We start from the raw sequence: 140393 nt of genomic DNA, 5'->3' as shown, positions 1-140393 counted from the left end.
AATAAGGAAAGGGAGGTAAAACGGAGAACCGAAAATCTTCGCTTTCAAGAGGATTTTGTTAAAGGAGCTTAACACGATTTATGTAAAAAAAAAACTTAACTGTTGGGTTGTGCGTGACGTCTTGAAGGGTGGTGAGGGTAATTTCAACTCCATCCCCCTGTAAAATGTTAGATTTTTTGAACCCCTAAGCGTTTTTGAAGCTTATCTTTTTATAAAGGACCCTTGCGAAAAGATACAAGTATTCTAGCATTAGAGCTACCTATCTTAGGACTTTATATAAAACTTTGCAAGCAAAAGAAATGAGTTCTTTATTCTTTAAATAAAAAAGGAAGTTTCCAAAATCAGAAAATCAGAATAATGAATTCGTATGAAATGTAGACTTTATAAAATTATTTTTCGTATCAAATGAATTCGTATGAAATAAATTAATTCGTAAGAAATGTAAGTATAAAATGAATTTCTTAGCTTTTTCTAGTTGTAAAAAACTGAGAAATATTTTTGAATTTTCATTAAATGAAAAACAATTATTTGAGCAGAGTCAGAAACCATGTCTAATTAATATTCAGGCTTATGTGCATTATATATATAAATCTATATATATAAAAATAAGTTGTCTGTCTGTCTGTATGTCTGTCTGTCTGTCGAGTGACGTCGTTTTTGTCCGCATATGACGTCTGAATTATTTCATCATATACCAATTCAAAAACGAATGTCTGTCTGTATGTCTGTCTGTCTGTCGAGTGACGTCGTTTTTGTCCGCATATGACGTCTGAATTATTTCATCATATACCAATTCAAAAACGAATGTATTCAAGCCGATGTAGCTGAGTTGGTGAGGCGTTATGTTCCAGGTTATAGGTTCAAGAGGTTCCAGGTTCGAACCTTGGCTTTAAAAAAGGTAAAAACTACAAAAAAACTAAAAACTAATAAAAAAAACTAAAAAAGCTAAAAAAATAAAAAAAAATAAAAACAAAGGTAAAAAAACTAAAAAAAAACTAAAGAAAGGAAAAAAATGAAAAATAAAGGAGAAAAAGAAAACTAAAAAAATATAAATAAAAATAAAAAAGCTTTCTTAACTTTTGATGGGTAAAACTAAACTTGATGAAACTTATATATTTAAAATCAGCATTAAAATGCAATTCTTTTGATGTAGCTATTGGTACCAAAATTCTATTTTTAGAGTTTTGGTTACTATTGAGCCGGGTCGCTCCTTACTACAGTTCGTTACCATGAACTGTTTGATATATATATATATACTAGCTGTTGGGGTGGCGCTTCGCGCCACCCCAACACCTAGTTGGTGGGGGCGCTTCGCGCCCCCCCCAAGCCCCCCCGCGCGCGTAAGTCGTTACGCGCCATAATAGTTACGCGCCATTGTAGTTGTGTCCCTATGTCCCACCTGTGAATATAGATAGATATATATATATGGTTTTAACTACGTAAAACTTGCGAATATACAACATTCTTTGCTGTCCCATTGTCTTTGCATATAAATAGATTGTCAGGTTTACCGACTCTTGAACATGCAACATATAATGGTCCATGGGAAAACAATCTGTATTCAGATCTATACCTCATGATTCTAATGATTGCCCTTGAGCTTTGTTGATGGTGATTGCTAATCGACCATTCCCTGTCCCGGTGTCCCGGTCGTCATTTACATCCCCCTGTTTCCCCCGGTGTCCCCGTTGTAGTTGTGTCCCTGTGTCCCGGTCGTCATTTATATTCCCTGTGTCCCGGGTCCCGGTCGTCATTTGTATCTCGGTGTCCCGGTCTGTATATACATTCGTTTTTTAGTTTATTTTTTCTCCTTTATTTTTTTCCTTTTTTTTCTTTTTTAGCTTATTTAGATTTTTAGATTTTTTAGTTTTTTTATTAGTTTTTAGTTTTTTTTTCTTTTTAGTTTTTTTGTCCCGGTGTTTAGTTTTTTTTTCTTTTTAGTTTTTTTGTCCCGGTCGTCATTTATATCCCCCTGTTTCCCCCGGTGTCCCCGTTGTAGTTGTGTCCCTGTGTCCCGGTCGTCATTTATATTCCCTGTGTCCCGGTCGTCATTTGTATCCCGGTGTACCGGTCTGTATATACATTCGTTTTTTAGTTTTGTTTTTCTCCTTTATTTTTTTCCTTTTTTTTTCCGAACATTCCTTTTGTCCTGGTCGCTTTCTCTTTGAGTGTCGTCATTTATTTTTCTCTTTTTTAGTTCTTTTAGTTTTTACCTTTTTTTAGTTTTTTTTAGTTTTTAGTTTTTTTAGTTTTTTACCTTTTTTTAGTTTTTTTAGTTTTTTTAGTTTTTTAGCTTTTTTATTTTTTTTATTAGTTTTTAGTTTTTTTGTAGTTTTTGCCTTTTTTTTAGTTTTTTTAGTTTTTTAGCTTTTTTATTAGTTTTTAGTTTTTTTTGTAGTTTTTGCCTTTTTTTAGTTTTTTTAGTTTTTTAGCTTTTTTATTTTTTTTATTAGTTTTTAGTTTTTTTTGTAGTTTTTGCCTTTTTTTAGTTTTTTCAGTTTTGACGTCACCTGATCCAGTTTTTTCAGGTGACGTCACCTGATCCACGATCCACAGATCCACAGACAACTTATTTTTATATATATAGATAGTTTTTTTTTTTTACTTATGTCCTGGTCGTCATTTATACTCCCTGTGTCCCGGTGCTTTGTTGATTGCTAATCGAACATTCCTTTTTTCCTGGTCGCTTTCTCTTTGAGTGTCGTCATTTATTAGTTTTTTTCCTTTTTTTTTTTTAGTTTTTTATTGGTTTTTACCTTTATTTTAGCTTATTTTTCAGTTTTTTCCTTTTTTTTATTTTTTTTTATTTTTTATTTTTTTTAGTTTTTTACCTTTTTTTAGTTTTTTTAGTTTTTTTAGTTTTTTAGCTTTTTTACTTTTTTTATTAGTTTTTAGTTTTTTTTTGTAGTTTTTGCCTTTTTTAGTTTTTTCAGTTTTTTTTTAGTTTTTTATTGGTTTTTACCTTTATAGTTTTTTTATTTTTTAGCTTTTTTATTTTTTTTATTAGTTTTTAGTTTTTTTTGTAGTTTTTGCCTTTTTTTAGTTTTTTCAGTTTTGACGTCACCTGATCCAGTTTTTTCAGGTGACGTCACCTGACACATCCATCCACACATCCACAGACAGACAGACAACTTATTTTTATATATATAGATATATATATATATATATATATATATATATATATATATATATATATATATATATATATATATATATATATATATATATATACTAGCTGTTGGGGTGGCACTTTGCGCCACCCCAACACCTAGTTGGAGGGGGCGCTTCGCGCCCCAACAAGCCCCCCCTCCGCGCGCGTAAGTCGTTACGCGCCATATTAGTTACGCGCACCTGTGTCCCACCTGTGAATATATATATATATATATATATTTAACTACGTAAAACTTGCGAATATACAATATTCTTGGCTGTTCCATTGTCTGTGCATATAAATAGATTGTCAGGTTTACCGACTCTTGAACATGCAACATATAATTGTCCATGGGAAAAACAATCTGTATTCAGATCTATACCTCATTATTCTAATGATTGCCCTTGAGCTTTGTTGATCGTGATTGCTAATCGAACATTCCCTGTGTCCCCGTCGTCATTATATATCCCCCTGTGCCCCCCGGCGTCCCCGTTGTTGTTGTTTCCCTGTGTCCCGGTCGTCATTTGTGTCCCGGTGTCCCAGTCTGTAATTTCTCTTTGAGTATCGCGGTCGTCATTTATATTCCCTGTGTCCTGGTGTCCCGGTCGTCATTTTTGTCCCGGTCGTCATTTATGTTCTGGTGTCCCGGTCTGCAATTTCTCTTTGAGTGTCCTGGTCGTCATTTATATTCCCTGTGTCCCGGTCGTCATTTGTGTCCCGGTGCTTTGTTGATGATGATTGCTAATCGAACATTCCTTGTGTCCCGGTCGCTTTCTCTTTGAGTGTCCCGGTCGTCATTTATATTCCCTATGTCCCGGTCGTCATTTGTGTCCCGATGTCCCGGTCTGTAATTTCGTCAGTCGACAAACATGACGTCAGTCGACACACAAACATGACGTCAGTAGACAGACACACAGACAAACAACTTATTTTTATATATATAGATAGATGTCCCGGTGTCCCGGTCGTCATTTTGTGTCCCGATGTCCCGGTCTGTAATTTTGCCAGTCGACAAACATGACGTCAGTAGACAGACACACAGACAAACAACTTATATATATATATATATATATATATATATATATATATATATATATATATATATATATATATATATATATATATACATACTAGCTGTTGGGGTGGCGCTTCGCGCCACCCCAACAGATAGATAGATAGATACAATACAAATTAACTGCGTAAAACTTGCGAATATACAACATTCTTCGCTGTCCAGTTGTCGCTGCATATAAATAGATTGTCAGGTTTACCGACCCTCGAACATGCAACGTACAATTGTCCATGGGAAAAACAATCAGTATTAAGATCTATACCACATTTTTCTAATGATTGACCTTGAGCTTTGTTAATGGTGATTGCAAATGCTAATCGAATTGGGAATTGCAATCTTTTAAATTGAAAAGGCAGACCCGTTAGAATCATGGGAATGCGAGGAATAAGAACAGCCTCACCCTCAAAAGGCCCTGTCAAGATTGTGACCTCTATTAGGTTTTCCATTGTTTTTTTTACGGCAAGTCGCGTGCCATTGCAAAGCTTTGGTGGGTTGATATTTCTTAAAAGTATTATTGGTACGCCTATTTTTAGTTGTAGCACGTGTGGTGGGAACCCTGAAAGATCTATGGAATTTAAAAATTCAGATGGATAATTAACCGCTTCATTTGGTTCCAAAACTGTGTTGACTGACTTGTAAAGGACTGCCTGGTTTCGAATCTTGGTCAAAACAATATTGTTGATTTCGTGGACGTCTATATTTTTGGGTGCGAGAATCGCTCTTTCACTTAGCCATTTATTATTTTTATAATTTTTTAGAATATTTGGAAATACTTTTTCAATCAATTCATTTTTGGACGTCACTAAATTACAGAAATCAGCAGGTAGTTGTATACGTCCTGAAATTGAGTCTACTGGGAGCTTTCCGTTTCCAATTGCCAGCAATTGATCTGGAAATGTTTGACCGAGTCATCGTTTTGCAATCGGAAACGCATATTTGTAGTTAATTTTAATATTTTTACGTGTGCCCATAAATTAGAATTTTTCAGGCAAGCATTCATTTCGTCTGCAGGAGTTGATCTAGGTATTATAGGTAATGTTTGCCTGAAATCTCCCGCAAGCAATATTAATGTGCTGCCAAAGGGTTTCGACTTCCCTCTCAAATCTTTCAAGCATTGATCCCGAGCCTCGAGCGATTTTTTGTGTGCCATTGTGCACTCATCCCAAATAATAAGTTTGCATTGCTGCAATACTTTACCCATCCCAGATGATTTGGAAATATTGCACGTGGGAGTTTCTGTAGAATACAAATTCAGAGGCAATTTCAAAGCGGAATGAGCAGTTCTTCCACCAGGCAGCAATGTTGCGGCTATTCCGGACCACGCAATTGCCAACGCTATATCATTTTTTGATCGAATTGATGCCAGAATCAGTTTTATCACAAACGTTTTACCAGTACCTCCTGGCGCATCCAAAAAGAAAATTTCTCCAACATTGTTATCGACACAATGCATTATCGTATCATAAATGTCTTTTTGTTCCGACGTTAACTTCGAAATGATATTTTGTACATACGACAATAGATCACTCGTACTGTAACTTTGTTCACGATCCAATTCTACACATGTCGAAACAGCAGCGATACGGTTAGGAGAAGGCATTCCCAAATCCTGAAGAGGTTTGTTTGCCATACGTTCGCACAAATCTTCTATAATAACTAAAGTGTAGTTATAAATTTCTGATGTAAAATCAAAAGTCATATCTGACGTCTCTAACTGTTTTCGATGGAGTATATCTTCGGACATTTTTGACTTATATTTTTCCCATAACTCTGTAGGAGCTGATGGAGAGCAAGTTGTTAAAATGATGCCAAACAATGCACGAATTTGACTTGGGGTTGACGTTTCGCACGCGTCATTGATGCAGTTATCCCAGTGTTGGTCATTCTCCAATAAATTCAGAGCTTGGCATGCACTACGGTAAGTGTCATGTATAGTACCGTTTACAGTTCTCAAATACTCAAAGGATGTCGGACCGGGTACATTCACCAAAAGCAGGCGTAGAAAGAAGCATTCATGTTGATTGGGGTGAACGGTGTAGAGTCTTCCTATCGTGGTATCTTTGAAGATGGTAGGTTGGCCGTCGACTGACTTACCATGTTTTCGACGTTCAAATACTTTATTTTTAGTATTCCACGTGTAATACGAAGGCACTTCAGTATACAGCAGTTTTTTTTGCAAAAGAATCATTTTTGCAAAGCGAAAAAAAAGCTGTTAATTTTGTATCCGGTGGATTCAGGGCTCTTTGTTGCACGTTGGTTTCCGAGAAATAAACACGTTGACCATTCTGTAAATGTACCGCTAAGTGAACAACAGCTGGACTACGTTCATGTATCGGAAATGAAAGAATTCGCCAAACAGCTTCATTACTGCTTATGTATCTTCCAGCCTTATGTTGTACGATTTCGTCGAAATCTTTGATTTCGGGCTGCAAGCCAAAAACTGCCATGTCACTGCCTTTGTTGACGTATTTACATATGTATTTGATTGCCTTTACGGAGTTACAGTATTCAACGTTTATGTGTGCATTAAATGTTTTTGATAATAATGGGGAATATGGAACAACCCACTGGTTATCTACTTCGATGGTGGTAACGTTACGCTTCTGTATTATTGCTGTTTTACCGCCATCTTCAGTAGATCTTCTTCTATATTGTGGGTAACCATCATTGCCAGTAATTGTGTTGGATACTAAAAATCGAGGATATTGCTTTGTGCACCTTCCTTTGGCCATGCATGGTGAATTTTCGTTCAGTGCACCGCAAGGTCCATGTATCATATTTTTTACAATAATATCATGTAACCCCTTATCGACATTTTTATCAGGTATTTCAGCGGAAATCACATCATCAATTTCGTTCGAAGTAATTTTTTTATGTAGCCAGATTAGTATATGTGCGTGTGGCAAACCTCGTTTTTGCCATTCCACTGAGTACATCCAGCATCGCACTGACCCAAACACTTCAAGTTTTACTATGTAGTTTATCAGTGATTTCAACTTTTGCCGGAAGACACGGGCCGTAATGGCATGCCTATGAACCGCCGATTGTCTTTGAAGTAAAAGCTGCAGTATCTCGTCCCAAGATTGATTACATCTAAATGTAATAAATAAATCTGGACGACCATAGAGACGAACATATGCAATAGCATCTTGAGCATATTCATGCATATGACGGGGACTGCCAGCATATGACGAAGGTAAAATTGTTAATCTTCCGACGTTTGTGGTATTACCGTCATTTATAACTGCATCTCGCAAATGAATGTATTGTTCAGAGCGGAGCTTGGTCTGATTCAGGCGGATATATAGCAAACGATCTGATTCAATTTTAGCATACATATCAACGACAAATTGGTGAAACAATTCACGGCATTTTAAAATATAATTTTCTTCATCCTGCCGAATCATTAGTCTATAGGAATAATAATACATTGCACTGCATTTCTTATTCATTTCTTTGTTAGTCGCTGGATTCATCAATTTAATATTAAAGTGATAGCCGTCGGCTCCATCCCAAAAAATGATAGGATATTGTAGGGCATCGTAGCATCGATGAGTTTCAGCAATTCTTAACAACTGAGCGTTTCCCTTATGAAGAATAATATCTCGAGGTAAAAACTGATCACCGACCACGACGATTGCCACTTCGTCGATAGTTGGAGCATTTTATCTACGCACATGTTGGCCAGGAGGCGTTTGTCAGCGGAAATAACAATTTTATGCGTATCAGTAGGTATCAAATCGATGGCTGTTTTGAACAGACGCACTAAATTATTATTTTCGTGGAAAAGATGTTGCAATTGGGAAAACGATTGTGCTTCTCAACGTTGGGAGAAATTTCGCAACGTGCATTCAATTCAGAATTTCTATCACTGATGAAGTACAATTGTAAAAATTTATGATTCTCGCCTGAGAATGGTAGAAGGGACCCTGCTCTATGATAAATTTGCCCTTTTACTTTGAAAGTAGACATAAATTGATCTGGATTTTCGATTTGGGCTCCAAACGACGTCATTTGGAAACATGAGTTGTATTTTCTGATTTGTGACAAAAAACGCTTAGATTCTGACGTAGTTCCAGTAAGGAAAGTCTTCAATGGCTCTGGTGGTGCAGCCAATAGAGGAAGTTTAACTTTTCCTGAGGCGCAACACATTCCCATTGTTTCACCATTGAATTTCAAGGCCTTGCAATAGGGACAAATTTTAGACATTATCCCGATTTGAACACATCTACTCAAGCTATAATCATCGACTGGGCTGTACCTGAATGCCAGGCGATAACTTTCAGGTTGCTCTGATTCCTCGGCACGCTTTCTTTTCTTACTTTCTCTATCAGCAGCAAGCCTGATTTTCTTGCTGTTCTTGTGATTCCTCGGCACGCTTTCTTTTCTTACTTTCTCTATCAGCAGCAAGCCTGATTTTTTGCTGTTTTTGTGATTCCTCGGCACGCCTTCTTGTTTCACTTTCTCTTTTAGCAGCAAGTCTGCTTTCGCGTTGCTCTGGTAGTTCCTCGGCCACGCTTTCTGTTCTTTCTTTTTCTATCAGCCTCAAGCCTGTTTCCTTGCTGTTCTTTTGACTCCTCGGCACGCTTTCTTTTCTGACTTTCTCTATCAGCAGCAAGTTTTTTGGCATAGACTCTTTGAGCATCTTCATCGGCTTTTGCCATTACTAAGTTCATCAGTCATTTAAACTTAAACATTAATAGATTCTACGTGAACATATATGTCTTAAATATCTTGAATGACGTCACCGTCAAGAGCAAAAATGACGACAACTAATTTCATGACGTCAGTCAACACAGAAACATGACGTCACCTGATCCACAGACAGACAGACAACTTATTTTTATATAGATACTAGCTGTTGGGGTGCGCTTCGCGCCACCCCAACACCTAGTTGGTGGGGGCGCTTCGCGCCCCCCCCAAGCCCCCCCCGCGCGCGTAAGTCGTTACGCGCCATAATAGTTACGCGCCATTGTAGTTGTGTCCTATGTCCCACCTGTGAATATAGATAGATATATATATATGGTTTTAACTACGTAAAACTTGCGAATATACAACATTCTTTGCTGTCCCATTGTCTTTGCATATAAATAGATTGTCAGGTTTACCGACTCTTGAAACATGCAACATATAATGGTCCATGGGAAAACAATCTGTATTCAGATCTATACCTCATGATTTCTAATGATTGCCCTTGAGCTTTGTTGATGGTGACTGCTAATCGACCATTCCTGTCCCGGTGTCCCGGTCCGTCATTTACATCCCCTGTTTCCCCCGGTGTCCCGTTGTAGTTGTGTCCCTGTGTCCCGGTCGTCATTTATATTCCCTGTGTCCCGGGTCCCGGTCGTCATTTGTATCCCGGTGTCCCGGTCTGTATATACATTCGTTTTTAGTTTTGTTTTTCTCCTTTATTTTTTTTCCTTTTTTTTTCTTTTTAGCTTATTTAGATTTTTAGATTTTTTAGTTTTTTTATTAGTTTTTAGTTTTTTTTTCTTTTATTTTTTTTGTCCCGGTCGTCATTTATATCCCCCTGTTTCCCCCGGTGTCCCCGTTGTAGTTGTGTCCCTGTGTCCGGTCGTCATTTATATTCCCTGTGTCCCGGTCGTCATTTGTATCCCGGTGTACCGGTCTGTATATACATTCGTTTTTTTAGTTTTGTTTTTCTCCTTTATTTTTTTTCCTTTTTTTTTTCTTTTTTAGTTTATTTAGATTTTAGATTTTTTTAGTTTTTTTATTAGTTTTTAGTTTTTTTTTTTCTTTTTAGTTTTTTTTGTAGTTTTTACCTTCTTTTTAGTTTTGTTAATTTTTTTTTTACTTGTGTCCTGGTCGTCATTTATACTCCCTGTGTCCCGGTGCTTTGTTGATTGCTAATCGAACATTCCTTTTGTCCTGGTCGCTTTCTCTTTGAGTGTCGTCATTTATTTTTTTCTTTTTTAGTTCTTTTAATTTTTACCTTTTTTAGTTTTTTTTTAGTTTTTAGTTTTTTTAGTTTTTTACCTTTTTTTAGTTTTTTTAGTTTTTTAGTTTTTTTAGCTTTTTTATTTTTTTTATTAGTTTTTAGTTTTTTTTGTAGTTTTTGCCTTTTTTTTAGTTTTTTTTAGTTTTTTTAGCTTTTTTTATTAGTTTTAGTTTTTTTTTGTAGTTTTTGCCTTTTTTTAGTTTATTTAGTTTTTTAGCTTTTTTATTTTTTTTATTAGTTTTTAGTTTTTTTTGTAGTTTTTTGCCTTTTTTTAGTTTTTCAGTTTTGACGTCACCTGATCCAGTTTTTTCAGGTGACGTCACCTGATCCACGATCCACAGATCCACAGACAACTTATTTATATATATATAGATAGTTTTTTTTTTTTACTATGTCCTGGTCGTCATTTATACTCCTGTGTCCCGGTGCTTTGTTGATTGCTAATCGAACATTCCTTTTGTCCTGTCGCTTTTCTCTTGAGTGTCGTCATTTATTAGTTTTTTCCTTTTTTTTTAGTTTTTTATTGGTTTTTACCTTTATTTTTAGCTATTTTTCAGTTTTTCCTTTTTTTTATTTTTTTTTATTTTTTATTTTTTTTAGTTTTTTACTCTTTTTTTAGTTTTTTTAGTTTTTTTAGTTTTTTAGCTTTTTTACTTTTTTTATTAGTTTTAGTTTTTTTTTGTAGAGTTTTTGCCTTTTTTTTAGTTTTTTCAGTTTTTTTTTTAGTTTTTTATTGGTTTTTACCTTTATAGTTTTTTTAGTTTTTAGCTTTTTTATTTTTTTTTATTAGTTTTTAGTTTTTTTTGTAGTTTTTGCCTTTTTTTAGTTTTTTCAGTTTTGACGTCACCTAATCCAGTTTTTTCAGGTGACGTCACCTGACACATCCATCCACACAATCCATCCACACATCCACACACAGACAACTTATTTTTATATATATAGATATATATATATATATATATATATATATATATACTAGCTGTTGGGGTGGCGCTTTCGCGCCACCCCAACACCTAGTTGGTGGGGGCGCTTCGCGCCCCCCCCAAGCCCCCCCGCGCGCGTAAGTCGTTACGCGCCATAATAGTTACGCGCCATTGTAGTTGTGTCCCTATGTCCCACCTGTGAATATAGATATATATAATATATATATGGTTTTAACTACGTAAAACTTGCGAATATACAACATTCTTGCTGTCCATTGTCTTTGCATATAAATAGATTGTCAGGTTTTCCCCCTGTTTCCCCCGGTGTCCCCGTTGTAGTTGTGTCCCTGTGTCCCGGTCGTCATTTATATTCCCTGTGTCCCGGGTCCCGGTCATCATTTGTATCCCGGTGTCCCGGTCTGTATATACATTCGTTTTTTAGTTTTTGTTTTTCTCCTTTATTTTTTTCCTTTTTTTTTCTTTTTTAGCTTATTTAGATTTTTAGATTTTTTAGTTTTTTTTATTAGTTTTTAGTTTTATTTCTTTTTAGTTTTTTTTGTCCCGGTCGTCATTTATATCCCCCTGTTTTCCCCCGGTGTCCCCGTTGTAGTTGTGTCCCTGTGTCCCGGTCGTTATTTATATTCCCTGTGTCCCGGTCGTCATTTTGTATCCCGGTGTACCGGTCTGTATATACATTCGTTTTTTAGTTTGTTTTTCTCCTTTATTTTTTTCCTTTTTTTTTCTTTTTTAGTTTATTTAGATTTTAGATTTTTAAGTTTTTTTATTAGTTTTTAGTTTTTTTTCTTTTTAGTTTTTTTGTAGTTTTTACCTTCTTTTTAGTTTTGTTAATTTTTTTTTTTACTTGTGTCCTGGTCGTCATTTATACTCCCTGTGTCCCGGTGCTTTGTTGATTGCTAATCGAACAGTCCCTTTTGTCCTGGTCGCTTTCTCTTTGAGTGTCGTCATTTATTTTTTTCTTTTTTAGTTCTTTTAGTTTTTACCTTTTTTAGTTTTTTTTTAGTTTTTAGTTTTTTTAGTTTTTTACCTTTTTTTAGTTTTTTTAGTTTTTTAGCTTTTTTATTTTTTTTATTAGTTTTTAGTTTTTTTGTAGTTTTTGCCTTTTTTTTTAGTTTTTTGTCCTGGTCGCTTTCTCTTTGAGTGTCGTCATTTATTAGTTTTTTCCTTTTTTTTTAGTTTTTTATTGGTTTTTACCTTTATTTTAGCTTATTTTTCAGTTTTTTCCTTTTTTTTAGTTTTTTTTTATTTTTTATTTTTTTTAGTTTTTTACCTTTTTTTAGTTTTTTTAGTTTTTTTAGTTTTTTAGCTTTTTTACTTTTTTTATTAGTTTTTAGTTTTTTTTTTGTAGTTTTTGCCTTTTTTTAGTTTTTTCAGTTTTTTTTTAGTTTTTTATTGGTTTTTACCTTTTTAGTTTTTTTAGTTTTTTAGCTTTTTTATTTTTTTTATTAGTTTTTAGTTTTTTTTGTAGTTTTTGCCTTTTTTTAGTTTTTTCAGTTTTGACGTCACCTAATCCAGTTTTTTCAGGTGACGTCACCTGACACATCCATCCACACATCCATCCACACATCCACAGACAGACAACTTATTTTTATATATATAGATATAGATATATATATATATATATATATATATATATATATATAGGCTATATACATATATATATATACATATATATGTATATATATATATATATATATATATATATATATATATATATATATATATATATATATATATATATATATATATATATATAAAAGCTGTTGGGGTGGCGCTTTGCGCCACCCCAACACATAGTCGGTGGGGGTGCTTCGCGCCCCCCCCAAGCCCCCCCCGCCCGCGTAAGTCGTTACGTGCCATATTAGTTACGCGCCATATTAGTTACGCGCCATTGTAGTTGTATATATATATATATTGTAGTTACATATATATATATATATTGTAGTTACATATATATATATATATATATATATATATATATATATATATATATATATATATATATTGTAGTTGTATATATATATATATATATATATATATATATATATATATATATATATATATATATATATATATATATATATATATATATATATGTTTTAACTACGTAAAACTTGCGAATCTACAACATTCTTCGATGTCCCATTGTCTGTACATATAAATAGATTTTCAGGTTTACCGACTCTTGAACATGCAACATACAACTGTCCATGGGAAAAAGAATCCGTATTCAGATCTATACCTCATTATTCTAGTGATTGCCCTTGAGCTTTGTTGATGGTGATTGCTAATCAAACATTTCCTGTGTCCCCATTGTCATTTATATATCCCCCTGTGCCCCCCTGCGTCCCAGTTGTAGTTGTGACCCTGTGTCCCAGTCGTCATTTATAGTCGACAAACATGAAGTCAGTCGACAGACAAACATGACGTCCGTCGACACACACGTCCCAGTCGTCATTTGTGTCCCGGTGTCCCAGTCTGTAATTTCTCTTTGAGTGTCCCGGTCGTCTTTTATATTCCCTGTGTCCCGGTCTGTGTATATATTCGTTTTTGAATTGGTATATGATGAAATAAATTTTTTGTTTTATTCCTTTTTTTCTTTTTAGTTTTTTTTTTGGTTTTTACCTTTTTTTTAGCTTTTGAGTTTTTTTCTTTTTTCTTTTTAGTTTGTTTTGTAGTTTTTACCTTTTTTAGTTTTTTTTATTTTTATTTTTTTTAGTTTTCTTTTTCTCCTTTATTTTTCAGTTTTTTCCTTTTTTTAGTTTTTTTTCTTTTTCAGTCTTTAGTTTTTTTTATTAGTTTTTAGTTTTTTTCTTTTATTTTTTGCTGTTTTTACCCTTTTTTTAGTTTTTCTATTTTTTTTTTCTTTTTTAGTGTTTAGTTTTTTACCTTTTTTTATTTTTTTAGTTTTTTTCTTTTTTAGTTTTTTTCTTCTTTTGTATTAATGCTAAAGCCAAGGTTGGAACCTGGAACCTCTCGGACCTAGAACCTGGAACATAACGCTTTACCAACTCAGCTACTTCGGCTTGAATACATTTACCTTTTTTAGTTTTTTTATTTTTATTTTTATTTTTTTTTAGTTTTCTTTTTCTCCTTTATTTTTCAGTTTTTTTCCTTTTTTAGTTTTTTTCTTTTTCAGTTTTTAGTTTTTTTAGTTTTGTATTAGTTTTTAGTTTTTTTTTCTTTTTAGTTTTTTGTAGTTTATACCTTTTTTTAGTTTTTTTTTACTTTTTTTTACTTTTTTACTTTTTAGTTTTTTACCCTTTTTTTAGCTTTTTAGTTTTTTAGCTTTTTTAGTTTTTTTAGTATTTTCTTTTTAGTTTTTTTTGTAGTCTATCTTTTTTAGTTTTTTTCTTCTTTTGTATTAATGCTAAAGCCAAGATTCGAACCTGGAACCTCTTGGACCTAGAACCTGGAACATAACTCTTTACCAACTGAGCTACTGTATTTGTATTTGTATCGGATTAACGACGCTTCTTAAAAAAAAAACATCTAAATAGTTGAATTTGACAACTTTTTTCGTCTGTAAAAATTCACACATTAACAATATGTAGCTTTTTCTTTTGCTAGATTCAAAATTGTGTGCTGCTACTTTTATTGTAGTAACTGTAAAAAAAAACATAAGTAAATCTAAATAGTTGAATTTGACAACTTTTTTCGTCTGCAAAAATTCACACATTACCAATATGTAGCCTTTATTTATTGCTTGTATATATATATATATATATATATATATATATATATATATATATATATACATATATATATATATATATATATATATATATATATATATATATATATATATATATATATATATATATATATATATATATATATATATATATATATTCCTTGTCTAAGATTCGATTTTTGTTTCAAGTTTACAGTTGAAAATTGTGCTGAACGTCAATATTCTTAATCATTTAGCTCTTTAGTTTTAGACTACTGATAAAGGATTATAATTTCTCGTAGAGAATGATCTCACTTGTTTTAAAATTGGAAAATGTTCATTTTTTGCGTAATTCTGGCAGATTTTCTAGGTATTTTTCCTTCTCAAAAATATAGCTAAAGCTTAATCTCAGCTATTGACTAATAGCAAAATTGTTATCTTAAGTTAAATAAATTTCACTGTGATTGACATGCAGAGAAAATTTCACAGGTCTAATACTGAGGTGTTTGAACCTCCACCTCCTCACCCCCCCCCCCCCCCCCCGAAAAAATTTTCACAGCTGAGAAACCGTAACAAAAATGCATAGAAACAAATTTTGATGCGTTTTTAAGTGTTTTGTATTCCGGGGACCTGTATCTTAAAATAAATTAAGTTTGCAATCCAGAGATGAATCACATTATAACAAGCTAAAAAACGTTAGTTTTTTTTGGGGGGGGGTGTTTCCCCTTTTCCAAAATTCAAGCTATATTTTTCAGGCTCTTAGTTTTTGATGGGTAACCCAAATAAATATTATATATGTGGAAACAGTATAAAAAAAAATCAATTCTTTTTATTTGTTCCGCCTAGTCGCTCCTTACTTGCAGTTCCTTACCACGAATTCTCTGAAATAAAGGTTCAGCTGTGCAGTAAATTCAAAAATAATGTTTTATGCGAGGATTGGCCTTTAATTAAAATGTATTTTATGTGTCTCAATATTCCCATAATTGTTTACTTAGTAACCTTAGCCGTTTCCAAGCTACTGCATAAAAGTCAGTTTTGACAACCTAGATGCATTGTCTCATTTTGAAAAGCAGAATGTACTTTTAAACTCTTTTGATATAGTTCAGTTATTCTAGTTGTAGTAGTAGAAGTAGTAGTAGTAATTGAAGTCACAATCGCAGAAGCACTAGTAGTAGTTGCAAGATGTCATACTCGCTGTCGCAAGTAGTTGTGTTCACAAGTTATCCCAGTCGCAAGTAGTAGTACTTGGAGTCGCAAACAGTCACACTGGCTGTAGTCGTTACAGCCGCAATAGTAGTAGTACTAGGGTCTAGAATGTTTCAAGCTAATAATTATAGCTGTTCCTTAGACATGAATGTTACGTCCTTTTGAACCTGGATACACGTAGCGTCTTTTGATTTACTTCATCATCTTCCTTGGAGTTCCCTGAACTTTCACTTTAATACCTTTAGCCTTTTCGGACACACCCAGGACAAAGCTTTCAGTCCTTTCCTAAGGATAAATCTCGTACCTAAACAATGGAGAAAATATATAGTTTATAACCCTTGTTCTGGGAGCTGTGGGGGCACGGCATCCCTGAAGGGATAATTATTAGAAAATTTCAAACATCCTGAATAAGATGGCTTTCATAATTTCGAACGAGTATTTAAAAGGGCGATGTGAGGATGGCTGTTTTACCCCCATCGCTGTTCAACATCCCCTTTAACATATCCCGCAAGTCTCAACTTATTACCCTCAAACGTTCCTTAAACATTGCTGATTAGATGTTCGAAGAACCGGCATGCACATAGTATGTTTTAATTTTGCTAAACATCCCCCGCAATATTTCCTGAAAGTTTACTCAATTACTTTAAGTCTTTTTGGAGACCAGGGATTCAAAATTCTCTGCTTTTTCAATAACAAACCCTATATGTAGGCCTAAACAAGGGGCGACTTTTATAACTTACAGTTCTTGCCCCAGGGGCTTGGGGGGGGGGGGGGTATCATACTATCCTCTGAGGCATAGGTGTTTGAGATCGTCTTAAAATATAGGTTGAATGTGTTTGGGGTGAGGCAGCTTCAAATTGGGTAGGAGGGGGGCATCTTGCTCTCCGAAAACTTTCGACTTTTAAAAAGAGAACTAGAACTTTCAATTTAGAATCAAATGAGTCCCCTTTGAAGTGTATATGACTACTTCTTTAATATGAAGTGTTTCTGGGGAAAATGAATAAATGATACATTGAAATTTTATGGCTCTTTACTATAGGCAACGCTATAGCATTGCCACTGACAAGTAAGACTTCGATAAATATATCAAACAGTTCGTGGTAACGAAGTGTAGTAAGGAGCGACCCCGCTCAATAGTAACCAAAACTCTAAAAAATGGAATTTTGATACCAATATCTACATCAAAAGAATTGCATTTTAATACTGATTTTAAATATATAAGTTTCATCAAGTTTAGTCTTACCCTTCAAAAGTTACGAGCCTGAGAAAATTTGCGTTATTTTAAAAAATAGGGGGAAACGCCCCCTAGAAGTCATAGAATCTTAACGAAAATCACACCATCAGATTCAGCGTATCAGAAAACCCTACTGTTGAAGTTTCAAGCTCCTATCTACAAAAATGTGGAATTTTGTATTTTTTGACAGAAGGCGTGTTTTTTACTGTTTTAAAAAGAAGAATTGAGAGAAAGAGTCAAACTTTAGCGTAAAGAGCGGGGCGTTGATGAGGAAGCAGCCTCTTTCATATACGAAGTAATTTCTGTTCATTTTAAGTTTTAATGTCGCTCCTTACTTTCAGTTAAAAAAACTTGTTTTTTTTTTATTTAATCCATAGCAGATATGCATCCAACGAAAATTGTTTTGTCCGTCACACCTTCGCTAAATCATGATTAATATGGTTTTGACGAATTTGAAAATACATTATTTAAATATAAAAAGGTGCTTTTAGATATAACTTTTTTATTGTAAACCTAGGGGTCAAGGAAAAGTCGACTACAACCAGAATTGAAATATTTTCTTTCTTGTGAAAATTAAGACCGGCACAGTGTTGTCTTATAGAATCCTCTACACCTTTAAAATAAGGAATAGGTAGAGATATGAGCTTGAAAACACCCCTGGGGTATAATTTATGCTATGAATTCATTCCCGTGAGTCCCGTTACCCTGATTAAACTTCTAAGGTTATAAAAAAGACCTCATCTAAAATTTTATCTAGTGACCTCTTCTGGTAACCTTGATTCGGTGGCTCTACTTTTCCATTTTCAGTAATGACCTCGTTATTAGGATTGCTCTGCAGAACGTTGGACTTCTGATTTGCCCACTGAATACTAAAGTAGAGAAATAGCTGGCTTATTTTCCTTAATTCCTTCAATTTCCAAAAGACATATTTTCCCTCGAGGGACACTTGGGCTGAAATTGTGACAGGAATTACCAAATCCTTATTTTAAGCTATTTTTACTTCGTATCTATACCTTCTAAGTGAACACTTAGAGATGAAGCCGATAAGGGGGGGGGGGCTTCTCCCGCAGTTTTTGTGGTGTTTGGCAAATTTCAACAATCTGTACTTGTAAAATTCTTATAAGACGATCGCATTTTTTTACCAGAAGCCTGTAGCATTAGCGGAAAAGCTAGGTAATTTTCCTTTATTCCTTCAACTTCCAAAGGACATATTTTTCCTTCAGGGACACTTGGGCTGAAATTATGACAGGAATAACCAACCCTTTTTAAGCTATTTTTTACTCTGAATGTCTATTAAGGAGGTCCGATACGGTCAATCCTTTTGATCAAAAGCTTCCGTCAATCAATTGACATGTGCTTCAATCAACCTTCAATTGACTCTTCGATCTCGACCAAAACTAATTTCAAATTTAATTTTAACTCACGGCCAATTTTTAGTTTCAGTCCAGAATGGGGTAGTGACGTATCTACCGTATGTGAAATGTAGTCTAACACGGATTTGGCTCTTTTTTTTGCATGTACTTTGTTTGCGCTCAAGCGAAAAGAAAAAGAATGTAAGGTCATTGTAAAACCACATGGAAGGTTGTGGGATGTCATCTGCTGACGTCCCAGACTTCTTTTTTAGTTCAGAAACTGTATAATCTGGTTTGAATGTCTTTACTACTCTCAATATCAGGTCAAATGCCGCACTTTTTTTATTTTTGTTATAATAGTCCCTACTAACTTCCCATGACTCAGGGTGATCCCAGCATAACTCTATTAATAAACAGATATACTCGCGTTCCGCATTTTGCTTATTTCCGAAGTGGCAGAAAATAACCTGAATTCGTGTATTCCATTTTTGTTGGTGCGGGACTGACGCAATACTTGAACAAAACTAGTCTAGACGGTCAATCACCCCCCGTCTACCGTTTGAATCATTCAAACTTTCTATCAGTCACCGTTAACGCTTGACTCAAGCGTCAACCAGGTTCCTAGACGATCAATCATGCTTGAATCAATCGATTGACAGAAGCTTTTGATCAAAATGATTCGCCGTATTGGGCGGGCCCTCCTTATGTTTTATCTATAGCTTTTGGATCCTACAAAATCATTGAAGGTGAATAAGTTGTTGAAAATTGGCGATGTTCCAATTGCAGCAAAATCTTCTTCTTTACTTTCCTAAATTGTTCATAAACTGAGGGCTTTTTAAACCAAAGTTTATTGTTGTTTGTATAATAGCCTAAATTGATTTTGGTGTATAGTTTTCTATCATAATTTTATATTTTTGTAATTTTTGAATTGTTTATTTGTTCACTTTGTGTCATTAGAATGTCTTCTCCAGTTGTTTCTTTTCAGTTTAGTCTAGCTTAGAATTAGAGATATACTTAGAGCTAAAATATAAAATACTTTGAACCTCTTCTCTTTTATGATTAAAATATTCTCTTCTTCTTCTATGATTCTTTTTCCTTTTCTAAAATATTCTTCTTCGTCTTCTCTTTTATGATTAAAACATTCTCTTTTTCTTCTATGATTTTTTCCTCACACTATGATTCTTTTTCCTCATCTAAAATTCTTCTTCCTCTTCTCTTTTATAATTAAAATATTATCTTCTTCTTCTATGAATCTTTTTTCGTCTTCTAAAATATTCTTCTTTCTCTTCTCTTTTATGCTTAAAATATTCTTTTTCCTCATCCTATGATTCTTTTTCCTCTTCTTAAATATTTTTCTTAAAATATTACAATATTTCAAAAATTGAGCTGTGACACAGGCATGTTTGAAGATTTCATGGGGGGTGGGGGGGTTGTTAAGAGGCACACAAGGCTCAAATTGCATATTTTAAGCGCAAATTTTCCAACTATTTACGATATAGGCTCTTCGAATCTTTGTAGGGATGGGGTGGGTAATTTATCCACTAAGCTCCCTCGAAAGGATTCTTATTTTTAGAATAAGTTTGCAATTTGGATGCTGAGGGTAAAAATTGTCCCTCTCAACTCCAAGGATATGTTTATTAATAACCAAAGGTACCTGCACAGAGGTGGGACGGCAGTAGAGTTTCCTAATATCGATATTCTTCCAAAGACCGCTCCTCCTCCGCTCTCCCCTTGTTTAGACTATTTTATAAGATCATAGTAATGTTAAATCCTTTTCATTTTCAGATTGTGGACCGATTGCAGCAAAACCTAGCTGATTATGGAGACGTCTAAATGTGAATTATTGGAATTTAACGAATTGTGATAGTGATTGTTTTACCCTTACATTTGTTAATGCTTTATTACTTTGCTATTTTTTATTTCGTTTTCTCCTTTCTCCTATTTTTGGAATTGCCCGAATCATTATTGAATCTTCTTTTTCTTCCTTTTCTTTGCTTCAGGAGGCTTAATTTCTATGTTTTTAAGGTTAAAAAATTAGATAACTAAATGTTAAAGGGGAAGACGGAAAATTAAAAAAAAAATGAAGAAAAGACGCTATTTTCCTTGAGCAGTATTTGCTTGAAATTCGCCTGAAGTTTTGTATTAGGCCGAGTCATATTTTAAGTAACTATAAAAGTAAAAGAAGAGAAGAAACGAAGTATTATTCTAAATGTTATCGCAGTTTTAGCTGTTTTAGTCAAAAGATTTTGTAGAGGATATAGTCTTTATCCTCAGCTACCATTAAAAAAAAAAAACAATAAAACTGTAGATCAAATGGTTAGCCTACCCAAAGGAATGAAATTTTGTTAAAGGGAAGAAATAATTTACTCCTTTAAATAGAAGCTTGAAATTTAATAAATACTTTTTACTGATTGGAGCACAATCAAATCCTGCTGCTGGCTTTAATTTTACTTTACCATTTTTTTAAACTTAAATTAATACGGGTTATGTGGCCCGTGTCGTTTTCATATCTAATTATATCAAGCGAGCATTTAAGTTTTAAAACCTTAAGCAATAAAACAAATAAAATTTGTAGAAAAAAAACTTTAAACCGGGAGTGAACCAAATAACTAAGAATAATTAAGTTTTAAGTAAATCAATATCGATCAGCTCTTGTATTAACTTACTCATTTGTTTTTTACGAATTACATCCTTCCTTTCCCTTTTACTAAATCAACCTCGAAACAATCATTCCTAAGTGAAACAAGATTTGTTTAGTGTGACCTCTTCGTACTGTTGCTCAAATAGAATTAACAGCGACGATAGATGACACGACTGTGTCTCGTCCAGTTAGAGCTTGCGAGTCCCTGACAGAGATGATTAATGAAAGAATCAATATTTTAAGAGAGTATGGATCATGAATATAATAACCAGGCCAGGATTTACAAATAGACGCACTAGGGCCTAGTGGGCCTAGGCACAATACCAGGGGGCGCAATAATTTATAACTGAGTAATTTATTTCTTAACTAAAACTAGACTGATAAGATTTATCGTCAGAGTACCAGATACACTCCACAGGTCGTGCTGCTAGAGAAAAGTGATTTTAAAACAACACAGTAATTCCATGGCCACTTAAATTCGGTCTTGATAATACCGCTGAGTATTGATAATTCTGGCATCATATACTGTATTGACTAAATTTATATGCAGTTCGGAATATTCCATAAATTACTTGTATAATATTGCATATTTAAAATGTGGTTTTAGGGGCTTTGTAGGATGAAAACCGTGACAAAAGACGACTATAACTGTTTAGGCCAAATTTTATTTGTTAAAATGCTTTTATGTTGATGTTTTTCTACTCCTCTGCGTCCTAAACAAGTGATTAGCTCGCTAGACTAGAAATCCTTGGTCTGTGAGTACAGTGGTTTGAGTCCTGGTGTCCCTGGTTTTATGGTTTGGAATGGGGGTCACTTGCGTAGACTCTGTAAGCTCAAACCGATTCGACCCAGCTTGAAATGGGTACTTGGAGAAATATGGGGGAGGTAAAACAGGAAGAGTGCCCAAAACACAGGACCCCCCCCCCCCGTTGCACGTCCTGGCTGAAGAGTCATGAACGAAGATCGTCACCGCCTGTTTGCGACTGTTAAGTCTAATGCCGTTTTCTTTGCCTTTACTTTTTTCTGTGTCTATAGGGAAAATAATGGCGACAATTATTAAATACCATCACGCTTAATTATCGTCTAATGTATTTATAATTTTGTTAGAAATGTGCCAAATTGTTCACCATAATGGCATGTGTCGTTTGGTGGCACTTGGCATTTTATCAAGCCTTGTAATCGTTTTTCTGTCTGGAACTGAGATCAGAAACTTTTACCAATGTTACTAATTATCAGTGATTCCATAATTCTTACATCCTTGAAGGAAATCTTTTTAGTATATTTCAGAGATTACTAGCTGCTCCAAACGCCAAAAACCAGACGCAAACTAGAGACGAAATCAACCGGTTAGACCCTAATTTTACCAATTAAGCTAATAAAATGTATTATTAACGCATTGAGAAAAAGGCTGAAGTGTCGTCAAACGCTAGATGGCGTAGTTTTTCTTGTCTTCGCTGTTGTTACTATCTTTTTTAAAGCAATTTGAATAATAGTACTAAGGGGTTGCACTTATTCTTGGAATACAATTGCATCCGAGATGCGATTATTTACCCTTGTGCTTGCGACACTTGAATCCAAACACGACCATGCTAGATCACTTAAGAGTTCATTTAGCTCTTTGCCAGGAGCAGTATTTGAGGAGAGAAGGCCGTCCTCCTCTTATATTTTCTAAGGTCTGGGCGGAAAAGCTTTGGCGAATGTTTTACATAAAAAACAAACATTTCAATTCTTGCAATTTTTGTTAGAAGTACTTAGTTAGCCTTAGCTTATATGGTATTTTTTGCATGTGGGGCTGCTTATAGCTCAGTTTTTCTGGCATTCCTTTTGTTTTTCTTTCTTCTTTTTACCTTTGGAGATTTATGACCCCAGTGAAATATCGATTGAATGTCACTCATCTATTATATGTCTCTTCTCTCCTTTTGGTTATATATGACCAAAAGGGGATATATGTTACTACTAAAGGGTATGTTACTACCAAAAGGGGATATATGGTTATATATGTTACTATTGCCATATTTATAGTTATATTTATATAAGAATATAGTCAGGATAAATTTATTCTATTATTTATGGAAAGCAGGAGGGGTAGGCATTACAACCTAGTTTCCTAAATGTCTAAACTAAGCTTTATTCGCTTATGAAAATGTGTATTCCTTTCTAAACGTTGGCTTGTGCATATATTACACCAAATTACGTTGTAGGTCTGATAGAATTCATAAAGAATGGTGCCGTTCAAAAAGAGAATTTTACTATCCATTTAGTATATCAGCTGTTTACTGGTTTAATGTTCGTGTTTACATCAAAGGTAATCATGGTTGTCAATTGCTCTGACGCTGACAGGATAGATCAAAATCTGCGTTGTCAAAGTTTGATGTTTTCTGGCTATATTAAAAAATTACTGTCAGTGGGACATGAAACCTTTCAATTTCCTAATAATGTCTTGGAAGTTAGCCATCTAATCAAAAGTCGAATGCGAAGCTAAAAATAATTTATTTTTGTATCTAAAAGTTTCCGTTTGGTTAATAAAAGCATTATTCATCATAAACTTTTGGATAAAGTGAAAGGTCACTTTTATGAAATATGTTTAACAAGAAACCTATAAAAAGCAAATCAAAAGAAAGAAACTTCGCTGGTTTTTGAATTTAAAACAGAAAAGCTATAATTGGCTTTTAAAGAAGTTTTAAAAAGCTCGTATATCGTAAATTTGATAATTTCTGTCTTGAGAACTCAAAAAACTTGACCTTCTAAATGTCATTTTGATGAGTCTTAACTGTTGTATTGTAATTAAATGATAGTAAGTATTTGTTATGATTTTTTTTTTTTTCTAGAATATGTGGAAACAGCCTAATTTTCTGTTTAGTAATTATATTTTAATTCTTTTCGACCAGATAAACCATATCATCCTTCAAATGAAAACCGCTCAAATAATTTGTTTTAAGTAATAAAAATGACCATTGACTGACATGCCAAGGAAGTTGAACCTATTAATAAATATAATAAAAAAAAAGAACCTTTGTCTTTATTGGGATAGAGGTTACTTTTGGCATTTTGATTTTGTGTTAGGAAACAATCCAATTAAATGAACCTTCCATCAAGTGAATTTATTTTATTCTGTTGATATCTGGCATAAAATGTATTCAAAGTTGATTCGAAAGAGCATATACTGTTTGGTTTGTCCGTGTCTAGCCAGTATGGCCTAAAAACTTAAGAAGATAAAAAAAAAAAAAAAAACATGTAAATGTAAGCAATAGCTTTCATTTGATTTCTTGACAAGGTTTCTACGATTTACTCAGGGCCAGATTCAAAGCTTCTAGCCCCAAACGTTTTTGCCGCTCCATTTTTGCGAGATTTTCGGAGAAATCTTCAAAAATCCTGTAAATGATATTGGATTTTTCTCCTCTTAAGAGGTGACTCTTTTTCTCCCCTTAATTCTCATGACTAACGACTCATAGTCATGAACGGTTTCGTAGGAAGTCATTCCCGACCAACTATAAATTATCTGATCTTTATAGAAAAGTTTTTGCCTGATAATTGCCCCTTTTAAGTTTTTTGCCCCTTTTCCCTTCCATGATGAGACCTGTTGTATCTATTGAAACGCCGTATACTCGTTTTCGCCATTTGAATCACTTACAAGCCCTTTGTACCCTAAAAATTCATCAACAACAGACCTCAGCCTCCAAAAATAATTTTTATTTTTTTGTGATTTAGTTCCCTTACTATTCCTATACTGTATATTTGTCGTCCTTTCGAACTTTTGTTTTCTGTTTTTTTGTTTTTTTTTTTTTTTTTTTTTTTTTTTTTTTTGCATTCCTTCCCTTTTGAAATTTCAGTCAGAAAGTTTACATAGGCTACCTTTTATGCTTTTTAATTAAGTAAATGCAGGTTTTGCGCTTATTATTGTTTTCTTTCCTTATTGAATTTTAGTTTTGATTTCCTTTTCTGGGCTGACTTGTTTATGAAATGTTTGAATGTACAGCTTTGAGAGTCTATTAAAATCCTTTGTTTGTTTTTGATATATTTAAAAGCATATGAAGATGCTGAAATCAATTGTGTGAAAGTATTCTATGAAAATTATAATTAATAAAGTTTTACAAATTTAATTCAGCTTTTAAATGATAGTACTTCAATAATCTACGTACAACAAAGCCGCGTACTATTTACACCCCCCTACTTCATGGAAGAAAAATCTTAGTGGCTAGATTAAGTTGTGGCGTAATGTTGTTGAAAGAGAAGTAGAATTTCGGATTCGGGGGTCCCAGAAGTAGTCTCAAGTAGGGGTGGCTGGAGTTTATTCTATCACTTGCTGAAAACAAAACCCTGTGGTAGCACTGATTCCGACAGCTTCTATGTGCAGGATAGGGTTGTTTTCTTGTCTTAAATAAGCAAGAAGTATTTAGCATAAGGGGATACTGCTAACAGAAACGATAATGATACCACAACATGATTTAAATCAGTCATTTTAAATCTGAGCTACGAGCGAGGCTGTTTGGTAAGTATATCTTCGAAACTGATTAAGATTGATGGAATTAAAATTAATAACAAATGTATAAATATTTTTGCTTCGGCAATATTTATATTATGCAGTTTTATTATGTATGAAATATTTATGTAAGTTTTTTTTGTACATGGTTGGCAGGCGTATCAGGGACCGGACTAGATTAAATTAGAAATAGTCGTGTTCCCGATTTGACTATCGGGGAGGAGTGGGGGGCCCGTTAATTCGGAAAAAATGAAGTATTTTTAACTTACGAACGGTTGATCAGATCTTAATGAAACTTGATATTTGGAAGGATATCGTGTCTCAAAGATGTTATTTTCCGACCGGATCTGGCGACATGGGGGGGGAGTTGGGAGGGAAAACCTAAAATCTTGGAAAATACTTGGAGTGGAGGGATCGGGATGAAACTGGTGGGAAAAATAAGCACAAGTCCTAGATACATGATTGACATAACCGGAACGGATTCGCTCTCTTTGGGTAGTTGGGGGGGGGGGGGTTAATTCTGAAGATTAGAAAAAATGAGGTATTTTTAACTTACGAACGGGTGATCGGATCTCAATGAAATTTGATAGTTAGAAGGATATCGTGTCTCAGAGCTCTTATTCTAAATCTCAACCGGATCTGGTGACATTGGGGGGGGGGGGGGTTGGGAGGGGGAAACCTAAAATCATGGAAAACGCTTAGATTGGAGGGATCGGGATGAAACTTGGTGGGGAAAATAATCAGAAGTCTAAGATACGTGATTTACATAATTGGAACGGATCCGCTCTATTGGGGGGGGGGGGGGTAATTCTGAAAAACTAGAAAAAATGACGTATTTTTAACTTACGAAGGAGTGATCGGATCTTCATGAAACTTCATATTTAGAAGGACCTCGTAACCCAGATCTCTTTTTTTAAATCTCAACCGGATCCAGCGTAATTGGGGGGGGGGGGACTGGAAATCTTAAAAAAATACTTAAAGCGGTGAGATCAGAATGAAACTGGATGGGAAGAATAAAAACCTGTCTAAGATACGTGACTGACATAACCGGATCGGATCTGCTCGCTTTGGTGGAGTTGGGAGGGGGGGTAATTTTGAAAATTGAGGAATTTGTAACTTTCGAAAGGGTGACCAGATCTTAATGAAATTTGATAGTTAGAAGGATCTTGTACTTTAAAGCTCTAATTTTAAATTCCGACCAGATCCCGTGACATTGGGGAGAGTTGGAGGGGGAAACCGGAATTCTTGGAAAACGTGAAAATCGGAGTATTTTTATCTTACGAATAGGTGATCGGATCTTAATGAAATTTGATATTTAGAAGGAATTCATGTCTCAGAGCTCTTATTTCAAATCCCGACCAGATCTTTTGACATTGGGGGGAGTTGGAGCGGGAAATCTGGGAAAACACTTGGAGTGGAGGAATCGGGATGAAGCTTGGTGGATAGAATAAGCAAATGTCCTTGATACGTGATTGACGGAACCGTACTGGATTCGCTCTCTTTGGACAAGTTGGGGGGAGGGGTTCAGTGATTTAGCGAGTTTGGGGCTTCTGGACGTGCTAGGACGATGAAAATTGGTAGGCGTGTCAGGGAGCTGCACAAATTGAGTTGATAAAGTAATTTTCCCAGATTCGACCATCTGGGGGGCTAAAGGGAGAGGAAAAATTAGGTATTTATAACTTACGAGTGGGTGATCGGATCTTAATGAATTTTGATATTTAGACATCGTGACTCAGAGCTCTTATTTTAAATCTTGACCGGCATTAAGCCTCTGATTTTCCTTTTAATTCAATCTATTGATTCATAGAATTTTGTTAGAGCTCATACCATATGATCTCTTGGCTCTTATCTCTTCTTGCCTCGTCACAAGTGCCCGATGGTTGAATCGGGAAGCGACTATTTCTAATTTAATCTGGTCCGGTCCCTTATACGCCTGCCAATTTCCGTTGTCCTAGCTTATCTGTAAGTGCCCGAACTAGCAAAAGCGGGACCGACGGACAGAAGTTGCGATCGCTATATGGCACTGCCAAAGCAAACAGCCTCTGGTGAATATACAAACTACCGCATTTATACATTGACGATCAACACAAAAAATGCTAGTCTCATTTGGTGTTTGAATAAGTTTGTCTTAACACCAATTTTGAAAATACTATTTATTTGTGCTCATTAGTATGTAGGTGAAAATACGTACTATTTGTGAAAGTAGTATGTTTCAATAAAATGATTTCAACATCTTTAATTTCCCAAACTCATTAAATTTTCATTTACACTAAATTTTCTGTAAATTTTAAGGTAAATTCAATATAAACAAATTTTAAGTACTCTGAATTTCATTGCATAAATTTTCTTAAATTTTTGGTTGAATAAATTGGATATTCTAGGAACCATAACTGTTGATGGATAACTTCGAACATTAATGATATGTAGAGTTCATTAATGAACTCTACATATCATCATGAAAATCAAATTCTTTTGTTGCGTACATTAGCATGGGCGTCGCTAGGAATTTATCTATGGGGGAAAAGGAGGCGTACAAATATAAATAATAAACAATAGTAACAGGTTCTTCACCTTGCCCTTGGAGTCAGGGTGAAAGTTGATGTATTAAGAAACACGATGATGAAAAAAAGGCAAGTCTGGTGTCGATCTAGGTCTAAACAGAGTAGCCTATCATGTTTTTTGACGCTGATATGAGAAGTTTGATTAGAGATATATATTGAAAATTACTTTGTGTAAGCCATAATAAATTGAGAGGACTGGAACAGGTTGACAAAAACACCGAATTCATATAAACAGGAAGTAATGTGGAAGAAGAGGATGTTGTCACAGCATCCCCGTGAAACAATCTTCTTGGATTTTTAACAAATCCAGATACCACTTTCTCCCATAATCTGTGAGGGTCAGAGAACACCCTGTTTCTGTGAACGCTAATCAAGATAAATCCATTGAGACCAGAGGCGCCATTTGGGACAAATCTTGGGGTTGGCATGGGGCATTTGACAGAAATTGAGACTTTTATTATGAATCTAACCTACTTTCAAAGTTTACAATGATTAATAGCAAATAGTGTAATTACCCCAAGGGTCGTGAGGTAATTACGCTCTTTGGCTAATAGGCGTGCAGTTAGTTCAAATCATTTGAACAGAATAGATTATGTTGGACATTATGGATAATTATGGCCGGAAAAGGCCCTTTGTGGTGGAAGCTTGGGCCCCTGGAAAATCTGGGGTGGGCATTTGCCCGCCCCTGACTCCCCCTCCAAATGTCGCCTCTGATTGAGACAGTTTTTAATCATTGTGCTGCGCAACCGTATTTTGCTGCGATCCAAACTGCTGAAAGAGCGCTCAGCTGTATATGTAGTGCAAGGCAAAGTCATCTTAAGCAAATGGAGGCCATACCTTGTTTCCTCTGGAGCCATTAGATGTCGTCATTTCACTCGTCCCAAAGCGGTACTGCAGCGAATATGTCTTCTCATCTACTGATGAAGTCTTTGTCTTCCGATCTCGCTCAAAAGTTCGCCACAGGGTTTTCTCTGGGCGACCTTGTCTTTTTTGCCGTCTGGTTTCCAATTTTAGATTGTCCGAGGAAGGCAGCCTTCTTCCTTATGGTGTTCATATCCTAAGTATGTGTACTTCTTCTTTCTTAGAACCTCAGTAATGAGAGCCTAGCCCGTTCAAATGCAGATTCCAGATTTAATTACTCTCTGTTGCCAGCTTATGTTTAAAATTCTCCTCATGCCCATGTTTTTGGATGCAAGGATTCTCTTTTCAAGCTGTTGGCTCATTTTCCAACACTCACTAGCGTAATGGAGAATGAACTGCCATATTACTACTTCTAATCATTACTACTGAAGAGACAGTGCTTTGGTCGCTAAGATTATCTTATGCTTCTCCGAGTGGGCTTTTGTCTATTGAAAGATTGGGTTGACTGACCAATTCTGCGTTTAATCTCGGTCGATATTTCACCATCACAATTGATCCAGGTACCCAGGTATTTTATTTACATGCCTCTTTCTAGGTTGTCATTCGTGCCATGTAGGACAAGTGGTGAGCTTGTGATAAGCATACTCTTTGATTTGTCAACATTGATGATTAGCCGGATATTTTCAAGCTCTGTTTTGGCTAGGCGGATTTGCTAGATGTTTTGTAGAGAAATTATCTATGGATTGTTTAGGGTACCTGACTGACTGACCATGTCTCCAACAGTTTGCTGTACCAAAAGTGTGGTTCAATTCGGCTTTATAGTGTTGCAATCAAGGTTGCAGCGGTAGCTGCAAGCTAGTAAAGAGCGAACAGCAGCTCATAGTAACCAAAAATTAAAACAATTCACTTAGAAAAAGCTGCCTAGGGAAAAAAATTTCACCTGACACTGATTCAGGAATGCCAAGTATAATTTCAGTTCGTCTTAAAAGTAAAAGTTTTTTGCAAAAAGGGATTTATGGTGATTTCGAAAAAAGCCTGAAACTCCTTGAAAATGGCATCGGATTAAAATGAAAAGTGTACCATTGAAATTAGCATGGTCGAAAACCTGATACAGAGAAATTACAGTCCCTTACCTGGAACAACAAGGGAAGTTGTTTTTCTTGATATGTCTCTCGATTACTTTTTTTTTCCAGGCTAGCGATTTACCATAATATCATAGAGAGATGCTTAATGACTCATTACAAAGCAATTTCTGATATCTAAATGCTTTTTATAAAGTCAACAATCTGCAAGTACCATACGGCGCAAAAAATGACACTTTTTGTGTCATTCTTAAGGGGTGTGGCTAGCGGGCTACCAAAACATTGTAGGCAGATGTTTCATGGTTCTTATAAAAGCTATTTCTCATATCTGCGTTTTTTTCTTTAAGTTCAACCATCTACATGTGCCAAATGGCACATTTGGTCCCTTGTCTCAAGTGGAAAAGCTGGGGGTAGTGGGCTACCAGAATTTCTTAGAGAGATTTTAATTGCTCATTTGAAAGCTATTGCTCATGTCAATGTGCTTTTTATCAATTCTACCATCCCTTAGTGCCACATAGCACAAAAAACGACCCTTTTGGTGCCACTTTTAGTGGAAAACCTTAGCCCGCTAGGCTTCCTAAAAAAAAAAAAAAAAAAAAAAAAAAAAAAAAAAAACGGGAGACAGATCAGTCCAGCCGATGCAAGAAAGTGATTTCCCTTGTTGTTCAAGGAGGGGGACTGTAATTCACGCGTAATAGGTTTTCGACCATACTGATTCCAATGGTTTTCATTTTGATCTGATGATATTTTAGAAGGATTTCAGACCTTTTTTGAAATCACCATAAATTTCTTTTCGAAATAAACTTTTACTTTTAAGACAAACTGAAATAATAGTTACCATTCCTGAGTCATTGTAAGATGACAAGTTTGTTTTCACTGATCAGTTTTTTCTTTTTAAACGCGTTTTTAACTTTAGGTTGCTACGGTCTGTGGTTCGCTCTTTACTAGGTTGCAGCTACCGCTGCAACAATTAAAATAGATCGAATTCGATTATCAGCTGCCATAGCTCACTTGCTAGTGCGTTAGACTTCGAATCAGAATGGAAAGGGTTCAATTTCTTATTCGGGCATTTTTTTTTTTTTTTTTTTTTTTTAATCATGGTGATTCGAAGTTAATCATGCCTTATATATGATTATTTTGCTGCTAACTCACTATTTTTATATTTTTTGTGAATTGTAAAATGTTTCATACACTATTTTAGGAGCAAATTACGCCCCGGGACCCCAACCCCTTGCCACTTAGGGGTTGGAAAAATGTAGGCAAATGATTGTGGAAATGCTCAAAGCTGCATATTCAAAGAAGAATTACTTATTGTTATATTTAAAAATTCATATTATTCACTTTTTTTACTATTTAATAGACAGAGTAAAACTGCTTTGTAATGCATATAGAGAAATCACTGCACTAAAAAGCAATTTGTATATTATTTTTTTTCCTCTGATATTTTTCTAGTTGTCAGGTTACTTTCCAACTTTTTCTTGTTTATTGTTATTCCAAACCTGCATGTCTCAAAAATTTTAGTGTTTATTAGGGGGGGGGAGATATTCAATTCGACATTAAAACTTGAAACAAACAGATTTCTTTCCATGAATTAGGCCCTCCCTCTGTTGGATGAATAAATGTTTCACCTCTGTTGGAATTCTAATGCTCAAGAGATATTGCTTTTTGAGAATGAAATTTAAATATCCCTCAACATTGCTGAAATAATTTTTTTCATCATTGGAATTTTAACAAGAGGAAAATAATCAGACAAAATTGTCGTTGCCGTTTCAATCATTTTGCCTTCATTGGCAGTTAGGTTAAATCTGAGTCAACTTGTATTGTGTAGCTGCTCTAAGAATCGGAGGGTAGGTTAATTTTTCATTCTTTCATAAATTAAAATAGTTCATTCATACCAGTAACTCTCAATGTCAATACCTGACAAAAAAACTTTTGTATAAAACACCTTTAAATTCACACTCAATCAAATTTCTAGGGGGAAGAGTAGTTGCACCCTCCCCCTGCCTCTCCTCCAACGTGGTGAGGCCCATGCTCAAGTTCATTTATCTATTAATCACACATGCATGTATATATATGATATAGGCCCATGGGAGACAAGCTCGAAAAACTAGACCTAGACAAAGATACAATAACAACTTACGCTACAAACTGGAATTTCGGTCACTATTAACGCAATTCAGTTACTTAAAGTTTCTTACCACCAATTGCTTGATCAAGTCTTAAATTAAGCGAAGCAGCCTTTGTCGTCAGTTCAAAATGTTTCTTTCGGTTTTTCATGTAATCATGTATCAGTTATTTATAAAAGGCAAACTTTCTGCATAAAAATGAAATGTTTTACTTTTTCAAGAGATTTTCATCTACATTGTATTTTCAACTCTTCTTCAAAGTATTGATCAATCCACAAAGTTCTACTTTTTATTTCATGGTGGCAGAGTGACAACAGCAACCTAGTAAAGGGCAAATCGTACCCCGTAGTCACCTAAATCTTAAAACTTGCTTTGGAAAAACTGTCGGTACCTGTGTATTATTCAGAACACAGTGAATAAGTGAAGTTATGTTCTTTCGTGAAACAAACTACGATGCAGGTAGATTTTAATTAAATATTATATATATTGAGTTGGTTAGGTTAGGTTAAGTATTTGATATAATGCACCTAATTGTAAAATTAAAACTTAGAATTATGTACCCAGAACGCAGAAATTTCTTTAAGAGACACTATCTTCTATCACTATGCGTAACATACTAAATTGAGTTCTGTCTTTGTGGCTATGAAACCGGATTTTCGCATTGTATTTTTTTTTTATTTCACGAAAGAGCCGAACTTCACTTATTGAGTGTGTTCTAAATAATACACAAGTACCAAATTGTCTAGTGACGAAAATGCCATTTGAAGCTGATTCAGGAATACTAACTATTATTTCGATTCGATTAGAATGCTATTGAGAAAATAAATTTATAGGAATGTCGAAAAAGGGCCTGATATCCATCAAAAAGGGTGCCGAATCGAAATTAAAAGTTCAAGCCGTTGGAATCAGCATGGCAGAAAAAGCCACACAGGAAAATACAGACCCTCGCCTTGAACAAAAAGAAAAATTATGTTTATGTAAGAAAAGTACTGATGTGTCTTATTTTCCTTTTTCGATTTGTGCTTTTTGCCCGGAGATAATCGAAGTAGTCTTTGATCATACCTGTCGAGCCACTCGTCGTAGAATGTTGGGAGAGGAGTCATTTGAATTGAAATCTCCATATCAAGTTCCCTTTAAAAGTAACAAAAGAGATCGTGTTGCTGAAGATTAGCGTTTTCGGCCTATTTGTGCTAACAACTTTAATTCATAGAGAATGGAATTTCTAACAAAAATTTTTCTTCTGTAGTTTGTGCGACATATATCTGAGAATCAAACACTTTACTGAAAACCAAGCTTTGCTTTAATTTTGTATAAGTAATTACATTTGTATGTTTTTTTTGTTTTTTTTTTAGGGAAGGTAGTAGACTATTAAGCGTTTTACTAACTAGTTCCATATACCCGGCAGACTATTAAAAGGTTTTCCTGTCCCTTTTCCTGTTTTGTTGCCTCACTTTTGTGTCTTTAGTAACGAGCTAGTTTCTCGGAATTCTGTAAATGTAAGGGGGAAAATGTAGGGGAACCAGCCAGTTTATTTGAAACTACGAGGGGGTAGTTTTTTCTGTTTTTAAGTTTCAAACTTCACTATTTGTTATTATTAGAAAAAATCGTTTTATTTAACTAATTAGAGGCAACGCTATATCGTTGCCTCTAATTAAGACTGAAAACGAATTATGTTACAAATATTTGCTATTGTATTTATAATATTGAAAAAAAACTCTGTAATTAAATGTTAAATTGCTAAGCTTTTAGCAACTAATATAATTGTATAATAATATTTAGTATTGAATATTTGAATAAATATTTATTTATTGAATAAATATTTGAATAAATAGTTAAATATTTATATAAATTTATAATTAAATATTTAGTTTGTTTTTATTAGTTCTCTCCAAAGAGGGCAGCAACCAAACTCCTATTTCTAGTAATTTTTGTTTGTTTTAATTTTGTCTAGAATATTCAGTTTAATATGTACTCACTTTAAGGTCAATTTATTTATTTCTATTAGTGTTTGATTTGCTATTTTTGGCATGATTATTTGTTTAATTTCTGTTCGTTTTGAGTTTCATGTACTCTTTAATTGTAATTTATGGTCATTTTTAGTTTGAATTATTGCAGGAATCCATTTCTACTTGTCTTGTGATTAATGTTGCTCTTTACTTTTCTTTGAAAAATTTCTTTTTTGGATTTTTTTTCTAATTAATAGCTAGGACAGAAATACATTATCCATTGTTGGTCGACTTATTTGTTCTTTTTAAGCGTTTCATAAGCGTTTAAATCTTGAATATTGCAATAGACTAGTGTGCGTGTAACCGAATCCTCGTTTAAATGAACCCTTTGCCACTGAACCCTTGTTCAATTGATAACTCCTTTTTAAGTCAATCCTCTTACAACTCAACCCTAATTAACTGAATCCTGTTCAATTCAACCTAATTAACTGAATCCTGTTCAATTCAACCTCCGTTAAACTCAATCTCCTCTCTCCCAGTACTGGTGGGTTACCGGAATATCTTAGAGATATGTCTAATGGATCATTTATAAGCTTTGTCCTACGTCCTTTCTATAAATTCCAATACATTCCAGAGCTATATGGCACTATAAATAGCACCATTGGTGCTATTTCTCAATTGGTGGGACTAGCGGGCCAACGGGACATCGCTTAGAACAAGTATCAGAATTTCTCATGGAGAGAGAGCTGGGTTTCCCAGTATTATTTAAAAACGATCAGAAATTAAATTTAAAAAACAGGTTTTTTAACTGAAAATAAGGAGCAACATCAAAACTTAAAATGAACAAAGATTATTTTGTGTATGGAAGGTGTTGTCCCCTCCACAAGACCTTGCTACCGTAATTTCTGTTCGTTTATGTTTGGAAAATTATTTGAATTTATTTCTGCTCATTTTTGGCTTAATAAAGCTCTTACTGTTTTTTAACAAAACTGTTACGGGGAATCTTTTTAAAACTTATTTCTTAGTCTTTTTCGCATAAAAAAAATATATTTCATGTCTTTTAAAATTTTTTTCTATTAGACTCCGTGGCTTTTAGTCTGAAGATTATTTGGCTTTATTTCTGCTCATTTTTTTTTAATGAGGCTCTTTACTTTTCTTTAAAAAACTTGTTCTGTGTGTTTCCCATTAACAAATGCTACCTGTAAGAGTTTTCCGGGGGAGGGGGTATTTTCTGGGGGATTTTTATGGGGGGTGTATTTTCTGTGGGATATATTTTCTGCGGGGGGGGTACCAGTGTGTTTTCCAGGGGGTTATTGTCGGTGGGGGAGTATTTTCCGCAGGGATATTTTCTGAGAGATAGACGCTGGGGGGTGGGGGTGCAAACGCTGGCCACCATGTTTGATGGCTCATTTAAAAGCTATGGCTTATTTCTATGTACTTCTCATCAGTTCTTGCATCTGTAAGTGCCAAATGGCACTATAAATGACACTTTTGGTGCCATTTTCACATGATGGGGCTAGTGTGCTACCGGAATATCTTAGTGAGATTTTTAATAGCTTGTATAAAAAATATTGGTAATGTCTAAGTGCTTTCTATAAATTCAACCATCTGCAAGTGCCATATAACACTGGAAAATAACACTTTTGTTGCCATGTCTCAATTGAAAAATCTGAGGCTAGTGGGGTAGATAGATGTTTATTGACTCATTTAAAAGTTTTTGACCATATCTACGTGCTTTCTATCAATTCTACCATCTGTGAATGCCATATGTAAACTAAAGCCGCCACTTTTGGTGTAATTTCTCTAGTGGAAAAACCTGGAAACATATAACGGGTACCACTATAATATTTATGGTCCAAACTAATTGATAAAATAAGGGCCCATTTACAAATAAAATAATAAAAATTGAAACTTCCGCTTTTCTTTGGGAAAAATAATAGGCAAGAATACGGACTGAACAATCCGGTAAAGTTTGCTTTGTCTAATGGAGTGAGACGTAAATCATTATTTATAAAGAATGCCACATAGCACATTTAATCACAGGAACTAATATCGCTGCAAGCTTTGTATCTATGTATTAAATCAAATAATCACCCAGTTTACGTTTGCTGTCTAATTTGCACTATTTTTTTCTTTTTATTTCTTAACGTTCTTCTTTTTGATTTGAGTTCCAATTAAGTAGAAAAGGCAAAGTGAAACAGTTTCTGCAGTAAAAGAAGCAAATGATAGTGCTCTCTTGCTTGTATTTTGAAGTCTTATTAAGTATTAAATAAAAAAAAAGGTTTTCAACTGAAAGTAAGGAGCAACATCAAAACAAAAAAGGACCAGAAATTATTGCGTATATTAGGGGGTTCGCCCCCTAGTCAATTTTTCGCTCTTCATGATAAAGTTTGAGTTTTATTCCTATTCTTTAATAAAAACACCTTAATCACAAAGCCCGTTTAATTGGAATAAATAATTCTATTGAAAGCACTAAGAAAAAGCTTTATTGTTAAGAGCGAGGTATTGTCTAGGGAGCGAACTCCCCAATATGCGTAATAATTTCCGTTCGTTTCAAATTTTGAGTTTACTCTTTACTTTCATTTGAAAAGAACTATTTTTTTATTTAACTTCTTATCTTTTTTTAAAATAATTCGGGGATATCTTGGCGCCCCCTTCATAGCAATGTCCCTTATCCCATGAAAATTTCCTCAATAGAAATATATTTCCATGTAACTCCACCCCCACTAACGGAAACCCCCCTGAAAAATTATGTATACTTCTGCAAAAGGCTATCTAAAAAAATGTGAGTGACTTTGTTGAAAAATAAGTGTGGGAGGGGGTCTAGTTACCCTTCATTTTTGGGTAACTTAAAACAGGCATCAAAACTTTTAAAATTCGTTTGAATGAGCTCTCTTGCGTTATTTTAGGACCACTGGGTCGATAAGATCACCCCTGAAAAAAAATAAACACGTATCCGTGATCTTTCTTCTGGCAAAAAACATACAATTCCACATTTTTGCAACTAGGAGCTTGAAACCTCTACAGTAGGGTTCTCTGATACGTTGAATGTGATGGTGTGATTTTCATTAAGATCCTATGACTTTTATGATGTGTTTCCCCCTTTTTTCGAAATTAAGGCAAATTTTATAAGGCTCGTAAATTTTGACGGGTAAGACTAAACTTGATGAAACTTATATATTTAAAATCCGCATAAAATCCAATTCTTATGATGTATCTAATGGGATCAAAATTCCAGCTTTTAGAGTTTCGGTGACTATTGACCCGGGTCGCTACTTACTTTCAATACGTTACTACGAACCGTTTGATAAAAGGGAACTCAGCTGTTTTAGTCATGCGGATATATGCTGATGGGTGGCCGGCGGAGATTAAAGACATCTTAGATAAGTGTGGATTAGGGAAATGGTGGAATGAAGGAAAGGGGATTATGGATATGGAGGAAATAGTAACAAGGGAGGTACAAGAGAGGTTGAAGAACCAAGAAATCCAGATGGTGGGTAAGTCTGGATCATTCAGGGTCGTTAAAATTGTATAAACAGATAAAGGGTAGTTTGGGGGAGGAGGCATTTGGGAGGGTTGGGTTCAGTAGAGAGGATTTGAAGGCTTATTTGAATTGGAGGGGAAATGGATTTTTGATCGGTGAGAAAAGAAAGTATCAAGGGAGAAAATGGGAGAAGGTAGAATCTAATGCTTGTTCTATGTGTTGGTCTCAGGATGAAAGTTTGATACATTTTTTGTGTGAATGTGTCGAATTGAATGAATGGAGGTGAGAGATGTATGGCAAAGAAAAATTGAATAAGATAAGGATGGTAGATACAACGAAAGAGACAAATTTCCTGAGTATTAAAATAATAGCAAGGTTTTTCAGGATTGCAGCGGCTCATCGAGAGCGTTTTCTTTAAATAGTATTAGTTTATTTTAGTTAATTTGTTGTTTATTTTTGTTATGTAAATTTCCTGCCCACGGGCTTTTTCTGGAATAAATTATTAATTATTATTATTATAGTTTTAATATATGTAATATATATAAACTATATGCCTTTTTAACAGTGTGGTTTAATTTTCCAAAATATTGACAAGAAAAAAAGAAACAACAAAATTACTACAATAATCAAGATATATATATATATATATATATATATATATATATATATATATATATATATATATATATATATATATATATATATATATATATATATATATATATATATATATATATATATATATATATATATATATATATATATATATAGGTATTATAGATGACAAGATACTAATCCCTGGCAATCTTAGCATAGTAATAGTCGTAGTTGCAAGTATCCACAATATGAAGTAGTCACGGTCACAGGAGGGAAACTTCCGGGGTGAACTTTCCATGGAAAATTTTAGACTGAGTGGATTTGACAGAATTCTTATACGAAATTATTTTCACTTGTCCTGCTTTCTCTTTGCCTACTCAATTTTGCATGTGAAGACGTTCCGGGGAATTGTCCGGGGTAAATTATCAGTGTATTTGGATTTGCGGGGAATAATTTCCACAGAAGGGGGGGGGTTTCTGAAGTGATCAGAAAAATGATTCGTATCTAAAGTCTTTTTCTAATGAAAGTATGCTAGGGATAATTTTTCAGGCTGAATCTTCTGCAAGAGATTTAATGAGGGAGGGGTGGATTTTCAGAGAGGATGGAATTTTCTGGAAGGAATTATGCAGGGGAGATGTATTTCCATGGAAGGAACTTTCCACTGAGGATTTTCCCGTTAGCGGAGGAAAGTTTTCCTTTAGGACGAGCCAGATTTACCGGCATTATTTGAAATCCATCAGAATTAAGTAAACGAAAATAAGTTTTTTTTTTATACTAAAAGTAAGGAGCAGCATTGGAACTCAAAATTAACAGAAATCATTCTGTATATGAAAGGGTTGTCCCTACTCCTCAATAATTTATTCTCTAAGCTAGGGTTTGGTTGTTTGTCCAATTTTTTAAGAAATACTCCTGAAACACAAGGGTCGTTTATTTAGAATAGGGAGCTTTTTTGAAAGTACTAAGAACTTTAGCGTAAGGAGCAGGCTATTGAGGAGGAGGGATGACCCCTTCGTATACAAAATAATTTCAGTTAGTTTTGACTTTTAATTTTGTTCCTTACTTTTAGTCGAAAAACTTCTTTTTTCAATCTAATTTTGGGAAAGACAGAGAACCCTACCTTTTAAAAACCATATTAGTTTTTAGCCCTCAGTATGAAATTTACCCCAGTTGAAAAAGATTAAACAGTCAGATTCTTCCATGATATTACAAAATTTTAAGCCAGTAAATAGAATGAAACTTTTTTTTTAAGTCTTTTGCAAGCGATTCTCTGTGGTAAGATTTATTTAGACATAACGAAGGTTTGGATGAAGAATGAGTGTTAAGATGAGTTTCCCTCGAGCTAAAAAGGTTGTATTATGCTGTCATTCCAAGATTTTCAAATAAGACTTTTCAAAGGGACCTTTCAAAGTAATAAGAACGAAATCTTGGGAATAATCTTATACTGTGCATTATTAAAGTTCTTGTTATTAACACTCAAATGTCAGGAACATCGGTAAAACTTGAGAACAATAAAATGAAAGTGACAGAACTTAATAAGTCTTCTTCTAATTAACTGGACATTTCTTTATCTAATGACTCTTTTTAGTTTAAGATATATAGATATGCTTAAAGATAAAAATGATTATTGTGATGCAGGATAAGTAGTTTGACCCTTCTAAGCAGTAGTCTACCTAAATCTCTGAGAATAAAGGTTGGAAAGCAATATACAAGTCGAAGGATATGATTTATGTCGATTATTAACAGATAAAATGCATCCGTCTTAGTTAAAAAGTATTAATAGCTTACGATAGACTAAGATTATATATGTACTGAACAGTTAACTCGTTGTTAATACTCGTTAATAACTCGTTTGAATTCTTCAGTAATGGCACTGTACTTTCTTTTCCGAAAATCATCATACTAATATTTTCAGTGTGAAAAAACGATCTTGATATATTTTGATTGTAGAATTGGTCTTCCCCTCCAATACCCTTAATATGTCTTATAAATCGTCTGCTGTCTGAAATTAGTGACCTCTGACAGTTGAAACTCTTGAGCACAAGTAGGAAAAGCATCAAAACCTGATCTATTTTCCAAAAATCCTTTTACTACAAGCTTTTAGATAAATAAGTTCGCGTTTGATAGACATTTGATTTTCATAGATGTTTGATACCCAGACTTCGAGTGCCCTAATAGCATTTTATTCTCGACAGCGGATAGAATAAAATGAAACTAAAGTTGTTTTGCGAAAGAAATGACAAAAACTATCTTTATTTTCTTAAAATTTAAACTTGTTTCCTTGGTGCTTCACTTTGGAGTACTTTGCCAAAATGCACTAAGTAAGAACATTTACAAAATATTGAAAAGGGATTCCTGGTGTTTCCCGGTAATAGCCGTAACAGAGGTCGTATTGAGATTCTCTATCCCTATACCTTCTACCTTTCTTTATTTTCTCATATCCTTCCAAATGATTGCAATCATTGTTTAATGCATGACTTTAATTTCAACGAATCTGAAAACCCCTGAGACTATGTTCTACCACCTATCTATATTCCCCAGTTCTAGATAATAGTATATATTATTCTATGTATATACTATATGCCCCTACTATATATTCTAGATAACAATGTACATAACTACATATTATTCTAAAACAGCAAAATAATTCAGGAATTCAATTGAACCTTTTTATATTGGCTTTCAGTCTCATAGGTTAATCTACCATGTGGTGAGAATTTTGTCCCTAGACATATTAATTTACGGATCATCAACAGCTTTAATTTATTTATGAATATGTCACATACAGAAAGAAGCCTTTGGCTTTTTCTTTGCAGACACCTAGAAAAGGAAAAGTATAATTTTAATTTATAATTTTTTTCTATCAACTCAGACCCTGTTGATTCAGTTGTGATTTTCCTATTTCGATCCAGGTACGATAAATGTATTATAAACTATGGTTGTTTTCATTTCAAAATTCTGTGAAGAATTACCTGAATTTTCCTACAGAAAATATTTTCATTTGTCTTTCTTCCTCTTTGGATGCCTAATCTTACGCATAGAGAGAATATTATAGAGAATATTATATATATATATATATATATATATATATATATATATATATATATATATATATATATATATATATATATATATATATATATATATATATATATATATATGTATATATATATATATATACATATATATATATATATATATATATATATATATATATATATATATATATATATATATATATATATATATATATATATATATATATATATATATATATATATATATATATATATATATATATATATATATATATATATATATATATATATATATATATATATATATATATATATATATATATATATATATATATATATATATATATATATATATATATATATATATGTATATATATATATATATATATATATATATATATATATATATATATATATATATATATATATATATATATATATATATATATATATATATATATCAACAAAACTAGTACAAATAAAACAATTAATCATGTTTCTCTATGTTTCCATATTGCTTCGTTTGAAAGCCTCATTTGCATGGCTCAGTTTAATGGCTTATTTGAAAACAATAGCTTTCAAATGAGCCACTAAGCATAGCTCTTATAAATTATGCTAGTCCAATATACTGACTATCTATTTATATACACAGACAATGGTACAGCGAAGAATGTTGTATATTCGCATGTTTTACGTAGTTAAAAACATATATATATATATATATATATATATATATATATATATATATATATATATATATATATATATATATATATATATATATATATATATATATATATATATATATATATATATATATATATATATGTACTAGCATAATTTATAAGAGCTATGCTTAATGGCTCATTTGAAAGCTATTGTTTTCAAGTAAGCCATTAAACTGAGCCATGCAAATGAGGCTTTCAAACGAAGCAATATGGAAACATAGAGAAACATGATTAATTGTTTTATTTGTACTAGTTTTGTTGATAGATATATATATATATATATATATATATATATATATATATATATATATATATATATATATATATATATATATATATATATATATATATATATATATATATATATATATATATATATGTATCTATTTACAGGTGGGACACAGGGATACAACTACAATGGGGCGTAACTAATATGGCGCGTAACGACTTACGCTTGCGGGGGGCTTGGGGGGCGCAAAGCGCCCCACCTATACATATCCTGGTATGATCGGAAGAACCCAAAACGAGATTTTAGTTTATATCTAAGAGACTGGTATCTTCGTGGTTTTAAATTGTTTTAGAGGCAAGAGATGTTTACGCTACAACTGTTGGATTAAGAAGAGAATTCGGGTTCTATGTCATCGTTGTGAAGACAATGGCTACTATAAATATAAACCTACTGATTTTAATTTGATTGTTACAGAAAGTGATTCTCCATTAAAAAAGACTGTATATGATATTGCTTCAAATAGGCAAATTAAAACAAGTGAATTTTACAATGCGAATGAAAATCGTATCATTGACTTCACAAACATATATAAAAAGAGTAAAGTTACATCGTACTGTAGAAAATGTGACTGACTTTGCACATCAGGATTAATATACAATGAATTCAGATGGTCTGTCGCCATTACTTGTTCTCGATAACTACCAATGCGTAGAAGAAGAAACCTAAAGAGGAGAAAAAGCCATTTTCATGTATATATGAATTTTTATTAATAAATAAATTTAGAAATATTTCTTAAACATTTTATTTGTAGGGTACTGAAGTCAATATTATACAGGTATGAAAGTATATTTTCCACTAGGAAGTCACTCAGGCGAGGATTGTCTACGAAAATGTTGAAAAATTCATTGTAGGTATAGCCACGACATTAAAAAACGAAATATGGTAGTGGATGAAAACCATAGCTGCAAAAACATGAATCAATGGATTTAATGTGTGATTTTCAACATAAAGATACTGGGAAAATGTCTTAGGAATAATGAGGAGGTGCCGGAGGTCTAGTAATCGTCTGAAACGGTGCTGTGAATGTGCATCAGGTTGGGGGTGGCTTGTGAAAACATGAACCATTGGGTTTAATGCATGATTTTAACAAGAAAATATCTGAAAAATATCTTAAGAATGATGAGTGGATAATAGAGGGTGCCAAGGGGACATTCATATTGTGGCTTGGTAGCGTTAATTGATATGGTGTATCAAGGAGTGTTGGGTTCTGAGAACATGAACTATTAGATTTTTATCATAAAAATATCTATAAAATATCTTAGGAATGATAAGCGGGTACTATAGAATGCTAAATGGCCAGTCATAGTGTGAAACAATGGCGTCGTGAGTTGAGATAGTATATCATGGGGGTTGGCTTGCGAAAACATGAAACAACGGATTTAATGCATGATTTTTAATAATTCCTAATTCATGATAATTCCTAAGATATACACACATATATATATATATATATATATATATATATATATATATATATATATATATATATATACATATATATATATATATATATATATATATATATATATATATATATATATATATATATATATATATATATATATATATATATATATATATATATATACATATATATAAACTTACATTAAAATGTGAGAATTAAAACTAGTCCCGGTTGAACTTCTTTGAAAAAAGGATGCTAGGACTGTTTTTAAAAAGTTTTTTTTTCAAAACAGTACTAGTTTTAATGCTCACATTTTAATGTAAGTATATATATATATATATATATATATATATATATATATATATATATATATATATATATATATATATATATATATATATATATATATATATATATATATATATATATATATATATATACCCCAACACCTAGTTGGTGGGGGCGCTTCGTGCCCCCCAAGCCCCCCGCGTGCGTAAGTCGTTACGTGCCATAATAGTTACGCGCCATTGTAGTTGTGTCCCTGTGTCCCACCTGTGAATATATATATATATATATATATATATATATATATATATATATATATATATATATATATATACATATATATATATATATATATATATATATATATATATATATATATATATATATATATATATATATATATATGTATATATATATATATATATATATATATATATATATATATATATATATATGTATATATATATATATATATATATATATATATATATATATATATATATATATATATATATATATATATATGTTTTTAACTACGTAAAACTTGCGAATATACAACATTCTTCGCTGTCCCATTGTCTGTACATATAAATAGATTGTCAGGTTTACCGACTCTTGAACATGCAACATATAATTGCCCATGGGAAAAACAATCCGTATTCAGATCTATACCTCATTATTCTAATGATTGCCCTTGAGCTTTGTTGATGGTGATAACACCTCATTGATTCGTTAGCTAATTTAACATGTATACGTCACGTTAGAAGCTTAATAACGCTGTAACAGCCAGACCCATGTAATATAACAAAAATCCATAGCATTGGGAGGCTTGATTGATCGCATGTGGAAAGGTTTGGAAACATGCAAACAATTTAATCGTTCTAGTAATCGGAACAGGGGATTCTCCTTTCGTGCAGTAGGTTACCATGTATAAAGTATCCCCCAAGTCATAATATTAGAAAGGCTTTCATAGTTCAACCGTGTAGCGCTACATTCCATTGAGGTAAAGTCGCTTTCAAATCCTAATGAAGACAAAAAATCTTTAGATTATAAAAGATCCCCGGAAGAACGCCTTCAAAGAAAACGTAATCTTATAAAGTATTAGGTAACAACCCACATGTTCATTGTCATTCCGTGACATCCCATATGTGCGGCGCCGTTACATAACACCCACGTGTGCACCATCATTACGTAACAACCACGTTTGTATCCACCTCATTTATAATTGGGGATTCCCTGCTTGATTAGCGGACTCTAACTAGTCCTATTGCGTAACAAACAAACCGTATTACATAGCAGCTAAAGAAATCCTCAAGTAAAGAAGTCCTGGCTCTTGTAGGTTTTTAAGTAATTAATACATGCATCTTCTAAAAATCATTCCCTATTACGTAGGTTTACTATAACGTTAAATGTGTGCTTTAGTATTACGTGTGACCCAGCTGGGTGTAATAGCGTCTCGTTGGACTTGTAGCTCCGTTTATACAACCCCTATGCTTCTGACAGAAAGCCTTATGGCGTCACTACTAATGAACCCTTTCCCGATCTTCTAGTATCACTGGTTCGATCACCCCTGTAAAAAATAAAATCAAAAGACAAACAAATACGCATTCGTGATCTTTGTTCTATAAAAAAAATTAATTAAAATTCGAAATTTTTGCATGTAGGAGCTTGAAACCTCTTCAGTGTAGTTCTTTATTATACTGAATCTGATGGTGTGATTTCCATTAAGATCATTTTGTGTTTTGATGGTGTTTCTGTTTTTTTTTTTTCAAATATTGGAAAAATTTCCACTGCTTGTGACTTTTGATGGGTGGGGCTGTATCTATTGTTATTAAGATTATGTTACTTATAGCTTTGAATACTATTGAGACACAGCTCTCCTTACTTACGGTTCTTTCCCACGACCTATTTATGAAATTGGACGTCCCGTATTTTTATTTTATCAAAGATGCATAGCTATTCCTATTATTTTTTGTTGTTTTTGTTGTTTTTTCAATATTCCCAGAAGTAATCATATTTAGGCAATTGTCCTAGAAGATCAGGAGAGTGCTCATTCGAAGGATGCTATTATGAAGAAGGGTGGTAGGTCGTTTGGAAGCCGGAGGAAGGGCTAAGTATCAAAGAGGGCATTTCAATGGACAGTTTTGTGACATTTCAATGGACAAATTGTTTAACTCTCTACGAATCTCAGATAAAAATAGAAGGGGGTTGAGTAGGGAGGGAGGAATTGATTTCTCACCTACCTTCATTTAGATTAACCCTTAGTAAGACTGCTGTGTGTTGATAGTTCCCCTCGTGTTGCAGAAAAATGTTTGACATTTATTTTAACAATTAATTTAATTTAATTGATTAACTTGACGATTCATAAAACCAAATTCAGTCCCGCGTAAGTGAACATCGGCTATTATGAATGAAGGTTGATGGGTCGTTGTGAAGACAGATATCGCAAAGAGTGCATTTGAATGACCAAATATCTTATGTCTTATTGAACCTTACGATGAATATAAAATGAGTTTTGAGAAAGAAGGCAAGGGAGAATGAAATTGGTATGTAATCGCTCTTAATTCTTGGGAATGTTTTCAGTCTGTGCCTTCATTATTGGTGCTTGGGGATGATAGCGCCCTCCCATCGTCACAGTCTTTATCTATGTAGCATAAAGAATTATATTAAAGAAGTGGTAAAACGGTGACTAGGGAAAAGGGGTTCGCACGTACTACAAGTAGCTTTGTTTTTACCGGGTTTAAATGGTAATATTTCTCTTATCCTCTTTATTTGTAATGCTCAATTATATAAAATTAAGAAAATCGATTCGCCTTTATGTGTCTGTGGTAAAAATGAAACAATGGATCTTGTCAGGTCATTTTTGATTGTCCCTTGTACATACCAGCTAGATTTTCATCACAAGTAAATTTAGTGTTTTATAGCCTAAGCTTCCCATTTGATCTAAACTTAGTGTGACACATGAAAGACGTACGTCATTTATTCATGAATTTCATCAACAGCATTGGTCGCCTGGATTTTTAGAATCATGGAATTTAGAACTCATTAGTATGTTTCATGTATTTTATATCTATGTATGGTAAAATAATTATTTTATTTTATTTGTTTTTTTTATATTTTTTTATTGCTTGAATTTTCCGTAGTGTCTAGCTTTAGAATAGAAAGTGAAATACTCTTTGTGGGTCGTATCATTCATTCATGCTATTCATTCATTCATTCATGCTATACTCAATGTCTTATCATCTGCCTTGTGGGTGTCAGCCCTTACTAGTTTTCACGGAGAGCATCCTTGTAAAGTAATTTGGCCGAAGAATTCACCTTTAAAACAATAAAAGGGATAACCCTAAGGATAACATAAAGGATATGACATTTAACATTTCAACCCCCACTTAATAATAAGTATTGCCCACTTAATAATTGTCACCCCCTCTTAATAAGTATTTGAGGGGCGCTTTTTTCACGGATAAGTATCATGTTCAAAGCATTGTTTTACGAATACACAATTTAAATGTAAAAAGTGGGGTTAGAGGAGGGCGTAGTAACCCCCTTCACATTTAACAGAGCCCTGAGTCAAGAAGCAAGTAAAGAGCAGCCCTTGTCAAATAAAATGATAACTGTAAACAATTTCGATTTCAACATTTATTAAAGAAAATATATCATTTATGCTAATTCTAATGGGCGACATGAATTAATTTTAAAGTTACTGATTATAAGATATTAGCACATGAAAATTCGTATAATATTTGAAGCATGAATTAAACTACCCAAAACAATAAGTTTGTACTCTTTCCCTTGAAATATGCTTGTCAAAAGCAATCATTTGATTTGAAAAGTCTGGTTTCAGAGGAGGTGGCCCACCTAACATCAAAGGTAATCGTGGGTATACTTGAAAAATAATAAAAATTAAATGAAAAAAATCTCAAATGAAAGCAAATAGTGACTTTGAAACAAAAAAACGAACAGAATTTGTCCTTTGTAAGACACTAGCTACCCCTCCTCAACCCCTCAGTCTTTACGCTAAGTATTATAGTGGTATAAAAATCTTCTTATTCTAATTGAACGGCCTTTGTGTTTGAGCAGTTGCTCTTAAGGTAATGAGTGGGGGGGGGCGTTTGATGCTCGGCTTCCTCGGATAAAATTCCAATTACAAAAAAAAATCTAGTGTTACCATGATTTATTCGTTTACCTTCAATATACAGAATTTTAGTCAACAATAATAAACTGGAGTATAACCAATTATTCTGGTAGGTTACCCAATAAAGATTTGAAGAAACTAATGACTGAAACCAGCGCCGAACTAGACTCATCAATCGAAGACTCAGAGAAAAATTTCGGCTTAGTCGTTGTAGGTCGTGGTTTTCGACCTACAAAACGGTATATTTCACTGGCTCTACCTGTATCGGAAATCTCAGCATCTGGAACATGTAAAACAAGGTTTTTTTGAGTTGTCCCTATATTTTCACTACTATCACTCTGAAAGCGAAGTTTTGAATATAAAGATTTCGGTCCTTGATACGCTCGATAATCAATCCCATAAGGCAAGGGGGAATAGTCTGATGAAGGCAACATTGCTCTGCCTTTTGCTCTTCTGGCTTTTATACTTGACAAAATATGATCACTTACAAAATAAGGGAGACGAGTAGCCCTTCGAGGTTTCAAAGTAGTTTGGGGGAGAGGGGGCAGTGTAGGAAAAAGTTCAGCAAGGCTAAGATCTTCCGGTAAATGTGTCAAGTTTTTAACAACTTGAATAATTTCTGTTGAACTTTCAATTACATGCTTTCTATAGTATTTGCTTCCCATGATGGGAACATTCTTATAAACAGCGGCGTTGAGAACTGGGATAGGGAGCTCTGTAGCAGAAAAATTATCCTGTAATTTGATTGAGTTTGGGGCTGTTTCTCCCTTATTAGTAAATTGCACTTCCTTTTCTTTAAAACCACTGTCAAAATCTTTCATTTTTATTAAATCAATTGGAGCAAGAAAATTCTGTCGTGAACGAGGTCTACTTTGGAAAAGCTTTCTCTTTACACTTTCCGCAGCCTTCAGTTCAACTTCAAAAGGATAGTTGTGTGCGTTCTTTTTTTCGAGAAAATCATAATTAGCGACACCTCGGCTATTAGGATTTAATGTTCCTAAATTGTTTGCTTTCAATTTGTCATTCTTGTACAAACTTTTTAAGACAGATGTGGTTGAGACAGTCGTAGCGTGTAAGCTTTGTTTGGTATTCAACCCATAACCTCTTTTTTCTTCTAATTCTTCCAGCTCTTCTTCTAGAACTCTTTCATTCCAGGTATCATTTACTGAGTTTATTTGGCTAGAATGTCTTGAGACTGGGACTGGTGGGCCAGGAAAAGTCACCTCCTTGCTTTCTGATTTTGGAAAAAGCTTGAGCCAATTAGCAGGAGTGGCTTCATTGACTATTGAATTTTCGAGATTCCAATTAGTAGATTTGACAAGTGATTTTGTAAATAGCTCAGGTGGCATTATCGTTGAAGATGGAACAGTTTTCTTAATTCCACCAACGTTGTATTCCATGCTTTCTATTTCTATTAAGTGATCAGCATCATCTCTCCATACTAATGGGTCGTCTCCCTAGAAAAAAAATGATTAAAAGCAAAAAGCGGGGGAACCAGTCACGTAAATGCAAGCCAGAGGGAGCTTTATTTTTGGTAGACAAATCTGAAAATAGTATAAATAGCAAGCAAATTTTATGAAAAATAAATTTGCATGACTGGAGGACGCTGTTACCTAAAATCCAGCAAAATATCCAACATTCAAGTCGTCCGAAAGATAATACACAGAGTGCGTTTTTTCTTCTGCAAAAATTGCAAACATTACGATTAGCAAAATTGGAATTAACGCTAAAACATGTATTAAGTAGTTTTTTTATGTTTAACCTAGTGAAGTAAAAAACGAACTGTAAATTTAACCACTTGACTGTGTTACTGCTCCTCCTTAATTCCTAAACATATAAACAAGTTTGATAATCTTTCTTTCAAGTTTGTATTATTGGCAATTATCAGCCAACTGTTATTGAGAAGCAATTACAAACTACCCGAAACCAACAAGATTACTGAACGTTTGCCTAAATGCTAGGGCTAAATATAGATATAAGGGGCGGTATGTAGACGAATAAGCTGAATAGCAATAATAATGCTAATGAATATATCCTTTTTTCTTCTTATTCATCTTAGTGTTCAAGTAATAGCCAGTTATATGCTTTGAATGGCTATTGGGATGAAAGGAGAGGAAGATGTGGTCTCTTATGCATTAGCAACTTAAAAAAGGTTTTTCAAAATTAAAACCCCCCTAAGAAATTACTTTCATAATTTGGAGATGAGGGGGAGCAAAATAATCTGGGGGTGGGAAAAATATTTTTTAGGTATAAGAGAAGGAGTGAGAAAAAAGTGCAGAATCTTCATAACACTGGGAATAGACTGAGTGCTACTCTTAAATATAAAATGAACACAATTTTTCTATATTTAATGAAGTAAAAAAAAAATATGGGTTTTGTTTACCTAGCACGAATAAAAACCCAACAAAAGTTCCACAGCTTCCCAGGATAAAATACGAAAGCCAAGTTTTTGGACACGGTCATGTAGAAGAAGCCTGAAGCCTTCCTCAGAAATAAGCAGAATTTAAAAGAACCATTTAGGAATGTTTCTGCTGCCCAATTGGGACCCCCAATTGGTCAGCCCAAGCAGGTCCCCCAATTGGGACCCCAAAAGTATCATAAAGCTCTCAAAGTAACCTCTTTACTCGTCCAAAACTCTGATTTTATAGATTTTGCAAATTTGTTGAACTGGTATCGACCTGAGCTTTCAAAAATGGATATACAGCTTTGATAAGTGTATGGGATGTCACGTTAATAGCTCACATATCAGACACTTACTTGAAGTAACCTAAAGGTACGATTTAATTTCATTGATTAATGCAATAGAATATTTTTATTAATTATAAGTTGGCTATCGACCAAGCAGAAATTATACTATTTATAGTAAATTAGTTTAAATTTTTTTATAGTACTTATAATACAATTTCAGCTATGTTTTTAAGACTCATTAGCCTGGATCAAATTAGTGATGTGAGACCGGGTTGTACAATTTTTCCTTTTTGTATGAGAATTAAGCCTCGTACGGTAAAAGTCACAACGAATCTGAATTATTCTACAAAGATGATCTTATGCTAAATCTTACGATAAAAAATGTGTGATATCGTGTAATAGACTGAACAAAAACACCAGCTAAAAGCTAGGTCTTCAGATGAATGTAAACAAGATAAAATGTCTTAGAAAAAGGGTAGTTACCCAAGTGTGTAGGGATGTAGGTGGTAGGACTGGTGACACATTGAAGAAAAAAATGAGTTTCTGTACATAAGTAGTGTTTTAACCAGCGACGGAAGTTGCTCCGAAGAAGCAAAGAAGTAGCTATTAAAATAGTATAAGCTAACAGTGTTTTCGCTCCTCTTAGAATCATATGGGTGAGTACAGGTGTTTAATTTGGGAAGACAAAGGAAGTGGGATGGTTGGCCATATTTTTTGTTGATCCCTTCTCTGTATATTTTCAAAATACTGTTTGGGTAGGCTACTTATGTCTTATAGCCATCACACCAAAGTTCTTGGCCTGAGTAGCCTGAGCCGGTTTCTTTATGTATTTCAGTATGTACGTGGTGATAATCAGCTTAGTGTGAGAGAGATAAACTACAACGTAGGTGTATTTTAATTAAATGTTTTTCATATACAGCGCAATAGAGCTGCCTAAGTAAAGAGCGATGTGGGTACAATGTATTATTATTTTTTTTTTTTTTGGTTTTAGACTAGGACACTTCTTATTGAAAGGGTTGTCGTAGAACCTTCAAAAAAGGTTCATTCGATTAGAATTTGAAAGGAATAGTGCCCTTATTAATAGTTTAAAGTGATTGGAGGACAATTAATCCCCCCTTCACCACTCACCGTTTCCACAAACACTTCCAATCAAAGTTTTGAGATAGTAATTTTGTTCAACATAGTTGAAAGGTTCGGAAATTATGTCTTTGAGGACAACAACCCCCCCCCCCTCACATATTTCAGTGCAAAGGTTGTAAGTTGTACCCTGGGGGCATTTAAGATTAATGTAGAAAAGGGGGATCATATAAGCTTTGGGATAGGCTCGTATAAACTTTTGAGGGGGCTGATGGGATTGGTAATCAGAAGTTCTAGTGCCTTTCTTAAGATTCAAATTGGAGGGCAGATATCCCCCCTCAACTTTCATTTCCCTGAAATACATGCTTATAAAATTTTTGAGACGGTCATTTGCTGTCGTAGAAACTTCTAAAAAGGCTCATTTGATCAAAAATTGAAGGGGCTAGTGCCTCTTTAAATAGTCAAGAGTGATTAGAGGGCAAATAACACCCTCCCACGCCCACCATTTCTCCAAACACGTCCAATCAAAATTTTGAGATAGCCATTTTGTTCAACGTAGTTAATAAGTCCGGAAATTATTCCTTTAAGGATGACAAGGCCCCTTTCCCCCTTCTTACAGCCTTCAGGGCAAGGGTTGTGGGTTGTAATATATGCCCTGGGGGCATATAAAATTTTTATAGAAAGGGTGGTTGTGTAAATTTTGGAGAGGGCTCATTGGATTGGTAATTGGAGGTTCTAGTACCTTTTTCAAGATTAAAAATTATTGGAGGATGGATAACCCCCCCCCCTAAAAATCGTATTTTCTAGAAATCCATCTGATAAAAATTTTGAGATGGCCATTTGTTGTTGTTGAAACTTTAAAAAAAGGCTCATTCGATTGTTAATTTAAGGGGCCTTTTTTAATAGTCAAAACTGATTAGAGAGCAACAAGCTTGCCTCCCCTTCCCATGCCCATCAATTCCTATAACACATCCAAAAAAAATTGAGATTCCCATTTTATTTAGCGTAGTTAAAAGGTATGAAAATTACGTTTTTGAGGATGACAACCCCACCACAGCCCTCTGCGCAAGGGTTGTAAGTTATGCCCCGAAGACATATAAGGATTTTAGAGAAAGGGTGGTCGATCAAACTATAAAAGGGGCTCATTGTATTGGAAATCAGGTGTTCTAGTTCCCTTTTTAAAAGTGAAACTGATTGAGGGCACCCATTCCCTCCCTCTGTGTTGTTTGTTCCACAAATGCATCCGATGAAAGTTTTGTGATAACCATTTGTTCAAATAAAAGTCCAGAGAACATATATTAAGGCCTTTGAGGTGGACAAAATTCAAACAAAACCCAAAAGAAAATATTTGCATCCTAATGCTACTGCTTCTGCTCATACTACTGCTACATTTACTATTATTACTACTTCTATTACTACTATTGTCACTAAAGCCTAGGCTCCTACAATGGGAGTTATCAGCACTACTCATGTTAATTTTTACCTATTTTGAGTTTCACTTGGCAATTTATTGTAATTTCTGTTCGTTTTGAGCCTCATGTATTTATTGAAAATGATTAGTGGTAATTTTACGCTTGGAAGATTATTTAACTATATTTCTGATCATTCTTGGCTTCATGGAGCTCTTTACTTTTTCTTTTAAAATCTTGCTTTGTGACAAACTTTTTTTAAATTAATTCATGCTAGAGTTGGTATTTTGGTCAGGTAATGTTAGAAACCATTTAAATACCATTTAATATAATGCGTTTTTGGTGGCCTGATCATCATAATTCTCTGTTGTAGTTTCGATTATTTTGTTACTAAAGTATTATATTTTCATTATATTTAGGTATATTTCAATAGGATTAACCTAACTTAACTTCTTGAGTATAGTGGCTGTAAGACATAAGTAACTTTTTTTGTTATTTTCACTGAAAAATAACATTTTTTTATACTATCACTGAACGAAAAATAAAACAAAGCCCTCCCCTCTAGATTTGGGAAAATACCTCGCCTCTACATGTTTATGAATTGAAGCCCATACCGTAAGAACATCATGAAATATTGGCTTAGGGAACCCTGACATTATCTATAAACCTTATTCCTAGTATAGGTATGCTAAGGTATACTAGGCACACTCACCAGGCGGATAAATAAAACATTCGAAAGTCACAATTACTTTTTAGAAGTCTGGCATATCTCAGATTAATTATATTTTGCATTTGAATTTTGGACAAATTCTGCCGTTAGAATTTCACTGAAAAGCTAAATGCCAAAAAATATGTGCAGCAACAAAATAAGGCTGATTCCCCCTCTCTCTCTCCCTCTTTCTTTCATTTAATCTTTCTCTTTCGATTCTTTCTTTATACAACAACATGTTATGTGCCCAGTTTGAGACTCCAGAGATGTTCTTGTGTCTTTGTAAATCTTTAAGTGATGGTTATCATAGACCTACTTGTTAGCCATTTGTCTTATTAATGGATTCATTGCTTACCTGAATCTCGTCTGAAATATCATAGTTTTTGTAAATTTTTCGTCCTTGTAGAAATGAATTTTTTCCCCATAGATGAGGTTCAGTGTAATCCAAATTGTGTCGTCTCCTTCCACCCTGAAACCACAAAATCAGTTTTTTTTCTGCTTAAACCACTCCTTTTGTGGATTGAAATTATCCAGATGTATATATATATATATATATATATATATATATATATATATATATATATATATATATACCCGAAATCTACCCAAATATAATACCCAAAAGCAGTAGAAGCGGCAACTTCGTTTTGCTCATCAGTTTTTTTTTAGCGGTAACGCACCGCAATATTAATTTATGAACTTAGGCCGTAACCGATGCCTTATGGTAACCTACATGGTCATGGTAATTCCTGGTTCATTCTAAATGAGTTTCGACATTTTTGCTCGCAGTTGACTTCCTACTAAACAAGGCGCAAAACTTTGATTTCTTTAAAGTCTTTTATTATTCAAAGAAGGTGAAAGACCAAGAGTTTCAACTCCCTTTGCAACTATAGGCTGCAAAAATCACCTTCAAAAATTATCCAAATAGAAAAAAAGTGGACTTCAAAATAAGACAAGCTGACTACCAGGAATTGATCGGGGATCACTCAGGATGCCGGGGATTGCTCGGGAATAGTTAAAACAGTTTATTTTAACGCCCGTTGTACAATGATATTTGATTCAGCCAGTCAATGGCTGGCCAGCCAGCCAGTCAGCCAGCTAAATTTTATTATTAGCAAAATCTCACTTTGAGTGGATTCATATGATCTTAGTATCACGTCCCAATGTGTTACATACAGGGGGGGGGGGATATTTGGGTCGGCGAAACTCCACTACACTATTTCAACAAATCCGAAGAATAAAGCTAGTACATAAACAAGATGAAAACACTGACACGACAGTTACTGAAATTTTCAGCCTACCAAAATCTCGTTCTCAATCAGTAAATATTGTAACAATGTCAATTTTATTTCTGAAGTTGGAGAAAGATGATTAAAATAAATTACTCAACATGATCAATTAAAATAGGTCAAAATACTAATAGAATATCTGAAACGAACTGTGTCTCGTTCTATAATTATAAATGAAGACAAAAGGTGGTTTTAATAGACGTTCCGCATTTGGTAATAACTTACCGAGTTACAGTAACCAGTTGCTACTGAGCAACGAGTTCGGAAGTCGAGTAAACGGGATGTAGCAACCAGTTGTCATACTTGCTAGTTGTGTTCGGTAGTAGCTGGTAAATAAACTAATAATTTTTGCGACTGGCTAAGCATGGTAAAATAGGAAAAAGTAATGAAAATACGATATGAAATTCAATGGAAAGAAAAAACGAGATAATGCCCTCCCTGAAAAGCTATTAGCGTCCAAAGACTCTTACCTAAAAAAAAATTTCCCAGTTAAAAGTATAAAATGCCATGCAATGGCGAGTTTTTGATTCCTTTAATTTTTCACCGTTGCTTGAGAAACTGTTTCTTTTATTTTAATGCTGGATTTTCAAGTTTGTCTTTTTATATTTTCTTGTTGCAATTTTATCTGTATTTTAGTTTTTGTCTTAATTTTGCACGGATAATTCTTGAGAGAGAAGCTGTCGACGGAAATATTGGCATTGTTTTTTTCTTTTTTCACTGGCTCTTGATTTTGTTTGTCATCATTTCTGAACCTCCTTGTTGTTAAGTTTTCTTAATTTGTGAAGTTTTCATACTTTGTTCGGAAACTACTGGCCGCTATAATATTAGGGTCGGCGTAATGACTGTTTTCAGGAATTAACTAAAAAAACGTTTTCCGCATAAATAATTAAGAAGGTAATAAGCTACATTAATCTACGACGCGTGAAAACAAAGTCAAATAGTAATTAAAGTATAAAAGAAACACCCAGCAACAATTAATAAATAAGTCTAATCCATAACAGACAGACACTACAATTAATAACCTGGATATAAAATTAAAATTAAACTGAACATAAGAATTAAATTTAAACTGAACCTAAGCAACCACAAAAAGAATAAATTGGAAAATCTAATGAAATAGAGATTGGCAGTTTAATATGCTGTGATATTCATTCCAAAAAGTCTCATTAGTTGTGTATTTATTAACTTCATAAAAGGGAAACTGCTAAAATGTACTATGTTTTCAGTAAAGTTTCAAGGCATAGTTCTTGCTCCTTTTTGTGATAGTTTCTGCTCGTTTTAAGTTTAAATTAAGTATTTATTATGATTTCTGTTTGTTTAGGGTTTCACTCATTTACTGATAGGCATTTAAGGTAGGAAATGAGACTAGTAGCTGGTTTCGTATTGAATCAGGAGTTCAGCAGGGATGCGTTCTATCCCCACTGATATGGGGCATTTTGATGTACTTTGTTCTATGGAAAACGGCATAGTCCTTGGAAGAGTAGGGAATAAAATGGGAGAGTATACCTACCCTAATTTCTAGATTATGCTCACAGACGACTTCTATGACGGCTGGTTGGAGGTTGCAACCACCAACTTGTGGTTGATCAACCACAAGCAGCTGTGATCAGAGTCCCAAGTAGCCGCAGTTACAGCAATTAGCTGCAGTCCAAGTCACGACCAATCTAATCAGGTACGCAAGTAGTTACAGTCTCAAGTAATCGCCGTCACAACCACAAGCAGTCGCAATCATAAGTTGTCACAAACGCAAGTAGTCGAAGTCACTAATAGCTGCTGTCGTAATTGCAATTAGGCGTAGTGACAAGGAGTTATGGTTATAATTTGTCGCAATTGACAGTATTCACATTCACAAGTATTTGCAGTAAGAAGTAGTCACTGTCAAAAGTAGTTGTGACCACAGTCGCACTAGCTGTAGCAGCAGTATGTAGATAGGTTCTTCCTACTAGTGGACGGATTGCACAAAAAAGATAATTTTACACCAAAAAATGCTACAAAATTCATAAGTTTCAACTCTGAAAAATTCAAGGCTGGTCAGTAGTTTCTTTTCCATTTTTGCGCATATGTAAAAAAAGATAATTTTACACCAAGAAATGCTACAAAATTCATAAGTTTCAAGCACATTACAGTAGACTGGAATAAAATACTGCAACATTCCATCGACAGCAATAGGACAACCGTACTTCATACCAAAGATATAGGGAAAGGTTGCTTTTTACGGCTTTTCCTGCTTCCAAGCAGATAATAAGACTTGCGTGCCAAAGTGGCACCTGGTGTCTAGATAAAAATTTTGTTTATCATATCCGGACAGGATTTTTTTCTAAATTAGCTTATAAAAAACAAAAATAATCGCTTTTTTTACCAGGCCATTAACGTTTAACATATTCTTTGCCTTACGTCTTTCCCAAGAGTATGGAAAAATCTTCCTTTCAAGAATTTTTATCCTTAAAAATCTTCTTTTAATGTGGTCATTTTATTTTAGTATTAATTTTTATATGGTCATTTTAACTCTACTTTTTTTTTACTTTACTTCTGGCTTTGAATTTCTCAGAATATTTTTATTTTCTGGGATTTCATTTTCTAATTTTTTTCTAATATTTTGGGATTTCATTTAATAACTATTGTCTAAATATTCCGAGATTTTCTTTCCCCAAAAATTCCCTTTGCCCTATTTTTCATGACATAAAATGAAGATATTCTTAGTCTTTTAGATAATTTATTTCTAAAATAAACAAAACAACAAAAATATTTAGAAAAGGCCAGCAGGATAACAATATCCCCTATTAGAGGTCTAGATCTTAATTTAGTGCTATACGGTTACACATGACGTCTGCTTGGAGGAGAAGAACACATAATTTCCCCTGTATTACCGAAAAATAGCTATTACAGACCTAATATTTGCCTATAATAATTACATCTCCCCCTATTGAAAAGACCGTTAACAGCGAGCATACTATTCAAAAACTTTTATGTACTAGCAGACATTAATTTTCATAATTTTATGGTTGTCAAATATTATGTCAAACATTCCTTGAATCTACCTCCACCCCTCCAGCAGGACCCTTTAGGTACCTTTATACGTATCTTTAGCTATTTAATCCGATATATGATTAAGTATCCTTGTTTCAACAAGGATTTTTAATAATTGGACCTAGTCATAGTAAGAATAGTGAGGTAGTTTCACAATTAATAAGGTGAGTAATAATTACAAGACATGCTAGTGACAAGCCTGAAACCCCAAAGCAGCTTTGAATACATGGTTTTAATTTTTTTCTTACTTTCAGCCCTATTCCTTTCAAATTAAAATAACTGAAGCATAAAAATACTAAAATACTACATTTTTTCAAAATTTTAGAGTTTTTACACCACATGTTAACGACAAAACACTTTTTAATTATGATTTTCCGGGGAGAAAATTTTACGAAGACACGGATTTGCCAAAATATCGAAACCAAACTTTAAACACAATTCATCAGGGCGTGCCAAAAGAGTTGTGTTGGGAAAATTGTTTTGAAAGGGAGCAAAAAGTGACTTTGGAAGATTTTGAAACTATCATCATTTTCGAACTTAATATAGGCCTATCACTGTTGCATGTAATATTAGTAAGATTTTGAATCTGTTCTGCTCCATATCACTTAATAGACTGCAAAAAATTCAAGCCAATTTGGCTTTCTACCTCGCATTGGATACCAACATGCGTACAAAGGTTTAGCTTCACTTCTTTATGATGCCCAGTCTAAAGGTTATGACTTTCATACTTGGACTTCGGATTTGCCTAAAGCTTCCGACAGCATTTGCATGCCCTAGCGTGGCACACTTATCATTAAGATTGAACCCTTCTGTTACAGATGTACTTAAATTTTGGCATAATAGTAACTTGTCTTCTTCGTTTAAAAGGGTATTTGGGACTCTACGGTAATATGTCTGATCAATTTGGAGAACGACAGGGTCGAGTGCTCTCACTTTTATCCATTTGGTGGTTGCATTCAAAATGTGATATCAAGAGTCAGACCTCTGTATTTCCATAGTTCATCTGATATGTCAAAAATTGTGTACGCGAAGGACCTTTTAGTTTTCAGCTGGACCAAGTCTAATTTGGCGATATCTCTGCAATGTACATCTATTATGTTTCAGAATGTTGATTTATGAATATCTAGTTTTTAATCCCAAATTATCATCCCTATAAGTTGTCTTGTGAATCCTTAGCAATTCGTAATGTTGCGAGTTTGCGGTGGTTAAAGATTCGCATCTGTTCCACACTCCCTACTCCAGGTTTTGAAAAATGTCGAAGAAAAGTTGAAGACTGAATACACTCAAAATTGCACCAAACCGTGGTAAACACTTATGCCGAGCTTTGGCCAAAATATTTTCCAAGTATTATGGCCGTTCTGTCTTAGTTCCACACTCCCTATTTTTGTCACTCCAGGTTTTGAAAAATGTCGAAGAAAAGTTGAAGACTGAATACACTCAAAATTGCACCAAACCGTGGTAAACACTTATGCCGAGCTTTGGCCAAAATATTTTCCAAGTATTATGGCCGTTCTGTCTTACTTTTTCACTGGTATGTATTTTCTACTGAAGAAGAAAGATTTGCACCAGGTTTATATTGCTTATTTTAGACAATGTAAATTTTGTTGTACCTACCCACTTCATATCGCAATATGCTTATTATTGAGAAGTTTGCTGATACTAAAATTATTTAGTCGTTCGAATTGCTTAGTGCTAGAATTGAAAAGACGTTTTAAAGACGTTTAGATTAAAAAGAATCAAAAAGTGCTAGAATTTAAGTCCCTTGGTCCAAACTAGTAATATCCTTGTGTTCTTAGCTGACATAAAGGTTTAATTTGTCTTCGTATTTGTTTTTTTTCTCTTTTGTACTATTTGTTCCACTTGTTTTTTCTAAAAGTGATTTTGTTTTTCGAAATTTTACGAGTTCAAATGTTAAGTTTTTATAAGAAAAATCCTCCCAATTCATGATTCTAACAAATCCCGCTTTTATTCCGTCTATCCTTCTGAATTTCATATTTAAATAACTAAACCGTTCAAATGCCAAGAATATCAAGTCTTTTCCAGGCTTCAGAGTTTTTACCTCATTTTTTCGCCGAATAAAAATACATATTTCGAAATTTCTCTGAGTTTTTTTGCTATTTTCAATTTTTCTTGTAACCTTTTAAATTAAATTGTTTTTAAATGGGAAATTTTTGCTATTTTATTTTAATTTTTGTTGAGCCACAGAGTATGATGGAAGAGTTTTTTTTAGTTCATGTCAAGGCAGTCCATTTATCTCTAGAGGTCTATTGTAATTCCAGATATTTAATTAATACCTTTGGAAAATCCAAGATTAACAATGAGGTTCCAGCTATTTTTGCTCCAAATTGGGCTGGTGTAAGTTACTGTAAGACTTTTGGGAGCAGATTGAATAGGCGTTGAGACAGAACACGTCCTTGTAAAAAGTCAGAGGACGTTGTAAAATCATTTAAGAGGCTGTGTATTGTGAACTGATCGTATATATTTTCGGTTAGCACTGGAATTATTCATTTTAATGTAGATGGGACAAACTCGGTATCAAACAGTTTGTAGCAACGAACTGTAAGGAAGGAGCGACCCGGCTCAATAGTAAACGAAACCCTAAAACAGAATTTGTATACCAATAGATACATCAAAACAATCGGATTTTTATCCTGACTTCAAGTAAATAAGTTTTATTAAGGTTAGTCCTACCCATTGAGGGTTGCTAGCCTGACAAAATTCCCTTATTTTCGAAAAAGCAGGAAACACCCCCTAAAAGTCATAGAATCTTAATGAAAATCCCATCATCAGATTCAGAGCATCAGAGAATTTCTTATTGGGGTGCCAAACTTCTACCCGCAAAAATGTGGAATTCTGTATTTTTTGCCAGACAAAAGATGACGGATGCGTGTTTATTTGTTTTTTTTCCTCAGGGGCGATCCTATCGACCCAGTGGTCCTAAAATATCGTGAGAGGGCTTATTCAAACGGAAATCAGAAGTTATGATGCCATTTTCAAGTGACCAAAAAGATTGGAGGACAACTAAGCCCTCCCCACACCTTTTCTTCCTCCAAATTATCCGATTAAAACTTTGAAGAAGCCATTCTGTTCATCATAGTTTAAATGGCCCAATAACTATGCCTCTGGGTATAACATGACCCCCCCCCAAAGCTCCAGGGGTATGGTCTTTAAGTTATAAAAATTCTCTCTAGTTTACGCATATTTGTTAGAAGCATGCATACATTTTAGGGTGGAAAGACGAATTTTGTGCTTTCTTTTTTTTACGAAGGAACTTTTCATGGGAAGGAAGGTTTCCAGGGTGTAAGCTAGTCAAAGGAAATACACAAGGGGAATTTACCAAAATTCCTATACAAAATATTTTATATTTCTCGCTTTCTCTTTTCTGTCTCAATTTTATGCGTGGGGTTGTAAAGGATAATTGTCAGGGCAAGTTTTCACCGGGATTCAATTGTCTAGAGGATATATCCGTGGGAAGGGTATTCCTCCGTGGAGGTGGGGTCAGATTTAAGGGATTATTTAAAAATTGACCAGACATTAAATAAAAAAGACAAGTTTTATGCGACTGAAGTCTACTTCATCTTTGAAATAAACAATTTTTGTCTAGAGGATATATCCGTGGGAAGGGTATTTCTCCGTGGAGGTGGGATCAGATTTAAGGGATTATTTAAAAATTGACCAGACATTAAATAAAAAAGACAAGTTTTATGCGACTGAAGTCTACTTCATCTTTGAAATAAACAATTTTTGAGGGGTTAAAAATATTTATGGTTAACCTTGACATTCGTCGAATTTTGTTTTTTGAAATCATACAGTTCGTGGTAACGAACTGTAGTAAGGAGCGACCCGGCTCAATAGTAAACGAAACTCCAAAACACGGAATTTTGATATTAATAGACATACCAAAAGAATCGGATTTTTATGCTGATTTTAAGTATACAGGTTTCATCGAAATTAGTCTACTCATCAAAACTCATCAAAAGTTACGAGCCTGAGAAAATTTGCCTTGTTTTGGAAAATAGGTGGAAACATCCCCTAAAAGTCATACGATATATAGCAAAATCCGATATACGATATATATCACACCATAGCATTCAGCGTATCAGAGAAACCTACTGCAGAAATTTTTAGCTCTTATCTACAAAAATGTGGAACTTAGTATTTTTTGCCAGAAGACCGATCACGGGTGCGTGTTTATTTGTTTGTTCGTTTGTTTTTTTTTTTTCCCAGGGATGATTGTATCGACCAAGTGGTCCTTGAATGTCGCAAGGGCCTCATTCTAACGGAAAATAAAACCTCTAGTGCCCTTTTTAAGTGACCAAAAAAATTTGAGGGCACCTAGGCCCCCTCCCACGCTCATTTTTTCCCAAAGTCAACGGATCAGAATTTTGAGACAGCCATTTTGTTCAGCATAGTCAAAAAACATAATAACTATGTCTTTGGGGCTATCTTACTCTCCCACAGTCCCCAAGGAAGGGGCTGCAAGTTACAAACTTTGACCAGCGTTTACATACAGTAATGATTATTTGGAAGTGTACAGACCTTTTCAGGATGATTTTTTGGTTGGAGGGGGGTGGGGGGGCTGCGTGGGACGATATTCCCTTGGAGGAATTTGTCATGGGAGAAAAGAAATTCAATGAAGGAGGCGCAGGATTTTCTAGCATTATTTAAAAAAAAAACAATGAAAAAATAAATATGACAAAGATTTTTTCAACTGAGAGTAAGGACCAACATTAAAACTTAAAACGAACAGAGGTTATTACGCATATGGGGGGGTCCATCTCTTCCTAAATAGCTCGCTCTTTACGCTAAAGTATTTTTAGTGATCTCAACTATTTATTCTACAGCCTTTGTGATTCAGGGGCCAATCTTAAAGAATTGGGACAAAATTAAAGCTTTATTGTAAAGAAAGAGGTATTAACGAGGGGGCAAACTCCCCCCATATACATAATAAAAATATATGAATATAGAAGCTCGTTACGTAAGTTAGTTTGTAAGTTAGTTACATTTTTTTACTAATAAAAACGTTCTTTAAAAATTAAAAATTCTAGTTCCCTTTTTAAGTAACCGAAGAATTGGAGGGCAACTAGGCCTCCTCTCCCACCCTTTTCCTCAAAATCGTCTGATCAAAACCAAGAGAAAGCCATTTAGCAAAAAGAAATTAATACGCAAATTCCGTTTTAATTATTCATTTGCACAGACCCAAAATAAAAACAAGCATTAATTCAAAAACGTTCAGAAATCAAATAAAAAAACAAGTTTTTTTAACTGAAAGTAATGAGCGACATTAAAACTTAAAACGAACAGAAATTATTCCGTGTATGAAATAGGCTGTTCTTCTCTCAATGTTCCTCCCTCAATCCCGGTCTTTACGCCAAAGTTTTTTACTGTTTAATAAAGTAGAATTGATAGAAAGAGTAAGACTTTAGCGTAAAGAGCGAGACGTTGAGGGAGGAACAGCCCCTTTCATAGACGGAGTAATTTCTTTTCGTTTTAAGTTTTAATGTCGCTCAATACTTTCAGTTAAAAAAACTTGTTGTTTTTATTTATTTTTTTATTTAAGAAAAGGATATTTTGGCATAAATAATTGCTTTTAGAACAAGCAATTATTCTTTCTCATGTCTATTTTCCTATCATTCGTAAGTATTTTAAAACGAAAAATATTTTGAAGGACAGATTCAAATTCTTTGTAACTCTGGTTTTCAGGTCAGTCGTAAAATAAATTTAGTAACTCTTGAAAACGTGACACCTCTGGCAAAAAAAAATGCTTTCAAAAGCTTAAAACTAGAGATGAGAATGTTTGTAATCAATTCTGCCACAACTTACGAATATCATTTGGGTATGGAAGCTATCCACGGCTACTACCCTGCTTGAAATGAAATTATCTTTAAAATAACTTAGAAAAGATATTTTCATCAAAAATCTTATAATATAGACTTTAAAAATTTCTATATTTTTGTGGAATGGTGAAAGTATCTTCAGTTTAGATATTACCTTCGAGGGAAATATTGATATCCATTCACTTTGAACTAAAAAGCATGTATGAAGAAAAAATAATATCCATATTTGCTTCTTCATGTCCAAGGCAAATTCGCTTGAAATTCCTGTCGTTGTAGACTTCTTGAAGTTCTCTAGACAAACTAACAAGCTAACTGATACATTTTAAGCTTTCTGTAATTTTGCTTTCAATTTTTGTATAAGGTTTCATTTTCCTTCTAAATACACTTTCCAAAAGAGGATTCCAATACCATTATCATAGAACATATCGAATTTTTGCATATATGGAAAATAAGAAAGTAGGAAAGTAGCATGCTGTAACTTTCCTATTTTTTTCCAAATAAGGTTTACACATAATTTTTGAAAAGAGTATTGGTGATATTCTTGGAAGAGCTCAGTGAAAAATATGGAAAGATATCTCAGTTTTTTATTTATTATTGTTTTTGTTTTTTTGCAGAAGAAAACTCTAGATCCCGCAAGGCAAGCTTTTAGAAAGGAGTTTCAGAAACCGTGAAGCAATTGCTCTTAAAAGTTTAAAACTAAAATTGCAATAAACTGTAATAATTGCACAATATTTTTTGGCAATTCACTATCTAAGTAAACCAATTTTGAAAGCACAAATTCACTCCTATCTGACCATTTAATAAAACTAACGAAAACAGTAATTAGATTTTTTTAAGCACCAGAATTCATCTAGATCGGTATTATATCTTGAAGAAGAATCAGCTGATAATCTCTAATGATTCAACGTTAAACTTTGACATATACAATGATTTATTATATTAATTTCGACTATTTAATATGTATTTCTTTAATAAAATAATAATCGACAATTTAATTTTCGGAAGCCTCCAAATTAAGCTGGAGTAGCATAGCTGCATACGAAGCATTGGAGGTTGCAGTTATATATTGAGGTTTCATTGTAAACTGTCACGGCAGGCACATACAAAGCTAGATGACCTGAAAATGAAGAGAAAATGAAAAATTAACAATGTAATTTTCTAAAGCCTCAAAACTAAGCTGGAGCAGCATAAATGTATTCGAAGCATAAGAAGCAGCAATTATATTTTGCAGGTTTCATTGTAAATTGTTACGGTAGGCACACACAAAGCTAGAGTAAGATCTAAAGGTGCCAAGGTTCAAACCCTGACACCGTTTTATTTTTCTTAGAACTACTTTAGTTTTCTTAGAACAAACAAAACTGTTCATGTTTTTCTTCGAAACATTTCCTTTTCAGTAAATAATGTATTCCGGCAATAATTAAATAATTATTCAGCCGTCAAATTCATTGGCGTCCATGAATTAAATTCTCAAACAGTTCGTGGTAACGAACTGTAGTAAGGATCGACCCGGCTCAATAGTAAACGAAACTCTAAAAAACGGAATTTTGATGCGAAAATCGCAACATCGCATTTGGCGTATCAGAGAACCCTGTAGCAAAAATTTCAAGCTCCTATCTACAAAAATGTGGAATTTTGTATTTTTGCCAGAAGACAAATCACGGGTGCGTGTTTATTTGTTTTTTTTGTTGTTTTCTTTCTTTCTTTTCCCCAGGGGACATCGTATCGACCAATTGGTCCTAGAATGTTGCAAAAGGGCTCATTCTAACGGAAATGAAAGGTTCTAGTGCCCTTTCAAAGTGACCAAAAAATTGGAGGGCACCTAGGCCCCCTCCCAAGCTCATTTTTTCCCAAAGTCAACGGATCAAAATTTTGAGATAGCCATTTTGTTCCGCATAGTCGAAAATCATAATAACTATGTCTTTGGGAATGACTTACTCCCCCGCAATCCCTGGGGGAGGGGCTGCAAGTTACAAACTTTGACCAGTGTTTACATATAGTAATGGTTATTGGGAAGTGTACAGACGTTTTAGGGGGATTCTTTTGGTTTGAGGGGTGGGGTTGAGGGAGGGGGATATGTTGGAGGATCTTTCCTTGGAGGAATATTTCATGGGGAAGAAAAATTCAATGAAAAGGGCGTAAGATTTTCTAGCATTACTATAAAAAAAAAACAATGAAAAAATAAACATGAAAACGTTTTTTCAATTGAAAGTAAGGAGTAGCATTGAAACTTAAAACGAACAGAGATTATTACGCATATAAGGGGTTCTAAAAATACTTTAGCATAAAGAGCGAGGTATTTAGGAGGAGATAAATACCTCGCTCTTCATGCTTAATTATTTTTAGTAATTTCGACTATTTATTCTACGGCCTTTCTGATTCAAGGGTCATTCTTAAAGAATTGGGATAAAACTTACGATTTAGTATAAAGAGCGAGAATTTAGCGAGGGTACAAACCCCCTCGTATACATAGTTGAGAACATATAAAGTATATTTTCAGACGCGGAGTGATCTTGAAGTTTCCCTTAAAAACTCGGTTAGAATTGGCTACGAACGATTACAAGCCTAAAAATTTGTCTTCCTTCCACGCCGTTGTTTCAATTGCCACAGGATAGGCCATCTAGCTTCCAACTGTGAAAATCCATCAACATGTTCAAAATGTGGCTCGCATGAGCACAATTCCACGCGCAAGCTCCCTGCTAAAAACTCCCTTTTTGTGTAGAGTTTAAAGTGCCGGGTCATACCTGCTACAGTATTAGTTGTCCCAAAAACAGGCAACTACAGAAATCATGAGCAACTGCTATAGGTTCATTTCATGGAACATCAATGGCTCGTTCATTGAGAAGCTCCCAATCCTTAGTGATTTAAGTGTCGAACATGATGTAGTGTGCATTCAAGAGCACTTTATTACCCAGCAAAGTGAAAACCTGTTAGAACTGAATCATACCACGAAGGCCTACAAAGTTCCAGCTAAACCGAGCTGCAGCCGAGGAAGACCTTCAGGAGGCCTAGCTACGTTTGTTCGGTCATGTGTTCTGTCCAGTCTATTCTAAAAGTCTGACAATTTTCTCGCAGTACGAATTGAAAGTTGTGGATTTATTAACGTGTATTTGCCAACATATTATAAAGATGAGCGTTCAGAACGTCTTTTTGCCCTTTCTTGTGAGAAACTAAATTCATGTATATGTAAAATTAAGCGCAAGGGTTTTTCTTGTGTAGTAATTGGAGATTTCAACTGCAACCTTTCTGAGATTTCTTCTCTACAATCGTCTCGTACCTCTTTGATTAAGAATGTTTTTGGTGATTACCTTGCTGTGGTAGGAAAAGATAGGGATTTTACATATATTCACAGCTCCTCCAGTGTGTCAAATCTAGACCATGTTGCCATTTCTCATAATTTAACTGTTCAAAATCTTGGGGTAGTAACGGACTATCAAATTTCTGACCACCTTCCTGTCTCGTCTTCTGTACATATTGTCTCTTAGAATTGTTACCAAACCCGCCAGGAAACCCAACAGCCTAAATTTCGTCTTGATTGGCTTAAAGCTGAGAAGCAACTATTTGCTCTGGTGACAGAAGAAATTCTTAATAAAATCCGTATTCCCTTTAATCTCCTCCAAAAACTGAAAGATCTCTCTAAAGAATAAGTCCGAATTTGTCTCAATATTTATTGTAATGAAATTTGTCACGCTCTCCTTCATGCTGAGAGGTTAGCGGCACCTAAAGTAAAAGTTTGTAAAGGGATGGTGCAAAAATGGCCCGAAAATCATTCGCTGGTAGCCACTTGTCATCGAGCAAAATTCTGGTTTTCGGTATGGAAAGACTGTGGGCGCCCAAGATCTGGTATCATTAATAGCATCAGACTGACTACGAAGGGTAGATTCTCGAAGGAGCTCTCCCTCCACCGCAAATCTCTCGTTGATAGCTATTCCGCCCATGCAAAACAGGATCAAAATTTTCTTTTCAAGTCTGTATCTTTGGCAAAGCCTACCCCTCTATTGTCGCCGTCTAAAATCCCTGTCAAGGACTGGTATTCTTATTATGCGAGTGAATTTGCTGCTCCTAACCCCCAGCTTGAAGACATGTACGAGAGAGAATTGGATGAGTTCCTTGATAAGCTTCCGCACGGTGATTTTGTTGTCAGTTAGAGTCGGTTATTCAAGCAATTCGTTGGTTGAAAAATAAGTCTTCTTATGGAATTGACCGTGTTAGCGCTATCCATATTAAACATGGTGGTTCGGTTCTCGCTATGCATATTTCGCTTTTAATGCAGATGATCTTCACACAAGGTGTTGTTCCCGCCTCCTTCTGCGTAGGGGATCTTACCCCCATTCCAAAGAAAGGGAAAAATGACATCAAATGCTCGTCTTTCCGCCCCATTACAGTCGCCATATCTTTATGTAAAGTATTCGAGCTTCTATTCATTAATGAACTGGAAACTAAATGCTACACCCCGCCACGTCAATTCGGATTTAAGCGCCGCACTGGTTGTGCCGATGCCTTGACGGCTGTAGTGAATGTGCTACTCGATGCGGATTTTTCTGGAGAGAGCATAGCCTCAGCTAGTCATGACATCAGCCGTGCATTCGATTCACTCATACACGATGCAATGTTATCAAAAGCTTCACAACGACTCCTGAATCCCTGCATAGTTCAATCCCTACGCGATAAGTACTCGAGGCTGTCCATTCGCCTAAAGCTGCCTCCCGACAAAAATTTGCCTCCTCGGCCTCATGAAAAATTGATCCCTGTTTTGACAGGTGCCCACCAGGGAGCTGTCTCCTCCCCTCATTTGTTCAATAATTATGTTCTTGAAGCACAAGATAAATGCCCAACCTCATGCATTCTTTCCTCTATAGACACCTCCTTAGCATGCTACGCCGAAGACGTCTTGAACTTGAGTAGAACATTGCAAAAGGCTTCTGACATTTTTGAAACGCTTGAAACCGAATATCTAAAACTTGGCCTCAGTTTTAACACTGAGAAAACCGAGATAGTTCTCTTCAATTGGCAAAAAACTCCACACGTGCATTCACTGCTTTTTGGTGAAAATCTCGTGAATACTGCTGACGACATAAATTACCTTGGAGTCCCTATCGGCTCGTCTCTAAGGCATACACGTCTTCTACTGATCAAACACCTCAATCGACGAATCTCCAGCTCGTATGCTTCCATAGTCTCTGCTAAATTCTGTTTTAGCCGCCGCTCCTTGCCAGCCTATACAACGCTACTGTTTTACCTCACATTCTGTACCTGGCACCATTTTGGAAACTATTCTCGAAGGCTGAACTGTCTAAAATCCGTGCGCTTTTCTTCCGTTTTGCTAAATACCTCATACGTTTTCCTCCCTAGTACAGAAACTCAGTCCTCATTAAAAAGTATCACATAACCGACCCTCATGTTGCAGTGGAAAATTTAATCAAAAGACATAATATTAAAATAGTAGATCACGATTGGTATAATCTCCTTTTACAATAGATCTGTTTTCGTTCTATTCATTTTAGTGCTATTTTGTTTGCCCTTCTATTAGTTGAGCCTCTTTCTAGTTATGTCTCTTCTGATATGTTCTGATATATTTTCTTATATTTATATGTTCGTGCTCCGTCTTTTTCATTTCGTATGATTGACGGGTTTTCAAATAAATAAATAAATAATAAAAATAAAAGAATATAAAAGTTTGTTATGTAAGTTAATTCTTAAGTTACGTATATTTTTTACTAATAAAAACGTTCGTTAAAAATTAAAAGTTCTAGTTGCCTTTTTAAGTAACCGAAAAATTGGAGGGCAACTAGGCCTCCTTCCCCATCCCTTATTTCTCAAAATCGTCTGATCAAAACTAAGAGAAAGCCATTTAGCCAAAAAAAGAATTAATATACAAATTTCATTTTAATAATTTATGTGCGGAGAGCCAAAATCAAACATGCGTTAATTCAAAAACGTTCAGAAATTAAATAAGAAAAACCTAGTTTTTTTAACTGAAAGTAAGGAGCGACATTAAAACTTAAAACGAACAGAAATTACTCCGTATATGAAATGGGCTGTACCCTCCGCAATCCCTCGCTATTTACGCTAAAGTTTGACTCTTTGCCACAATTCCACTTTTTAAAACAATTAAAAGCTTAAGCGTAAAGAGCGAGGGATTGCGGAGGGGACAACCCATTTCATATATGGAGTAATTTCTGTTCGTTTAAAGTTTTAATGTCGCTCCTTACTTTCAGTTAAAAAAAAACTAGTTTTTTTATTTATTCTCTCTATCAATAACCAAGTCCATCAGTTACATACTCAGAAATTTATTTTGAAAGGAGGGAAGGGAAATATATCGCAAAAGAGAGTAATTAACGTGAGAAATACTTATTAAAAGAAAGGTTTAGAATTATTAGAAAAAAAGAGGGGCTAGTCTCCTCTAAATGTCCCACTCTTTAAGCTATAGTTTAAATAAAGTATTGTTCGATGAAGCACTGAGTGCGAAAAATTGACAGTTCCTGATTGAACTCTTATGTAAATTAAATAAAAAAAACAAGTTTTTTTAACTGAAAGTAAGGAGCGACATTAAAACTTAAAACGAACAGAAATTACCCCGCATATGAAAGGGGCTGCTCCTTCTTCAACGCCTTGCTCTTTACACTAAAGTTTGACTCTTTCTCTCAAATCTACTTTTTAAAACAGTAAAAACTTTAGCGTAAAGAGCAGGGCGTTGAAGAAGGGGCAGCCCCTTTCATATACGGGGTAATTTCTGTTCGTTTTAAGTTTTAATGTCGCTCCTTACTTTCAGTTAAAAAACTTGTTTTTTTTATTTAATTTCTGAACGTTTTTTAGTTAATCCATGTTTTGATTTTGGCTCTCCGCAGATGAATAATTAAAGCGAAATTTGCATATTTATTTATTAGTTTTGATCGAATGATTTTGCGAAAAAAGGAGGGGAAGGAGGCCCAGTTGCTCTCCAATTTTTTGGGTACTTAAAAAGGCAACTAGAACTTTTACTTTTTACGAACGTTTTCATTAGTAAAAGATATACGTAACTTACGAATTAGCTTACGTAACAAACTTCTATGTTCGTATGTTTTTATTACGTATCTGAGAAGGTTCGCCCACTCGTCAATACCTCGTCAATAACTCTTTGCATTAAAGCTTAAATTTTGTCCCCTGAATCACAAAGGCCGTAGAATAAATAGTTGAAATTACTAAAAATCCTTTAGAGTAAAGAGTCAGGTATTAGGAGGAGGTGAACTTCTTATATGCATAATATTTTCTGTTCGTTTTAGGTTTTAATGCTACTCCATACTTCCAGTTGAAAAAAACTTTTTCTTATTTATTTTCTCATTGTTTTTTTTTTTTAAGTAATGCTAGAGAATGCTGCGCCCCCTTTATGGAAATCTTCTTCCCCCATGACAAATTCCTTCATGGAAAATTTCCCCCACATAGCCCCCTCTTCTCAACCCCCCTCCCAACCAAAAAATTCCCCTGAAAACGTCTCTACATTTCCCAATAACCATTAATATATGCAAACACTGGTCAAAATTTGCAACTTGCAGCCCCTCCCACGGAGACTGTGGGGGAGTAAGTCATCCCCAAAGACATAGTTATAAGGTTTTTCGACTATGCTGAATAAAATGGCTATCTCAGAATTTTGATCCGACTACTTTGGGGAAAAATGAGCGTGGGAGGGGGCCTAGGTGCCCTCCGATTTTCTTGGTCACTTAAAAAGGGCACTAGAACTTTTCATTTCCGTTCGAATTAGACCTCTAGCAAAATTCTAGGACCACTGGGTCGATACGATCACCCCTGGGAAAAAGAAAAAAAAACAAACAAATAAACACGCATCCGTGATTTGTCTTCTGGCAAAAAATACAAAATTCCACATTTTTGTAGATAGGATCCTGGAACTTGTACAATAGGGTTCTCTGATAGCTGAATCTGATGGTGTAATTTTCATTAAGATTCTATGACTTTTAGGGGGTGTTTCACCCTATTTTCTAAAATAGGGCAGATTTTCTCAGGCTCGTAACTTTTGATGGGTAAGACTAAACTTGATGAAACTTATATATTTATAATCAGTATTAAAATACGATTCTTTTGATGTAACTATTGGTATCAAAATTCCGTTTTTTTAGAGTTTTGGTTACTATTGAGCCGGGTCGCTCCTTACTACAGTTCGTTACCACGAACTCTTTGACATAGGCGTGTAAACTATATGTAACCTATATACCTATATAACCTATATACCATATATACCTATGTAAACTATATAGGCCTATAGGTGTGGCAGAACCTGTAATATACATAATAACTCCTTTTCGCCTGTAGTTAAGAAGTCGCTATTTACTCTCATTTGAACAAACTTGTGTGTTCTATCATCATTTAATCCCAAAAGGACAAGTCAATAAGTTCTTTACATGGTGAGTGATTAGCCAGGGGCTTCAAACCTTAAGCATTGAATAATGTATCTTAAGCTCAAATTAAAACCCTTCTCCAAAACTATTTCTTATTTCGCTATACAAATCCGTGCATGTTGTCAATTGTGATACCTAAGTTTAGTCAACATTGACTTCTATAGATGTTAGTTAGAAGAGTGATGCTTTACAGGCTGCGTTCAAAGCGGAGGCCGGTCGGGTCTCATTGCATTCTAAGGGTCTAATTCTCTTGGCCAGGCCTCAACTTATGGTATGATGAATATGAATCATTGTTTTAGGCAACCTCTCGGGAGGAAGTTGTAGTTGATCCCTGCCATCACTATAGCTCTCAATGTTCTAACCTTTTTAGATTTATTTTTTTTTAATAACGCTTTACTTCAGACCGCTCTCTATCACACGTAAATTCATAACCATACATATTTTACAATATAAAGCAGAAATTCTTTTTGGATACCCCCCTCTAATTTCATAAACGTAGACATATCACAGTACCGGTATAAAATATGAAAAAGAGGTTTTCGTGTAAAAACTGAGTTTTTAAAAACATAAAAAGCAAGCAGTAATCGAAGTGTTGTAAAGTATTCTTATTTGAATTATAATCGACTTTTAATTTTCTTTTGTATAAACTGCACTTACATTGAATTGTTTTTGTCTTTTGTTTCTGAAAACTATTATTTTTTATCTTCTTTTCTTTAAAGTCCAAATTAGCATTTAGAGTAAAAAAAGCTATGAACAAATTAGAATGCCAGAAAACAGACTTAAATAACCGACACAGACTGTTTTATATATAAGAATTAAATCACGCCTAAATTTTCAAAAATTTCACGTGAGGTTTTTCAAGTTATTGCATTCAATGGCTAATACATAGTTCAATATAATAGTACTATAGGTTTTTTATACCATATTACACAGGCACGATTGAAACCGTCCTTTCACCGAAAAAAATAAAGTGAAATACGATTTTAAAATTACTGAATAATTTTTCTCAAAATTATTGGTGTGTGCAACTGCACCCTTCCCTCCAAACGATACCACTGATTGAAATCCTCCTCTCACCAAAAAATTAAAGAAACAGAATGAAACAGGGCGTTGAACCCCAACCGGTTATTTAAAGATAAATCTCATTGCAAGGGTAAAACTAGATCTTGTCGTATTAACATATAATTAGCATATAATAATATAATTAGCAATATAATTAACATATAATTATAACATATAATCTAATTAGCAATATAATATAATTAGCAATATACAAATATAATGTACAATATTATATTATAATATACAAATATTATAATATACAATATAATATAATATAATACAATATCATATAATTAGCAATATAATTAACATATAATTATAACATATAATTAACATATATTAACATTTAAAGGAAATCAAAGCATCTAGGTGTCCTTGCGATTTAATTTTTTTTGTGGAATGACATAATACTACAGCTCCTGACCTTAATCATCACGGAAGAACAAACCAAATTTAGCCACTGATTGAATCCATCCTTGTTATTCATATAGTGAAGATGCATGCCAATTTTTATCAGAGTACTTAAATCATGTTGGACATGGAACAAAACTTTTTAGATGGTATTTTTGTAAAATACATATCTCAACAGAAAAACAAAACATATTCAGTTCATATTTCACAAATGGTAGACATGACAGCCCTTTTCGAAATCAGAGTCATTTCAGTATTTTGGAAGTCTATTACCGAGGGAGCCCCTGGACCCGTAGCTTTCCCAAGCTAAAGATTTTCTTATATAGGGGGAGGCGAATAAGCGACAATGATTGACAGTTTTGTTTTTCTCAGAAAAATGTAAATACGAAGCTGCTACGGAAATGATGCAGGTTTTCAAGTCTTTAAAAGTTAAAATTTGAATTAATTCACATAATCAATTTTGATTAAATTTAAAATTAAAAAGAACAAAATTATTTTTTTTTTCCTTTGATAATACATTCGTTAATACTTTTACAAACCAGAAAGGTTCTCGTCTTGACAGATCCATTTTTTGGTTGGCAGACATTGCTTCAAGAAACTCAGAAATTTGTTCTCCTTAGATTCTAAAAATGTTTGCTAGAGTTCTACGAGTCAGTCTCCCAGAACTACGATTTCTATGACTATTTTCAACACTCTATCACTCTCAAACATACTCAAAACTAATAAAGACTATGTTTATATGTAGTAAAATGTATGTTTATTTTAAATATTAATCCTTCCGATTCGTCCTGTTGCACCTCAGAATTTGTTGAATATGTTGACGAGAATATGTTGGACAAGAGAAAAAAAAGAAATATTTATTTAAATTATATTTATGTACAAATATTTATATCTATAAGAAATTATCAAAGAAAAAAAGGGATTGCTGCCCTATACTTTTGTCTTACAAAGCATATTTAACTCCTAAGGTCTGTTTTTTAATGTATATTCACAAGCAAAGAAATTTACTTCCAGAAACATGAAAAAGTACCACATACTTAAAGGCAGGCTAAATAATGGTAATAGATAAGTCAAGAGGTTTATCCCGTAGTATTCACAAATTTATTCTACAAGAATTGGGACCAGTAATCTAGAATGAAAAAAAAGTTTACCAATGAGTAAGGAACAATTTTTTGAAGTAGTGAATCCTAGTATCTAAATAGTTACTAAAATATTAAGTCTGGGATACAATCGACCTGAAAGTGAATGCAAAAACTGATAACATTGGTTACCAAGGTTAGCAGATTCCCCGTTTAAACTAGCTAAGAGAAGAGTTTATCGTATCCTTTCTTACAAACTGAACATCCACAATAAATTTTCTAAAATATATCTATATCTAAGAAAATCTTCTAAAATAACAAAATTTCTAGAGAATGAAGTAACTTCATGTTTAAAATCCGACTAGTTCTTGTGTTAAAAATATTAAGCTACTTAAACTAACGACTAATTTTATAATTCAATGCAATTTTTAAAGTTTTCTTTGAAATATAAAGATAGTTTTCTTTGTTTCTCTATAATCAGAATCTCCATTTGTCTTATTTGTCCTTTTTTATTTGTTTCTATGGTTTTTTTTCTCTCCTCTCCGAGTTCTCTAATTTCTCTCTGAGAATTAACCATATTCTCCATTATCTTATTCTAAATCCCCTATGGTCTTTTGTCAAAATGTCCTTCTAGTTGACGGTCATTTACTTCAATAATCTCTTCAGAAATTTGCTGTTTCTTATCCGGTTCTGTTGTTGTTTTAAAACGAAAAGATATTTGTTTTTGATAGTTCTACCTCACTTAATCACTCCTAATCAATTGAACCGATCTACTTTCAAAAATTCAATTTGATTCCGAAAATGCTAGACCAGCATTGACTGGTTTCAACACTTAAATTAACACTAAAAGGTAGATGAAAATTAGTCTACCGAATTTTGTTTTACAGGATTTATAAACAAATAAAATTTGCATATTTTGTGATAAAAAGTGAAAAATGTTATGTTAGGTTGTAAAACCTAGGCAAAATAATAACTAATTTGATAATTCATCTCCACACTACCTTTATAATCGGTTTATTTTTCCATGAGATTCTGAGGTCTTTTAGTACAGAAGTTGTTTCTGATGATATTGTAGAAATTTGATGATATTTCTAGAATGTGTTATTGTTTCTAAACACGAAAAAGTAAATGATTATACCACAATTTTAAAGTAATGTTTGTAGTTGCTTTAGTGGACTTCTGCCAGCTATTGATGAACGAAAAAAAATATATTAGACATAACAACGGGTTCAATTCATTAATAATATAAACAAAAGGACTTCTTCCAAAATTTTAATCTAGCCGATCGAAACATGTTAGATGTTATTGACAAGAGCTTTACAATGTTCCTTTCTTCGATATGTGCTTTCTTCGATATCGATGTTCCTTTCTTTCTTCGATATGTTCCTTTCTTCGATATGTGCCATCTAGTCGACAGTTATTATTTCAATAGGCCCTGTAGAGCTTCCTTTAGACATTACTTTTTCAGAGATGCCTTTGGTGTCCCAACATTAGTTCAACAAACCCTCCTCCCTCTCCTGGGAAAATTGTATTTCTTATAAGCTCAAAATTTGTCAATCATTGGCGGTACTGAACTATAAGTAGAGAGAAACTCGTACTAGTAGTAACTAGAACCTTAAACAAAAGGTATTTTGATGTTAACCTTAGGTATTTTTGTTTAACCTTAAACAAAAGGTATTTCGATGACAATATAGGCAACAAAAGAATTTCTTTTTGTTTTGGTGCTTGTAGATAAGTCATATTCATTTTGTCTAAGGCTACCATTAAGTTTAAAGATACCGGGAAACCTCTGAAAAAATGAGTGATATTAGTGATGCTTTGAATAGATTTAGATGGAGGAGGAGCGTGCGTAGCTGAGTTGGTCTCAGGCGTTTTAGTGCTGTAGTGAGTTGGTAGTACCAGTAGGATGTCGGAGAATCTCTAGGATAAAATTTTAAGCCCTCATCGTAGAAAATAAAAATTGTTGTATTATTCTTGAGAAGGATGGTTAGAATGTCTGTTTATTTGCTTCATTTTACCAAATTTTGACAAGGAGTCATCACGCTTAAAATATCGGGAGAGGGGCCACTCGCACAAAAATCAAAAGTCCTGGCGCTTTTTTAAATAACGAAGAAATTGTGTAAAGGCAATGTAGCCATTTTTTGCTGCAAAACCAAAAATATCTGAACCAAAAACCAAAAAATCTGAACCATTTTTTGCTGCAAAACCAAAAAAATCTGAACCAAAAATGGCAGAACCAAAAATATCTGCCATTTTTTTTGGTGCAAAACAACGGTTTCTACTAACGAGGTCTAAATGCTATCGATCGGAACTCTGAGGGGGTAAATCGATCAAGACTATCAAAAGCTAGAGGCTACCAGACTATAGTCATACCTGCTCATGAAATATAGCCAAGATTTATGAATGACCTGTATTATTCTTTGTTGATTTACCATCACACTTCTTCCCGTAGAAAAGGGTAGCTTAATGGCATGGCCTAATCAATGAAAACTTCGTTTAAAATAATTTGTTCCCAAACACTTAACACTAGCCCTGAATCTCTGAACAGATTCAGTTTCTAGATGAACAAACTGTCAATTCAAGCTTCTATGAGTCCTAGTTTCATAAATTATGTCTTGAATATTTACTATAATTGGCTAGTCACAAAAATTAATTTTAAAATATCTCAATTTTTTAATAATAAAATCATATATTCTAAAATTGCGAATTAAGTACAAAAATAGAAAGCACCATAAAAATAAAATAATTGGCAATCGATACATTTTTCTCTGAGAAAAATTACCTTGACGAACAAACCCTATCTACCCTAGGTAAAAAGACCTGTCATTTAATTTCAACTACGCAACTCCTACATTTGATCAAGTCTCTTTCAGTTGTACTTGTTGTTTAGTTTCTACGCGGTGTGCTCTTTTCCAAGTTCCACTTTCTTTTCTTCAAGGAGAGCAAGCTTTTCTTTCTGGGCCGCTCTCTTCTTCTTTGCCTTCTCTCGTATTAGTGCCAAGCTTCTTCGGCATAGATTCTCAACGTAGGACTCGAGGAAGAGCATTAAATTGCCATAGTAAGCCCACTGAAAAAAACAGGTTTTAGTTTCTAATAAAAAACGGCACTGGTTTGAGTGGGAGACAATGAGTGTGCAAAACAGAACATAAAGGAGAATAGTCTCGTTTTCAGGAGAAAAGATGAAACATATACACATAATTTACCCGTTCTTTAGTGTTTTCAAATTCTTACATTTAAGCCAGCTTGAAGAAGCAGTTATATAGAAATGAAAAACTGTGTTTTGAAGATATAATTTTTTTCAATATTGTCCTAGGGTCCTTTGAAATTGTGGCACTTACTTATTGCTACTTATCATTTTCTTTCATTATTCAATTTGCCAGTGAAAGACTACAGAAAAGTATAAAAGTATAAAAAGGGAGGTAGGTTTTCAAAATGATTATTACAAATTTTTGTCATAGATGACATTTCCTTCCAGTTGTAAGGCTTATTCTGGCGAACAAATTGTAGATAAAAAATCACATGAATTTTTTTTACATTCATTTGTGGATTAACAATAATTTTTGGGAGAAAAGTTTGATTATTGTTGTAAAAGAATGGCAATGTTCGATTCAAAATCGATTGAGTACTATTTTACCATTTTCAAGTAAAATCAGGTTTACTCTTGTATTTTCACTGTTCATACACCTTCCCAATGACTGGTCAAATTCTAAGGGTTTCAATTAAATACAACAAAATTCCTTCTGACCCCTTTGGATGGCAAAGGGGTGGGTAATTAAAAGAGCACATTCTTCTGTATTATTTTTGGTTAGAGATCAAACTAATAATAAGTATATCAACTATTATGGCAAAGTAACTGTTTTTCTCTCCTAAAATTACAAGAACAAAAACAATTTTCCCTCATAATATTCATCCCTGAAATTTCCCGCTTAGATTTGACCAACAAGTTTGACAAAAAAAGATTGTAATTTTGGACGGTTTTCATCCATGATGACCAACAAGTTTTGACCAACAATTTTGACTAAAAACGATTGCATTTTTGGATGCTTTCATCCATTATGACCAGCAAGTTTTGACCAACAAGTTTGACCATTATGGATGCTTTCATCCATGAAGACCAGCAAGTTTGACCAGATTTGACAAACAAGTTCGACAAAAAACCATTGCAATTTTGGATGGTTTTCATCCATGATGACCAACAAGTTTTTATCAACAAATTTGACAAAAAACGATTGCAATTTTGGATGCTTTCATCCATTATGACCAGCAAGTTTTGACCAACAAGTTTGACCAGATTCGACCTACAAGTTTGACATAAAACGATTGCAATTTTGGATGGTTTTCATCTATGATGTTGTTAAACAAAATCTAAGATGGTCCCTAAAACATGATTGTTGATCAGCAATGTTACCAGAACAGGCTTATAGTAAATTGCCTTCCCACATGTTGATTCTTTGTGTTATCGACAAAAATCTGAAAAACTTTTTCCCATAACATTAAAATACGCTTTCAATGCTTTCTCCTGTTGTTGTTAGTTTATTATCCGCTTCCTCTTCCAATTTTGTATAAGCTTCCATGCTCTTTTTTCTTATTTTTTTTTTATCTAGGTTAAGTCAAACTGATTTTTAGTGAATTTATGAAAAAAACCTATATTAAAAAAAATTGACCAAACAGAATCACTATATACTAACTTATAATCATGAATACCTTCCTACGGTTTGGACTTAGAATTATTTGTTTAGAAAAAATTCTTTAATTTTTATCCTAAAATATATAAATAATGATATTAGAGATGTTGATATGAACACGATATATGAGATTTGAGATTGACATAGCCAACTCTTAATAGCTGTGGAATTTAAATTTGTTTTATTTACCCGCAATAAAAGATGGAGAATATCGCTTGTCATCTGTTCAATGTGGTATACTTTGGATCTTTCTAAAACAGAAGGTTAAGGAAGCTGAAGAAGCTTTCTAAATGAAGGCTGATAAACCTAAAAACCTTCAAAAATCAGCACCTAGAACTGCTTGGTCACACTCTGGGTCTTCCCGATGGCAAAAATGTTGCCACAGTCTAAATGGTGGTTTCAAAACTCAAGAGACGAAAACTCGGAGGACAAATATAATCTATAGCGGAATCTAGAGGAAGTTCTGGAGCCACAAGGAGGCTTCCTCATTTTGTAGGAAACACAATCGTAGATGGGTTTTTGGGAAAGAGTCTATAGAATTGTCTTCCAAATGGGGTGACTGAAGATAATTGGTGAAGCCGCCATCAACCTGTCAAAATAGTCGTCAAACGTAGCTCACTCTTTAGTAGGGGAAAACATTGCTTGGTTAAACTCAAAGATGTTTAAACTAAAAAATGTTTCATGCCGTCTGGTGTAGGGGTTGACTAAAGAAATTTAAATTAGGTTTGTTGGCCTAAATAATTCAAATACTATCGGAACATTACAATCTAATCTGGCGCGTGTACTAGCCTATACATACCGACAGTGATCACACTGCTTTTACATTATCAGAAAAACGAGAATTAATGAGTATTTCTATCAATATGATGATTAAAATAAAACCTAGGTAAAAATTTATGCTATAATAGCCTAATAGCCATCTTCAGCAAATTATACTGTAAAAACTAACAACTCAACCCAAATCTTTGATTAAATAACGATGAATACAAAACCATACAGGGCCTTGTTATGGCAATACATACTCAAAGAAGACAAAATTGTGAGATTCTTTTTTTTAACTACGGAGCTGTTCAGAGCAGTAGCATATTTTTGTCATTGTTGCCACACCAAGCCATGATAATAAGTAACCAAAATTAGTTATATCTGACAGCATTTTGAAACCATGAAAACTCAACGATTAAATATGTTTTAATCCCCAAAGACAGCATCTTCTAAGAAAAATTATATTCCCTTAAGCGGTTTGGTCTTATTTTTTGCTTATTTTTCTTATTTATTACTTATTTTTCTTGTTTTTTGCTTATTTTTCTAATTTATTGCTTATTTTTTGATAATTTTTCTTTTTTTGCTTATTTTTTGTTTTTTTTCTTATTTTTCGATTATTTTTCTTATTTTTTGCTTATTTTTCTTATTTATTGCTTATTTTTCACCCACGTATTCGTTTTTATTCATTTTGCATTGGCTACTGCCGAATTCTTATTGGATAAAGAGATATTTTGTTTATCAAAAATTTAATTCTAAATTTTTTTTCTAATTCATTAAGTCATAGCTTATTGTATAAGTTTCCGCTAAATCAATTAGGCAATCAAATTTCCTTTTGACTGTTCTCGGTACTTTAAAATAAAGAAATGTAAAGTATGATTTTTACCTGAAGCTTGTGATACCAGTATCCACCAGACCAGGTTTCCAAACCAAATGTGTGAATATGTTCCTTGACGAAAGTTTGTGGAGTTGGTATAGAAAGGGAGTGACGGCGAATTCGGCTCATATTAGTGGCAACAAATCCCGGTGTCACACATTGGACTACGACACCGCATGGCTTATATTCCAAAGCTAAATCCTGGCTAAACTTGAGCACAAATGCCTAAAAAGAAGTGTGTTTTTATTAATAAAATCTGCTTTAATGGTGTATTCCTTTATTTATATATTATAAGCCACAGATATGAGGGCTGTGATGTCAAAATCATTACTAGTTTATAGTTGAGTTGTCAGAATCAGATCTGTAATAAATTAAGGTTGTAAATTTGGAGTGGACAGATAACCCCGAACTCCAATAAATAAGAGAGCCTAGTAAATGGAGTCCCAGAAATTAATGATAAAAAACAGAGTCTGTGTTTCAAACCAGAGAAAAGGGCCCTAAACTATGTAAATAGCCCATTTAGAATAGACTTGTCATAGATATATGTTAACAAAAAATCGAAATACTGTAACATTTCAAACATAACATATCATCATGCATCTTAAAATAATTAGTCTGGTTTGAGATTTTGGTACATATAGTAGGAGAGGAAGACAATAAAATTTCGTACTCGATCACACACATGGCTGCCACCCGGTGAAAAGAACCACTAGATTTTAGGGGTTTTTTGGCTGATTTAGTAACCTTTTTCAATAATCTAGTGATTTATTTGCTGATTTTAAGGCGATATAAAATATCCCTGTAAATAGTGATAAATCACTAGGGGTGGCAATTCTGGTCACACAGACCAGTCGGATATCACTTGGTCGTTCCATTTGGGACTGTCTACTAGATTCTTTTGAACTTAGGCAACATGCAAAATGATGCGAGTATTCATTTTAAGCGTCGATTTAAGGCTGTAATGCATGAGAATGACATGACAATGACATGACTGGCTTCAATGGATCGCATAGAATGTTGTCTGAGCGCAACCCGTTTCTTCTCTAAAGGTCACATACCCAGGAAGTGGCATTAATTTACATTCATGCTTGGATATATTGCACTACAACTTTAAAAAGGTAAAGGTAAAGGATACGGCATTAGACTTGCAGTCCCTACCGGCGGTGCTGATCTCCGTTTCTTGGCCCTTCAGCCAGGAAGTGCAATGGGGGGTTGGGGGCCAACCATCCTGTGCTTTCGCACTCCCTCCCCGTTTACCTTCCTCAGATTTCTCCAGGTACCCATTTAGGGCTGGGTCGACACTGTCGATTAAAATGTTTCATCCCTATCTTGAACCATTCGTCATGGACTTTCGTCATAGAAAGGCAGTATGCTCTTCAAAGTTATCTTAGGAAAAAAGAAAAACTTTGACTTTAGGGGAGTAGTACTGATAAGGATCCCCACCCATCTTTCAGCATGTGCCTGCCTTGGACATAGTCAACATTCCAGTAATGAATATTTTAATAAATCTATTGACAGCGCGTCTTAAAAATTCGGAATATATTTTTCAGATTCTAGAATCATTTTGCATGTGGTTAAGAATTTCCGTTTAATTACTGGGATATAGTCAAAAGAAATTAATGCTTTACAGTTGGGATCATGGGCGTATGAAGAAAGGGAAGGGGTAGGAGGGTAGCTGCCCCCCCTAGAACATTATATTTACAATAGATATGGCTTACAAAGCAGATGGTTGAAAAAACAATTGAAAAAGGTTGATGGCTAAAACGCAGTTGATAAAAGGTAGATTGTTACTAGAAATAAACAGAAATGTCCACATATAGGTTCCAATATCGATATCGTATATCGACACGCGCAAAATATATTTTTACTGTGGCCCCGAAAATCGCTGCTTTGCACACAAAATTAGATGATTTTAACACTTTAGGAACTAACCGTTGTGGCAACCCTGTACACATTACTACCTCGTACTATATCAAATAAATCTGATGAAAAGAAATAGCCTTAGTGCTTGACAGGTGATTTCCAATCAATACATTTTATCATAAGGGTAAGTACTGCTGCCTCCCCCCTTTAGAAAAGAAGCCACTTGCGCCCATGGTTGAGACGGTGGGTTTCTCACTGCAAAAACTGAATAAAATTTAAATAAACTTAATAGCTTAGCTGGGTTCATTTGAAGTGTTTTTTTTTTTTATTTGATAATTGGGTATTGAAGATTTTATATTATATTTTGAATGACTGTGTCACAGCTTGCAGTAAGTTGGTAAGTTGCAGTACAGTTGGACAACCCCAGCAAGGCAGAACATATGCAGAACTCGATGCACTATCTATGTCACAAGAAAAAATACAACAACCAAGATGTACACCTCTCAAAAAGAAGAAGAAGACGAAAAAAGAAGAAAAATGAACGTAACTCAGGAAAACATATGACTAGAGATACGGGTGATAATCACCAAGTAACTTACAAAATATTAGAATAACCTGCTATTGTAAGCTGAAAGAACTATCTTCATTAGATTATTTTTTAAACGTGAGCAGCGATGGTGATTTACTTACTATGTGATATCGGTACTAATATCGATATTATGCCTCGACAGGCGCAAAATCTATTTTTACTGTAGCCCGAAAATCACCGCTTTGCATGCAAAATTGGACAGTTTTAACACTTTAGGAACTAACCGTTGTGGCAACCCTGTACACATTACTACCTCGTGCCATTTCAAATAAATGGTGATACTATTGTGATAACTGTATTTAACAATGAGAGGAGGTTAAAACTTTATACTTAATCTTGATACCTCATTCTTAATAAAAGGGAAAATGAACTTGATTCTAGGTCTTGATATATGACAATTCTTATTTTTATTCAAAAGTTTCAGTCCATTCAAAAAGTAAAAATGATTTTTTGACTTTTTATGAGGAAGAGACACAATTGCAGTTTTGCCGTTTCTAAATTATTGAGTGACCACAGGTGCCAAATTCCACCCTAAAAGCAAAATTTTACGTCTCCTCCAAGGAGTCTCCTCTGACAGCATGGAATCTTCTCCATGAAAAAAGAATATTTTTATGTGATTGCTGCCTCTGTCAGTTTGCCTCGGTACAAATTAACATTTAACAATTTTGGAATTTTCATAAAAAAAATACGGTTTGCCTCGGTCCAAGTTAACGATTATCCCTCCAGTCGATAATTCAACCCTTCAGCCAAATCACGAGCTCTAATATAGTTTTAATAGAACTGGAGGGATGAAAATTCATCCTTCCAGTCAATAATTTTTTGGACTTTTCATAGGAAATACGGTTGATTTAAACTCTGGTGTATAAAATTGAACGAAATAGCACCCGTCTAGTTTTACACTATTTTACACTGTTCAACTGTTTTACACTATTAATACTGATCGTTTGTACTAAAATAAGTCGAAAGAACCTTAATTTTTTAATTTTATTAATTTCTTAATAGCTTATTTTTAAAATTAAGCTTGAAACTGATTTTCAAATAGAATTGCGTAACAACCGCAAGGGAAGTAATATATTTTTGGCAATTATCATTTTTTTTCTTATAATTGCCTTTGTTTCTTTCAATTAATACAAATCACACGGTCATATTTAGAACTTAATTTCTTTTGAACAAAGGCTCTAATATAGTTTTAATAGGAAGTAAACACTGTTAGCAGGGGCGTCAATTCATAAAAATACAGGGGGTAAGAGCACTGATTTTTCTTATTTAAGAAAAATAACAATTTAAAATAGACACTTTTTAAATTCTGGAGGGGGAAGGCAGGCATTATTTTTTTTTTAGTCTTTTCATTGAAACTATAACAAATGTATTTGTCAGAATCTAAGGATCGATGATCCTCTATACTGCCCCTTCCCCGCCCAAAAGCCACCGAGGACTGTTGATGCCAGTGACAAACCAACAATGGCCACAAAAACTAGAAATAGCTTAAAACAAACTTAGATAATAAATTTCGGATTTCAATTGAAGTTCTCAGTTTATTTGGATCCAACCCTGATATTTTTTTTTGAAATTAGTGGATTATTTTACTTTTAAATATTTTATTTTTAGGTCAATTTAAAAACTAATTCTCAAACAGTCAAACGAAATTGGAATATCAAGAATAACGACATTAACAGAATGTAGATAACATTAACGATGGATAGAAGGACATTAATAGAATTTGGTGATTCACATGAAATACGTTTATATAGTTAACACTTCAATTGACGCAAAACTCAATGTCAAAGGATCCGTCTCAAGCGGCACTTCACAAGGCTAAACGACTCTACATCATACCTACCAAGGGAGTATCCAGGTTTTTTTCTGGGGAGGTATTTGCTTTTAGGAGGAGGGGTACAAAAAAGAAACTTTTCAAAACACGTCAAAAATCTGTTAATATATATTTTGTTACTCTTTTACAAGCCTGAGAATTATTTTTTTGGGTGGTGGGTCAAAACCAGTAGCCCCCTGGATACGAAATTGATACCTACCTATCTTTAATATGCTTATAAAGACACAACTTTTGCACTTAAAGCTAAAAAAAATGGATGAAGATTAGATAAACAAGATGTTTTTAAAAGTTTCAGCTTTTAACTTTTGGGAAGAACTACTGTTTTTAATCAGTTTTAAACATATTTGTAGGCTTATAAAATGTCAGATAAGTGAAGCATGGCTATTTAATGATCATAATTAAAAATGATACGAATGGTCAATTCGCTTAAATAAATTTGGAAAAGTTAGTTCCCAATTACAAAATAAAATAAAAAATAGAATTAGTCATTGAAAAAACTCTTAAATTCGAAGTAAACACTTTATATAATAATGTTATAATGTTTCATTTAAATACAAAAAAGACAAAAGCAAAATGAGTGTGAAAAAAATCATAACTTGACAGGAACTTGGCATTTCTTCAAGCAAATATTTACAGAAGCAGTAGAAGAAAACCTCAAGTCCATTTGTTAATTTCACTGCCCTTAAGCAAAGAGACTGAGCAATAAATTAACTAATATTTACAGCGTTATTACAACAAAAAATATTGATGAGGTATTGGTGAGACGCCTTGCCGAGGGAACTTCATTGCAGAGAGACTTAACAGAAGAATCATATTTGACGAAAGCGTTCGCGTAGCGTTTTACGCGTTGTGCTCTTTGATAGAACTGGTGATGTCATTAATTTTTGATCTCTTGAATAAAGCTTTTTGTCTAATAGTTGCCAGTTGTCTTCTACAGAAGGTCTCGACCCATTGCTCAAAAAAATGCATGAGGGTTCTGTAGTAGGTCAGCTGAAAAATAAAATAAAAATTAAACAATTTCTTATTTAGTAAATAATTCCATAGTTTATTTATTGAAATTTAGTTATTAATTTAGTTATTAAATAATACAATGAAGTTTAGTTAAATTTAAAATAATTAATGTTATTTTTGATAATAATTAAAAATAATAGATGAAAAAATAATGAAATAAAATAAGTTTTTATTCTTATGTAACATCAGTGGTGGATATTTTTTATTCGTGTTTTTAAAATTAAAAATAAAAATTAAACAATTTCTTATTTAGTAAATAATTCCATAATTTATTTATTAGAATTTAGTTATTAATTTAGTTATTAAATAATTCAATGAAATTTAGTTAAATTTAAAATAATTAATGTTATTTTTGATAATAATTGAAAATAATAGATAAAAAATAATGAAATAAAATAAGTTTTTATTCTTATGTTACAACATCAGTGGTGGATATTTTTTATAATGTGAGTTGTTCTTATTTATTTTTTTTCGTGTTTTTAGTTGTCGCCGTTGTTCTGTGTTTTATTTAAAAAAAAAATTTTTTTGTTTTTTCATTCTTTTCGTTTTTCTCCGTCGAGAAAGGCTCCCAGGCGTGGAGCCGAAAGATTCAGAATATTTTCTTTTTTTTCAATTTGTTGCTTTGTTTTCACTGCTTTGTTGAAATTAAAACCCATTTTTTGCTTAGTTTTTCGTAAAAATAAAACTTCTAATAAATAACATAATAACTTTTAATATGAAAAAAACTAAAAAATGTTATCAAACTAACAAATAAAAGTAACAGAATAACCAACAGTTAATACAACAGATGAATAGAATTAAAATAAATTAATATGATATTATCTCTAGATGATAATTAATCAGCGTTTTTTATCAAGGGTTGTTCCAAGTAAAAATTTATTCTGTACAAATTAGGCCTGGGCTAATTCGGGGAAATCTGGGTATGTATACTGATGTTATACTGATACGATTTCCCTTCCCTGTGAGCTGGTAAGCTCAACTAGTAGACAAACATTTTTGACTTCCGGTCAATAATTAATAATATCAAATAACTCAGGTAAAATAACAAATAATAATATAATAATAATAATAATAATAATATCAAATAAAACAGTATAATAACAATGAAATAACAAAGAGCTAGGACAGTGAATTAATAAAACTAAAATAAATGAATGAAAAGATAAGAAGATAAACATACTAAACTTCTACGAAATAGTTCGATAAACTGTTCCTAAAACCCCAAAACGGTTAGTTGATCAGCTAAAAGATAAATAGAAAATAACTAATAAAGAATCATAAATAGAATAATGATAAGAATAAGTAATGATTATAACCAATAAAATGTTTAATAGCAAATAAAATTGATAATAATAAAACAACTAAAAAGGCTAAGACAACTAAATAATATAAGAAGAATAATATGATAAAAAAATAATCTAAAGAATCATAAAAAAAGAAACAATGGTCCTCTTAAAAAAACTACGTATGGCTCTAGGTAAAGCATAAAGGCTCTGTAATAGGCCAGCTGAAAAATCAAAATTGAATATCTGATAAAAAAAAATAATTGTAACTAAATATTTAAATATAATGATAAAAAATAAAGCAAAAACGATCAAAATTACTAATAATTATCACTAGCAATATCACGATAAATAATAAAAACAATAAAAATAGCAGCAAATTAATGAAAAATAATAACAAAGTAACTGAGAACTAATACAATGAAGTAGGCCTAATAGTTGAATCGACCTTTTTTCATCAATGATAGTTATAAAATATATCCTAATTTATTATCTTAAATATCTTTCTTCGCTATATTCAACAAGAGCTAAGAGCTCATATGGCACTTGTGACGAGGTCGGAACAGCCAAGAGCCCATATGGTATGAGCTCTAGCAAAATTCTAAGAATCAACACATTGCTTTAGAAGGAAATTCAGAGGCTTAATGCCTGTCGGGATTCAAAATAAGTGCTCTGAGTCACGAGGTCCTTCTAAATATCAAATTCATTAAGATCCGATCATCCAATCGTAAGTTACAAATACCACAATTTTTCTCAGATGGTCAAATCGGGGAAAACGACTTTATCAAGTCACTTTGTGTAGCTCCCTGACACGCCTAAAAATTTTCATTGTCCTAGATCGTCCAGAAGCACCAAATTCGCCAAAGCACTGAACCACACCCCCTAAATTCCCCAAAGAGACCGGATCCAGTCCGGTTATGTCAATCACGTATCTACAACACTTAAAAGCATTTTCCAAGATTTCCAGTTTCCACCTCCAACTCTCCCCAATGCTAAAATATCTGGTCGGGAAAACGACTTTAATAAGTCAATTTGCGCAGCTCTTTCAGCCGCCTACCAATTTTCATCGTCCTAGCACGTCCAGAAGCACCAAACTCGCCAAAGCACTGAACCCCACCCCCTAACATCCTCAAAGAGAGCGAATCCAGTCCGGTAATGTCAATTACGTATATACAGCATTTATAAGCGTTTTCCAAGATTTCCATTTTCCCCCTCCAACTCCCCCCAATGTCAACAGATCTGGTCGGGATTTAAAATAAGAGCTCTGGGTCACGAGATCCTTCTAAATATCAAAATTCATTAAGATCCGATCACCCACTCGTAAGTTACAAATACCACAATTTTTCTCAGATGGTCAAATCGGGGAAAACGACTTTATCAAGTCACTTTGTGTAGCTCCCTGACACGCCTACAAATTTTCATTGTCCTAGCACGTCCAGAAGCACCAAATTCGCCAAAGCACTGAACCACACCCCCTAATTTCCCCAAAGAGACCGGATCCAGTCCGGTTATGTCAATCACGTATCTACAACACTTAAAAGCATTTTCCAAGATTTCCAGTTTCCACCTCCAGCTCTCCCCAATGTCAAAATATCTGGTCGGGATTCGAAGTAAGAGCTCTGATACATGAGTTCCTTATATACATCAAATTTCATTAAGATTCAGTCACCCGTTCTTAAGTTAAAAATACCTCAATTTTTCTAATTTTTCCAAATTAATAACCCCCAGCTCCCCCAAAGAGAACAGATCCGTTCCAATTATGTCAATCTCGTATCTATAGCTTGTGCTTAATCTTCCCATCAAGTTTCATCCCGATCTCTACACTCTAAGCGTTTTCCAAGATTTCTGGTTCCCCCCTCAAACCCACCATGTCTTCGGATCCGATTCGAATTGAAAATCGATCATCTGAGACATAATATTCCTCTATATATCAAGTTTCATTAAGATCCGATCACCCATTCGTAAGATACCTTCATTTTCACGTTTACCAAGAATTCCGGTTTCCCCCTCCAACTCCCCCCAATGTCACTGGATCTGGTCGGGATTATAAAAAACAAGAGTTCTAAAGCACAAGAACCTTCTAAATATCAAATTTCATTAAGATCTGATCACCCGTTCGTAAGTTACAAATATCTAATTTTTTAATTTTTCCAAATTAATCCCCTTCCCCCCAACTCCACCAAAGAGAGCAGATCTAGTCCGGTTATGTCATTCACGTATCTTGAACTTGTGGTTATTCTTCCAACCAAGTTTCATCCTGATCTCTCCGCTTTAAGTGTTTTCCAAGATTTCCAGTCCCCCCCCCCCCCAATGAAACTGGATTCGGTCAGGATTTAAAATAAGAGATCTGAGTTACAAGGTTCTTCTAAATATGAAATTTTATTCAGATTCGATCACTCCTTCGGAAGTTAAAAATGCTCATTTTTTTCTAATTTTTTTTAATTAACCTCCTCCCCAAAGAGAGCAGATCCGTTCCAGTTATGTCAATTCCGTATCTAGGACTAGTGCTTATTTTTTCCATCAAGTTTCATCCCGATCCCTCCACCCTAAGCGTTTTCCAAGATTTTAGGTTCCCCCCAGCTCCCTCCAATGTCACTGGATCTGGCCGAAATTTAAAATAAGAGCTCTGGGTCACGAGATCCTTCTAAATATCAAAATTCATTAAGATCCGATCACCCACTCGTAAGTTACAAATACCACAATTTTTCTCAGATGGTCAAATCGGGGAAAACGACTTTATCAAGTCACTTTGTGTAGCTCCCTGACACGCCTACAAATTTTCATTGTCCTAGCACGTCCAGAAGCACCAAATTCGCCAAAGCACTGAACCACACCCCCTAAATTCCCCAAAGAGACCGGATCCTGTCCGGTTATGTCAATCACGTATCTACAACACTTAAAAGCATTTTCCAAGATTTCCAGTTTCCACCTCCAACTCTCCCCAATGTCAAAATATCTGGTCGGGATTCGAAGTAAGAGCTCTGATACATGAGTTCCTTATATACATCAAATTTCATTAAGATTCAGTCACCCGTTCTTAAGTTAAAAATACCTCAATTTTTCTAATTTTTCCAAATTAATAACCCCCAGCTCCCCCAAAGAGAACAGATCCGTTCCAATTATGTCAATCTCGTATCTATAGCTTGTGCTTAATCTTCCCATCAAGTTTCATCCCGATCTCTACACTCTAAGCGTTTTCCAAGATTTCTGGTTCCCCCCTCAAACCCACCATGTCTTCGGATCCGATTCGAATTGAAAATCGATCATCTGAGACATAATATTCCTCTATATATCAAGTTTCATTAAGATCCGATCACCCATTCGTAAGATACCTTGATTTTCACGTTTACCAAGAATTCCGGTTTCCCCCTCCAACTCCCCCCAATGTCACTGGATCTGGTCGGGATTATAAAAAACAAGAGTTCTAAAGCACAAGAACCTTCTAAATATCAAATTTCATTAAGATCTGATCACCCGTTCGTAAGTTACAAATATCTAATTTTTTAATTTTTCCAAATTAATCCCCTTCCCCCCAACTCCACCAAAGAGAGCAGATCTAGTCCGGTTATGTCATTCACGTATCTTGAACTTGTGGTTATTCTTCCAACCAAGTTTCATCCTGATCTCTCCGCTTTAAGTGTTTTCCAAGATTTCCAGTCCCCCCCCCAATGAAACTGGATTCGGTCAGGATTTAAAATAAGAGATCTGAGTTACAAGGTTCTTCTAAATATGAAATTTTATTCAGATTCGATCACTCCTTCGGAAGTTAAAAATGCTCATTTTTTTCTAATTTTTTTTAATTAACCTCCTCCCCAAAGAGAGCAGATCCGTTCCAGTTATGTCAATTCCGTATCTAGGACTAGTGCTTATTTTTTCCATCAAGTTTCATCCCGATCCCTCCACCCTAAGCGTTTTCCAAGATTTTAGGTTCCCCCCAGCTCCCTCCAATGTCACTGGATCTGGCCGAAATTTAAAATGAGAGCTCTGAGACACAATATCGTTCCAAAAATCCAATTTCTTTAAGATCCGATCACTTCTTCGTAAGCTAGAAATAACTCATTTTTTTCTATTTTTTAAAATTAACCTCCTCCCCAAGGAGAGCAGATCCATTCCGGTTATGTCAATTCCGTATCTAGAACTAGTGCTTATTTTTCCCATCAAGTTTCATCCCGATCCCTTCACCCTAAGCGTTTTCAAGATTTTAGGTTCCCCCCAGCTCCCTCCAATGTCACCGGATCTGGCGGAAATTTAAAATGAGAGCTCTGAGACACGATATTGTTCCAAAAATCAAATTTTATTAAGATCCGACCACTCCTTCGTAAGTTAAAAATGCTTCATTTTTTCAAATTTTTCAGAATTAATCCTCCCCCCAACTCCCCCATAGAGAGTGGATCTGTTACGGTTATGTCAATCACGTATCTAGGACTTGTGGTAATTTTTCCCACCAAGTTTCATCTCGATCCCTCCACTCTAAGCGTTTTCCAAGATTCTAGGTTCCCCCCTGCTCCCCCCAAAGTCACCGGATCCTGTCAGAATTTTAAATAAGAGCTCTGAGACACGATATCCTTCCAAAGATCAAATTTCATTAAGATCCGGTCACTTCTTCGTAAGTTAAAAATAACTCATTTTTTTCTAATTTTTTAGAATTAACCCCCCCCCCCAACTCCCCCAAAGAGAGCCGATCCGTTCTGATTATGTCAATCACGTATCTAAGACTTGTGCTTATTTTTCCCACCAAGTTCCATCCTGATCCCTCCACTCTAAGTGTTTTCAAAGATTTTACATTCCCCCCAACTCCCCCAATGTTGCCAGATCTGGTCAGGATTTAAAATAAGCGTTCTGAGACAAAATGTCCTTCCAAAAATTAAATTTAATTAAGATCCGATAATCCGTTCGTAAGTTAAAAATACCTCATTTTTCCTAGATTTAACCGCGCCCCACTCCCTCGAAATTTTATTCCGTCGAATCGCAATAACGACAATTTTTAATTGAATCTTGTCTGGTTCTTGATACGCCTGCCAAATTCCACTGTCCTAGCTTACCTGGAAGTGCCTAAAGTAGCAAAACCGGGACAGACAGAACGACAGAATTTGCGATCGCTATGTTACTTGGTAGATACCAAGTGCCATTAAAACGAAGAGTAATATTTACTTCAAAATTCCTAGAAAAGACTAAGGGGGAATTCAGGGGAATAAGAGTGAAAATTAAGCTCAATCCCCCAGAGAAAACTCCCTCCGTTATCAGGTAACTATGAGATTTACTTTCAGATTCCCGTAAATCCGCACCCCCCTTCAGAGAACTTTTTGTTATTCTTTCTATATTTTCTTTTACATTCTTCGTTCAATTTCGTCAAATCAAGGAATTTTATTCCTTATAAATTCTTGTAAACCTACCTGCTGAGTATGCAAGAAAAGTATGAAAAACAATGTAAGCACCCTAGTCCTACTTGAATCTAAACTAGACCTACGATGCCCGGGCAACCTGAAGTGTTGCGGCAACCTTTGTCTGGCTTCGCCGACTAAAGTGTTGCGAGAGCAACACTTTGGTTTTGTTTCTTCGCTATCGATCAGTAATCACATGATCAAAGGCTATTCCTCAGCGTTGAAAAAAACAACAACAAAATAGTATCGAAAGATGGGACTAAATTGACTTTGCAGCCAGTTGAACTTTATCCTTTTCAATCGTATACATAGTGACGGATGAAAACTCGGAACAATATCTTATATAATCTAGTTGGTATTATAAAGCTATCCCTAACTTTTCGGGATCAAAATACCATAGATGACATTCTATTAATTATTAAAAAACTATCTCATTGTTTTACATTCTCGTTTGTGCTTGTTTCTTCACTATCGGTTAAATGATGAAGTTGTCAGCCTATCGAAGTTTTTAAAACGGTATGTTCAAACAAGAACGCAACCAGTTATCACATGACCAAAGTCTATTCCTCAGCGTTGAAAAAACAACAACTATAAAATAATATCGAAAGAAGGGACTAAATTGACTTTGCAGCCAGTTGAACTTTATCCTTTTCAATCGTAAATACCGTGACGAATGAAAACTTGAAACAATATCTTATATAATCTAGTTGGTATTATAAAGCTATCCGTAACTTTTCAGGCTTAAAATACCATGGGTGACACTAATTATTACGAAAATACCTCATTGATTTACATTATAGTTTGTACCCGTTGCGTAAACACTTAATTCTGTCAGATTTAAAGAGTTCGAATACAATGTGCACCAATTTGCACAAATTTATAGCCCAAAGTGGACAGATTCTTTCTTACAAGTCCCTCTCCCGTGATAGACATCAGGTTCACCGGAAAAAAATAAATGTGTACACCAACTAGCAAAAGTTGCAAACCCCTCGTCACTGAAGATGATTGTAGTCCAACAGCCGAATATTACTTACAAATCCCCTATATGTCTTACCACTGGAACCAAATTGGTTTAACCATCAAATACACCAGAAACAAATAATAGGTACACCAATTAGCAAAAGTGGTAAACCCCTCATTCCCGAAGATGATAATGAGCTAACAGCCGTTTCTCGCCCAAAGTGAACCGATTCTCACTTATAAGTCCCTCTCCTGTGATAGGCATCAAGTTCACCGGAAACAAATAAATGGGTACACCAACTAGCATAGTTGCAAACCCCTCATCGCCGAAGTTGACTGTAGCCTAACAGCAGATTGTTACTTACAAGTCCCCTAAATATCTTACAAAATTGTTTACCATCAAATACACTGGAAACAAACAATAGATACACCAACTAGCAAAGGTTGCTAACCCCTCATTGCCGAAGGTGACTATTACCTAACAGCCGACTGTTGCTTACAAGTCCTCTATATGTCTCACAATTTGCATCGGCATAGATTTCATTTCAGTGTGTACCTTGCTACTGAAGTTGTCAACCCTTTGAAACTTTCAAACTGGTATACCTCATGAAGGAATTTTTGTACCCAAAAGTGGATGTCATATACTTCGATCACCTCATCAAAAGCTATCGATTGCCATCGAAAAAAAAATTCTATCTGTCCTAGTTCAAAAGTTGTTTTTTTTGCCGTAGGCCAATAACGTCACCACTTAGAAAGGAGCAAAGGATAAGCTCCAATTTCTTTAGCAATGAGAGAACTTTTAAAGTTTCTTAGGCACATCTGATACCATTTCTCTACTGCAGTCCCAAGTCCGAAAAACCGAATGATAAACTCAGCTGAAATCACGAACAGAAATGCGTATAAACAATAAATGGCAGCACTTTCGGACCCGTGGGAAAATGCTACATTTTTGCTTCTGTAAATTTTTCTATTTATCACTCAAATATTGGCTGTAGGGCCGGGTAGCTGCCGCATATATTTAACACTTACAGATTTTAGTCAATCTTCAATTTGAAAGTGGTGCCTGCCTGCTTGCCTGCTAGAACGGGCTTTCCACTCGAAAGCAGAAACATGGTTTAATGAAACGAAAGCTTTGCTGCAAAACTTCAGATACTCCTCTCTGACATCGGCTATAGAACTCCACTTCACTTCGCACACCATAGGCTCTTGCTCATGGACAAGCAAAAACCATCCTTTTTGGCCCCAGGCAAGAGTTCTGCGGATCTTCCCAAAATGTAATGTCATATTCATCAATCCGGCCTGAGTTCCACACTTTCCATAAAAACCGCACAGGTTAGACCCTTACCAGTTTCCAGGAATAAGCTGAGATCAGCGGCATAGGAAAAAAAAAACTGGTCAAAATCAAAGTGTTGCTCTCGCAACACATATAGAATATAAACCATTTTAAGCCTTTTTTATTGTGTACATTTTAGCTACTGTGCCACTAGTGAAATATTTGAATTAAAGTCACTTAAACAGTTAAAACTATAAGTTTTCTCAAATACTCAAACGACATCCCATGTTTATTTTGTTACATACGTTAGAATCTTAAAATTTCTTTACTACATAAAATTTATACCTCACTGATATTTTCTGTAGTAATAGCGGCTGATGACAAGACTTTCGACAAAGAACAACATTTATTTCATTTTTCAAAATTTCCCTTTGCCATAATGGGACTCCTAATAACAGTTAAATTGTGATGACAAATGTAATACCTGAGTACCACAATCACAGAAAAGGGGAGTTTATCCTCATGGCTATATCAATTCGTGCGATTTCATATTTAAGATTTGATTTAACAAACATTCAGCAGAGGTATATTTCAAGTAATTTCAATAAACTCTTGCAGACAGTGGGATTTGGTGGTAGTGGTTTTGCCATCAGATTTATTCTGGGAGTCGATGCCACAAAAGAAGAAAAATAAATCTTGCATCTTGTAATATCTTATAAATATTTTATAAATATATACTACTATAAAAAAATAGAAACAGTATTTTTTTTTTTTACCTGTAGATTATGACACCAGTATCCTGCAGACCAGACTTCTAAACCAAGGGTTTTCAAATGCTCTTTAACGAATTTTTCTGGTGTCGGAATGGACAAAGATGAACGTCTTATCCTACTCATATTTGTGGCAACAAACCCTGGTAAAACACATTGAATGGTAACTCCATAGGGCCTGTATTCCAGAGAGATATCTTGGCTAAACTTATGCACAAAAGCCTGAAAGTGAAATAAAAACCCAATATGTACAACATTTACTTGTACAATTTGTACAAGAGTTATAGCTATTTGCAGCGTAACCAGTTAGTAAGGCCAAAGAGAAACATGGACTTTACCAATAAAAATATTGGGACTCAAAAGCTTTCTGTTCTTTTTAGTAGATTGATAATGCTAAAAAAAGAAAAAAGAAAAAAAACATTAAAGGTGGAAGTACTTCTCTTGCATTTTCTTAGAAAATGTCTATCTAAATTTTGTTTGTCTGTCTAAATTTTTCGTTCAGCATTTAAATCGATGCGTTAACTGCCTGGGTTTTCCAAATGTTTCATAATAATAAGCCAATGAGATTGTGCAAACTTATAAACACGGAAATGTAGGGCTGTAGTCTGTCTGTTTCTCTTTGGCTGGGATTACTTGATATAGCTAAAATAGTTAGTTCAAAAGCAACCTATACCAAGAGCACCCGCACCAGAGGACAAGGCATCAACTTGACCAAAAATATGTCTAAAATGCTGAAAGCTATATAATATTGCAATAAATGACTGTCCAGATACACAAATTATGTCACAAACACATAAATTTATAGCTGAGGGGAAAAAAAACTAGAAAATTTAATGTTTTTCTTATTGTTGTTTTAGGCCTTAAAAATACGATTAAAATGATTTTCTTAAAGCTAAGAAATATAAAAACGAAATAAAATTCCTCATTTGAATCTACTTCTAGCCCAGGCACTAACTCAGGAATTTTTTCGGGGGAGGGGGCCAAAACCTTCGAAACAGCAGATATAAAATATCACTTTTTTATTCAGTAATGCAAAAAGCACGTATATCGGAAAATACTGATTAGCTTTAATCTGTAGTATCGTAGCGGATGAGGGGAAGAAGTCAAAAGCCTCAAAAGTACGTTTTAGGCTCAGCTTATGTTCATCAAACAGTTCGTGGTAACGAACTGTAGTAAGGAGCGACCCGGCTCAATAGTAAACGAAACTCTAAATAACGGAATTTTGATGCTAAAATATACATCAAAAGAATCGGATTTTCATGCTGATTTTAAATATATAAGTTTCATCAAATTTGGTCTTTGTCATCAGAAGTTAAGAGCCTGAGAAAATTTGTCTTATTTTAGAAAATAGGGGAAAACACCCCCTACAAGTCACAGAATCTTAACGAAAATCACATCATCGCATTCAGCGTATCAGCGTATCCGTATATGAAATGGTTTGTCCCCTCCGCAATCCTTCGCTCTTTACGCTAATGTTTGACTCTTTACCACAATTCTGCTTTTTAAAACAAATTAAAAGATTTAGCATAAAGAGCGAGGGATTGCGGAGGGGACAATCCATTTCTTATACGGAGTAATTTCTGTTCGTTTTAAGTTTTAATGTCGCTCCTTACTTTCAGTTAGAAAAACTAGTTTTTTTTTATGTAACAGCGATTTAGAACCAGTGATTAATCTATTATATCCCACTGAAAGGGAAATTTTAGAGTTAACAGTTCAATATGGATGCTGTGGCGGGTAGTTCTTCTATTGCAAAAACGTAGATTTTAATGAAAAATGATAGTTTCCAAAATTGATCCATTAAAAGCTTTACTTTATCCTGCAAAGGGGGGATAAACGCCCTAATATCAAGAATAATTCTATTTTGCTGTGGAAAGCAAACTCTCTTTACAAAAAATAAGAGTAAAATTGCTAATTACTTCAAAGAAGGTAAAAATTTAGACATAAAATGGGTTAATAATTGGGCAGTGACTTGACCGGGTAATTGCATGCTGTAAAATCCCCCAAAAAAGGCTTCACACATTTATCTAGATTCTTAATAAATGTCCTACTTTTGCCAAAAATCCCAAGAAACCATTGGGAAATTAAACATTTCACAAAATTTCGGGGGGGGGGGGTCTGGGCCCGAGCCCCCCCTCCTGCGTACGTGCCAGTTTTAGCCCTAATTCTTTGCTCAGTTATCAATTTCCAAACTAAAGGTGAAAAAGAGAGCGAGCTGTAATTAGGATGGTATAGTAGTGAGATGTTTCTTTTTCTTCCCTTGCTGAACATGGTTTACTCTTTTTCTTGCCCCCCTCTCCCCAAAAAATTAAGTGGCAACCCTACTCATTGGAGTTTTGTCCACATTACCCACATGGACGCTTCTTGTGTTCTACATTTGTAATAAAGGAAAAGAGACTTTAAATAAAAGAAAAAAGTGAAATGTAAAAGAAACGTACAAGTGAAGAAAAACAAAAAGCAAACAGAAAAAGAAATTAAAAAAATCTGCTCGTTATCTTTCTTCATATCCATTTTCCATATTCAGTGCGAATTATGTTTCACTTTAAATGCAATAGTCAAAACTAACAAGAATGAAAAAAATGAAGTTGGACTACATTAAAACTGAAAAAACTGAGGAGGCTCCATAAAATTATGGCTGAAATATTAAACTTTCGCTATTTATTTCTATTTCATTAGTCTTATATGACCCTCGTCTCACTCCCCAGTTTCGTCCGTCACGTGTAACGTAGTTTCCTACAGTTTCCTACGCTCGCGTAGGAAACTGTCAAGAAAACTTCATCCCTCAGGAAAGAACCATCTTACACCGTCTAGCATGGCCCAGTAAAACCATACAGGACATTATAAAACCATAAATAGAAATTTTCGCGGAAAAATTAAATTTAAAAAAAAAACAAAAAATTCTCTATTTTTACTTCATATTGGTATATTTGCATGCATATCTTATATACATACATATATAATGTCTGATATATATATTTCTAAAAATATATATCCATCAGAGCTTACTCTTGAACCTAGTCATGGCGCTGGTCATGAAGATCATTTCTTAGATTTAAATATTAATATTTGTGATAATAATAAATTAAGTTTTAAAATGTATAATAAAACGGATGATTTTGATTTTGAAGTGATTAGTTTCCCATTCCCTGAAAGTAATATACACTCAAATATCACGTATTCGGCGTTTTTCTCACAGTTACCTCGTTATGCAAGGATTTGTAGTAATTATATTGATTTTAAAAATAGATGTAAAATCTTAAGCCAAAAATTGATATCAAGAGGTTTTTCTGCAAATAAATTAACTTGGCAATTTAAAAAATTTAGTTTTCATTATAACGAACTTTTAAATAAATATCAAAAGAATTATCTGGAAATACTTAAAGAAATTTTCAACTATTTTCGGAGGTTCAACAAATAATGATGCAGCACCATTTATTTTGAATTGTGTTTCGAATAGAGCGGATTTATTTTAAAAATAGCCATATGGTAAAGATAAATTCTATAATTGTTTAGTTCATTCAATTTTTTTTTTGCAATGTGTTAATATTTGTGATTTGGTAAAATTTATCATATTTAGTTTACCTATTGTTGCTAAAAAGAGGGATAAGCTTGTTTTGGTGCTACTTGGTTGTTTTACATTTGCTTTTTTTTTTCATAGGCATGTATTTTGGGGGTGATACCTGACACCGGGATGCCATGGATATTCTGTGGTAGCCACAACACTTGGCTGGGTAGAGAATTTAAAGTGGCGAAACCCTATAGGCAAGTGTATTCTCCTGATGAGCCCTTGTGTTGGGTTGTTGCCTCTGAATTATTTGTCTTTATTATTTTTTCTATTGTTTGGTAAATGACGACTTATACTTATTGACGACATGACTGCCTGTCCATGGATTATTCTTTATGGTTGATTGTGTATGGCTATGCTGTTTGACCTATGTGATTGTATGGATGAGTAGGGTTAAGGCCTCATTCAAGTGCTGGTCTATAGTAATCACTAATTTAGGAAAACAGTCTTCCTTTTCTCCTTCTGTCTCTCTTTTTTTTATGTGTTTGTGCTGTTGCATTGGTGATTTCTCTTTTCATGATACAATATATTATATATAATGGTATACTTATTTGAGCCAAATGTACATCCGCACTTTTTTTTTCACCTGGTGGTCAGAATGATCTTCCCCTAATTATCCTATAGTTAATAACAACATTAAAAACTTAAAAATCTGTTTACTTTTAGAAACGTAGACCGTTAAACAGAATTTGAATAAATTAGGATAAACTTATTTGGAAGTTTTCTAGTCCCTAGGCCCCAGCTCCACACTGTCAATGGCACTGTTAGTTTTTAATATCATTAAATCTATGTTAAGCAGCTTGAGTTGCCTCTATGTCAATTTCATTAACCCTTCGGTATGGGCAACATGGTAGTAAAAATTTAATTATCTTTGAATTGTAAATCATGGGAAAGTCCATATTTAATATGCATATTTTCTTCGCACCACACATCATTATAACTGTGAAAATAGCTGAATCGTTGCAAATTAAAATGTTTTAAAAGAGGGAGAACTTTTTTATGTGTATTTACAATTTCGATAATTTTTATGCAAATACACACAGGCAAACGCAATTGAACAATTGTGTAGCTGAAATCGTCTTGAAAAATTGTCAAGGGAAACTCAAAATGCAATTAATTTAATTGCAACCATTTGTTATGCGTCTTTTGTGACAGTCACATAATAGTTTGAATGTTGAATGCAAGTCGTAGATGATCGACAGGGTAATCATAGATGGCGTTATCTTTTTAATGTTACGAGACAGTAGGAAATCTATTTGCATTAAAATATGTTTCAAACCTTGTACGCTATTGCATTAAGAATGACCTGGAGAGACAACAACCCATCCCAGGAAAAAGAGAGATATCACTATGAGACATTTTCACCGCTTCATGTCCCCTCGTTTGTCCTCAAATTCATTCCATTCTAAGTAAAGATCTCCGTCCTGATACAGCCAACATTATTTAAGCCTGTTTTTTTTATCCTAATTTTTTTGTTTTAACCTAAATAAATATGCAAATTGTCAAGTTTATAAGGCTTCAGGGACTTTACAATTGGAAATACTTCGAGTTTTGCCTTGTAGCTATGCAGATACGTTGAGTTTAAAAATTAAATAGAAATTATTGCCTTTTCTATTAAAAATAAATTTGTTTGTTCTTTATTTTCGTAAAAACTGGCGCAACATTGGAACCAATTTACTTTACATTTATTTAGCCAAATGGTATTACTCTTACTAATTCAATCCTTACTTCTTTTATTAACTTTTGCATTTATGCTTAATTTTTACAATACATTTTTGAATAGATTAAATGCAAGCTAAAATAAAAATGACACATCCAAATAATCGAAAGCAACAACTTAGAAGGAAGCATTAACAGGAAGCAAGTGTTATACAGCAGCTATATACATAAATTTTGAAGGAAATTCACGAGTTTAGTCACACCACTGAGGAGCGTACACAAAGGGGGGCTCAGGGTGCGGCACTCTCAAATCCTAGATTTTCCCCAGTTTCTCGGCGCCTGCTATTAATTTATAAAAAAGTTTTTTTTTAACCTTGCTCCCCCTCTCCCAAATACATTCCTACATACGTACCTTACTCCAATAGACCGAAACTCTTTAACGGCTAGAGAAATGAAAAGAAATCTTCAAAAATGTGTAAGCGCTGCATTTGACAGCACTGGATACCATCTTAAGCATTCCTTGAAAAGGAGGTCAAGATCAATAGTCGCAGTCTTATAAAAGTTGCTTTTCAAGATATGTCGTCATTTCTTGAAAAGAGGTGCAAGATCAATAGTTGCAGTCTTACAACAGTTGCTTTTCAAGATATGTCGTCATTTCTTGAAAGGAGGTGCAAGATCAATAGTTGCAGTCTTACAACAGTTGCTTGTCAAGATGTGTCGTTGTTTCTTGCTCTCATCTATGGGGTGCAACTAATTTATTTATTATATGCAACTCGCTTCAGTAATTATCTTTTAAGATAATTATTAGCTTTGTGATAAAATAAATACCCATACAAGGGATAAAATATTCTCCAGGGCAACATTGCTTCTAAACGAAAGAAATGATGGGTTACATTAAATCTATCCTCATAGAAAAACGAGGTTAAAATTAAAGAAAAAACCTGGGACCTATTCCTTGAAACCCTGTCGTATCCATTGCATCGCGCAGGATGGTCACCACTGTATAGGTGTTGTTTCAGCACCACAAACAAACTAAGTTTAAAGCAATTTAAATGCTGGAAATGAATTAAAAAAAACAAAAAATATTACCAATTTAGAAAAACTATTGCTGATCATTGGCGATTCCAGGCTAGTAATACAAAAAAATATGACATTCAAAAACAGAAATAGTAAAAGTCTGTGACGAAATCTCTTATTTGCTTATCTTGCGACAAAGGCTTAATTGTCTGACAAATGCATAAGCCACCAGAAGCCAGATTCGGTATTCATAGCGAAAAAAAGAGATAGAGTTTGAAAATTGAATTTTTTTATCAAAATATTTCCAGTACAGCCGAAATTCTCAGAATTTTGCTCCGTCCTCTACAGGCATCAAGCCAGTTCCTTGGAATTGTGTTTAAAAAACAAAATTAGAAATTCATATGAAAAAAATATTTTTTTATAGGCCAATAGAAAATTCCTGGGTTTTCCGTTGGCTCATTTTCTGGGTTCTCATGCAACAGCGGCTACATAAGCTTTTCTAATGCCCAAATAAAATTTCTGCGGGTGTTGGGAATGGCAAAGGTCTCTAAACTAGGGCTTTGTCTCATGTTTTTTTTCGCTGAATATTAGAAAATTAGCACTTTTTTTAGATTTTTTTAGCTTAGTTGCTCCCTGCAATCCTCTATGGCTGGATATCGAAAAGTACCGGTCAGTCTCTGCGTTGAATTTGTACAATGAATTAATTTTGTTATATGGTACATACATTTATCCTTTTATTTTATCCTACTTCGATTTAAGCTTGCCCTCTGTATTCAAAGCATCTTTTGGTACTTGTGTATTATAGCGACAACACTGCTGTTCTTGATCAGTTGTAAAACGGATTTCTCTGCGTGCTCCCGGAGATGATTAGCTTACCCTGAGTGAAATAAACTATTCTGAAGGTATATTTTATTAAATATTTAGTACATAGAGTTGGTTAGGTTAGGTATTTATATAAAGCGTCCTGGGTGGCCTGCTTTCCATAATTTTTTGTTGTAGTTTCCATGATTTTGTTACTAAAGTATTATATTATATTTCATAAGCTAATTATCTTCGAGTACACATAGAGAAACCAGTTTTACAACAGATCAAGAACAACGGTGTGGTCGCTATAATACACAAGTGCCCATCTTTTTTAAGGGTCAAACCGATCATTAAAGTAGAATTAATGGATTTCTGGATAATCTCAGCCTTGGCCAAGATGTTAATAAGGTACTGAACTAAGGATTTGAGCAGGCGGAGAATTAATAAATGTCTTCTTTGATTAATTTCGGCTATTGTTACATTCTGTAATTAAACATCATACAGTCAGCAATATTCTGCTCACACGTTAATTTTGGCAATAAATAACGCAAAGGATAGTAATTCGGAAATCAAAAACAAAATAATGGTAATGATTTGAAATTTTCCATCTAGTCTTGTTTAATTGTACACATTATAACCACAGAGTCATCTACTACAAATGAAGGTAAATAATGGATTTTCTCACGATTCAATAATTGTGCTGAAAAATGGACGTACTTAAAAAGGTTATTTAAAATATGACAAAATGACAGCTTTTGATTTTTCCTAACTCGAATACACCAAAAAATTCTTTTAATGTCGTCCTCTGGCAAGATTTTTATTTTGTTTGTCTAATTTTGTTTAGTTTTTTGCCTAGTTTGAAGCCCCTCCAGCAACATCTATTCCCATCCCTAGAAAAAGTAAATATTTTGTTCACGGTAAAGGATGAGTAATAAATAAGGAAATAACAGAGACCTTTTACGTAAAGACAGATATTTTAGAAATATTTTTTTTTGTAGATTGCATATACCTAATAGGGTATATATAATCCCGTTATCGCCATAAAAGCCATCTAAAAACAGAAGACATGAATTTTTCTATCCTTTTCGAGGAGGATTATAAATAAATAACTGAATAGATAATTATGACCTCTAGGGGTATAATCATAATAGTAAAGTTGAAATTATTTCGTTGTAAGGTTTGTGGTGCCGATTAGGATGTGCGGCATTCGCTTACTAATTATTTTCTCTTGTATTATTCTAGTGTATTTTTGTTACCCCCACTCCCGAAGTTTTTACTTCTCAGATTGACTGTAAATACTGATGATGAAGTTTGGTATAATAAATATTTCTCGTTCTCTTTCTCAAGGATTGTTCTCTGAAATAAATTGTCTGGCAAATAAGTACTTTTCAATGTTTAACCATAGCTATTTTGAAGCAAGGCAATGGATTAGTCTCTTCACTCACGACCCCCCATGATTGGCAAAATCTACTTGGGTACTTACCTTTGTGCTGGAATACATAGTCATGAGAGGGGTAGGTAGTAGTGCAGCTGCAGATGACACATTAATAATGAGTCCTTTTCTTTTTTGTACCATTTGAGGTAACACCATGATTGACATTCTGACAACAGAAATACAATTGCAATTTACCAGTCTCATTGCAAAACCTACAGAGTCTTCCACCTAAAAAAAGAAGAAAAGTTACTTTTGCGCAAAAGCAAATAAAAGTAATGAAAACCAAAAGGAAACAAACATTATTGGTGTGGCTGCTCAGTTATTTGAGAATTATATAAAATGTAGGTAGGGTGATAGGGTGGGGTAAAAAATTACCCTACGTACTTGTTTTTGAGATTTCTCAATAACCTCTGAGGCTACACCATCGTGGTTCCGTTTAATCTTCCAACACCCCACAGAGAATCTTTGTTGAATCAGTGGACCTACTGCGTCCATCCAGAAAGGAGGTAAAAGGGGTCTGGGGTAGTTTTTACCCAATCATCTTTTACTTACATAACAAGAAAACTGAAAACTGTCAGTGTCAAATATTTTGAAAAACGATTAGAGAGTCTGAATGGCTAACATTCGATAGGGAGACTATAGTTGCACTACTTCCATCATTTATCTATACCAATACTGAAGGTCTTGCATCCTTCTTAGTACTAAATTTAGAGTTTCTGCTGTTCCAAAAGTCTTTAGTACCCAGAAGTTGGATATTTTTACCCTCCTTTGCCTCTCCCTTTTCTTCCTTACTTTTCTAGGATGTCAAGAGGAGTACCCACAAGAAACTAATTGAGGAAGAAGTCATGGATCTTCTTGCAAGTTAGAAAGATCTATCAGATATAACAGATGTAGATGAAGGTCGCGATAGGGATCCTGATTTTCAGTTTGAAGAGGACGTCAAAGATACTGTCATAGAAGCCGAAACTGACGAAGAAGAAGGCGTAAAACTCGATCAAATTAGTTTTCTAGATATACAAGAACCCCAGATCTGGAGTATGTTAGACGGAAGTGACGTTCCTCTTGCAAGGTCGCGGAAAAAGCCCATAGGGGTATTTATTAGTAGGATGGTAGAACTATAGTGTCTAAGCAGCCACCGTCAACTTCATGTACTCGCTCTTCCAATATAGTATCACAACCACCTGGTGTTCGAGGGCCATCCAGGGTAGGACGGGAGCTGGCCCCAGAAGAAGCTTGGAATAAACTGTTCACTAAGGAAATGGTCGAGGAAATTGTGAAGCATACCAGCGAAAACATTGCGCTCTGTCGAGCCAAGTAAAAGCTCAGTCAACTGGAAAAGAATTCGTTTACAATTGCTATAGACTACATCGAAATGAGAGCCTTTATCGGTCTATTATACCTGGCCGGAGCGTTCGAATCCGGAGGAGAAGAAGCTGAAAGTCTTTTTGTAGCTGATGACACTGACCGAGATATATTTAAAGCAGCCATGCTCGTCAAAAGGTTTCTGTTCATCGAGGGTTCCTTGCGCTTTGATGATTTTCAGAATCGATAGCGTCAAGATCGTTTAGCTCCTATCAGTGATCTTTTTGGTGATTTGATTACAGAATAGAGCAACAACTTCGCCCCGGGTGAGTATCTGAAAATCAACGAAATCCTCGTTCCTTTCAGGGGTTGATGTGTGTTCAGAATGTACATCCCTTCGAAGCCAGCCAAGTACGGACTGAAAATGCAGTGTATAGCTGACACCCGTACCTACTACTTATCCAATGCCTTCCTATATTAAACAAAAACAAACAAACAGAAACATAACCGCGGACAACAGGTACTCCTCGATTGATTTGGTTGACGAGCTGAACAGACAGAATACCACCTAAGTTTGAACTCTCATAAAGAACAAGCGCGAACTCCCAGGAGCGTTTCTTCCGCAGAGGGATCGTGAGCCTGGTTCCCCGATCTTCGACTTTGCTCAGAAAAAGACTATTGCATCGTATATGCCTAAGAACAGCAAAGCAGTAGCTTTGATCTCTTCAATGCAAATGCAAACACAAACACGATAGATGAAAATTCAAGCAAGCCGGAGGCAGTCGAGTTTTACAACGCAAAATAAATCTGGCGTAGACAGTTTAGATAAAAATTGTGCTAACTACACTATTTGCCGCCACTGTCAGCCATAGCCACTTGCAATCTTCTTTGCAATGCTTGATATTGCAGGATTAAGCACAGGAGTACTTGTCAACACACCAAGAAGCCAGGAAAAGGTAATCCAATGCCGACAAATCCTCACACAGTTGGGATTATCCTTTACAAAGCCTCACTTGATGGTTAGAGCATCCATCAACTCTCTTCCTCGAGAACTTCGAAGGTTAGTGTCCAATATTGTTGGAATCAAGACTACAGGTATTTCAGACACTTAAATTTCACTTTCTGGCCGCAAAAATCAGCGCTGTAGTCTCTGTCCTCGTTCAGCTAACTGGAAGACGACTAGGGTCTGCAGCATCTGCAAAAGGGGGTGCTGCAAGGACCACCTCAACAAAGTTTGCCCAGAATATATCTAAATGATCCATTTTTATGTTAAACATATTGTATTTGATTGTATTTGCTTAAAGCTAAATTACAAGTTCCAATCTGAAATAGGTTTTATTTACAAGCGTTTTTAGTAATGGCGTAAATGTTTTACCCCACCTGAACAGTTACGAAACAAAACAAAAACACCCGACCAGTTATGGATTATGAAATAGCAATATTTTCAGTAAAAAAATTTACTACATTTACTGAAAATTAGTAAATTGGAATTTTCAATGGTTTTCACTGGATAAGAATTTATCAGCAAAGATTCAGAAGCTTTGCAGATAAGGTAAGTAAGTATTTAGTAACATGAATGGAGTGATTACGTTTTGTCCTTTTTTTTTAAACTTACATACCAATAGATTTGTTGAAAGTTTTCTGTTTAATACAACCTCATATATAACAAAATTTGAAACATAACAAATAATTAATTTTGTGTTGGTGCAAGTGTCTGAGCTCTCTAAATCGCATCTCCTACGTGAGACTTTAGGCATGCGTTCCTCTTCAAAAGCAAATACACAAGTATTTGAGCTAATCCCGCCAAGAATCATAGTTACTCTAGCCGTCTACCCGCGCCGTAAACCAAAACAGTATGAAAAATGTAGGTTCTCCCGTTCACCAGTGAGCTCAGGGAACTTGTCGGTCATGGGTCAATTCTGAAACTTGGTCTCCCACCAGAGACTTTAGCTCTTAATTTTTTATTCACTTCCAACGAGTTGATTTTAATTAAAAAAATCAACAGATTCGGTTTTTATTTACTTCCATGAAGCTGATTTTAATTAAGTTTATTTTTAGTTGAAAAAATTTTGAGTAAGATATTCCATACGTTGCTTTAAGGAGTGTCAAATTGTTTCCCTTTTTAAAGCAGTTAATAAAACGATACGTGTTCTAAGCGATAACCAACGTACATAAGATTTAAAAAAAATTGTTGTCAAACGGCCTACAGAGGGTGATGTGGTAGGATACTCAAGACATAAATCACCACGTAAAAAAAATTAAAGAATGATGAAATTTTTCAACTTTAGGGGAAAGCTGTTTCATTGCCCTGAATGAAATTCCTCGTTGATACGTGAAATCAAATATAAAGTATTATAAAATGTTTTCTATAACACCTAAAAGCAATCAGTCGCTTAACTGTAGTGTTTCGGCACAGATTACAACTCAGGGAATATTTCCCTTCTTATATTAATTAATGTTTGACATATCAAAGACATTTAAAATGGATGTCAATTTTTTGAATTCTCTATACAGCCATAAATATCCTAAAAAATTAAGAAAAATCGAGAATTTATGCTTTAATGAAAAAGACCTCCATATAGAGTAGTTATAGAGTCACTAGTGGCAGTGGTTACCAAAAAAACAGAAACCTGGGTGAAAAATCACGAAAAATTAGGCGAATGTTGCTAAACATACGCCGTATACATATGCCGTACGTATGCCGTAAACATATGCCATATACGGCATATGTGGCGTAATATATGTTGCAGCAAACAGATACAGAAGTTTTCCCTTGAAGGTGTAGTTTTCCGTAGGAAACAACAGATCGTTAATATTTCAAACTTTAGCATACGATGCACGCTATCAATTTTTAACTAATTTTGTCTATTTTAACGGTTCAACATGACAACACTGACGAATATGTGGTAATGCCTAAAAAACTTCATATTGTTGAAACAGGCAAGATAATCATAGCATAAAATCGATTTCTACAATCATGAATGGGCCTAAGATACGTTTAACATTTAGTTAGGCCTATTTTTTTTTAACTCTTATTCCAGCCATTGAAATTGTTTCACTAAGGATAAAATTTTTAATTTCCTCGGAAAATATGTTAAATATTTTACTTTAAGGAAATATATGTTAATGTTCCAGGGATAAGTTTTTTTTTATGTCTTTAGTATTTTAAAGGAATGTCAAGTCAGCCGTGATAACCAAATGCCATGGCCAAAGTGTCATTCAACTGTGGTTGCTGCATTTCCCGAATTGTGTGTGAAAACTTGAATTCTAATCCAGTCCATAAAATGCACTATAGATTACGCAAAATCACTGAAAACCATTCAGGTAAAAGATCAGGATAACAAGTTTTTAGGTTTTCTAATAATGTGATCAGTGTCAAGGCCTTTGCTAATTATATAACTGAAGTTATGTTGATATTACGACATCGCTCATTTTTCGGAACCGGTTTGATTCTTATTAGAGCAGAATAATAAGTTTACTTTGCGGAAACTATAATCTACAAAATTATCTTGCAAAGCGAAAGGTGGAAGTGTGATTAAAATCCTGTAATCTTTTCCGTTAGATACTCCACATTTGTTGGTTTCTCCCAATCTAATCTAGTTGTGCTTTGCGCAGACTGGAGTTTGACTTGAAATAATTTTTGAAATAGATAGGAATAATAATAAGAATGCCATAAGTATACTCCAATCTCCATTTTCCCATATCATTCTGCGCAAAATCGCCGACGGTTTTAGTTATTCGTCAAAAAAATCGCAAAAAATATGAAACAGTGTAACTATTGATTTTTCTTGGATTTGTGGAAGTTGAAGTTGGAAGTGGAGGTGGGATTAAAGCCAGTAATTTTTCCCTTACAAACACGCTACATTTGGTGATTTTCGTCAAGCAAAACTAGATATAGGTGTGCTTTTCCCAATCTGGAATTTGACTTAAAATAATCTTTGAATATAATTAATACTAATAATAAGAATGTCCCAATTATACTTCCATCCCATCTTTCCATGCTAAATAGTCGAAGATATGACTTTTATTAACTTCTCAATCCCTCTAGATAATAGCGTGTTAGTTGGACTTTACAGAGAATGAAAAATTTCCAAATTTGAACCAAAGCAGAAGTGGACTGCATATTTGATGACTCAAAGACCCCTTTCCAAGTCGGACAACCTGAAATCCTGATCACAAATAGAAAATTGACTCCTGCCAGGACTGGTTGAATTTTCTTTAAATCAGAATAGAATGGTAAAGTACGAACTAAATGTGATTCACATCTGTAGGCTTCTTTAAAACACTATAATGCAAGAGGCATGTAGCGTGCGTTTTAGCGTGCGTTAAGTACCGTAAGGGTACTTGTGTATTATTCAGAACACACTCAATAAGTGAAGTTAGGTTCTTTCGTGAAACAAACTACTATGCAGGTACATTTTATGAGAGAAACCGGTTTCATATCCACAAAGACAAAACTCAATTTAGTTTGCTACGCATAGTGATAGAAGATAGTGTCTGAACATGGATTTTGAAATAAAGATTTGGGATTTGCCAAAGACTGAAAAAGAGGCAATTATATTTTTCCAGGATAAGGGGTTGTTGCCCACAACAAAACAGTGCGTCACTGAACACAACATGACTTTATACTCTTACGAGAAGGAACATTACCCGAAGGAACGCATAGTGATAGAAGATAGCTAGCCTAACTTCACTTATTGAGTGTGATCTGAATAATACATAAGTCCCGCAGGGATTTTCAAATTTAAATTGAGACAGTAACTAGCCGAATATGCATCAGCGTCCAGACTCAATTTCACATTAGAAGAATTGAAGTTCGACTTTTGAAGTGAAATTTTTCTCCAGTAAAATCTGAACTTACCACTATTTTTCGGAACAATGAAGTTAAATATGTATGAGAACCCTATGACCCTATGTCTGACCCTATATAACCCTATGTTTACAGAATACAACATTTCATATTTATATCGAGAAGGATGAACACAGGTGCGTATTTTTTGTTTTCAGTCCTTTGACAATGGGAGGCTGTTTGAGTATCCTATTGTATGTCACTTCCCTTTGGAACAGAAAAACTGGGTCAATTTTCCATTTTGGGGGCATTTTGTGGCAATAAGTCTCGGCAATAAAAACAAGGCTTTTTAAAGGCTCAAAGATAACATTGGTGTGACGTTCGATGCATGTTCATGAATTCTAGAAATACTAACAATTATGTAGAAAAAATTACAAAATAAGAAACATCTATACATCATCTATATACAAATATTAAGCCACAGTTTAAGACTCCCAAACGATAGTTAAATTTATAATTTAAATAAATATATCAGGCCGAATATTATCAAAAAAAGATTGTGACGCTGCCAATCGGCTATAGCTGTCTGAATTTGACCGTAATTATCGAAACGATATTCATATAGGCTCTCAGTTTCAAGAGGATATTCCGGTGCGCAGTGGCACACTCGGCCCTGAAAAATTATATACTTTGTAAGATTGTCCGTTGTTATAGACCCTTCGTCTAATAGACTATTGACTATAGAGGGTAAGTGTCAAGGGGCACTCCGGTGTGCGATGGCACACTTGTCCCTGAAAAATATATATTTTGTAAGACTAACGTTTGTTTTAGACCCTTAGTCCAATAAACTACCAGCTATAGAGCAATATACTGTTCCAATCCACCTATTAGGAGATTCAGCATATTTTTGTGGGAAGGGGGTACATAGAGCCTCAAAAAGAGCGTTTGGCCCAAATTTTCAAACTTTTTATGATAGGGGCTTCAGGTGAATATGAAGGGAGACCTATATTCAGACCTCCCAATATTTCGAAGAATATATATATATATGGAAAAATATAGAGCATGCGTGCTGGAAGGGGAGGTGGTCGGAGATCTCCTCTTATTGCGGAAAAATAAATACTAAAAATTATTAGAAAGTGAAATTGGGCATAAACAGAGGAGGTTTAATTCTGTCTTATCTATGATCATTGTACATTATTTTGAATTACAAATAAATTTCAATAAACCACTTTCCTTCTAGCATAAGTCGATATTTTAGAGTTGAGAGGGGATAGAACCCCTTATATTTAGGATGGCATGAAATTGATCAGAAATCAAAATTTCAATAATTAGTCTTTTTTTAATAAAAAAGTACGGCGTTGAAACTTGGAATGGAGATAAATTGCCCAATATATGAATGACGAGGCTTTTTGCAACCTGAGCTCCATGCGTTTTGCACTAAAGTTGGACTATACCTCAAGAATACAAAACATTTCAAGAAATGTTTTGAAAGGCAATCAATAAATATAATTCATAATATCCAAATGGTTACGTGTATTGCATTGGAAATATCTTTCAAACACTCGTAAAATGTGAAGAAATAAACGTGAGCATGTGACAAAGTGAACTAAGTGAGGACATAGAGGTGGAATCCCTCCTGATATAAGGAATCATTTCTCTTCGTTTCAAATCTTAACGTCGTTATTTACTATCCTTGGAATAAAGTAGGGTACTTATCTGTTAGCCAGTAGGCGCTCGAGATTTTTGATCTACAAAATCATAGAATAACCGGTTTGTTAAGATAAGATTTATTCAACATGAGATACACATAAAATTTTACATTTTATTATTCCCCCAAAGGCTCTTTGGTCAGTAAAGAAGAGGGAAGATAAACGAGTCACTTACTCAGCGAAAAAATAAGTTAAAATAATCACTTACTCACAGAGACAAGAGCAAAAAGGAGAAGAAAAGCTGTTTGTATACTAAGACAATTAGCTTCGGCTCAGTGGAAAACTAAATTGTAGCTATATGCTAATAAATATTTAGTTGGTATTTCAGTTAGATTAAATGTTACATGCAGTCCCAACAAATATACCCCTCTCCCCTAGTGTTCAAGTTTAAAGCCCAAATTATATAAATTTTACTTATCGTCTCAGTTGTTTCAACGCCGTACCTGTAGATACAAATTGTGGAGTGTATACTGGCTAACAGATCAGTACCCAAAGTAGATTTTTAATTTGATACATTGAAAACAATTAGGAGAAGTTCCTTGTCAAACAGTTCGTAATAACGATCTATAAGTAAGGAGCAACCTGGCTCAATAGAAACTGAAACTCTAAAAAACGGAGTTTTGATACAAGTAGATATGTTAAAAGAACTGAATTTTTATGGTAATTTTGAATATATAAGTTTCATTATGCTTAGTTTTACCCATCAAAGGTTATGAGCCCGAGAAAATTTGCCAGATTTTCGAAAAGACGGGAAACCCTCCTAAAAGTAACAGAATCTTAATGGAAATCGCACCATCAGATGCAGCGTATTAGAAACCTTACGGTAGAGGTTTCAAGCTCCTATCTAAAAAATGTAGAATCTTGTATTTTTTGCCAAAAGAAAGATTACGGGTGCGTGTTTTTTTTTTTTTTGGGTGATCATATCGACCAGTGGTCCTAGAATATTATGAGAGGGCCTTTTCAAACGAAAATTAAAAGTTCTAATGTCAATTTAAGCGAAAAAATCGGAGGGTAACTAGGCCCCCTCCCATGCCCCTTTTTTCTCAAAATGGTTCGATCAAAATCTTGACATAGCCATTTTGTTCAGTACAGTCAAAAGACTGAAGAGCTATGTCTTTGGAGATATCATGACCCCTCCCCCCACAGCCCGTGGGGAAAGGTCTTTCAGTCAAAAAAATTGCCCATTGTTTACGCATAGTGTTTTTTATTGGTAAGTATTTTTATATTTTTTCGGAGGGGGAAGGGATATTTTCTGCTGGTGAATTTTTTACGGGGATAATTTTCCAATGGGAGGGTAGTTTCCAGAGGGTAAATTTTCAGGAGAAATTTTACACTAGGAGAATTTGACAGAATTCCTCTACGAAATTCTTCTTATGCATTGCTTTCTTATTACCGACTCAATTTTGCGTGTGGAGATGTTAAGGTAATCGTCCAGGGTAAATTTCCACCAGGATTGAATTTTCTAGAGAATAAATCTTTGGGATGGAGGGATTTATCCGTGGATGTGTTGCCAGATTTCCCGGTACTACTTATAAAACGATCAGAAATTAAATAAACAAAAACATCCTTTTTTTAACTGAAACATTAAAAATTAAAACGAACAGAAATTATTACGTATATGAGGGGGATTGCTCTTCCTCAACACCTCATTCTTTACGCTAAAGTTTGAATTCAGTTCCAACTCTTTAAGAACGACTCCCGAAACACTTTTGTTTAATTAAAACAATAAGAAGCTTTTTTAAAAGTACTAAAAACATTTGCGTAAAGAACGAGGTGTTGAGGAGAAGCACCCCCCCCCCCTTCTCATGTATGTAATAATTTCTATTCATTTTAAGTTTTAATGTTGCCCCTTATTTTCAGTTAAAAAAACCTTGTTTTTTTTATTTAGTCAATAGACAACTCAATTTAGTTAAACTTATTCTAAAAAAATCGTCACGCCAATCTCAAATCTCAAAAGACAAAATGTTGTTTATTTTGTTTCTGTAGCTAGTGCTATGATGGTGGTAATGTGTGTTCTGAGTAAATTGCGCAATTCATTAACGCACGGTGGCTTATAGCAGAAAAACAAGATCAGCAACCAGGAAAAACCTTGACATTGCTACAAGAACAAGTATTTAGTAAGCTTTCTTTGCCAACGTACTTTTGGAATTTTTGTAGTCGCTCTAATTACTAGCATGGAACTTAGACTTTCAGAATGACAACTTTACAAAGAAAATAGCATCTTGTGCCGCTTTTTAGTTCATTTTTAATATCCTACATTTATTGAAACCAAATTTACTATAAGCAAATATTTTTTTTTTCAATGTGGACCCTCAAGGGCCAAATCCAGGATTTCTTCGAATGAGGGGGGGGGGTGTATGCATTTTTACATGCACATTATATGCATTAGTTTATATGTATTTTTATTAAGTTTTACGAGTTTTATAAACATTTCGAGGGGGGATTCAAACCCCCTAACACTACTGGATACAGCCTTGGAGCCTTCCATCCGATTTTGATCCGACATTCATTCCGAGCTACAATCCATTCTAACGATTAATTTGTCAAGTACACTGGCAGGCTTTCTGATAAGATCTGGAGGAGTGGGGTTTCCATCCAGGGACCCCAATCTTGAGAAATCTGTGATATTCCTATGTTGGAATATCAGAGTATATATATTTTCATTTAATTTGCCTGTTTTTATATGTCCTCTCAACTTTAGTCACCCCCACCCCCCCAAAGGAACGTGTGGCGTAACGGATTAAGTTTTGGAACGGTGTAGGCAATTTTTAGATGATAAGAAAGGTGCTTCGTCAAGCGGCAATAGCAACAACTACTCTAACTCGGTACAATTGAACTAAGGTATCTATGCTGGGCTGTCAAATTGACACATTTTGCGTCAAAATGACACAATTTGATGTTGCGTGACACAATGAACCATTAAGTCGAAATCATGACACAATCGACGAAAATGACACATTTTTAAATAAAAAATTACACAATCGACAAAAATGACTCATTTTTCAAAAAAAATGACTCATTTTTCAAAAAAAAATGACACATTTTTGCCATCCAAGACTTGTTTTTTAAAGGGTAATAAAAGAAAAGTAAAATTTCAATTTTCTACCTCCAGAAAAGCCACAAATTAATGGAAGGGAGTAGCGCTACCTAAAGGTGGCAGTAGTACACAAACAGTGCGGAAGACAGGACAGATGCCATCACCTATTTAAAATTTAAACCACGCGAAGAAAAACGCCATAGGTGGAAATTTCAAATCAAAATGCACGCTGAATATCTGAATTTAAGTGGCTTCTTTATCGAGTATTTGATGTAACCAACTAGTACGTACTTAATAATAAAAAGTGAACACCATGCAGTTTGCCAAACCTGTATGCATAAGCAGCAACTCCCATTTTTAGGAGTACAGGAGGGGTAGCCCACCTCGCACAAGATTACAAATTTCCAGTGATGTCTTTCCTTCAGAATAATCCATCTGGCTTAAAAAGGCACCAACAAATATGACAAAAATACTAGATTGAAGCTGGTTGAATGGCATACATATTGAGTAAATAAAAAGCATAGCCAGTAAAGCCGATTACGATTACGTAATACGAAAAGTCTATTTTCAATTTACAGTCGGAATTGATTGTCCCTAAAACTTTTATAAACGTAAATTTGCCTCGTTGGCCGCCCAGACACAAATTCATAGTGTGTAACATTAATTTAATCGAATGTTTCTATTTCTTTCACGATGCCACAAAAAGGTCATGATCCCAAGATAATAGGATAAGGTTAAGTTTATTCCTTTTTGAACTGATTTAGAAAAGATTATATATTCAAAACTCTAAATAAAAATTTGATAATTAAATATGATACCACTTGTAGCAAAAAATATCACACATTTTGTGACACATTATGGAATCTGAGATGACACAAAAAGCACATTTTCGGAAACAATATGACACACTCCTTAAAAAAAATTTGGTAGTCCTGCATCCATGTGGGCTTAGTTTCATTTCGTTTGATGAGTGAACCAGTTATCGTATAGTTACTTGCTCTGGTATTGCAACTTTTATTGATTTTGTAAATAAGGTCAACACGCTTCTTTGTATTGCAACTATAGCTGATCATACTTGTAGTACGATCAATGAGCTTTGTTTTAGTAACCTTATTGTTTATTTACTGGAAGTTTTTGCGTGAGCATCACCTCCAAATAATAAGCCGTGTTGCTTGGGCGGAATGGGGAAGTATCCCAACCCACCCCTCACTATTTTGATCTGACCAGCCATTAGAATTGGGCTAGTAACTTTTCTTAATTTATTTTCAGATGGTTTGTACATATTAGAAAAAGACAAACAGGCAATCTTGGTCTACTGAGGTGATGAACAACACTGTTGATGCGGTTATTTCTGGTCGATGTAGCTGCCTGAAGGCTTCTAATGAGGTTGACGTTCCCTCTGCTACTTTTAAAGGATACGTCAAGAAAAAAGGAAAATCCTAAGTATCTGATTGATAAAATTGCTGGAAAATTTCAAGCCGTGTTTACCCAAGAACAGGAACTTAGAGTTTTGGCGTACTTAAAAACTAAGGACGTGCGGTTATTTGGTCTGACAATGAAGGACTTACGTACCTTAGCTCACCAGTTAGCTCGAAGAAATGGCATAGCGCATATATCTCAAAAATAGCTGATCAAGACTGGGCCAACACATACTCGGTCTATTCGTAAGGCCGAGTCAAAATCTGGTGCAAGAGCTGTGGGACTTAATAGGATGGATGTGGATAGTTTTTTTCGCTACCCACTCAATTGGTGGAGCACAAACTAAATTTTTTTCGCTACCCACTCAATTGGTGGAGCACAAACTTAGTTTTTTTCGCTACCCACTCAATTGGTGGATAAGCAAAAACTTACAGCGTCGTTGATATTTAATTGTGATGAAACTAGTGTCTCAGTGAACCCTAAGAACCATTCAAAATCATTGCTTGTAAGGGTAAACGATAAGTTGGTGCAATAACGTCTGCAAAAACTAGGGAAATCGTAACATTTGCATGTCTCCAAGGGGATGCCCTTGGATACATGCCCTGATGTTAGTTTTTGCCGAGGAAGAAAAGGCAGAAAGAGTTTGAGCTGGTATTACCTCAAGGGAGTTGGACTGAGGTTAACAGCAGTGGATGGATGACGGCTGAGCTGTTCTTAGTAAGGTTTGAAAAATTTATAGCATTCTCAAAGGCATCAAAGGACTTTACGGTTCTTCTAATATTAGACGGACATTCCACCCACACCAAGAGCCTAGAGGTCATAGACTACGCAAGAGATAATGATGTTTCGTTGCTGTGTTTACCCCCGCATTGTTCCCACAAGTTATAACCGCTTAATGTGTCTTTCATGAAGCCTTTGAGCCTTCACTACACTGACGAGCTATGAAAGTGGCTCCTTTGCGACCGAGGGAAAGTCGTGACTTTGTTTCAAATTTCAATGTTCTTCAAATCAGCGTTTATCTAAAACTCTATGAATACTGCAATCTAGGGGTTTAGATCAACAGGAATTTAGCCAACTATCCCAGTCATAGTCTATGATTCAGAATTCGTACCAGCTGACACCACTGACATCAAACAAGCTGGACCTTCAACCCAAAAATCAATCGAGGCTTCAACCCAAAAACCTCCAACGACAGAGAAAGAACAAGTGGGGAAATCTTCGTCTGGCTCATCTGTAAATAAAAAAAAATCCCACACTTGTAGCGATAGATGTGAAGATGTTACAGTTTCTAGCCCTATAGATGGTTTTAATGACACCCCAGCTGAATAGGTTCAATTAACATGGATGACAAGGCTACTCCCGGGTGCCCTTGGATGATAAATGACATGAATGACTCTGCAACTGCATTTATTGTTTCACATAAAAATGTAGCTCCTTTTCCAAAAATCAGAGGAAGTGCAAAAAGGGCGAATCGAAGGAAGGGGAAGACTGCAGTTACAACTTATTCACCAGACAAAAAAAGAGTTAGAGGATGCTATAAAAGCAAAAAAAAAAAGAAAAGGAGATTGTCAAGACAGAACGAACAGTGAAGATACTTTTTAAGAAAGAGAACAAAACAGAAACTCTGTTTCTATAGGGAGGGAGTTAAAACAGATCGAAAATTGGTAAACGGTCCCTGTGTTTCAGTAGCCGTTCTTAAGAAATTTGGAGAGACAGTCCAATCTGTCTAATCTGTGACGAATGTACGACGAATAGAAAGATTTTTGAACAGGTTTCCTAGAGTTTTGGGCACTATTGAGCCGAGTCGCTCCTTACTTACAGTTTGCTACAACGAACTGCTTGACAATTGCTGAAAGAAACTTAGAGCGACGGAAATTTTTATCAATGCCTCCAAAATACGGCAAACAAATGGAATTAAACATTCCACTTTCCGACAATTTCTGCAAGTAAGAAAAGCCCTAAATTATATGCTGAAAACACTGTTGGAATAATCCAATATTCGCACTTAGTTTTGTGTGGTATCGTTCAAATGTCAGTCTGGTAATTTTTAGTCTATGTCTTTGAAGTTAGTAGAGTCGCATTATATGAACAAGCAGAAAAGATCCTTATAAGAATCACTTTAATTTATAACTGTCACATTAAATAGATACCTCACTTGCAAAAATTCTTCAGAATAATACTTTCAGAATATTATCTGACTCGGGAATTGGTAATAAAATGAAGATTAAAAATCTTAACCCTACCTCGGGCAAAATTCTTCTGGTAGCCCCCCCCCCCCACAAACAAAATCCTGAATATGGGCCTGCTTTCATTTATTTAATAACTAGTTAGTAGAAGCAAGTGCGATGAGTTTATTGACCTGTTTCTGATAGCCATTTAACCGTAAGCCCAAGACAGCATACAATTGGGTGTTAAACGATACATTAAACTTTAAACGATTTCGTTTTTGTCTAGATCATCAACTAGATCAATAGTGCCAGTAACCATGTAATTTTAACCCCCTCCCCCACGAGCAAAATCCTGAATATGGGTCTACTCTCATTTATTTAATAACTAGTTAGTAGAAGCAAGTGCGATGAGTTTATTGACCTGTTTCTGATAGCTATTTAATCATACGCACAAGACAGCATATACATTAAACTCTAAACGATTTTGTTTTTGTCTAGATTATCAACTAGATCAATAGTGCCGGTAACCATGCAATTCACCACATATGCAAGCATTAATCATATTTCAATTACCTGATGCATCGTTTTTCGTCGTTTTCTTTTCAATTCGTTTTTACGCTGAGCGTAAAGACATTAATATGATCTAAATGTGCAATGATAAAAATAGAAGAAGAAACACTGAGTACATTAGGCGTCACTGACTACTAAGGGAGGATTCTACTCTTGATCCTTTCAAAAACATTGCTTTACAATCTTTTTGCCGATTTTTTTTTCGTTGCTAGTAGTATAGCCTATATACAGCCAGACTTTACACCCTTATATGGGCACTAAAGCTTGCCTATAATACAGACTCTACGCATGAGGCTATTTAATGGGGGAGTGCAATGAATTTTGAAAAATGGTTCAGTGACAAAATTTTTTGTATATAAACAGTTTGATGATAGCGTTTACAATCAGTTTTGAAACACAATCCAGAAATGAACAAACCATTGTCAGATAATAATGAAAGTAATTTAGAATTGTATATGGCTTACCTATTAATTTATCCTTAACGTAATATAAAAATCTAAATTTCTCAGAGATGAAATTTATATTTTAAAAATTCGATAATACATGTGTTTCAAGGAATTGCAAGCAATAAAGTGAAGATGGTTAGATACTAATCGACTTTACGGGTTGAACATTTTTTTTATCTAATTTGGCGATCTGTGCATACCTTAGCATGCGTGTATACGTTATCTGAGAGGGAAAGTTAAATTGACTTAAATTTACACTTTGCATTAGATTGCTATTATTAAGGTTTTGTAGATAATTTTGAAGTAAAAAAAGAAACCTTATTTCTAAATATATATATATATATATATATATATATATATATATATATATATATATATATATATATATATATATATATATATATATATATATATATATATATATATATATTGAATGAACTCTTAAGCACCACCCGCTAAGCTAAGATTTCGAGAGTTTTCCAATAGCGCACTCTACATTTCTGTAAATGCTTTTCTGAATAAAATCAAAAGGAGCCTACAGTATTTATTTACACAGTATTTACAGTATTTACACTGTTACAGTATTTATTTATCCAAAAATATCTAGTGTAAATATCTATTGTCTTGCACCTATATATCTTAAATTTCAATCTATTGAACTCGACGGTACGGCCAGGCTTTTCAGGGCGGTTATAGATGCTGAAAGGAGAACTGGAAAATATGAGTTTTAGGGATACGGAAGGACGTCCAAGTGGGGCTACATATATTTTTCGTTCATGACTAGGTGTTTTAAGAATGAACTCTTATTCACCGATCGCTAGGCTAAAATTCCAATAACTTACTCTGCTTTTCTACGCCGTTTCTGAGAATGAATTTTCTGAATAAAATCAAAAGAGAGCTACATACTGTGACGTTATTAATTTCCATAGACTTTGCGTAAATATCTATTGTCTCGCACAATATATATATATATATATATATATATATATATATATATATATATATATATATATATATATATATATATATATTGAGAGAGAGAGATCTCATATATATATATATATATATATATATATATATATATATATATATATATATATATATATATATATATATATATATATATATATATATATATATATATATATATATATATATATATATATATATATATATATATATTGAGAGAGAGAGAGAGAGAGAGAGAGAGAGAGAGAGAGAGAGAGCAGGAAAATACGAGTTTGCACATTTTTTTTTAAATATTAATAAATATTGTTTTCTTTCTATCCATTCTATTTTATTTCATCTTCATAGACAGTAAGGGGACATCAATGAGCATTAAAACTTTATTTATTATTTTAGACTAATGCAGATTCTTCAACATCACCAAAAAGTCCTGGGAGAGATGTTGAATGAGCTGTTTCGTAGTTTAGCTTGTCTGTGTTAACTTTGTTGGTCCTTCAAAGTATATTTTGGAAGTTTTTCGTTTGGAGCGTGCGAATTAGGATGTTTCTGTTGTGCTGTGTTGCAGTTTAGCTTGTCTGTGTTAGCTTTGTTGGTGCTTTAGTGTATTTATGAATTATTCGCTTGAAATGTATGACTTAGGATGTTTTTGTTGTGTTGTGTCTTGGTTTATCTTGTGTGTTTTAGCCTTGTTGCTGTTTCAAAGTGTATTTTGGAGGTTTTTCTTTTGAGACGTATTACTTAGGATGTTTTGTTGTGTTCAATCGTGATTTATATTGACTGTGTTAGCTTTGTTGGTGTTTGGAAGTGTATTTTGGAAGTTTTACATTTTAAATATATGCCTTAAAATGTTTTTGTTGTGCTCCGACGTGATTCATCTTGTCTGTGTTAGCTTTGTTGGTGTTTCAAAGTGTACTTTGGAAGTTTTTCGTTTGAAACGTATTACTGGAGTTGTTTTTTATGCTGGGTTGTGGTTTATCTTGTCTCTGTTAGCTTTATTTGTGTTTCAGAGTGTATTTTTGAAGTTTTATCGTTTGAAACCGATGACTTAGAATTTTTGTCGTGCTGTTTTACGCTTTATCTTGTCTTTTTTTAGCTTTGTTGGTGTTTCAAAGTTTATTTTGGAGGTTTTTCATTTGAAATGTATGACTTACAATGTTTTTGCTGTGCTGTGTCCTGATTTATCTTGAAAGTGTTAACTTTGTTGGTGACCATCTGTTTGCATGGCTCTGCGTCTTTCTTTGTGTGTTTATGTTTGTGCATACTTCTGTCTTGCTCTGTGCTTGTGTGTCTGACCATCTATTTGCCTGTCTGTGTGTGTGCGTTTCTGTCTCTCTGTCTTTGCCTGTGTGTCTGAACCGTGGTTTGCTTGTCTCTGTGTCTGTCTTTGTATGTTTGAAGATATGTTGGGTTAACCTCAGCTTGTAGCATGTAAGAAAAAGGCGTACAGGTTCCGTGCACATTTCCTAAGTTATAAATTATACGTTTCAAACGAAAAACTTCCCAAAATACACTATCAAAGACCGCTAAAGCTAACAAAGACAAGCTAAACCACGGTACAGCACAAAAAAAAAACATCCTAAGTCATACGTTTCAAACGAAAAACTTCCAAAACACACTTTGGAACACCAACAATCTTAACACAGGCAATCTAAACCACCAACAGCACAACAATCCTAAGTCGTGTGTTTCTAACGTAAAACTTGCACAATACAAATTGAAACACCAAAAAAGATAAGATAAACTATATAAGATAAAGATAAGGATAAAGAAAAACGCAGACAAGATAAACCACAATACAGAAAAACAAAAACATCCGAAATCATACTTTTCTAACAAAACACTTCCGAAATAAACTTTGAAACACTAACAAAGCTAAAACAGACAAGGTAACTCACGAAATAGCACAAGAAAAACATGCTATGTCATGTATTTATAACAAGAAAACTTGCAAAATACACTATGAAACACCAAAAAACGCTAACGCAGACAAGATAAACACCAGATAGCGCAAGAAACTCATCCAAAGTCACAGGTTTCAACCGAAAATTTTCAGAGATAAACGACGGACAACAAAAACATCCTTAGTCATGCATTTCAAACGAAAAACTTCCAAAATAAACTTTGAAACATAAACAAGGCTAACACACACAAGATAAACCACGACAAAGGACAACAAAAAAAAATCATAACTCATAAATTTCAAGCGAATAATTACCAGAATACACTTTGAAACACCAACAAAGCTAACACACAGACAAGCTAAACTACGACACAGCACAACAGAAACATCCCAAGTCACACGCTTCACACGAAAAACTCCCAAAATACACTTTGAAACACCAAAAAAGCTAACACAGACAAGGCAAACCGCGAAACAACACAACAAAAACATCCTAAGCCACACGTTTCAAACGAAAAACTTCCAAGATACACCTTGAAAGACTAACAAAGCTAACACAGACAAGATAAATCACAACGCAGCACAACAAAACATCCTAAATCATACGTTTCAAACAAAACTTCCGAACACACTTTGATGCAACAAAAAAGCTAACACAGACAAGATGAACCGCGAAACAGTGCAACAAGAACATCCAGGGGGTCACGACAGCAACTCCTAAGCAAATTACTTGTTCCGAAGCGGTACTTTTTCTTATATATCTATATATATATATATATATATATATATATATATATATATATATATATATATATATATATATATATATATATATAATGAAAAGAGAAAATCACCAATGCAACAGCACAAACACCTTAAAAAAAAGAAAAAAAAGAAGACAGAAGGAGAAAAGGAAGACTGTTTTCCTACATTAGTGATTAATATAGATCAGCACTTGAATGAGGCCTTCACCTTACTCATCCATACAATCACATAGGTCAAACAGCATAGCCATATACAATCGACCATAAAGAATAATCTATGGACAGGCACTCGTATCGCCCCTCCCCTAACTTCAACGGTGGTATCAATTCATGTGAACTTAGGAAGGACCCAAAATACAATTTTGAAATATCAAGAAGAGGGTTTTTTCACTTTGTTCAATGAAAATGCAAAAAAAAAAATCAATAAAAATATCAGGAGCAAGCTTGACAAACAGATTGTTCATCATAATTTAAAAAAATACTTTGTCACAAAGTATTCATAGCCATGGTGTGGATCACCTCCATCCCCCCTTCGAGCCCCTGAACACTTATTCTACTTAAAAAGATCCTAATGATGCAACAAGATAAAATCAGTGAAAACAACTGTAGATTATAATGACAACAACCCCCTCTATAAGACGAGTATAAAGGATAGAGGACCATCAAATCTTGCATAAGACTGAAAAAGCTGATTAGCAAAGCTAATTAAATTCAAGCAGAGAAAAGGGAATTTCGGATATTCACTGGAAATGTGGATCTGGAAGATGCAGATAAACGGCATAATAGTAAAATATTGTACTGGCATGTTAATAAATTGAGAGGGAGTAGTCAATCTGGACGTGACCCAATTAAAGAGAGAAACAGGGCCACAGTTAGTGATAAGGAAAGAAAGAGAGATGGGCAAAATATTTTGAGAATGTGCTAAACCGAGATGGGGTTACAGTAGTCATACCTTGGATGTGAAGTAAGATTTGTTTTACGAGGAAGGATTAGCGACAATGCTAAAAGGATTTAAAAATAATAAGGCTCCAGGTGCTGATAGTTTGGTAAATGAGTTTCTTAGATATGGTGGTTCTGAGGTTAGAAATAAGTTAATGAAAATTATGAATATGATTTTGGAAAAAGAGGAAGTACTTAACGGTTTTAGGAAAACCTTAATTAAACCACCGTAAAAGAAAGATGATAAGAGTGAGTGTGGTATCAAGGCATTAGTCTGGTCTCTGTAGGTAGCAAATTACTTTTGACTGATGCTTTTTAGACTGAGAGGTGCTGTAGACAAAATTTTAAGGGACAAACAGTGCGGTTTTAGAAAAGGTGAAGGATGTGTCGACCAAATTTTCACTCTTAGGTTAATAATTTAGAAATGCCTGAGTTTTGGGGCGTAAAGACGGGGCTAGGGGAAGGCAGCTGCCCCCCCTAGAACTCCAAATTTATACTAGATATGGCTGAAAAAGCAGATAGTTGGGAAAGTAGTATCGCACCGCGACACGCACTAAATTTGTTTTTACTGTAGCACTGAAAATCGCTGCTTAGCACGCAAAATTGGGCAATTTTAACACTTTAGGAACTAACCATTGTGGCAACCCTGTACACATTACTACCTCGTGTTACGTCAAATAAATTTGACGAAAAGAAGCAGCCTACGCGTTTAACAAGTTTGACAGTGATTTTTAATCAATGGATATCCGGTAATTTTCTCAGAAGGGTAAGTATGGCTGTCCCCCCTAGACAAAAAGCTACGTACGCTTCTGTCTGAGTTGTCAAACACTTTTAGTCCTCAGTTTTATAGATTATGAGCGTTCGATTCTGTTAGATAGAAAAGCTTTAGTAAATGCCTTATCCTTGTATGATATACCAGGCAAATACATGAGTGAGCAGTGCTATGTATGAGAATGACATTGCTGCGTTAAGCTAGGAAATGAGGCTAGCAGCTGGTTTTGTATTAAACCAGGAGTTAAGCAGGTTTTGTTCTATCCCCCTTTAAATGGATCATTTTGATGGACTTTGTCTTAAGGAGCACAGGAAAGGCAATGGGAGACCACAGAATCAAATGGGGAAGAAAAACCTTCTGGACATGGATTATTCTGATGATTTAAGTATTCTAGATGAAAGTGTGAGCAAAATGAAGGAATTGTAAGAGGTTTTGCGAGTTCAGGGTTCTAGAATGTCTTTGAAAATTATTGTTAAGAAGACTAAATTTCACTAAGGCTAGAAATAAGTGAAGATAGGAAGGTGATGCTTGGTAACGAAAAGATTGAGTAGGTGGACAGCTTCACTTACCATGGTAGCATTATTAGTAAAGACGTTGAGAGCAGTGAAGATGTTAAAAGTAGACTAGCCAAGGCTCGGGGTGTTTTCACAATTAAAAACAGTTTGGAAGATTAGAAAGATTAAGTATGCAAGCCAAAATTAGAATATTAGAAGCTAAAACGATGACAGAGGTCAAATATGGCCTTGAAGCATGGGCACTCCGAAAAGCGAATGAAGATTTGCTAGATGTTTTACATAGAAATTGCCTACGGATTGTTCTGGGTACCCGGGTAACTGTCCGTATTTCAAAAGATGGCTGCACAAAAAACGTGGTTCAATCCCGCTTTCTTGGACTATAATGAAAGAAAGGTTGAGATGCCTAGGGCACGCTGTGAGGATGAAGGATGACAGATTACCGAAGATTGTCCTTTCTGGCCAACTGTCTAGAGCTAGGCGGAAAGTAGGTCATCCTTGTCTGGGGTAGGAAGAAGTCATAAAGAAAAATTTAAAGGATATGGGAACTTCCTGGGATGGTGTAGAAAGGGAGGCTCTGAATAGATTCAGATGGAGGTAGAGCGTGTGTATCTGTTTTGACCTCAGGCAACTTGGTGCCGCGGTGAGTTGTTAGTTGCAGCAGCAGTACTGGTAGATGTCGACATTAATCAGATTTCAGACATTCACAGTAACATATCCGTTTATATTAGCACAAAAAGTGCTTAAATTTGAATTTGCGATAGAAGCGATTATTATATTCGTAAAGCTTATAAAAAAGGCATTGAGTGGTAGCCTATGTTCACTTTATTGGTAAGTTAATAATATGAACAGTGATATATTTACCAGTGTCCGTTACTCCTGTTAGGGGGTGGGTTGCAATTCTTTAATGCAAAACTTTGTCTAAATGCGTTTCTGTTACGTTTTTACAAGTCGAACAAACATTCTGGGGAGACGAGGGGCGTGTTTCAAACCCCCTAACCCCTCACCTGGATATGGCCTTGGATTATACATTTGACTATATATCATATTCCTCTGCATTTTTTTAAACCTGGGCTAGTGTAGGAAAAGGTCACCATTATCTTTGAGTAACATATTCAAAACTAAATGAGCTAGTGGCTCTTTGCCAAATCCTGAAAGCCGGGGATTTTTTTGTCAAGGCGATTATTTTGAAATTTTGCACGCCTAAAATTTCTCCGCCCTCTCCCCCCCTTAAAACCGTCTCTGAATTTCATTCTACTAACGTGTTTGCAAGGGCAGAAGTAGCCACCCATTCGGGAACTCATTTTCGACTAAGAAGACCAAAACTTATTCAAAAAAAGAAGGTAGAATTGATAATGTTAAAAGATAAAGCATGCTCTAATAATAATGAGACGGATCGTTAATTGGTTTAGCAGTACATCCATATGTTAATGAATGGTACGTGTGTAATCTCCGGCTCCGTCAAATCCAATTTGATGAATCATGTCATATGATGTGATGATATCACAAGATTTTGATTGAGCTGGAGATAACACAATAGCGTTTATTACAATTTACATATTATTTATTACACTTTACTTGTGTCAGACTCAATGTCTTTTGAGACAAAGTAAGATAAATGTTGCAGGTTCTTTTTCAAAAATCTTTTCATCTATAAGGGATACTAAAATTTAAATAACCCTAGTTTGTCTTTATAGACGAAGCTCACATTATGTTGTTCCTACGAGTAGGAACAACGACCCTGTGCCTTGTACAAAGAAATAAAAATTGATAACACGTTGACAAGATATATACAGGTAGGTTACATACAGGGCCGTATCCAGGAATTTTCAGTGGGGGAGGGGGTTATAAAAACTTTTGTTTATATGTTTTTTGTTACGTCTTTACGAGTCGGACAAGCATTTCGGCTCTCCCCCTTTATCAGAAAGGGGGGAGCAGCTCAAAACGTGCGAGTGATTTGGATTAAAACTACGCCATTCAATTCAGGTTTTCAGATAATTCTGTTGTAGAAGTATCAAGCTCTTATCGACAGAGATTTGAATTTTTTATTTCATCCGAAAAGGTTGGTCACTGATTCGTATTCATTTGTTTTGTTTTTCGTGATGTTTGTATGGAAGCAATGGTTCCAGATTGTCGGAAGTAGACTCAATAGAAAAAAATGACCAATGTACTGAATATTTCAATTACTAAAAAAGATTGTGCTGAAACAAATTAGTATTTTCTGCCATTCTGTGGCATGGAAAGACAATTTTCGCCCAAATGGTGCCAAAAATCCATCGAGTGAAAATTCTGGGCCAGGCAATCAAATTTAATTTATCAACAAACTATACAACGAGCTTTCCAGTTTCAGAGACAGTAATGGCTATCGCAGTCTTTCCTAAGGATGGCTAAATTTAAGCTAAGACTTCTAATGATGGCAGTTTAAGTTAAGACTGCCTAAAGATGGCAGTCTTCCCTAAAGATGGCTAACACTAACGCAGTCTTTACTAAAGATGACTAAATTTTTGTAAACAATAGATCACTTAATAATGTAAGAACAATAAACGGGCTCGTTTTCCCGAAGCAAAAGAATTTACTCGTTTTCCCGAATTTATCACATAAAACAATAGTTAATTAAACGAAACGGGTTAGATAAGAGTCGGAGTAAATTGCAAGCTGTAACACTGGAAAAAAATGAGTTCAGCAAAGAGAACAGGCGCTCGTTATGCAATATTTATTTTTTCAATATTCGCCCGTTTTTCGTTATTCCTTGTAATGAAACCGTTTCAAGTGACACTTGGCAGAGTAAATGGCCTGCAGAAGATTCCTGCTATAGCACTTAATAATGTAAGAACAATAAACGGGCTCGTTTTCCCGGGCTCGTTTTCCCGAAGCTTCGTAAAAGTTTGAGGGGTAAGATCTCTCCCTGCATTTGCAAAATGGACGGAAATTTAGCAAAAAAAATTTCTTTCAAATGACAGTAAGAAGCTATCTTAAAACTTAAAACGAACATGTTATTCCTTCGGAGGGACCTCCTTTACCTCAACCCCCTGCTTTTTATTTTGGCCCCAATTCCTTGAGAACGACCGCACAAACACAACGGCGGTTGAAATTTTATAAGAGCTATTGTTAAAACTCTAAAACAAATTTGGCAAATGGACATGGATGGTGAAGGACCCCATAAAATGTGGAGTAGTTTCCATTCGTTTTATTTTTAATTTCGATCATTACATTCACTCGGGAATGTTTTTTTTATTTTCTCTATTCGACACAAAAGAGTGAAAGCCGAAATGACAAACCATAACGAAAAAGAGAAACAGGAATCTGAGCATGGGCATATCTAGGGATGTTCCCTGTGAAGTCAGCTTGTAGGTTAGAGGGAGAATAAGGGGTAAGTTTGAAAAATTTCCCTGAATCTTAGTTTTATCTAGTTTTTGGAGGTTTTCCTAAGGGAGAATAAGTTTTATAGGAGGGAGTGTCCCCCTATCCAAGAATAACTACTGTCACAGCTACAGGCCGACCAAGTTCAAAAAGTGAAAAGGATAATTATCGCGTATGTTTGGTAACAAGCCACAAATGAATAGAACAGGCAAAGAAGAATTGGAGAAATAGGAACAAACTGAAGACAAAGTAGAACTTTAATGAAAAAGAATAACAGACGAAAAATAATGAAAAGCTAATAGCAAAACAGAAGTAAGAAGGAGATAAAAATCAAACGCACAAATAAATGAGTGACGTCTGTACTAATTGGCCGCGGTAAAGCCGCTATGTAACATTTCTTGTCAAACTGATATTTGTAGCCCAATGGCTTAAACTCAGACCCTTGAATGGCCACCCCCCTTTACCCTATTTGGCTCCTAAAACGTACTCTTTTTTTCCAAATGTGTCACATCTGTATTTCTTTCCTTGAGAAACGGTTTAAATTCAAATCTTTTGCCACCGATACTTTTTTGCACCTTCCTGGACGCCGACCCTTGGACGAACAAACTTTCGTTAATAGACACACACAGATGTAGGAGGGAGCCTTCACTCCTGAGTCCTCTCCTGGAAGTTAGGTGACTTATTTACTTTTTCTAATTGACTTCCCTTCCTTTAAAATATGGCTCTTATAATTTTCTTTTTTTTTTACGAAATTCATAACTGGTGAAAAGTCGACCCCCCCCCCCTCATCAAGTTTCGACAATATAAATATATATATAGAGCTTACCTGGTCCAAAAACTCTGGGTAGCTGTAAGACATCCCCACGTTGTTGATAAGAATTCCAATGTCCAGCCCTTCGATGTTTTTTGCGATTTTCTCAAAAATTTCAGGGCCATTTGTAAAGTCCACGTCAATAGTCTTAGTTTTTACGTCATATCTTGATTCTACAAGGAAATATGCTACATTAGGTACTCAAACGAAATATGTTGCTCAAGTTCTTGAGGAGCAATTGGACACTTCTTGCTGATACATTTCAAAATTTGAGTTTAAAAAAAATTACCCCTGGTTTTTCGAGTTTTTCGGATTATTTGCTTATTCTATCCCTTTTATCGGCTTTTCTTAAATTTTGCATTCCGAAATGTCACCCCACTGAATTCTGTGATGCGTATCAGGCAAAGCTAAGAAACAGAAAATTCTATATATTTTATGACTGCATTATAAAGACCTTTTTCTATATCTAGTACCCCCACCTCTTCCGCATTGAGTGTAATATCCCTTCAAATAGAACTAGAACTTTGGACAAGCTATGAAATCATGGATAATTACAAAACGATATCGTATTGAGGTAACTGCAAGGAAATGAGTGCAATCATTTGAAACTTTTACCAAATCTCTAGTCAGGTACTGACAGAGTTCGAATTCCACCTCTGCATCTGGGTCTTACGTCCACGGCACATGAAGGACCACGGTTGGAAAATCCGTTTCCCGGTCGACAAAATCGCGTTCAAAACAAACCAAAGCTTAATGTTTAAACATCAAAGAAAGTATTCGATTTGCACTTTTTTTTTACGTAGTTGAAATAGATTTATATCTGATTAGATAGAGGAATTTTTCTTGGAAGATTTTAGAGAATCCTGTTTTCACCTAAGAGATGTCACCCTAATTCACACGACGTCGCTCGGTCGTTTTTGCTGGACAAAATTTGCTACCTTTTGTAAGAGCAGTTTCTAATAAAAGGGGAGAACTTTATGTAATCATACTGAATCGTACATTACACAGTCAAATTGAGGTGAATGACCATTTACTTAATGTCACGACTTTTCTGTTTACTCTGTCTAAGTTACTTCTCCTATGACAAGTACTTCCCAGAGGATCACAATATACAGTAAAAGAAACCAGTTTCTTAACTAATATATGCGCACATAGGAGCAAATGTATTGGGGATTTATATATAGTCATATAGTCATAGTGACGTATGACTTTTAGCTGATTTAAGCGCTGTAAACAGATCGAATATCCCCTTTACTTGCACAATAAATTAAAAAAGGGTAAAATTCTAGTTGATTGACTTCTTGCTATCTCAGAAAGGGGTTACGTTAGGAAAAATAAACTTTCAGGTGTTTACCCCCCCCCCCCCCTGTGGAAAAGAAGGCTCTCCGACTTTGGAAGTTTTTTTTTCTGTAGGGGGAAGGGATTGTGGTACTTGTGTATTATGCGCCAATCACTCAAGTTTACGTTTGTGTAAAACTCAAAAACAAACCGGGTTTTCCATTAGTTTCTTTCAGCTTAGCACGAGACAAGTCAAAGACAAGTAACAAAATAGATGGGGAATGTACATTTTGGGCTATATATTTGCAACTAGGGGGGGGGGTTAAAGTATTTGGACAGTTTGAAGTCAGAAAACAATTCCTACTTCATATTAAGCAGAATAACTGTACCTGACACATTTTGCATGTGGAGACGCTGTACTTTAAACCCCTGTTAAGACGCTGTACTTTAAAGTTTTGACTTTTTGTCCTAATTCTTTAAGAATTAGAAATTAATTAACGATTCCTGAAAAACAGTGACCGTTTAATTAGAACAGTACCCAATCCTAAAATAGCACTTTTGTGCTAAAGGTGGCAACCCTGTTGGTGAGTTCAATATTATATTATATTATTGGTCTTATATTATTGATATTATATTAGTTATATTAGTTTATTAGATATTATATATAGTTTATTAGATTATATATATAGTTTATTAGATATTATATGTTATATTAGTAATATTATATTATATTAGTTGGTATTATATTATTGAATTTTGAATTCAATAATATAATAGCAAAATTTTTCGTTATTACAATCTGAAATTTTTTATTTATTTGATTTTCAGAACCACTTCTATTTTAACTATTTTGTTTCAAAATCCTAAAAAAAAACTGTAGCACAAAGAGCGAGGTCTTAAGGAGGAGGCAACCTCTTTCTTAGAAGTAATAATTTCAGCTCGTTTTAAGGTTTGATGATACTCCTTACTTTCAGTTGAAAAACTTGTTTTTTATTTAATTTCTGATCGTTTTTAAATAATATCGAGAAATGCGGCTCTCTCCATTAAAAATTCCGGTAATTCTGTATCATACGCCACTCCCTCAAATTAACGACGTGTAAAATTCGAAAACAAACCGGTTTCTTCGTTACAAAAGAAAACAATTGAGCTACATATTTGCAAAGATGTGTTAAGTACCATTATTCTGCATGTTATGAAGTAAAAATTGTTTTATGACTTCAAACTTTCCAAATACTTCCCTCCCCACCCTATGTACAAATATACATCCCAAATTGTATATTTCTCATCAATTCTTTCACTTATCTTTTTCTTGTCTCTCGCTAAGCTGAAAGAAACTAACGAAGAAACTGGTTTGTTCTCGAGTTTTACACAACGTTAACTTGAGTGAGTGACGTATAACCCATAAGTACCATGATTCTTTCCCCCTACGGAAAATACGAATACAGAACTCAAATAATTTCTCAAATTTGGAAAGGCTTATTATCCACGTGGGGGAGGGGGGTAAACGCTGGCCACCGACTCTCCATGATGAGATTTATAGAACTCTTATAAATCTGATCGATGAAAAACTTCCTAATCTGAGTCATTTTGAAAGGGTGAAACAAGAGGGTCTTCATTTCCCATAATATCATGTTCATTTGATTCATTACAATTAGGATCATAATCTGAATAAAACAAAAAACTAACTCTTCTAAACTGATTTAATATCCATAATGTCCGAGCTTATATACTGCTCATGAAGCCTGGGATCCCCGGCTCCTCCCCACTAATGTAGAGTGACTTAGGAAACTAAAACAGGCGCCTTAGCCGGAAATATATGAAGCTATCTACTTAACCGAAAGAATATCAAATGGAGAGAAATAAAAAGTTAATATGGCACCTTTATGTTGCAGAAAGTAACTAAAATGGCAAAGAAAAATTAAAGTTTATGTACAATGTGACAATTAAAGACTAAAACAGAACAAAAGTAAGTTGTGTTTATTTTCAAAACGTGACTTGAGTCTGTAAATCGAGTGTCCCTCTAATATGGAAACCATTGACTGAAAATGGGTGAAGACGCGTAAGAACCGTGTAGATTTGAACTTGATTTCGCAGGGTTTACTATAAGGGGAGAAAATGTAATGAGCTCAAACGTGACCTATGTTTGCAGCAAAAACGGATGGGCTAATATGAATGTCCATTTTTTTTTAATTAGTTGCCAAGTTTTGTAAGGATTACAGAAGTCAGGTTAAACCAAGTCAAAGATCCTGATATCTCCCTCCCCCCCCCCCAAAAAAAAATATTTTTCTTATATTGCCGGACTAAATTGCGAGTCTAGTCACAATGACTAAGTAATTAGGAAAAGCTTAGGCCTAACTACTACTTTCTGTTAGAAAAAAACCGTCATAACCAAATATTTTGGATTAATGCCTATCTAATGATGGCATTTAAAAGCTCATAATAGTAGCCTTCAGAATTTATTCATAAATCTGAAATAGTGAGTTTTCACGATTCATATGATTCATCACTCATCAGTTCGTGTGTTATTTCTTTTTGTAGAGCTGGAGATTGCTTATTTTGACAACTTTTCAAAATTAGAAAAATTTCCTACACAAGAAGAAATAATATAAATAACAAAATAAAAGTTAAACAACACTAATAAACAGAAGAAAAATCTGAAGAAGACAAGAGCTTAGAAAATTTAAAGGTTTGTTTCAAATATGCCTTTTTACAGAAGGGGTCAAAATATAGGCGGGGGGGGGCAAGGACTTGTTTTCAATTTTTTAGTTACAAACACATAAAGTATTTTCCAAAATTTAGAAGAAGAATTTTTTCATAATGTAAACATAAAAATATACGACTAAACCTTAGGCGGGGGGGGGGGACAAATAACAATAGTGAGTTGCTCCTTCTCAGCCCCTTTGAATATGTGACCTGCCCAAGATCTGCTTCAGATTGCAAACTTTTGAGCATGAATTTATGAAAACTTGACTCCATTTCCTTTATCGGTATGTCATTTCCGCTTTTCCATCTCCTCAGCTCTGGTTTTTTACATTTAAAGCTTCGTAAGCATTAAATACTTCTATGAAACTATGCCAATGAACATTTTTTTTTCTTTTAGTCAAACATACCTAAACAAATAGATTTATCAAAAAGCAAACTAATAAGAGATTAAATTAAACAAATTATGTAGAGAGCAGGGGAAATATACTTAAAATCTGATAAGAAATTATAAGAGAAAGACAGTTTGAAACTAAAGAGACTCTAGACAGCAAAGCAATCTTTAAAAGTCGGACATTTAAAAACTTTTTCTTTGATTCATTAGACCTGTTCCATCAAAAAAGAAAAATGAAAAACACAAAAAAGAAACATGGCAACAACTCAACATGCAACAAAGACAAAATAAGAAGTAACTAAGGAAAATGTCTCCCATATTGGTTTCTGTTTAAATGCGAGTTTTTTTCTAGTTTTATCTGTTGTTTTTTCTATAACGTTTTCCAAAAAGGATTGGTATTCCCAAAAAGAGGTCCTTGTAGGTAAGTCAATAAAGTAATAATTTCAAGTCTTTGATGTTAAATGATTTTAATTATAGCCATATTGATGCAAAGCTTAGATTTTTGGCTCTAGTTTAGCTACTTTTTGCTATCTTGGAAAGGGGCTAGGTTAGTAAAATGAAACTTTCAGTAATCCAGGGTCAAAAACACACTATGGGAAGGTATTGCCAAGTTTATATATTAATCCTCTTCTTATTTCCAAGTCTCAGAAATTTGCCTACTTGACAGACATTGAAATTATATTTATTAGAATTTTGACAGAACAACTGCAGTTATTAACTTTATTCTAAAAAAATGTTAGTAAAATGATTTAGATAGTGGAGGTCCTATTGCAGACAATTGCGGATGGATTTCGAACATGAAGTTTCTAAAGCTCTCTTTTCATTTGAAGATCACATTTTTGCTCCCGTGAACATGCTTCTGCGAATAGCTACCATATATTTATCTTAGTTATCAATTCTCTGTCCGCAAACTAATTAATGGTTGGTAGAAATTTGGAGGACAGAAACACCTCTATTGTCCTTGCGTTTAGAAATGGGACAAATTGCTAACGAATAAAGACACACTATATGATTATTTTTGCGCCGGACTTGGTTTAAATGTTTTCAGTTTTACTTTAAAACAAATATAGAAGCTAATTTGAATTTAAGAATATCATCACATTTTCTGTGTTTTATACCCCAAAAACAAGGAGCCGAGGGACATGATTAATCGATCAAAAGAACGAAGTTAAACATAATGGAAGAGTTTGGGCTCCAGGCTTTCAAAACTTGAAGGAAATGTAAACTAGACTGAAAATAACACTGTTCCTTATGATTTTGATGCTAATTGTTTTAATGAATAGTTTCTTACCTATTTCTAAGGCGACATTCTGCAGCTTGTTAAGAGATCGACTAATCAAAACGGTGTTTATTCCATGTCGGGCACACTGAAAGTGACAAAGTGTCTTGATTAGTACTTAATTAGTAATTAATTAGTAATTAATTAATATCGTAGAAATGAAATAAATTCCTGTATATAGACTATCACAATAACTACGGGGCTACTAATACTACGGGGCTACTAAATCAAAGTAAGTAGCAGCCATAAAGATTAAACAAAACACAAATCATACTACAAACCAGGAGGACAACCACGTCCTCAACTCCCAACTCTTTATCTAAAATTATTACTTGTGATTTCTTAACCGCACTTAAGAGAATGGAATTGAGTTATACAATGACTTAAAGGTACTTGCGTATTATCCCCAACACACTCGAGAAGTTTGCTCTGGTTGATCTTAGAAAAACCGGTTTGTCTGATTCCAACCAGTTATAATTAGCTTAGTCTGAGTGGGAAGAACTATGATGAAGGTCTATTTTATTTAAATGCTTAACAAATAGAGGTGGTTAGGGGTAAGGTTAGGTATTTAATCTAATGCGTTCTAGGCAGCTTGCTTTCCATAATTCTTTGTTGTATTTTCCATAATTTTGTTTCTAAAGTATTATATCTTCATCGTATTTTGGTGTATTCCATTATGATTAACTAAACTTCACTTTTCGACAACGTTCGGGATAATACACAAGTACCGATTTAAATTTAGGAAACAAGGTTTTTAGAAAGAAAACGAAGAGTGGCAAAAAAATTAGAAACAAACAGAAAATATTTGTTTGCAAGGAGAGATGACACCCCTTCAACATCCTACTCTTTGCACCACTGCTTATTTTATTAAATAGCAAAGCAATTATTTTCAAAGAACATTATAAGCTAGAGACGAAATCCAACGGTATTTGCGCAAGAGGGCCACAGCGCAAGTATATTTAGATGCCATCCCCGTCCTTATCATTGTCTATGGTCGCACTTCATTTAAATAGCTTACACCATAATTATTCTTCACAGATCTAATTGATTTGCTAATCAGGATTCAGGAATAATAACATGACAATCAAAAAATGGATCAGTCAACCTCCCACCATCAATATGGACGTTTTAAACACCCCGCCCGATTTAAAATGGATGGCTATTATTCAAAATCTAATACTTATTCATTTTGTCAAGCGTCTAAAATTAGACTACAATCAAATAAACAATTTGTCGATTTCCCACCGTCATTAAGCCTAATTTAAACATACACACAGATATAAGCGGCACCTCCGATTACTGTTGGCAGTATTTTAAAATCTAACAATTATTCTTTATTGCACCGCAGTTACCTATTTAATTTGTCACTCTTCTAGAATCATGTGACGATCCAAGAAAAGGTTTGTCAATCACCGGCTCGATTGATGTGACTGATTGACTGCTGTCATCAACTCTTGTCAAATAGTTTGACAAGTATGCAGTGACTTCGCCAGATTTTGTCTTTTAACATTAGGCATTATTCTGGCAGAGTGGCTTTGCCGGAGGAGGCAAAAGCAGAAAAAGCCGATGAAATGCAGGAATCCAATTAGGCGAAGGAACGAAAGTTCGTCACTGTTCAGGAATTTTCCTTCTTGGACACCTGTTGGTTGATTTCTGTTTTCTTGGTTTTACAGGATATAGAACCAAAACAATATTTGCTTTGTTACAGGAGATAGAACCATTACAGGAGAAGAACCAAAACAATATTTCAAACAATACGCCAAGGATTTCATCTTTACGCAGTGAATTCCGCCACCAATAAAATGAAACAACTTCATCAGGTCCTCTACAATGCACCATGACTCAATATTAGCTGGGGAGAGTAGGGAAAAGAAAAAATGATATTTCCGCTAAAGGCTGAATCAAGGAGAAGGATAACCAGGGTGGACACCCCCAATCCCACCAAATTTTGGTCTGCCTCGTATAAAAGTAACAAAAGTGGATATAGACAAATCTTGGCGCGTTCTGTAAAGCTTTTTTCTTTTACACCCCCCCCCCCACCCCCAAAAAAAATCCTGGATACGCCTTAGTTACCGCTGTTATAGCAAACGAAACTCTAAAAGATGGAATATTTATGCCAATAGATATATCAAAAGAGCGGGATTATTTTGCTGATTATAAATGTATAAGTTTCATTAAATTTAGTTCTACCCATCAAAAGCTACGAGCCTAAGAAGATTTGTCTGATTTTCAAAGAAGGGGGAAAGCCCCCCAAAAGTCATAGAAATTTGATGAACATCGCATCATTAAATCCAACGTATCAAAAATCATACTGTAGAGGTTTCAGGCTCATATTTGCAAAAATACGGAATTTTTTTTATTTTTGACACAAGAACGATCACGAATGCATGTTTATTTACTTTTTTCCCCATGAGTGATTGCATCGAACCCGTGGGTCTAGAATGCCGGGAGTGGGCTTATTCTGAAGGAAATGAAAGTTCTAGTGCCATTTTTAAGTGACCAAAAAATTAGAGGACAACTAGGCCTCCTCACACAAGACTTTTTTTTCCCAAAATCATCCCATCAAAATATTGAAAAGCTGTTTTGTTCAGCATAGTTGAAACGACAAATAAATATTTCTTTGGAGATAAAAAGACCCCTAAAGCCCTGGGGAAAGGTTTCTAAGTTATAAAATTTGTCTATTATTTACGTATAGTCTTTGCTTTTAGGAAGCATTCATACAGTTTTTGGGTGGGGAGGCAAGGACAAATTTTTTGCTGGGAGGACTTTGCACAGGAAGAATTGTCCATGGAAAGGGGAGTTTCCAGGGGGTGAACTTTTCAGGGGACATTTTCCGCTGGGTTAATTTACCAGAATTCCTATACAAAATTTCTTTGTATGTCTTGTTTCCTCTTTACCGATTCAACTTTACGCACGTGGATGGTAAGGATAAATTTTCGCCAGGTTTGAATTGTCCATAGGATATTTCTGTGGGAAGGGGGGTTTTTCCGTGGAGGTGAAGCCAGATATCTTTGGCGTTATTTAAAAAACGATAGGAGAGTAAATAAATAAAAAGTTTTTTTTTTAACTGAAAGACATGAGAAACATTAAAACTTTCTACGATATTTCCTTCGATAGGAACGGCCCTCATCTAAGAAACACCAAACATTTTCTCCCCATTTGCTTCCGTGGTCTCCCATTGACTTTCCTGTGTTCCTTAAGACAAAGTCCATTAAAATGATCTATATAAAGGGGGATTAGAATACAACCCTACGTAGCTCCTGATTTAACACAAAACCAGTTGCTAACCTCATTTCCTACAATAACCGCAGCAGTATTATTCTCGAACAACAGCACAAATCACTTTAATGTATTTTTCTGGTATACCATACAAGGATAAGACCTTTGCTGAAGTTTTTCTATTAACAGAATCGAACGCTTGTACATTTTCTATAAAAACAAGGACCAAAGGTGTTTGACAACTAAGGCACTTCTCAATTATTAAATTGAGAGTAAAAATTTGGTCGATACCTCCTCTCCCTTTTCTAAAACCACGCTGTTCTTCTCTTAAAACTTTGTTTACAGCATCTCTCAGTTGAGAAAACTATCCTATTAATAAATAATTTGCTACCTACAGATACCATGCTAATACTTCTATAATTACGACACCCATTCTTATCACCTTTTTTATACAGTGGTTAAATTAAGGTTTTCTTAAAATCGTTACATACTTCCCATTTTTCCAAAATCATATTAATAAACTTCACTAACTTATTTCTAACCACAGAGTCGCCATATTTAAGAAGCCCATTTACCAAACTATCGGCACCGGGAGCCTCATTATTTTTTAATCCTCTTAGTACTGTCTAATTCTTCCTCACAAAATAAATCTTCCTTCACATCCAATGTATCACAAACTTTTTCATTTTCCTCTTTATCTTTTACAGCAACTGTATCTCGGCTTAGTACATTCTCAAAATGTTCTGCCCATCTCTCTTTAACAATTTCCTTACCAATAATTGTGGACACGTTCCTATCTTTAACTAGGATAAGTACGGATTGACTACTCCCTCTCAATTTATTAGCTTGCCAGTAAGATATTTTACTGTTATGCCTTCTAGCGTCATCTTTCGGATCCTTGGAAGTTTTATCCATGTCCTCCTCTTCACATTTCCTTAGTTCATATTTTAATGCTGTCTTCACTTTCTTTAAACCTAACCTCAAGTAATCAATTTACATTAAAGATTGAGCGAGTGGTCAGTCGTATAGTTTACTGAGAGATGTCATTAAAGCTCTTTGTTCTAGGCCAATTACCTTTGCTG

The 140393-nt window shown here is 34.4% G+C and overlaps 3 protein-coding genes across 4 annotated transcripts in view; 1 reads left to right on the top strand and 2 right to left on the bottom strand.

The window, feature by feature from the left end:
* The window catches only part of LOC136042136 (sorting nexin-33-like), a gene marked incomplete in the record, with an annotated part of 238796 nt that extends 213467 nt beyond the window's left edge, over positions 1-25329 (top strand). Inside the window, 1 exon segment of the mRNA XM_065727054.1 lies at positions 20374-25329. Coding sequence (XP_065583126.1) covers positions 20374-20421 — 48 coding nt within the window.
* A 22936-nt stretch (positions 25330-48265) lies between these two features.
* On the bottom strand, positions 48266-64587 carry LOC136042117 (uncharacterized). Its single transcript, XM_065727015.1, has 3 exons — positions 64434-64587; positions 54482-54595; positions 48266-49700 (listed from the first exon to the last, which is right to left on the bottom strand). The coding sequence occupies exons 1-3, from the start codon at positions 64515-64517 to the stop codon at positions 48345-48347; spliced, it is 1554 nt and encodes a 517-aa protein (XP_065583087.1). The 5' UTR covers positions 64518-64587; the 3' UTR covers positions 48266-48344.
* Positions 64588-77826: 13239 nt separating this feature from the next.
* On the bottom strand, positions 77827-136180 carry LOC136042127 (very-long-chain 3-oxoacyl-CoA reductase-B-like; the record flags this gene model as incomplete). Of its 2 annotated transcripts, XR_010621179.1 has the most annotated exon segments (6): positions 81574-81764; positions 86545-86812; positions 96507-96722; positions 105026-105205; positions 130457-130614; positions 136105-136180. XR_010621179.1 is itself a non-coding variant. In XM_065727036.1 (5 exon segments), coding segments are annotated over 5 exon segments (804 nt in total), but the record flags the coding sequence as incomplete, so codon positions are not given.
* Between the last annotated feature and the right edge of the window lie 4213 nt (positions 136181-140393).

This window comes from Artemia franciscana, unplaced genomic scaffold (assembly GCF_032884065.1).
Source record: "Artemia franciscana unplaced genomic scaffold, ASM3288406v1 PGA_scaffold_67, whole genome shotgun sequence".
Taxonomy (NCBI): Eukaryota; Metazoa; Arthropoda; class Branchiopoda; order Anostraca; family Artemiidae; genus Artemia; species Artemia franciscana.
The sequence above is the reverse complement of the archived record's forward strand: the minus strand, read 5'-3'. Positions and strand labels throughout refer to the sequence as shown.

Excerpts from the sequence above, each read along its gene's own strand:
- LOC136042117 (XM_065727015.1), bottom strand. The coding sequence starts at position 64,517 with ATGAAGAAGCAAATATGGATATTATTTTTTCTTCATACATGCTTTTTA. Across the intron at positions 54,596-64,433 it reads TATCAATATTTCCCTCGAAG|GGTGGAAGGAGACGACACAA; the intron begins GTAATATCTAAA and ends TTGTGGTTTCAG. Across the intron at positions 49,701-54,481 it reads ATATTTCAGACGAGATTCAG|GGAGACGACCCATTAGTATG; the intron begins GTAAGCAATGAA and ends TTTTTTTTCTAG.